We start from the raw sequence: 144,179 nt of genomic DNA, 5'->3' as shown, positions 1-144,179 counted from the left end.
TTTTTTTCGAAATCTTATAACTGAAATGCATGTTACCTACAATTCATTAAAGGTTATTGTCTGCTAGTACAACTTGTTTTTCCCCCAACCTCCAAACTCAGTGAAACATAGGTCTTTTTCAACCGAACCAAAATAATTTTTACACTTTCGACTATGCCCTACAACTTTTCTATTGAAACATTTTGCGTGACACCTACCGGGGAAAAAATAAATTTTCCAAAACGGCACAAAATCGTTCAATTTTTCAGAAATTTAGTAACCAAAGCCTTCCATACCTAACAAATAAACCCTGAAAATTTCAGAACCCTAGCATAAATACATTTTGAGAAAAATGGCCTGATCGAGCAAATTGAGACACCCTTTATAATGTCCAAAGAGATAGTTAATAAACAGGAAACCGATTTTGTTCAAAGTTGGGGGATTGTTAGACCTAGATGTAACATGAAACCCGTTTAAGGGAAAAGTTACGCTGGGCTTCCGTTTTGCCATGGCAACCCAAAATGTTTTTGACAACATAAAATGAGAAAAAGTCTATGTAAAATAACATGCGAAAATTACAAATTCTAAGGGTCCCCCCTGTGCAAAACTCCAATAATTCAAAAAAAATTATTTTTAAAAAATTGTAAATTTTACATTTTTGAATTATTTTGGACAAATAGGGGGGAATTAAAACCATTTTGGGGGAACTCGAGCTAATTTTAATAAAAAGGTCGAAATTTTAGGTATAATACCAAATATTTGTAAAACTTATGCCGTGATAACTGCCATATATTTTTGCCGATAAATCTTAAAATTTCTACATTACATTATCTGAACGATGTTAACAGATTTTTAGATTTCGATAGAAAAACGACGCCATTTTATAAAATGGCGGATACAAATATAAATCATGGTGCAATAAGTTAGGTAATTTGTATCCGATTAACCGGAGATTTTCTACGTTAAATTATCTGCCGAATGAATTCGTACTATAGATTTTTTATAGAAATCCGACACCATTTTGGAAAATGGCGGATATCAATAATACTGATCGTGCGATAAGTTCCGTAAATATTCGTCGATTAATCAGAAATTTTCTACATAACATTATCTGACCGAATAAATAAGCCCCTTTACACTGTGATAGAAATCTGGCGCCATTTTACAAAATGGCAGATATCATAATGCGATAACTGCCGAAATTATTTACAATGTAAAATTTACAATTTTTTAAAAATAATTGTTTTTTGAATTATTGGAGTTTTGCACAGGGGGACCCTTAGAATTTGTAATTTTCGCATGTTATTTTACTTTTTCTCATTTTATGTTGTCAAAAACATTTTTGGTTGCCATGGCAAAACGGAAGCCCAGCGTAACTTTTCCCTTTAACGGGTTTCATGTTACATCTAGGTCTAACAATCCCCCAACTTTGAACAAAATCGGTGAGAACCACCTCGGGTCGTCTCCTCGTGAGACTTGGGGTACATAACAATAATTTTGGACTTTACGAGACGTATTCCATGAATAACAATGCGCTAATTACGACTAGTAGAGTTTTTATCAAACATTTCAAATTTAAAAGTTTAAAAAATCTTTTCAAGTTAAATGCCGGAAATATATTTATTTTATTTGAAATATGATCCACTTAATACTTACGCTATATAAAAAATGAAAGCGTTCAAACATTTTTCACGCGTGTTAAATCTCAAAATAGAAGATATGCTAAGTCTGTAAATGCTTTGGTACAACTGTTATATATTTATAATTTTACTTAATTATAGAAACAACTTTGTGACTTCTATGCTTGATGCCAGTTTTGACAATGAAAATGTGAATTTACAAAAAAATCCCGAATTGTTTTACGTAACTATGTGCTTAAGCTCTTCTTAAGAATCTTATATTTCATGTTTTTAAATCAAATTTTTAAGGATATACATTTTTTCTTGACGCCAATTAAATTATCCTCATTTCCTTTGATTCCATCGTTTGCACCTACATCGGTTTTCAATATGGCGGGCATTTTATTGGTTTCATCACCGCCAAAAAGAAACTCGATGCATTCATTCTCTTTTTTAGATATTGACAACCAGGTAAACACTTTGAATTTTTGTCAATTCAATAACCACTCTTTAATCAACGTCAAAATTTAATATTTTTCTCGACCAAAAGTAAGTTCTGCTATGTTTTATTGAGGGCTCGGCGATCGGAAAACGGTTATCCACTCCATTGTGGAGTTATTAATTATTTAATTACACATTTTAGTTTAGATATATTTACCAATTTTATCCATGAAGGTTTAATCAGTTAAGAAAATTTCCTTTTTTATTTTCCACTATCTTTCTGTTGGAATTAAACAAATTGGAGAACTATTATTGTTTAATTATTCGGGAAAACAAACCTCCTTCCTGACAAACTATAGTCAAATAATTCGATTGTCTTTAGTCTTATTTTTTTCGACTTGGACGACCACCGCCATCAAACTCTAGACCAAGGCCTGTTAAGATTATGTTCACGACGATTGCGTATAAATAGGCTTTTCTAGCCACTATCAAAGCAAAACGTCGGGTACTTAATTTTCTGCTCTCTGCGGGAATTGACCAAACACCTAGACAACTTGATGACTACCGTAGGGCGGTGTGATGAAGTCACACGTCGTTTGCATGATGGAGTAAGTGACCTTACTATTCGACAAAATAAAGTGGTCCGTGTCCTTGACTCTAATGGTGATTATTCTGGTGCATATGCTACCTTGGCGGATTCTACCAAGCCCAAACGTTTAAATGATGTGTCATCGTATCGATATTTAGTTCCAGCGCAGGAAACCCGATTCATTATGAACTTAAATGGTCCCCATGGAATCCCTTCTCTAACTGGTAATTTTTACCAACCACGTCAACTTTCCCCAAAAAACCTTCTAGGCGCCGCGCTTTGGCCCCACTTCGCTGGTGCGCGGAAATTACCTGTAACTTCAATTTCAAACCCGTTGCTTACCTCAACCTCACCGCCAACTTTAAACTCAACGCCAACTTTAACTTCGCCGCCAATTTCAACCCCGCCGCCAACTTAAACTTCACTGCCAACTTAAACTTATCCGTCACCTCCAATCACCCGTTCTCATTTAATTTCTCAGTCTACATTAAAAGCTACAATATCAATGTCTTCTTTATCCTCCGCGTCAAGCACTACCTCTACGACAATTTTTTAAGTATCTTGTGTTCTAACAGATTCTCTTCGCTCCTCGTCTGGGTTCTCTACCGTTCTCCTAGTTTCTCAAGTCACGAAGAAGTTAAGCAAATTTTAAAAACTGCTTATGACTATTGTACGCTTCATCAATATGGAATATTAATTTTTGGGGACTTTAACTATTCCAAACCGGACTGGATCGCGTTTGAAGCTGCTCCTAATGCTATTAAGGGAGCAAAAACTTTCCTTGAGGCTGTCTCTAATGCAGGTCTCCCGGCTCGTGCCGGTTCAGCTCACGAACGTGCGAATGTTCTAGATCTGGTTATTACTTCGGACCTGAACCGGGTTTTTGCTGTCCGAACTGTGCCATTGGTTCTAGTGACGATGATGTCGTTGAATTCCTTATTGATTTCTCGCCTACGCCCCAAGAAAATTGGACCAGAAGCTCTCGTTATTACTTTAAAGGGGATTCTGACAACTTCATAGCTTATTTAAATAATATTGACTGGGAGGCTTGGCTTTCTCCTGTACAGGATGAAAAATTGGTAAATAAGTAGATAAGTCCATAATGAAAAGGGATAATAAAGCTAAACCCTAAACAAATTTGAAGAAATTAAAAAACTTACTAATAGCTCGTACCATTGACTCTAATTGGAAGAGTTTCTGCGACGTAATTCTTGATGGCACTTCACGATACGTACCGTTTAACTACAGCCTCATCAGCGTACGCCTTCCTTTGTGCGCTCTGATAGGTTTAAGAAAATGAAGGATTCTACTTGGAAGCGGTATGTTCGGCTTCAACGTCGGAAAGCGTCTCATAATTTACTTCAGCAAGCTTACGATAACTAAAAAAGGCTCGGAATGCCGCTCGGAAGTGCAAACGCAAACATGTAAATGAGCTGGCCAACTTGATTTCAACAAATAATAATAATAATAATAATAATAATAATACGCTAGGCTAATACCGAAGGCACCACAATAGGCCTAAGTCATCGAGTGACTTTTAAAGCCATTAATTCAGGTGGCGGGTTACAATGCGTAGGAGGGTGGTGGCAAGCCCTACAAGCCAGGCGAGCCAACAGCTCCCTACACTAACTATGACCGTTAACCGAAAGCTTTTGCGCATATCAATAGCAAAATAATAAGTCGTTTCAAAGTCTCCCATCTTGAAGATGTCTCAATGACCATTTTACGAGGGTTGCGTCTAATGTTCCATCCTCTGCCCGAGGAGTTTCCCCTGCTGTGGATTTTGGGAGCTCTCGTCTGTCCACTTTTGCTTCCACGCCTGATGATGTTTTTAAGCAGCTAATCAATTGGGATTGTTCCAAGTCTGCGGGTCCCGATGACATTCACCCGTATCTCTTCTGGCGTTGTACCTCAGTCTTGGAAAATGTTACTCCAATTTATACGATAATTTTCAGGCTTTTCGCTTTTGCTTTTTGGACGCGCTTTTATTTAAAAAGAAGCCTATATCCAATCCATTTAGATATCTGCTTCTCGTGACAAAAAAGCCGATAGCGAAGCTTCTCGCGGTTCGTTTTGACGCGATAGCGTAATTTTTTTAAGAAAAATTCGTGATTGAAAACGGGGCTTAACTAGCCAAGTCTGCAAAGTTTATGAGCGCATAGTAAAGTCATTATTGGAACGATTTGTGAATGAAGTGGAGTTCATTCACCCGTCCCAACATGGGTTTCTGCACGGAAGGTCTTGGAGCTCTAATCTTCTTCACGCGACCTCAGATTGGACTAACTGGTTGGACTCTGGTTTGTCTGTTGATGTTTTATACCTCGACCGTTATGGTAAATATTGGGTTAACGATTATTTTTTTCAATAACATTTTTATGAAATTATTAATTCAAACAATTATGTTTTCCCTAAACGAATTTAAGATAAGAAAGCGCACAGTATCTTTAGCAATTTTTGTTACAAATAAAATTGAAATGATATTTTAAAAAAACTTAACCATTCCATAAAAAGAACGGTGAAAATTAGGTTAAAACTAAGATATTTTTCGGTTAGCCACAAATAGCCGCGTATATAACGGATAATAGTCTTAGTCGATAGCTACGCCGCCAAATTTTCGTTTTGAAAACGAAAACATTTGAGATAGTTGGCCGTTTTCGGTCTATCGAAATCTGCCTTCCAGCATGGACAAACTAATACGGGACTTGAAACTGTAGAATATGCCCTTTGAAAATTCTTTATCTCTACATGGCACTGTCGAATTTGCCGTCGCGCTACCTAGTGGCATCAAATTGAGTTGAAACCGAGGGGGCATAATGGGTCTCGTAGGAACTTAGGAAGTGGCGGGAGAAGGCTTAGCGTTTTAAAATGTAAAAGAAAGTCATAACCGTCTCTAATACAGCCGACTATGCAAAAGTAAAGCATTTTAATTTTAATTGAATTTAAAGTATTGATGAATTTAATTTAATATATAAAAATGGTACAAAAGAAACGATGTTTCTACGGCGAATGTAAGAGCGATAGCAGATATTCAACTCGCGAATCTATGAAAGGTGTTACTTTTTATCGGTTCCCAAACCCCCCTAAACAACCCATTAAATGGCAACAATGGATATTGGCTTGTGGACTAAATCCTGATGAAAATTTAAGATCGAAATTTAATTATTCAAAAACTGCGAAATTTATTTGTTCAAATCATTTTGTTGAGGGAAAACCAACAATTAGAAACCCAAATCCAATAAAATTAGAAGGAAAAGTAAGTAATGTCACGAAAGGTGAAAATCCTTTACGCTCTATGGTTGTTTTCTATTTCTAATTCAAATTACATGAAGAAACCAATTTGAGAGAAAATCACTATAAGAAAGAATATTAAAAATTTTATTATATTATATTTCAATTTACAGTACTCATTTTATTCCAGCTCATATTCTACAATAAAAGGCGCAAAGTGTTACCTAATGAACCCCAAGTTTCATATCAAAATAGTATAGAGGAATCCAACGCTGCAGGAAATGTACTCAGTCGACCTTCTGAAACTTTGAAGCATGCATAACCTTTGCAAGATTTAGAGAACACATCAAAAAGAACAAAAATTTCCATTGAAAATGGCTGTGAGAAAAATGTTATTGAAATAGCAAATGTAACTGAACAAAGCAATGAGGTAAATATTAAGTTTTTTTTATACTCAGTGTCGGCTTTTGTACTTAGGAAGTCTAAGCAACTGCCTAAGGCCTCTCGCTTTAAAAAAGATATAGGAGCATCGCAAGGCCTACAAGCTTTGCAAGGGCCCTATATTCTTCTTCATTTAACAGGGCCTCACAAAATCAATCTTGCCTAGTGTCTTGCAAACCCTAAAGCCGCAACTGTTTGTATTCTTTTAAATGATATTGAAATTGGCTTTTATTCTAATATCTAGTATTTCTGCCTTATTGCAGCTCGTATTTTGCAATCACAGACTCCGAGTGTTACCTAGTGAAGCTGAAGTTGCTAATCAATGTAGTATAGAGGAAATAACAGAATCCAACGATACAAGGAATGTACCCTGTCAAGGTTTAGGAATTACATCAAACAGAATACGAATCTCCTATGAAAATGGCTGTGTGAAAAACTGTTCTATATCATCCAAAGTAAATGATAGAAACAATGAGGTAATTATTTAGTAGAGTTTTTGTTTAATTTTAAATGTATTATTTATAAATAATTTTCTTTTCAGCTAAAAAAAAGTAACGAGGCCTCTTTGAAATTTGAGTATTTGTTGGAATGTATTGGTTGCCCAAAAAACTGGACTACAGTTTACCGAGATAACTTTGTGAAATATTCCATTGAAGAAAATGAATATTCAGTTATCTCCTACATTATCTACAAAGACTTGACAGTTAAATTGAAAGTTCTGGGAAAAGATATAGAGCAACATGCAGTTCTAACCCTTATTAGGCTAGCAATTCGTACTAAAGAAGACATTTTAACATCTTTAAAAGTTTTAGGAAATTATAAAGTTTGTGCTGGATATAAATTGAACCAATTTCAAGGTGAAAAAACTGGAATAGGTGTATATTATAACTCAACCGAATCTTACCATTCACATAAGTGTCAATTGCTCTTGGAAAAAGATGGTCGAGTTCAATGCTGTAAAAGTTGCCAAATTTATCATGCCACCATGAGAAATAACGCTTATAAAATAAAGAAACGAAATAGTAAGAAAAGAAGGTTAAATCGTCTTTCTCAGAAAGACCTTATTACAAGATTTAAGAATGGGCGACAGAGAGAGAAATATTTTTGCAAACAAGCTAAACTTCTGAGAAAAAAATGCCAGGACCTCATACACCAAGGCCATAAAGTCTCTAAAAAAGACAGTGAATATCTAAGAATGGTTCTAGAAACCAACATTGACTCAGAAACTGATTTCGTGCATCTGTTTTTGCAACAGCAACTTAAAGCTTTAAACATCCGAAACAAAAAATCAATGAGATGGCATCCAGATGTAATCAAATGGTGCTTACTAGTCCATAGCAAGTCGCCCAGTGCATACGAATTAATGAGAAGGACAAATGTCATAAATTTACCTAGTCAAAAAACTCTCTATAACTATGCTCTGCCGCTGAATGCTAAACCAGGTTTTAATAAAGAAAGCTTTGAGCTACTTAAAGAACAAATGGCAGAATTAAAAGTGTCTGATAATGAGCACACAAAATATGTCTCACTCCTAATTGATGAGATAAAGGTAAAACAAGACTTGTTCTATAAAAGAACAACGGGCGATTTAGTAGGCTTTTCAGACTTGGGGAACCCTATTAACAATCTTAAGAGACTTGAAAAGGAATCAAACCCTATAAAGAAGAATAAAGTAGAACTTGCTTCATCAATTCTTCAAATAATGATCAAAGGAATAACCTCCAAATTGAAATTTTCCTTGGCCTACTTCCCCTGTAGCAATTTGAAAGCTGAGGATCTACAATATCTTATCTTGGAAGCAATTGAAAGGCTTGAGGGAATGGATTGCAGGGTGCTTGCGGTGATTGGTGATGGAGCGAGTACGAACCGCTATTTCTTCAAGTCAAATTTCATTCAAGAACAAGCAGATTCGATCTCTTATTATAGTTTTAATCCATTTTCTAGAGAGGTTGCTGACCGACCTCTTTATTTTATTTTTGATCCTCCACACCTTCTAAAAACATTTCGAAATGCTGTTGAAAGTAGTTCCATTGATAGCAAGACCCGAATATTGCGGAAGAACAACAAACACATACTTTGGGCCCATCCAAAAACATTATATGATAATGATTGTAAACGTATTCCTAGGAAATATCCGAAGTTAAAGTTTAGACACATCAAACTAGATAGCTATGGAAAAATGAGAGTAAAATTAGCAGCTCAAGTAGTTTCCGCCACTGTGGCTGCCGGAATGGAACAGGAAATAGGGGAAGAGGCGAGTGAAACTGTAAAAGCATTCAAATTAGTGAACAAATTCTTTGATACAGTGAATGTTTCAAACTTTGAACATGCATTTCACCATCGGAATCCAGATATGAAACCATTTCAGTCCCAGAATGATGAACGCCTTAAAGTAATAACTACGTGCAGACAGTAGCAACACTAAGGGTAGGCTGAGGTAAACTATAGGTTATAGCCTACCTGTGATTTTGACAGGGGCAACATATTTATGAAATTAAGGGCGTTGCATTCTTTCTGGTAAACCAAAATTGATCCTAAGAATTACCAATTTAATGAACTCTATCCATTTTATGGTAAAGCTTTAACTAACATAAATTTTTTTGATGGCACTTATAGTAGTTTTTAAAATTTAATTTAGTGTTTTAAAACTTTTTGGTTGAAACTAAATTTCATAGTTTTCCAAAACAAAAGAGACATAGGGAACAGTGCCATAGTGAGGATTTTGGTATTTTACTAAAAATATTTTAAAAAGTTTTATGACCATAAATGGGGCACAAATTTCTTAGCCTACCTGTGGAAAAAGCTTAGCATTGCTACTGTGTACAGATAATTATTTTAATGTAAAACTGAAAGAAACAGGCTCTAATGGTTTTTAATTTTCTTTAGTGGTTGGAAACTGATTTTGTGAACTACTTTGAAGAATGGGAGAAAGAAGTATTGTCACTACCTGGAAAGCTTTCTGTTAAGATGAGAAAAATGATGTTAATTCCTAGTGAAACATCTGAAGGACTTAAGATTTCTGGTACTATTATTGCACACCTTTAGTTTTGTTTCAATTTAGATTTAACAAACCTATTTTAAACAGCCTTGTCAATAGTGGCTATAGTCAGATTTCTGTTGTCCCATGGAGCTAAATATATTTTGACAAGAAAATTAAATCAAGACGCCCTGGAGCAAGAATTTGGAAAACACAGAAGTCTTTGTGGATCGAACACAAACCCAACAGTGGCTCAATATGGACAAAGTGTAGCAAAACTTCGATTATTGAAAGGAATTGTCCCAGAAACATTAAGAGGAAATACTACTATTGAACATAAATAATTTTTAATAAAAATGTTGTAAAATAATAACTTAGATAAAAATATTACGATATCACAAATGTTTCTTATTGGTATTATTCGGCCCTAATACAGTTCGTAACTTTGCTTGAGCAAATATAGACTTATCATTTTGTCGTTGAAATGTTTCTGTTAGATAATTGGTAAATGCTTTACCATGAGTATTAAAATATGTTTGTGTGATAATTTTAAAACATTTTTCTTGGCATTCTAATGGCAAATTTTCTGAAATTAAGTTCCAATAGTTCATTATAACCGTGTTATTACGAAGTTCTTCTTCCGCATCTTTCTTACGGTTTGTATTTTCAACAGCTGCTGAATCGTAGTATTTTTGGGCTATTTGAGCTATTTCATAAAAAAAGCGAAAGGTTTCTTCATTCAAGTACTTTAAAGCACCACGGTCTATTGCTTTTGTCCATTGCGCATACTTAGCTAACGCATTTTTATCACCACCCTGCTTCATGAGTTTCAATATAAATTCATCCCTTATCAGTGGTGCAATTTTCATTTTCTTCAGTATTTTTTGTAGCTTGTTAACAATGAATCCTCCCACATGGTGGACACCTTCAGTTGATAGATTTTCTTTTTCTCTTCCATTGCACACTGTAGTGTTATTCATATATGCACTCTTCTTTTTCTCAGCCTCCACGTGAAAATGTACAACACCAAGAAAACGTCTAAGTAGTGCCGCAGCGCAAAATCTGCAGGCCCAATCTTCTTTGAGATTCAAATTTGGAACCTATAATATAATTTTTACAATTATTTTAAAATTAACAATACCAGAAATATATAATACATCTCTTGGCTCATACTCAATAGCATTTACTACCCTACTAACTTAAAATGTTTTCGACAACTCAAAACCCAAAAAAACAAAACATTCAAATCATAAGAAAAAAAATTGCTAAATCAAATTTGCTGGGTATATTTATGTGTATTGGGCAAATACAACAAAATTACATCTATTATTTACGATTTAATTACAATGAGAACCCATCCATGGTGCTGCTGACTATTCTTATCTACAGTGCCACAAATGGACTAAAACTAAATCATGCCCTACAACAGTTTTGTTCCCATTTAATCAGCATCAAGTATGTTTTTTCAGCTTTGACCTTCGAAGATATAAATTTCATTTTTGAGACATAGATTGGTACTTCTATTCATAGAGATATATTATATATACATGTGCAAATACATATTTAACTTGGAATATTTACTTTAAATTTAATACAAATTTCATAAACAATAAACTGAAAGGCTCTATGTAATTCCTGACTTTGAAAAATTTTTCCAAGTTTGGAACTAAAAGTGTTAGTTTCCATAATTTCACTGCTAATGTTAAGAAAGGTTCCCTTTACATTAGAGAAGTCCTCAGTTGTTCCTCTACTAATTACGCAATTTATCACATCTAGAAGTTCAATTTCCATAGGAGAATCTTTAGTGTTATTTAGTTTTTCAAGAGCTTCTTTGCACAGTAATGTAAATTTATTTGATATGAGATCTGAAAAACAACATGTAGGGTGGGATGATATAACTTCGAACACTTTTTACAAATCGTTTAATAACATAAATGATTTTTAATGAAAAGAAAAAATTCAAGGGTGCATATTAAGAACGTTCCTTAAACACATTCTCCCTCGATTTTAGATTTCTAACGTAATTAAATTTTAACTAATTCAATTTCCCCAAAAACAGTACTGAAGGCTAACTCCGAACACCTACTTTCCAACTCTGAATACCAGAGAAATTACCCATTTTATAGGTAAGAAAGGTTTATGAAATTCTCTATTTTCTATTAGCTTATGAACTTACTGTATCCGTGTATATACAGGATGTAAATTAAGAACCGAATTCGTGATCAAGAGTTTTTTCAGGTACGATGTCTTTAACATTCGCGAAACCTTATTTATTGGGCCACAAATCATTGGCGCAAATCAAAATTAAAACTTTTTAAAATGAATAAGTTGGGGGTAATTTTTTCAAAGTTGTACCATTTTTGGATCGTTTTCTAAAACTTTATGAAATATTTTTTATGACATTCCACAGTGCCTAAGCTTGAAAACGAAGTATTCCTTGTCCATTCTGATTAAACCAATTTCAAGATATGAATTTTTAAACAAAAAGTATTCAGAGTTACACCTGTTTAGAGTTATCCACTCTGACTATATTTTTTTTTAAACTTGACTTTTCCTGTATTATTATTATTATTTTACCTTTTAATATATCTTGATCAAAAACTTTAATCACTTCGTGTGCATTTCTATTTGGCCTTTGAAAAGATGATGAAGATTTGGTTGTAGCTGAAATTTGGGAATTAGCAATGAGAGGTTGTTGGGTTGCATCTCTTGAAATGAGCTGCGTTGTAATTGCATTTTGTTGACTTGAAATTGCGAATGAGTCAGTAATGCCTTATTGTTGAGGTGTACTAGATGAAGGAGCAACAGAAAAAAGTTGATTTGAGCTTGATAGAGGACTGTTTACAATAAACTGGGAAGGCCTAGTTGTTGTATTATCGGAATTGTTATTATTTATTGCATAGCCTGAGGTACTTTGAACCTTCTCTGTCTTTTCAGACCTCAGTTTGACAATTATAGGCTATAGAAAGGAAAATAATTCAGTTAAAAAGTTAATTGCCTAATTGTCAGTAATCAAAAGATGAAAGTATATTTACCATGTTTAATACGTCAAAAACTAAATAGGAAAAGTTTAAGGATTTTATTGTATTATAATTTCTTTATTTAAATAAGATAGTTGGGCCTTGGAGTTCCCATCCAACTCAACGCGATAAAAAGTTTGCCCCCTCGATTTCAACTTCTTTTACCGACACCAGATGGCAACGGTAAAAAATCGGCATCGCCCATGTAGCGTAAGAAATATTTAGCCCATTTCAAGTCCCGTATTAGTTTGTCCATGCTTCCAGCCTGTATCTCCATACCGAAAATGGCCGAGGATTAAGCCGCCAAAAATATTTGACTAAACTGATCGGCGGCAGAGTTTTTGACCGTTATTTTGAATTATCGGCTAAGACTATGGTTGGATAATGCCGAGCCCTAGGTTTATTATACATAGTGAAAATTGTTTTGAAGATTTATGAAGTGAAGCAAAAAAATAAATTTTAGGAAAAAAATATAACAACACTCTTGTTTTCAATTAGAAACGTTTTGAAATATTTATTTTGCTGGAACCTAATTAGAAATTGTAATAAGACTCATTGCAATGTTTTTCGATATAAATGTTCGAGGGTTTACTTTATTAAAATATCATAAAAACAGCTTAACCACTTAATTCATTAAATGGTATAATCCCATTCGATCGAAATCCCATTCGACCGAATTCAATATGTTTCCGAAATATAGCCCAAAAGGCGTATTCGGTTCATTAGGATCTTTTGTTTTGTTTTTTATTTCTGCCCCGAGATATAGCAGGGTACGCAAAAACGTTATACCTAAACAAAATTGCTACAGGTGTATTAACGGTAATGTTAGGTTAGGTTTGGTTAGGTTAGTCTCTCACTTCCCTAGGGTGGCGCGCTTTTATAAATATATTTATGTTTTGAACTTTTTATTTATATCAAGAATACAATAATTCGAACAATTTGATGTACTATAAAAAATGATATAAACGTGCAAAATTGGGCTGTAAACCGCACAATTGGGGTATTTTCGATCGATTGGGACTCAATGTTAAATCGTTTTCGAACGAATGGGATTTCGGTCGAATGGGACCAAAGCCATAAAATCATTGGTCGATTTTATGCGAACATACAAGTTTGTGTAAATTAAAGCTCTTGCCTGTATTTAAAATCTAATTCAATAACTATAGCTTTTAAAACCGAAAAATCAAATTAAATAAGTGTTTTATATGATAGGTTATGGCTGCTTTTGCTATATCTATCAACATTATTGCAATCATTCTTACTTCGGGTTTTGTTTTATTAAAACCAAAGAGGAAAAAGCGAGTCACAGCTTCCGATATATTGCAACAACACTTGATTAGCATTTGGGATATGACATCATTGTTCTGTTTCGAACGTAAGTCACATTATTAGAAATGTCAAGGTGATTAATTAAATTCATTTAAGTTAACTCAACGGTATCTTTTCGCACAATAAATAAAAGTTGTAAGGGGCTTTCATTTCAGCATTTCCCGTGATACAACGCCTGCTCTCGATCAGAATTGCCTCCGGAATGTGGTTTCTAGCTGTCACGTACATCTTGTGTGTTCTGAGTTGTTTCCTCAAAACTGAGTTCTCTTTGGTGAAATATGAATATGTCGACACTCTTGAAGATCTTATATCTAGAGGCATTCAACCTCTCATGTTAAAAGACAACTTAGCTCATACATGCTTAAAGGAAATGGTAATTTGCGTTCATCGCAATATTTAATTATTTATTTGGCAATAAAAACCATTTAAGTTGACAATAGATTTAAAAGAATTTATTTTTATAGCTTTAAAAATTAAAATATGTTTTTTAGATCAAAGTACTTATTTGAGTTTAATCGATAATTTACCTTCAATAAAATTATATTGAGCAGATGGAATACAATTTGCTTTTTTGTATTTTATTCTTCTAATATGTATGCCAACCCTAAAATAAATATGGCTTAAAAAAATTATGTAACTTTAATAGCATTAAGTGTTTTATTTTCTTGACACTATATTCAAGCTTTCTTGGCCAAATAAAACTAATATTAAAAGTGGCCATGTTAATATAATAGGAACTTAGATGGTCACAAAAAATTAGAACGTGTTATGGAATATGATTTAATATAATAAAATAAATATCGTGTTGAAATTAAAAATGAATTAAATTGGTTTTCCTAGGGTTGGAGAACCGCTCGTTGGTTGGAATCCATGGGCGAAGACAGTTTCATATCTTTCATTGGGTTCAGCTCAATAGATGACTACGTAGATATTTTTGAGGGTCGAAAGTCGTTGATTGAAAACACGTTGTTTATAGAATGGATGTTGGGAGACGCTATTTCCAAGCAGCGGAAATCAAATATTGAGAATACAATTGGTGAAATTTATTTTTCTCACCACCCTATCAAAACTGAATACCTCGTGTTTCCAATGAATAAGACCTTCTCCAAAAGCAATCCTTTTGCAAAGGAATTTTTTGCTCTTGCGTAAGTAGAATGAAATTATTCCCTCAATCTTTTACTTCTGAAAATCATTTATTGCAATACGAAAACCGACGATTAAATTTTCGGCCCTGACAGTGTAGTTTTTAAGCCGAGTAAAATAGAAGGTTCATAAACTAAGATAACTAACTGACGGTTTTTTAGTTAAGTTTATTAAAATCTTTGCCCGTTTACTATCAATTTATTATTTTTTAATTTCACATTTGATCAAAAAGTTTCAAAAGGCCTCAAACACGATAGAATTTGCTGCTAATGAATGTGATTAATAAAGATTTAGTAATGTCTCTTCTATTGAAAAATGAACAACCTTCGTTTGAGCGAAAATTTCAAATTAAAGTTGTATCATTTGATTTCCGAAAGTTTTAAAACATTATATTTTAGACCTACGTTTTGTTGGAAATAAGTTCCGATTTTTAGACTGTAACTTTAGAACATGGGAAGATATAAAGTTTCGTACATCAGCTGATATTTAGTTCACTCAAAAAACTTATAAGGTTAAACATCGTTATAGGATTAAAAATTACATTATGCTAGAAATTTTTGAAATACAGTCAAATAAAAGTAATTTCCTCTTATTTCATTTCAATTCAATTTGACCCTAGCTGTGGAATTCCAATATAAAATTAGATTCCAATTCAACAGAGAAAGAAAAATTAAAGAAATATTATTAATATTTCAATGATTTAGTAAGTTAGCCGTTAAAATATAATACCTTAAAAACATAATTTTTCCGGAAAGCGTGCGGAACCTCTGAGCACTCATTTACGAATTAACATTTCATTTTCTACCTTAATATTACGAAAATATATTCTAAAAGGCTCAAAACTCTTCAAACATTTAAATTAAATGACATACATAATGTGTATATAGAACTAGTTATATTAAATAACTTAGACTTAAATATTAACGAAAATTGTTCAATATGGCGACAAAAGCACAATGGCAGAATAGTTTCTGATTTCATTTAGTTTATAAAAGTTTCAATTAAATTTTTTTATGTTCATAAATAATTAAAATACGTATTCGGTGCTTAGCTAACTTGTTATATAAATTTGTAATATTTGTTGAACATCTCCTCCGCTATGGGATCTGTTTCTATAAAAAAAAACAGGTTGAATGAAATCTAGCTAAACATCAATGAATCTAGAAATCGCTTTATTTGTGTTATTTAAGCTACTATAAGCTCGAAATAAGCTGGCTCAAAATAAAGAATTGAACTAAAGCTAATTTTATTTATAATAACATTATCTTTATCGGGGCTTACAAAGTGGGAGCATAACGATCCTAATTTAAATTTAAAACCAATTCGCCAGAGTTAAAAGAAAATAACGAATGTCGATATGTAAATTATATTGCCATTTAATCTGCTGAGATGGAACTTGGATTTACTGTTGGGGCAGCTGGCTCATGGACTATTAGGGGAATATGAAATAATTTTTTTTTTATTTCCGAAGGAAAGCAGGTCGGGATTTTTGTAATATAAAGGGTGTATCATAAATTGGGGTAGTAACGGAGCTCTACTGGTAATTGTGAACATTTGGGTTCGAATAAGTTCTGTGACATATTTTCTAACGTCTGCCTTTTCGAAGTAACGAAACAACTTATTATTTCAACGTTATCCAAAAACTTTGGCAATGAAGACGTTACATTCACAGCAATCATTACGCGGGTATAGATTTATATTTTAGTGAAAAAATTAACATGCCTCCTTTTGAAATTGAAATTTATAAAATCGTGATCACCCTTTTTGGTAACCATGACAGCAAGAGTGTTCTTTTTATTAGGTTAAATAAGGACGAATGGCTTTGGTTCTCAGCTAATGAATACAAGGATATTTTGCTAGATTTAAGGCTATTGCGAAGGGAATTGCGAATCTTCTTCATGTCAGTACTGCAATTTTTTTCCAAATAGGCACCACCTATACTGGGTTAAGATTGAAAATTTAGAAAAACAAAACAATGCTAAATTGTTATATAAAAATTACTTGTTTTATGAAACTTATACCTTTTGCATTAATTGATACTTTATTTGTAAACCAAATCTATATCCCATGATTATCACACAAATTCATAAATCTTGAGCGACAGAATAGATTCCCACCCAAAACTAATAACAATGTTTTTTGAGAAATAGTTGTTGATTTTATATGAAGACGAATTTTTGCTAAAATTGTTCCTTTTATAAAAAAATAAAAAAACAGTTGATAAATTTTGATAACAATATTGAAAATTATATTAATGTAATCAAAGACTACACCAACTTTTTTTAAAGGATTTTCATACTGCCCATTTTGTTTTATGAAACGTAGTTGTTTTACAGTTTGGTATTTCAATGACTATGCTGTAATAAATTGATCTTCAGCTACTGTTATAAGGCCAATCTTGTTAAGCTTATAATTATTGAATGCCACTATTAACATAAATCAGCAGTTTAGACCATAAACGTCCAGAAAAAAGAAGCATATCACAATTTTCCCCATTATGATTTTGAGTGTGTTAGTAAATATAAATACAATATCATAACTCAAAATGCCTTAAAATATTTACCTATAAAATATATCTTAAATGAATTATAGTTGGTTATTTTTAGAGATCAACTGAAAAAACTTCTTTTTAATTTTTCGTTTCAAAAAGGGAAATTTGTATTTGCTCAAACGATAAAAAACCAAAATTTTTTCATAATAATAATTTAAGCAACATATATCGCTTATCTAAATCTTAGCTCGATTGAACCAAACATTTATTGTTTTTTTAAAATTGGCGTTTTTTTTTAAAATGTCAAAAGTGCAAATCAATTTTTAAATCACATTTATTGTTCATAATAAAATTTAAACCTATTATGGCTTGATCATGATTGGACCAACATTTGAATTTAAACTATTTTGATAGTGCTATCAAAAGTGCTGTTTCTTAGCGAGCATATCTATCAACAAATTTAAACATCCCGGAAACAGCGTATTTTTTAATGCCAGCATAAATGTAAAGAAAAAACCTTTTTGTTTTCTATTAAAATAAGAATTTTGTAAGGAATTATTCTAGGGCCTACTAAGTTCGTACAATAAATTGGATTTCTAGAAAATAATAAAGCTATTTTTCATTATAGAACACATCTGTTTCTAGAGCACCAACCATTTCATTACCTGAACAATGAGTTTCGCTATGGCTTAGATTACGTTACTTGGCAAAAACCTACAGACATCTTAAAAAACTTGACTCTCTCTGACCTGTTGACTCCATTTCAATTATACGCAATGAGCTTGACCTTCGCAATCTCAGTTTTTTTGCAGAGGTAAATATCAACTTTTTCAATTAAAACAAAATTAACTATTGTTTGTCTCGGACGATCCGCATATATGAACCCGCTTAGAACAATATTCATTAAATCCAATGTAACCAATTGATAAGGAAGTACTTGTCATCTAATTTATAAATATTTTAAGACTAATGTTGAAAACAAACTGGCCCTTTTAATCCCACAAACTCGGGCGTAGTCCTTGAAAAACAAATTTCAGATAATGCTTTTATTTAAGAGCTCAGGTCGGTATTTGAGGAATGTTTTAAATGTGGCAACTTCCTAAAAACGCTCCTCGCATTAAACTTAATAGTATAATTAATGTTGTGAAAATATATAGATAAAAGATTATTTTCGAGTAGACTCGGCTTAAAATATAGAGGTCGTGTCTTTCTTATATATGAAATTTTGTGCAAACATTTATATACACACTTTTAAATCGTTTTGAAAAATATTAAAAAATTCGTTATTAAATAACAGAAATGAACAAGAGAACGACAACATACTTGCTAAAAAAGGACTAATTCATTCTTTTGATGCTCAGTTTTGATTTTTATTTATAGGCAGCTATTTTTTCTAAAGCTAATTTGCGATTGGCCAGAAATAAGTGTTATTTATAAAGGATAAAACCAAACTTCCGGTTTTACCTCTGCGATGGGACTAGTCCCTAGGAGGGGTATTACAATCACCGTGTATGTCCGTCTCTCTGCCTGTCCGTGGGTCTAGGCTGCTACTGGTTATTGACGGACCAAGTGCTAAAGGTTACGGTAAATGTTGATGGTATACGTCTTATGGTCATTTTGCGAGAGTATCGAGCGGGATTCGAACCCGAACCCTCATGCATGGCAGGTGAGCGTTCTACCACAGAACCACCGTTAAATGTCACTCTTCTCTGAAATTAGAGACTCAGCTTAAGCGGAAGAGTATATTAATAAAGTCTTACATTTTTAGATAAAAAGTAAATAATGATAGACAAAAAACTATGTAGACCACCCAGGGGTTCTTATCTCTACCGACCGCGCTAAAACAAGAGTTTACCTTTATAATTTTATAAGTGTAAAGGGTCCTTTATGAAAACAGTTTCAAGTTGTATAGTGTATACATCGCGCTCCTACGCCTTTTCGTTTTGATTACCTTACTCGTAATTTATTTTACGTGTTTTCTTATCGGCTTTAAATGTGTGATACATTTTGATTAATGTGGTTACGTTGGTTTTATTTATTTTGAGATACGCGCTGTTAATTAGCCTTAAGGGTTATTAGCCAGTGGTAGGTGGATTCACAAGCTCATTATTGTAATATTTTCGAATTGTATCAACGTTGCAGCAAAATGGTGTGTCCAGACTCCACTGGAAAATATGGTCTAAAATTTTCCGAGTGTTCGTTTTTTCTGGTTTGCAGTCCATACAGCTATAGTTAGTCTTGGCTCTGGGAGGCAAGAGAACAGCTGAATGGCATCCTCATTCATCATTCCAACGAGACATCGGCAAAAGAAAGGGACTAATCAATGTCTACCTTCTGCATCATGAGATGTGTAAGCTAGATGCCAACTTAAAGCGTGGTACAAAAAAGCGTCGAGTTAGAATCAGGTGGAATGCTGTGGATCCTTTCCTGAATTTACGGTCTTGCGAACATGTCTAACGGGTTACATCGCTTGGTCACCGTAGCATTATTCAAAGGGTTAATTTTTTCCAACCGGTGAAAACCACCTATCGTTGTGACAGGATTACCGAACATTAAAAAATCGTTAACAAAATATTTATTTTTGTTTTAAAAGTCAATTTAGTCGTATTTAGTTGATTTGCAAGGAAAGTTTTTCTGTATGAATTAACCATGATTTCCTTTTGATTTTAGGTATTGTTTTCATCATGCGTGCATTTCAAAAATGAATATAAAGTATCACTGGCTCAGAAGTTTATGGATAAACTTTAAGGATGAAAAAGCCATCTCGAATGGAACTTGCGAATATCCGTCTTTCAAAAATATTAAAACCCATTTGCAAAAATTATAAAATAAACAATTTTGTAGTATTTGTATGCAAAATAGTAAATCATTTTGGTGTATTAATGTACAATTTTGATGACACTAATAGCATAAAATTTATTTTTTTAAATTAAATTTTATATCATGATAGCAGTTTATCTAAATGCTTTCTTTTTGCAAGACCAAAGTCTCTAAGCACTTACAGATTATTTTTAGGCGATGTTGTTCTAGGGTATGATATTAACGGAATTCGATAACGCTTTTAATGCTATTGTCTGTACAAAACTAGCACATTGCTTAGTAAAAAAAATATAATTGTTCTTGTACATTGATTTGAGTGAAATAATTATAAAGTCTAAAAATTATATTTATTTGAAGAATGTAGCGTTTTGAAAATTAATTGAAGTTTGTAGTTTTCTCTAGTCAAAAAGTCTTAAAACATTTTTAAATTCGGCCCAATTTATCTTGAAATATCGTTAATTTTACTGTACTAAATAGTTAATGTAATGTTTTAAATTTTAACTAACCCTGTTAGTAGGTCCAATTATAGTCCTTTTTGTTTATCTTTGCTGACTGTTTTTTTAATAGTTAGGTCAGTTTTTAAGTAATGTTTAACAAAATTCTTATAGTTATATTAATAATGTTTATATTTAATTGTTAAGTATTGCAATTCAGCCATGTATTCTTGCAAAAGAGAGTTGCACGTGATTTAATTAAATTTCCACATTGATGTTTGTATAACAGCCACGTCTTAATTATTTATACCAGTAGAAACTAATGCGTTTTGGGGTACTGTAGTCTTTGAAGGGTGCATCGAAATAAAATAGATGTAGTAGACATAAGAGGAAAGTAAAAATGGTCATCCCACAGAACCAGAATGCAAAAATTTGCATTTCGGAATGCAGAGATATTGATTTTTGCTCGCCTCAGAATTCAAATGGTTTTGATCGAACATTTATTTTAAAGTCTGTGGAGGTATTTGGGATTAAATCTTATTTCTTTGGCTATATTGAAAACCAAGAATCTGACAATAAGCAGACATTGTTTTCGTGATTTATCGACAATATTATCCGTCTCCAGGGAGGTTCTGACTATACATAGCGAACGTTGTGTAGTAAAAAAAAATTGTAAATTTTAATTTTATTTTCTCTTTGCAAAACCCATAAAAACAATGCTTTTGTAACAAATGATAATAATAAAAATGTTTCATATTAGAGATTTCTGTATACCAAAAATATTTTCTTAGATGGTCCTAATCTCTATGTTTTTAAGAACATCACAGCGCACAATCTCTCTTATCGACGCCCAATGTAACATCACTAAGCTCTCACCCCAGACTAAAATAAGACTACTCTGCTAAAGAAACATCGTTAATAATTCATTTCACTCTTGTGTACATTCACTTAATAAGGGCCCCGTGCAGAAACGTTTTATTATATATCGTAACGTTACGATAACAAATCAAAATCGTCCGTAAGTACAACATCGTCTTTACTGCATTTGTTTAGACCGCTTTTCTCCAGGTGGAACTGAACCAAGAAGATCGAGGCGTAGCCAGGTTTCTCTGGGTGAAGAATCGACGACTCGATCCAAGCACTAAGAATCGCTAGAGTCCTGTTTCGTATCATTGTAAGTCCCTCCTTTTCTCACGCGATCGGTCATCAAATGCAAAAATTCAAGGATGAATATCCGAAGGTTCACGATTTGCTGTCAAACTCCTTATACGTCAACGACGTGCTTGGTGGAGCTAAAGATGAACAAGAAGCTCTGGACATCGCCATTGAAGCCAAAAACGCCTTGGAGAAAGCCGGATTTCCTCTACGGAAATTTCAATCGAACTCTGAATGGCTCACAAGACAGTTATGCGGCTCACTCGACACCAACGAAATTCTGAAAAGCCTAAAACACGAAGATGTTTCCTTGAAAGTCCTAAGTCTAGCATGGTAGCCAAGCCATGACGTATTTCGTTTCGATATCTAAGCCCATCTAGAGTTTCTATGTCAACGAAAGGACACGAAAATATTTATCTTACAGGCATCATCACGAGTCTTCGATCCGATTGGGTTCCTGATTCCATTCACAATTCGAAACAAAACCCTTTTTCAAGAAATGTTTTTCAACGTACCAAGCATTGGGAAGACAGTATACCCGATGACCTGAAAATCCGTTGGGAAGCCTGGTGTTTGGAGCTTCCACGATTATCAGAACTCAAGATTCCCAGGGCCTATGGGATAAATGAAACAATTTACAGTTTAACTGGTGTCTCGAGTATAGCACCATTGAAGAAATAAACCATTCCTCGGCTCGAACTCATGGGAGCTATCGTTGGACCCAAGCTGATATATAACTACAGTCGAGAAGTACTTCGAAGCTGAAAAACCATCGTTGTATTTCGGGACTGATTCCACTATCGATTTTATCCTGGATCAAAGGCGTCACCATTTATAAGCAATAGAACAAGTCAAATTCAAGAAGCAAACGATCCTAAGCTGTGGATTTATGTACCGGGAAAAATTAAACCAGCTTATCTGTTAACTCGAGGAGTAACAGTCGGCGACTTAATTGAAAGTCAACTTTGGTGGAATGAACAACCTTTCCTTATGAAAACCGAAAATTCAAAATCACTGATTGAAATATAAAAGTCTTTAACACAACAGTTCAAGACTTTTCTCCGTTACTCAATATTTCAAATTACAGTAAATATACAAGTCCTATTCGAATCGTCGCATGAATATTCAGAAGTTTCGAGAATTTCAAAAACCCAAGACGACGAACTATTGGTCCATTAACTTCCGAAGAGCTGTACTTAAAGAAAAATACTGATTAAAAACGACACAAGGCGAACCTTTCCCGAAATAAGTATCTTCTCTCACTACGAAAACGACGCTTCCGAATGAATCTCGAACTTTCAAGACGAAGACGGAATCCTGAGACTTGGAGGACGGCTACAGTTTGCCGAGTTGCCTTTCGACGAAAGAGATCCAACAATCCTTCCAACTGTGCCCGCTTTCACTCACCATGCCATCATGAAAGAGCACCAAAGGGTCATGCATATGATAGTTTCCGCAACAATGGCCAGTCTTCGTAAACGATTCTGGGTTCCGAGAGCTAGAGAGTCCGTCAAGAAGCTGATATCCTGCTGCTAGGTCTACAAGAAAGATCACGCCAAATCTATCAAGACGGAAACTGCGCCGTTACCACCAGAACGAATCAATGCTGGCGTACCATTAGAAAGTACTGGAGTGGACTTCGCTGGTCCTGTCATGTTGAAAACATTTGACGTAGCAAAAAAGTCCTACGTTCAAACCAAAGGGTATTTTGCACTTTTTTCCTGTACAATAACGAGAGCTATGCATTGGTGTCAAATCTAAGTATGGAAAACTTCTGAATGGAACTGAGATGATTTATAGCTTGTTGAGGAGTCTGTTTCCTATTCCTTTCGGACAACGCCAAAACCTTTAAGAAATGGAAGTTCATAGTCGATCGAGCTCCATGGTGGGGTGGCATGTGGGAGGGAATTGTGAGAAACATGAAAAACGGTTTAAAAAAGGTTCTAGGTCGATCATTACTGTCCTACGATGAATGGAAACCGTAGTTGCCGAAGTTGAAACGGTAATCGATTCCCCGTCCTATAACATATGATTCACGCCATCACACTTTCTAATCAGCAAGAGACGGAACACTCTCCCACTCCGAAGGTTTGAAATGCAGGACCATCACTCTATTCGAGAAACCCTGACCAAAAGATGGAAGTATCGTCAAACCTTGGTGAACCGTTTATGGATCAGAAGGCGAGACGAGTATCTCCTTGAATTATGTACAGTTCAGAAAAAAACTAGATGTAACGAAAATCAGCTACAGCTTCAAATCAGCGACGTTGTAATCCTAAAGGAAGACAGACTACCACGACATCTTTGGAAGCTGGCCCGAATCTCTGAGCTTCAACAGGGACGTGGTGGAATAGTCAGATCTTGAGATCACCGATAAAAACATCAATTGTTTCAGGCTATTCACATTTAATCATTTTTTTAAATCAAAATTTATCTCCTGGAATTTGTTGAACAGCTGTGTAAATACGACCACCTTGAACGCTTAAGAAGAACGAAATGAACGACGACGAGCGGCCCTAAGTGCCATTTTGCACATTGTGTAAAGCGTTACTGAGACGCGATGAATAACGTGTCTATCTGTGGCGCGTTAACTCTAATATTGCTTTTATATGGATCTGCAGCAATTGGACAGCACTGTCGCTACACTGTCGTTGGAAATCATGTATTAGATTGCTCTTCTATTCCGAGTCTGCAGGAACTTTCGGAACAGCTGGAATATATATTGACGAAGCATTTGTCGCCCAATCTCACGAATTTATTTTTAAGCGATTTGGGAGAAATGCCCTGCATGCCGTCACCTGATATTTTCCATAACGTTCAAATAAAAGTAAGTTGACCGATTTATATTTAAACCAATGATGCCCTGATTGAACGCTTCTTTATTTAAAAATTTATAACTTATGAGGATAATTAATTTTGTAAGATAATTACGTTTTAAGAATTTAGTTTTTCGTTTTGTTTAAATATATATTCGAATACATAATTATTTTATTTCCTTTTCAATAAATTTTTAAAAATATATTTTGGTATTTATTTTTGTTTAGCTTCATTTAATTCCTTTTTTAAAACAGCGTTTCTATATTAGTAATTTTACGCTGAAGTCCTGGTACTGCCCTGAATACCAAGGTGAACGGACAGCATTCCAAGGACTGCAAGAATTCGGCTTCAGGCGAATGAAAGGGATGGAGAAATGGAACTGGGAAGATGTGGACGTGTACACGGGGCATCAGGTGGAATCGCTTTACGTGGGCCCAAGCCAATGGGCAGTCCTTTTACCCTCGACCATTCAAAGCTTTTACGGAGACCACGTAGCAAGAATCGCTATACGTGGTATAGAAAAGCTGGAACTCGAGGATTCTTCGTTGCACTGTCCACAGTGTGATTTCCTTCACATAATGGATACTAATATCACGAATTTTAGAAAGGAAGTATTCGGGTCCGGGCTCAGTCAACTGAATTCCCTTTATTTTTTGTAAGTACAATCCCAAGTAATTTATTACTAAGTAGGATTCTCCCTGCCTTGATATTTCCACATAGCATATTTCCCGATAAAATATTGAAAGTAATAGTCAATTTGCAATCCGCAGGTGAAATTCTGTTTTACCTTTTTAGTATTAATTGTTCAATTTAAATTCGTACATTCCCAAAATAAATGATGTTGTTAAAAGTTATAACGTATTTAAAATCGACTTTGAACAAGGGAACTTGAGATCAAAAATTGAACAAGGAAATGGCAAGTCAGAGCTGAAACATAAAGGTTTTTTTTAATTATACTTAAGCTTTATTGCTTTAATATTTTTATTTAACAATTACTCATCTTGGGCTTTGAAAAGTGCATTTATCACTTTGTTTATTTAGGGGAAATAAGACTGAGAATCTTCCCAAAGATATCCTACAAAACATCGTGCTCAAAGGTGGTAATTCTTCCAGCATTGTTTTGGGTCTGGAGCTGCATTTCGTGAAGGCATCCTTGAAGGATATAATCCAACCACTAAAGAAATCATATAAAGACATCCACATTCAGTTGTTAAGTGAGTATACCACGGCTTAGGAAAATCGACGACATTTGAACAAGGACGGTATTGTAGGGCTAAAGCAAAAAATAACCAAACAAATTTAATCAAAAGAAAACCAATTCTTGAAAAGTATATTTCTAAGTGAAGCTTACAATAGAGCAATAAAAACCATAAATATAGAAGTGTAATTATTAATACTATCATTATTAACTTTCTCTGCCCAACTGTACAATCGGAAACCGCAGTATGTATAACTTTGAAGAAAAGCCAGATGCCCAATAATCCAAATCGAAATAATATTAAATAAATTTGACAGAGAAGTGTGTATCATGAATAACAACATTGAACATTTAAAAATTGAAAACCATGTGCTATCCTGGTATATTTCTCTTAAAGAAAATATTTTTTATTCAACACACAAATTTGTCTTTACAAATTGTATATATCAGGGTAGTCGAAATAAATACTTTTAATTATTTCCAATTATTACAAAATAACGAACACCCGAATACACATTATGGTACAAAAAACAGAACTTTTCCAAAGAAGAACCCGACGGAAAAGTGTCCAGAACTGAGGCGGCGTTCCCACGTTGGATAGCGACTGCTATGCGTATAATGCGTTGAATGAGAAACGCGACCGAGCGTTTTTCACCCGTCAAATGACGGATGTTCCAACCGATGGCATGAACTAAACCGAGACCCTTCTTGCCAAATGAACCCCGGGTTTCGACTGCAACAGCGTAAAAAGTAAATCGGTTCAGCCTGGGAAGCGGCCCAGAGAGGGGCTGACGAGGAAGATTCCAAATACGAAGGCCCGAGAGGGTCCGTAGAGGTAAAATCCCACACGAGTGATTTACCACCGTCCCAATTCACCAGAGACATACCATCAGGACGTTTGCCGTCGTCCCTGGACAGACCTGGGGTTCCAACACGGAAGGTAAAACAGCGGAAACTAGAGCACGCTTTAGAATGTCATTAACGGCTCCGTATCGAGACAAACGACCGGCGCTACGTTTACAACTTAAGCCATGCGTACCCAAAGAATCCACCATAGAGCCACATTTACAGGTGTGAGGGGCACATATTTTAGCACCCAAGCGCAATCCGACAGCTATCCTAAAGGAGTCGTCAAAGGCCGGTTTTTGTAGTCGGGGGGGGGGGCGGGTAGAGAGACGTTGTTCCCCGATTTTGACGTCATACGTGGGCGATAAACGGGAGTCCCGGTTTTTTTCCGACGCTTGAAATTCGCAGCTCGCATCCTGAGATTGCTCGGACTTGTTTTTGAAGTTGAACAACATTTAACTTTTCTTCTACTTCCATCAATAGTAAGTACATCTGGCCTTTTATTTATATTTTTGGCTATTTTTTTTACGGTTTATAGTATAGTATATTGTAAAATAATTAATGTTTAGAAATGTTTTATTGCTTCTCTTAAGCCTTTACCCGGCATGAAAATGTTTATATCAGCTCAGCTGTTACCGAATAGTGTTGATTTATTTGCAACGTTAATTAATATATTTCTTTTATTTCATTTCATTTAATATTTGTATTTCTTTTAGGGTTTCTGTGATATAACTACAACATGCCTTGAATGTGTTTGGGTGTAAAAATTGTGTTGGGAAAACCCAAAATAAAGTCATATTACTGTTTTCCCATGGATAAAAATTTAAAATCTCTTTGGCTTACAAGTTCCTAGTATCACGGAAACCAAAAATGTTACGTATGAAGTTCCTAGTATCACGGAAACCAAAAATGTTACGTATGAAGTTCCTATTATCACGGAAACCAAAAATGTTACGTATGAAGTTCCTAGAATCACGTAAACCAATAATGTTACGTATGAAGTTCCTAGTATCACGGAAACCAAAAATGTTACGTATGAAGTTCCTAGTATCACGGAAACCAAGAATGTTACGTATGAAGTTCCTAGTATCACGGAAACCAACAATGTTACGTATGAAGTTCCTAGTATCACGGAGACCAACAATGTTACGTATGAAGTTCCTAGTATCACGGAAACCAACAATGTTACGTATGAAGTTCCTAGTATCACGGAAACCAACAATGTTACGTATGAAGTTCCTAGTATCACGGAAACCAACAATGTTACGTATGAAGTTCCTAGTATCACGGAAACCAACAATGTTACGTATGAAGTTCCTAGTATCACGGAAACCAACAATGTTACGTATGAAGTTCCTAGTATCACGGAAACCAACAATGTTACGTATGAAGTTCCTAGTATCACGGAAACCAACCATGTTACGTATGAAGTTCCTAGTATCACGGAAACCAACAATGTTACGTATGAAGTTCCTAGTATCACGGGGACCAACAATGTTACGTATGAAGTTCCTAGTATCACGGAAACCCCAAATGTTACGTATGAAGTTCCTAGTATCACGGAAACCAACAATGTTACGTATGAAGTTCCTAGTATCACGGAAACCAACAATGTTACGTATGAAGTTCCTAGTATCACGGAAACCAACAATGTTACGTATGAAGTTCCTAGTATCACGGAAACCAACAATGTTACGTATGAAATTCCTAGTATCACGGAAATCAACAATGTTACGTATGAAGTTCCTAGTATCACGGAAACCAACAATGTTACGTATGAAGTTTCTAGTATCACGGAAATCAACAATGTTACGTATGAAGTTCCTAGTATCACGGAAACCAACAATGTTACGTATGAAGTTTCTAGTATCACGGAAACCAACAATGTTACGTATGAAGTTCCTAGTATCACGGAAACCAACAATGTTACGTATGAAGTTCCTAGTATCACGGAAACCAACAATGTTACGTATGAAGTTCCTAGTATCACGGAAACCAACAATGTTACGTATGAAGTTCCTAGTATCACGGAAACCAACAATGTTACGTATGAAGTTCCTAGTATCACGGAAACCAAAAATGTTACGTATGAAGTTCCTAGTATCACGGAAACCAACAATGTTACGTATGAAGTACTAGTATCACGGAAACCAAAGATTTTACGTATGAAGTTCCTAGTATCACGGAAACCAAAAATGTTACGTATGAAGTTCCTAGTATCACGGAAACCAAAAATGTTACGTATGAAGTTCCTAGTATCACGGAAACCAATAATGTTACGTATGAAGTTCCTAGTATCACGGAAACCAAAAATGTTACGTATGAAGTTCCTAGTATCACGGAAACCAAAAATGTTACGTATGAAGTTCCTAGTATCACGTAAACCAACAATGTAACGTATGAAGTTCCTAGTATCACGGAAACCAACAATGTTACGTATGAAGTTCCTAGTATCACGGAAACCAAAAATTTTACGTATGAAGTTCCTAGTATCACGGAAACCAAAAATGTTACGTATGAAGTTCCTAGTATCACGGAAACCAACAATGTTAAGAGAAAGTCACCAGAATTTCTAATCACCAGATTCTCCCGTTCACGGGTTGCTTTCCCCCAACCCCCATTCACTGGATACTTTATCTCTCGTTCACCAGCTCCTTTCCCTCATTGCTTTCACCCCTTCTAATCACCAGTTGCTTTCCCCCATCCCCATTCTCCAGAATTAGTTTTCCTCGTGCAGATATCTGGAGATTAGATTTTTACCCGTTTGCTTATCGCTTCCGACCCCATTTAATTTCTAGGATATAAGCAATAATAACAAGTTATTTTCAATTTAATTAATTTTTTATTTTATTTTAGAACTTTGTTTACATGTTAGTAGGTACTATCAGATATTCCATTAGATGGTTATCTTGTGCATTACACAATGAAAACAAATTAAAGTAGCTAAGTTTACAGGTTAATTGATTATCTACGAGTAAATTAGTAAAATCTTGTAGTACTTCCGAGGGTGATTTAAAACAGCCAAAATAAGATTTTACTTGATGGTACGAATTAAATTGATCTGGGTACAAAAATAAACCCTCGAAAGGTTTTCCATATAATAATTCGTGAATTTTTTTAAGGTTTTTAACAATAGCTAAGTACATGCATTCGATAACATTTTTATGTTCGTTTAAAAGATTTATTTGAAACCGAATAAAATCAATTTTTTTTTGGAACTCACCGATTTCGCGAGCTCCCAGATCCAGAACATGACCGTAGGCAGAGTTCAATTTGATGTTGTTGCTCGTGGCGACGACGGATACGTTGTTGTCGTGATAGTCGATGATGTTGTGGGTTAGAGACGATGCTCCGGTTTGCGTAGCGGCGAAAAGCTCTCCCCAAAGAGAGAGTAGATTGGTGAAAGCTTCGGAGGTCAGGAACAGAATATTTTCGTTCGATTTTTTGAAGAAGAGAACTTGTAATTTTGATCCGTCGAAACCAAAAGAAATGTAGACTGATCCTCCTAACGTGATTTTTATGTTGATACGTCTTTCTTGGGCCCTGCGTTTGGATACGGTATGCGTCTCGGCTATAGAAAATGAAAATGTTAAGCCTTTGTCTATTGAAATAGTAATAGTATTAATAAAATAATGCTTACCAATAGATCGTTTTTCCATGTTTACGGTAGATGACGAGAGCAAAGCCGATGCACTTCTTTTCAGTTCAGCGTCTCAGAGAGAAATGACGCATGGGAGATTAATCAGTTCCTATCTTGTTGAGATTAATTCATCACGTGATCTAAACTTCAAATAACCCTCAAATTCTATCGGCTGTCTCTCTGAGATAACAGTTCTAGACACTCGAAATTAAACCGTCCCGTGCTCGAAACTGCCTCTAATTATTCCCATTGACGTCACATATTAATCCACTTGGAAGAAAAAAACCCATTGTAGTTTCCTCTCGAGAGCTTGTGATGCAATCATATCCTAGAAAACAATACAATTAATAGAAATTAACATAAAATTAGTATACTTTTAATACCATTTTGTGAACTACAGTGAAAAAAGTTACAATTTTACGGTAGAAACGTTTTCAAAATACCACAAAATGAACTCAAATAAGAAAATTGTAATTAAAATAATCACTACGGCTATAATTTTAGAAGGTTGTTTCAGGACGGTGATTATAGCAGATGTTTGTACTTCAGTGTCCATATCGGAAATGAAGTTAAATGGAATATTTTGCGTAAATAAGTATAAATTTTAGCATAACCCTAATATATTCTCGAGAACTGAACAAGTTCTTTGGGAATAAGAGATAAGCTTACTATCTTCCCCTAGGCCCTATATAAGGGGGGTGCCTGAACCGGGGGAACGTCACTCTATTGTTGTTCTTTGTGCGTCTAGTACCAGGATTTTTGAAGCGCGCTCTCTCTCTCTCTACGTAAGTTTATTTTGATTTTTTATCGTAATTTTTTGAATAAGGTTTAAGTAAATTGGCATTAAAATGAAAGGTGTACAATACCCAGAAATTAATTTAGTTGATACCCCGGAAATGATTATAATCGACTCCCCTGAATTGATTGATATAACTGATAACGAGCTCCCGGAAGTACCCATAGTAACTTTACCCGATTCTCCAGAAATGGAAATAATAGATTTAACTGATACCCAAGACCCTACCCTTTCCTTAACTACAGTAACTGATTCGCAATTGGAACGTTTAAAAGAAATGACAATGGTACGAGATTATCTTAGAGAATATCAACTAACTCATCAAATCTGTTCGCCCCCTATCGTTAATTTACCTTCACCCCTTTTAAGACCTAGTTCTATTCCACCTGACGAAGTACGTTTTTCGCCCTCGTATACACCTATGGATGCTCCCTCACCCTTTCTAGAATCAGATGACACATGCCACTCTTTATCTTTGGAAGATAATTTTATCATGTCGTCCCTCAGTACGGACAGCATTCAGCGCTTAGCTGAGAACGTACAAGTTGCCCGACGGGACGCTGAGGAACTTGCAGCCGCAGCCGCAAGGGCCGCTGAAATGTTCGAGGAAGCTAAAGCGTTGTTAGCTGCTCGTACGGCTAGTAGTAGTAGTAGTAGGCCACCTCATAATATTTCCTCTCAGCGTAATAATGACCCTATAGCGGTCGCAGGCCCCTCACGAGCTCCGCAGTATTCACCTCCATCGTCTCAGACTGCTGAGAAAAACGCGAACCCCGAGAACGCAAATTTGGCTGCCCCCACTTCGTCTCCTCCTCCTCAAGTTGGAGGTGGGCTGGTTGACGTTCCAATAACGCCTCCGTCCTTTCCTAATTTACCAGGTTCTGTTAAAATATTGAATAATAATATCCAAAATTTCCCAAATTTTGGACTAATGGGACGGACTTTAAATGTCCGGTTAGAAAATAATATAGAAAATGGTATTTATATATTGATGGAAACCCTATTGGAGGACTGTTTGCCTTCAGATATGGTTTCGGTTTCATTCGTGAACGTCCCTAACCCCGGTTTTCAAATTAACGTCAGTTTCCGGCGTCGGGACCAATTAGACTTGCAATGGTTGATGACGTATATCGATGAAAAAAGCTATAGATCCGAGAACGATGGTAGTTTTTTTGAAGGAATAGTTACGGTTACGTTTAATCGAGTCAGATTACCGCAAGGAGGAACTAGACCAGTTGGGTTAGGGATTTCCCTTGAAAAAGAGTTTTCTTTTTATAAACATTGCACCATAACGATAAATAACCAGGATAAAATTTGTTTAGCACGCGCTCTTGTAGTAGCCATAGCTCATAGAGAATACATGGATAATAAAAATGATGGAGAACTTAAAAGAAAATTTACTACTATAAGACAGTGTAGAGGAAAAAATATTGAAACGCTATTACAGACCCGCGAAGCTAGGACCCTTTTGGCATATTCTGCATTAACAGACGAAGAATGCGCTGGTCCGGACGCTTTAAATCTTGCCCGAATACAGTATTATCGTTTTTCGATTACGCGATCCCGTACCCTTAGTTATTTTCGGCGACGTCGAAGAAGAGAGGGAACTAGAAGGACCTCTCTCTAAATATTGACACACATTTCAACGTAATTACTAACCCCAAACCCCTTTTCGCGTTTAATTACTTTTGCGAAAAATGTTTAGTAGGTTTTAATCATCTCGCTGACCATAAATGCCTTCTTTTCTGTCACGCTTGTTGTAGAAAACAAGATTGCAGGAAGGACGTAGATAAAATAACTTGCCAAACATGTTTAAGAGTTTTCCCTAATCAAAATTGTTACGATTACCATTTATCAGGACCCGAGCCCTTATGTAATAAAATTTACGTTTGTAATCTTTGCGGAAAATTTATCAGTATGTTTAAGCGTAAGGCAGTACACGTTTGCGGAGAGACCTATTGTCTTTCGTGTAGTGAGTTTAACCCCGCAGGTCATCTATGTTACATGCAACCTTTAAAGACCGACCGTAAAGATTCTGCCGATAAAACTACTCGTTCTCGAATAAATAGCAATAATAAACGGGTCCACGACTCCGACAATGAACAATCACCACCAACTAAGAGAAGTACTCCAAAAACGGAAGTCTTTGTTTTTTATGACTTGGAATGTAAACAAACAAATCGTACTGACGCCAATGCTTTGATTCACGAACCAATTTTATGCGTCTCGCAAAAAGCGTGTAAATTCTGTTTCGAAGAAAAAGATAGTCAGTACGCATGCGCTAAATGCGGTAGTGGTCCTCGGGAGAAAATATTTCTCTCAAAAGACCCCGTCGGCGACTTTCTAGAGTATCTTCGTACGCTTAACAGAGTGGTTGATAAGATAATATGTATTGCCCATAACGCTAAAGGTTACGACGCGCAATTTATAGTACGTAAAATGATCGATTTAAAGTGGACCCCTAAAGTCTTGACAGACGGGACCAAATTCATGAATGTACAGTATAAAAAATTAAAATTCTTAGATTCCTTAAATTTTATGCCCTTTGCCCTTTCTCAATTCGTTTCCACATTTGGTTTAGATAATAATTTAAATAAGGGACATTTCCCGCATTTACTGTTTAATACCGTAGACCATGAATTTGATCCAGCCCGTTCGAACGAAACCAATTACGTACTACATAATGACATGCCTCCGATGGACGCGTACGACCCTAATCGTTTAAGCGGTAAGGCCTACGATGAATTTATCCAGTGGTATAACGATTCCCGGTCCGAAGCTTGCGGAAATTCGGACCCCAACTTTAATTATTTTGATTATAAAAGAGATTTAATCCGGTACTGTCGCCAGGACGTAAACATTCTTTTGCAAGGCTGTTTATCATATCGTTCTATTTTCATGGATAAATTCGAAATAGACCCGTTCTTAACTGCGATAACGATTGCGGGAGTATGCAGTTTTATCTTTAGGAAACACTTTTTACAGTCTGATACGATTGGTGTAGTGCCCCCTTTCGGCTATCGTATGAACTGCAACCAGAGTTTTGTAGCGATCGAATGGCTTAAATGGATGTCTCACTTACGAGGGAAGGAAATTCAGTCTGCTTTTAATGGATTTGAACCTAGAATTCTTAACATTAACGTGGACGGACTTCTCGATAACGAAGTGTTTCAATATCACGGATGTTATTTTCACGGGTGTAAAAAGTGTTTTCCTATCAATAGAAACTTAGCGTTATACGGCGACCACACTCAGACCCATAATTCACGATACGCGTCAACCATTGCTACCACTATCCGCTTGAAACAATTGGGATACACGGTCCATGAAAAATGGGGATGTACCTTCAAAGCTGAGAGGAGTACTAACCCCGCCATCAACGCATATCTTTCTACCGAAAATTTAAAATTAAAAATTAAAGAGCCAATCCGCCCCCGCGAAGCCTTTTTCGGAGGACGTACGTCAGCCTTGAAATTACATCACAAGTGTAAAGAGGGGGAGGAAATTAAATACATTGATATTTGTTCACTCTATCCGTGGTGTAACAAGTATTGCAAGTTACCCGTGGGACACCCTAAAATACATGTAAAAGCTCCTTTCCCTGACATTTCTACCGTAAACGGATTAATAAAAGCCACAATGTTACCGCCTCAAGCTCTCTACCATCCCGTTTTACCCCAAAGAATAGGATCGAAACTAGTGTTTGCCAACTGCCAAAAATGTAGTGAGTCTCGAAACCAGCAGGATTGTCCCCACGAAGACTCAGAGCGACAAATAACTGGTACTTGGGTTGCAGACGAGGTACAGTTGGCAATCGAAATGGGTTACAAGGTTATTTCTATTCACGAAATTTGGGAATACGAGGTAGTAAAATACGACCCGATATCGAAAGAGGGCGGTCTTTTCTCCGAGTACGTCAACGCGTTTCTTAAACTCAAACAGGAATCCAGCGGCTTACCCGCGGGAATAGAGACCGATGAAGAGATTAAGAAATACGTTGACGAATATTACGAAAAGGAAGGAGTAAAACTTGATCCTACCAATATTAAAAAGAACCCTGGTCTTCGTACCATCGCGAAGCTTTGTCTTAACTCTTTTTGGGGTCGTTTTGGTTTAAACCCTCGCAAAGACCAATCGGCTATTATTAGCGATCCCAAAAAGTTTTTCGATTTATTCTTAGACCCAGACATAGAAGTTAAATCGGTTATTCCCTTAAGTCAAACGCATTGCGTGATCAAGTGGGCGTTTTTGAAAGATATTGATCTTGTTTACCCAAACACGAACGTAGTAATTGCAGCCTATACGACCGCAATGGCTAGGATCAAGTTATACTCTTATTTAAGGAGATTAGGCCAGCTTACGTATTATTATGATACGGACAGTTGCTTTTATCTAAAAGAACGTAATGGGATAGAGATTGAGACGGGCAACTATCTCGGAGACATGACCGATGAGTTGGCAAAGTACGGAAAAGGCTCGTACATCCAAGAATTGGCAACAGGTGGCGCAAAAAATTACGCCTTTAAAGTACTGAACCCTACTACCGGTAAAGTCTCCTACGAAATGAAAGTCAAAGGGTTCCGTATAAATCAAGGCATTAAAGATTTGGTTAATATGGACACGCTTAAAAGATTAATAGGTGTCGACAGAGAAACGAACGAGCCAGTAACCGTACCCCAGCCGAGGCAGATTTTGCGTCTACCCGATCATACGGTCGTTTCCGTCGACCGTACTAAAATCTATAGACCCGTCGTAGACAAGGTACGGTTACTGGACGACTTCACTACGGTACCCTACGGCTATAAAGCGAATCTAATTGCTCCTGAGGACGGGGACGTAGAGCCCTCCAATCGCTAATTCTCGTTTAAAATTAGTCTCACCACTCTAAAGTGAATATAGGTTTCAGTCTTACGACTCTAAAGTAAATATAGTCTTGCGACTCTAATGTGAATATCAAACCTATACGGGGGTAAGGGAGGCAATAGGTTATTCGATTATATTTTTCCTCCGCTGAAGAGTCCCATAAATTTAACCGAATTTTAATTTACATTTTCATTTGTACGCTAGTACTCGAAGGGAGATAACCATGCAATTTATTCATCCGTTTAATTGCGTAACGGCAGGCCCGAGTCAGAGTGGCAAAAGCTATTTAATTGAATCTATAATTAATCACGAAGAGGAAATGTTTGTTCCGGGTTTCAAAGAAATACATTGGTATTACGGAGAATGGCAAGCTCTATACGATAAAATGAAGCACAGGGTAGTTTTTAAAGAAGGATTGCCTGTTTTATCTGATTATGACGGAAAAGATCCTATATTATTAGTTATCGACGACCAGATGAGCGAGAGTAAAGGTCAAATTGGTGATTTATTCGTGAAAGGCACCCATCACCGTTCTCTAAGCGTTATTTTTATTACACAGAACTTATTCCATCAATCAAAAGATAGCAGATCCATTTCCCTGAATTCGCATTACATAATTTTATTGAAAAGCCCCCGAGACCGTCAGCAAGTGGCTTATCTCGCTAGACAAATGTTCCCTGATAAGTGGCGTTTTGTAGTTGACGCTTACGAAGACGCGACTTCGAGACCTCACGGTTACCTAGTATTCAATTTAACTCAAACTTGTCCCGAAGATCAAAGAGTCTTGACTAATATTTTACCGGGAGAAACGTGCTACGCTTATCTCCCTAAATAAATAAATAGAACTTACATTTCGTAACTTCAATCAGTTATGAATCATGTCTCGTAGAGTACGTATCGAGAGAGACGCTCTCCGATATCTCGGTCGTTGCAAACCCGTTCAAAGAAAAGCCATTTTAGCTAAAGCCGACAAATCCCTCATAGACACTATCAGTGAATGTATTCATAACACTTTAATTGGTAACGTAAAACTATCAAATACCCAAAAAACCAGGTTATCTCGTCATAAAAATACCCTTCGAAAACTAGCTAGTAAGCGGGTAGCTTGGAAAAGTAAAAAGAAATTGTTAGTTCAGTCTGGGGGCGGATTTTTCTCGTTTCTTCTACCCGTCGTTTCAACCCTTATTGGTTCTATATTCGGTAGTAAACAATGAAACACGCCAGAAAAATGATTCTCGTCCCTAGCGGCGTTTTAAAGCCAGACCCGTTCCCGCACCCCCTCGCTCTGACAGTCTCTGAATTAGACGTTAAGATGGACCAAATATTAAATATGAAAGATTTAGACGACGCCTCGAAATGGATTTTATACGAACAAGCTTTAATGAGACACGGAAATCTACGTAAGCAAGCCTCGGCTCCTAAAGAAATCGAAATTGCCCCCGCATTCGACTCGCTAAGTAGGGACTGGATAGACGATTTGCCTTTGATATATTACCAAAAAGCGCAAAGCATGGTGGATCAGTTGGAAACTGTACCCGAAAGAATACGGTGGGATGAAAACGGGGAGCTCGTAATAAACGGTCGACCTATTAAAGGTTCCAATATTAGCGAAATTACCAAAGCGTATTTAAATCCTAAAACCCACCCAAAACCTATCGGATATTTCGCGTTTATTTCCAATTTAACCCAATTTAACTCTTCACTGGCGATCCAAGGCTTTCCCTCCCCGCTAGCTCCGAGAACCCGACAACGACGTTCTCCCGTTAAGCGCGAGTATCCGGTTCCTCAAAGTGGGCGTGCGCGCAGGACAGATAAGCCCCGCCCCACTCGTAGCCTTGACCGAGATCACTCCACGTCTGACTCTTCTCTTCACTCTTATAAACAAACAAGGAGTCGCGCGCAAAAGTCTAAAGTATGGGCGAAGCTATTTTAGAAAAAATATATTTTAACCCGAAGCATCCGGCTTCTTTCGGAGGCGCTGAAAGGTTATTCCAGTCCGTAAAGTCTCACGGCTTAAGTAGGGAAACTGTAGAAAAATGGTTAAGAGGAATCGACGCTTTTACGATGCATAGGCCGAAATATAAAAAGTTTCAACGAAATAAAATAGTAATTAGTAATATAAGGGAACAATACCAGGCTGATATTAACGATATGCGCTCGTTAGAGGCAGATAATGACGGATACAAATACATTTTAACAATTATAGACTGTTTTAGTAGAAAAGCGTGGGGGTTACCTCTTAAAATTAATCGGGGAAAGAGGTTTTGAAAAATATAAAAATTGTTTTTAAAGACGGAATTCCAGATAAATTTCAATCGGACAAGGGCACGGAATTTAGGAATAAAGAAGTACAAGGATATTTCAAAAAGAATAAAGTTAAATTTTTTAGTACCGAAAATGACGAAATAAAAGCCTCTATCGTAGAAAGGTTTAATAGAACGTTAAAAACAAAAATGTATAGATATTTTACCCATCACTCCACAAATAGATATTTGGAAGTCTTACAGGACTTGGTCGAAGCGTACAATTCCTCTTATCATAGCTCAATTAAAAAGGCCCCTAATGACGTTTCGGAAAATAACGTATTACGTGTGTACAATAATATCTACTCTAAATATTATGCCGAGAAACTGAAAATGAAACCGCAATTCCAAGTAGGGGATTTGGTTAGAATAAATACAACTAAAATGATATTTCAAAAGGGTTTCGAAGCTAATTATACCGAAGAAATATTTAAAGTCGTAGCTATAGTTAAAAGACATCCCCCCGTTTATAAAATAAAAGACTTAGCAGAAACCGATATAAAAGGAACGTTCTATTTTCAAGAGCTTCAAAAGGTCAGTGCGCCTCGTTCGTTCAAGTTAAACAAGATTTTACGTCAGAGAACTAAAAACGGAGTAAAACAATTGTACGTTAGTTGGCTAGGATATCCTCCATCGTTTAATAGTTGGGTTAATCAAGATGACGTCTGGGATTTACATAACTCTTCCTAGTAATACTAGAGATAAGAATAAGAATAATTCAGAAAATACTCTAGCCTCGTATTCTACAACGTTGGCCAAACCCATTAGTTTACGCGGAGATTGGGAAATTGCTCTGGTAGAAATTATTTATCCTTTATCTTTTTATAACGTAAGCGAGCCAATGGGATGTGGAATAGAAATTAAGGAATTACTATCGAAACCTCCAGCCCACATAGTAGATTACAAATATACCTACGACTTCCGCGAGATACCTCAGGGCTACTACAAAAATCCTCATGAACTTTTGGCCGTACTTAATGAAAGTATTAAAAGTTTGAACCTTGATTTAAAGGAAAGCGCTAATTCAGAGTTCGATAATGATTCATTAGGAAAATTTGAATATAGTTTAGAAAGTGGACACGTACAATACACTTCCTATAGTAAACATTATTATCAACTCGAGTTAACGCCAAAGTTGAGGAAAATTTTAGGATTTAGAGATAATGTTACTGATATTTCACCTAAGGTAGCATTCAGATCAGATTCCCCTATGCAATTAAACTTATTCATCCCCGATCTTATGTTCGTGTATTCCGATTTGGTAGGAAATGAAATGGTTGGGGATACATTAGCCCCCCTTTTGCGAACAATTGTTGTAGACCAAAACGCCCCCAATGGATCAACCGTTTCAAAAACTTTCGATTCTCTGCATTACCTTAAACTGAGTAGAAATTATTTTGACTGTATCGACATTAATATAAGAACTAGTTTAGGTGAATTCGTGCCATTTCAGTTTGGTTCAGTCACGTGTAAAGTACATTTACGACGAGCTCAGTAAAAAAAATGGCTTATCAGTACGTCGATAGAAATTGTCCCTACATGCAATATTATTTAAATCAGGCGGGGGGCGGAGTAGATTTACCTTATTTCTCTGGGTTTGCGGGACAAAAAGGACACGGAATTGGTAGCTTTTTTTCTGGGCTAGCTAGGTTTGTATTCCCATTCCTAAAACAGTCTGCCAAATACGAGGGAAAAAGGGCCCTTTCTACAGGAAAGAAAGTACTCGGAGACGTCTTGCAAGGTCAGGACTTAAAAACGTCAGCCAATAAACGAATGACAGAAACTGTGGACGAAATGGCAGCGCAAGAAGGTTCGGGTCGTCGCAAGAGAAGAAAAACTACTAAGAAAGCATTGAAGAAGAAGAAAAAGAGTTCAGTTAAACGCCGCAAGTTCACGCGTACGGTTCGCGATATTTTTGCTCTCTAAAAATGGAGGTACTTAAAAGCGAATTAAATATTTTCAACGAACTACCAACTCAACTCAGCGTTGAAAAGGGTCAAACGGTATGGTGTAAGCCAATTTCATCTATCGACAGCAGTTCTATCATCGAATTCGTGGTACCGGGTACGGGAGACTCTTACACAGATTTGGCAATGACAATGATATATTGTAAAGTAAAAATCGTCAAAACCAACGGTGACAACTTGGATGCCGGGTCTAACGTTTCGCTCGTGAACAATTCTCTGCATTCGCTATTCAAACAATGCGAAGTGAAACTCAATGATACGACGGTTTCACCATCGGCCTCAAATTACCCCTATAGGGCCTATATCGAAACCTTGCTCAACTTTGGGTACGATGCAAAAAACACTCACCTTGCGACATCTGGATGGTACGATGACACGGCTGGAAGTATGGATCTGATAACAAACGCCGGATTCATAAAACGTCAGGTTCTAGCTGCTGAATCAAAAGAAATTGAACTTTACGGGAACATTTTTTGTGACATTTTTAATTTCAACAAATATTTAATTAATGGCGTACAACTTAAGGTTTCACTCACTAGAAATAGCGATAATTTTACCCTTTTTAGCGACACTGTCGACGCGTATAAAGTCGAATTTATAGACGCTGCTCTAATTGTACGTAAAGTTAAAATTATGCCTAAAATTTTATTAGCCCATCAGCAAGGATTATTACGTAGCAATGCCAAATATCCCTTTACTCGTACTGAAATTAAAGTTAAAACATTAGCTAGTTCTATTCAGAACGATAGTTTTGACAATATATTCTTAGGTCCGATGCCCAACAGAGTCATTATTGGTTTAGCCACCAACAAAGCGTATAAGGGCTCCGTTAAGTCTAATCCTTATAATTTTGAAAATTTCGACCTAAATTATCTGGCTCTATACGTTGATAACGAACAAATCCGTTCGAAAGCGTTGACCCCTAATTTTAATAGTAAACAATTTACGCTAGCCTATCATTCGCTATTCTCGGGATCTGGGATACTCTACCAAGACGAGGGAAATCACATCGCGTTGGCTCACTTTAATCTAGGCTTTGCCCTATATGCTTTTGATTTAACCCCGACAATTCGGCCAGTGACGTCACGTTTTGGAACCCCGTAAAGAGAGGGCAACTACGTTTAGATTTAGGATTTGGTACCCCTTTAAAAGATTCTACGGTCGTTATCGTGTACGCTGAATTTCAATCTTGTTTACAGATAGATAAAAATAGGAACATTATTCGAGACTATTAAAATGACTACGACAAACGTGGACTTATCTCAGGCACTGTATAAAACACCGAACTTTTTAGGCGTTTTTTCTTCAGATAATTTAAAACCCATGGTGAAATATCCGCAATCGCTTATCATTAATTTTGATAAAAGGGGAGAAACAGGTTCTCATTGGATTTGCGTCTACGTCGATGGCCGAAAACGGGGATTCTATTTTGATTCAATGGGGCTTCCCCCATTTTTACCCACAATCAGAAAATATTTAAATTCAATGTGTAAGACGTGGACATTTAGCAAAAGACGATTGCAAGGACTAACTAGTAACGTTTGCGGCGAATATTGCGTAATGTATATTTTGCATAGAACTAAAGGACAGAGTACAAAAACGTACTACCAAAAGTTTTCCAAAAATTGGGAAAAAAACGACAGCAAGATATTTTTATCTTTCGCAAATCATGCTAGAAAAATCATCACATCGAATTTAGCGAATCCATTAGCTAGAGAGAGAGGTATGGTGACTGACTGGAAAAAATCCGGTTCCAGAGGATAAAACAATATATTCCCACGCTATCTGGTATCTTTTAGAGATATGACCCGACCTCTCTCGAAAACATGCGCGCGCTTCTATGAGCGCCAAACCATTTACTTTCGAATAAAATAAACCATCCAAAAACAAAAAAATTAAAATAGAATCAGAAAGTATTGGTAAACTAGTTAGGACAACGTGGGTGGTTTACGCAATCTAGCATGAAAACAAAACAAAACATTGGTAGAAATATATTATTGCATTATTCCTGTACGTTCTATTTAAAGTACTTTCTAAAAGTCATTGAAATCTGTTACCGTCTTGAACCATTGAAATATGTTTTCTACCCGTCATTAACAAAATATCTTTAGTACACGCAAAATAAGATTGGTGAAAAAAACATTGCCTTAGATAATTTAACAGGGATTTAGTTAGCTTTGGGTCTTGTAATGATAAAAAAGATTGAAATTTGACTCTGCCATTTTATTTAATAATATAAACTCATGTACGCGAAAAAAACAATTGTAAACAGTTTTTCCTATGTAACTTTTTTCACTCTTAATAAATACTTTAAAAACGTAACAAAAAAAGACTCTTTATTGAAAATCGCTTACCCTTTTTTTCCAGAATTTCGTAAAGTCAACCAGTCCGATGCAAGAACGTACTACAATGCGGACTCTTATCTGTAAATTTGTTAGACTTTGCACGAACCTAAACCATCTTCTCGTGACGTACGCTAAGAGGAAGATGGTGGAAATTCCCGGTCTCACGAAATTAATTATCTACGAACACTATTTAACCAATGGAAAAATTTACCGACTTTACCCACTTATTTACACACTGAATAGATTCCACACTCAATCACTAACTTAGATTTCATCACGGAAAAGAAGGAGATAGGATATAGGGGCTAGGAATTGGTGGGGATGGAAAATGGTATAAAAAGGGAGTAAATCAATTAGAACAAATTATTCCAACCTTTTTCTTTGCTTGGAGCAAAACTAAATCGAAATCAAAAATGAGGTAAATATTATTTTAAGATTTAAATAACTTTTAGAACAAAAATTTTAGATTTTAATTTTCTTCATGTAGAATTGAAGAAATTAAGGGGATAGTAATTCAAAGTGCGAGCGATGAATCTATTAAATTTGAGATTAGAATAAGGTAATAAATTAAATTTCACGAATTATTTATACTGTACTAAAGTTAAAATTTTATGTATTGTTCTGTTAGCCATGAGGTTGGAGAGCCCAGGATGCTTCTTCAGGTCTGGGAACATCAATTATATTGGGACGATGAGGGCGATATACATTCCAGTAGGATACTACTCATCGTCCCATTTATTTTATAATAAAAAAATTAACATTTATCACGATTCTTTTATTTTCCTATCCAACAATAATCATTTCAGTATATATCAAACATTACAATAACAAGGATTATATGCAATTGCAATTGCAATTGCTAAAATAGTGTATTCTACCGAGTTAATAGTCTCTAAGATTTCCTCCTGTGGGTTCCCCGAAACAGGATTAATTTTTATCAAAGTTGTATCAGAAGTAAATTAGTGCGAAGTAAGCGCAATGTATTTTCAGCTATTCTAATTTGCCTAATTTAACACGTGACGAATTTTTTATCGCTAACCGATGAGCAGTAACCTCTATTTTTGGTTACATTTTACAATCTCCCGTGACGTCAATTGGTTTCAGCCAATGAGAAATCAGGATTTACTTGAAGTTTCGAGTGTTATTTGATCTCTAGATATACGACTCAACGTTCTTTTAGTTCCTGGACCTCATCGAGAAGAGACACGTAGATTTTCGCGCTCCGTTCCCCGCATTCTCGACTCTATTTACAGGCAAAGGCTTCAGGATTTCCGTAAAAGTAAGTGACTTTATTATTTTACTGTAGAGGGAAATTAGGCCTTGTTTAAATTGAAGTAAATAGACTTAGATTCTAGTCAAATAGTCATAGAGTCTAACCAAAATAAATAGAAAAACATTTATTGAAATTTAGGCTTAACCAATTAGGCTTAAGAATGTTGACAATAGCTTATAGAAACTATCAGTTTACAGTATGGACATCGAAGCGTATCGACTTGAAACTTTTCGTCACTGGAGAAATCCGCACGTTACTAAGGAACAACTAGCGAAGGCTGGATTCTACTATATTCAGCGGGCGATGAAGTACGATGTTACAAGTGCCACGGCGTATTAGAAGGATGGGAATCAGGAGACGTACCAGAATGGGAACATGCTAGATTCTTTCCACACTGTCCGTCGAGGGATAATTCACCATCGGAAAAAAAGTACCTTTCGCAAGAATGGGAGATCCCGGCACCACCAAGGGCAGCGGCACTGGAGGATGACGATTTCATATCTATTCCGGTCAGACGTGGTGAGGTAGAACTTTTAATAAAATTATTTATACAAACCGCACTTGCAGAAGGTAGTTCGTTTCAGCCCATTAAATGAAATTGTACATATTCCTTACGAAGATCGAGTTAATTTTTTTTATATTGATAAAATGCGATTTAAACGCGTTATTTATATTGTCGGTCTAATATTAGAACCTGTTTTACGCAATCATGTAATTAAAAGTAAAATAAAATTGGAAATGTATATTTCTTGTTTTTATTGCCTAGAGATTAGAAATTAAGGGGTTCAGAAGTGATAAGCAAACGGGTAAAAATCTAATCTCCAGATATCTGCACGAGGAAAACTAGTTCTGGAGAATGGGGATGGGGGAAAGCAACTGGTGATTAGAAGGGGTGAAAGCAATGGGGGAAAGGAGCTGGTGAACGAGAGATAAAGTATCCAGTGAATGGGGGTTGGGGGAAAGCAACCCGTGAACGGGAGAATCTGGTGATTAAAAATTCTGGTGATTAAAGGAGGAAAGGCGCGGGTGAACGGCGGGAGGAACGGGAGAGGCGCGGGTGAACGGCGTGAGCCAAGCTACAGCTTTGTGTCCTTCCGGTGATTGAGAATGAAATTCTCAATCACCGGCGGGCCACCCCTTTCTCTATGTTACGTATGAAGTTCCTAGTATCACGGAAACCAACAATGTTACGTATGAAGTTCCTAGTATCACGGAAACCAAAAATGTTACGTATGAAGTTCCTAGTATCACGGAAACCAACAATGTTACGTTTGAAGTTCCTAGGATCACGGAAACCAAAAATGTTACGTATGAAGTTCCTAGTATCACGGAAACCAACAATGTTACGTATGAAGTTCCTAGTATCACGGAAACCAACAATGTTACGTATGAAGTTCCTAGTATCACGGAAACCAAAAATGTTACGTATGAAGTTCCTAGTATCAAGGAAACCAAAAATGTTACGTATGAAGTTCCTAGTATCACGGAAACCAAAAATGTTACGTATGAAGTTCCAAGTATCACGGAAACCAAAAATGTTACGTATGAAGTTCCTAGTATCACGGAAACCAAAAATTTTACGTATGAAGTTCCTAGTATCACGGAAACCAACAATGTTACGTATGAAGTTCCTAGTATCACGGAAACCAAAAATGTTACGTATGAAGTTCCTAGTATCACGGAAACCAAAAATGTTACGTATGAAGTTCCTAATATCACGGAAACCAACAATGTTACGTATGAAGTTCCTAGTATCACGGAAACCAAAAATGTTACGTATGAAGTTCCTAGTATCACGGAAACCACCAATGTTACATATGAAGTTCCTAGTATCACGGAAACCAAAAATGTAACGTATGAAGTTCCTAGTATCACGGAAACCAACAATGTTACGTATGAAGTTATTAGTATCACGGAAACCAAAAATGTTACGTATGAAGTTCCTAGTATCACGTAAACCAAAAATGTTACGTATGAAGTTCCTAGTATCACGGAAACCAACAATGTTACGTTTGAAGTTCCTAGGATCACGCAAACCAAAAATGTTACGTATGAAGTTCCTAGTATCACGGAAACCAAAAATGTTACGTATGAAGTTCCTAGTATCACGGAAACCAACAATGTTACGTATGAAGTTCCTAGTATCACGGAAACCAACAATGTTACGTATGAAGTTCCTAGTATCACGGAAACCAACAATGTTACGTATGAAGTTCCTAGTATCACGGAAACCAACAATGTTACGTATGAAGTTCCTAGTATCACGGAAACCAAAAATGTTACGTATGAAGTTCCTAGTATCACGGAAACCAAAAATGTTACGTATGAAGTTCCTAGTATCACGGAAACCAAAAATGTTACGTATGAAGTTCCTAGTATCACGGAAACCAAAAATGTTACGTATGAAGTTCCTAGTATCACGGAAACCAAAAATGTTACGTATGAAGTTCCTAGTATCACGGAAACCAAAAATGTTACGTATGAAGTTCCTAGTATCACGGAAACCAAAAATGTTACGTATGAAGTTCCTAGTATCACGGAAACCAAAAATGTTACGTATGAAGTTCCTAGTATCACGGAAATCAAAAATGTTACGTATGAAGTTCCTAGTATCACGGAAACCAAAAATGTTACGTATGAAGTTCCTAGTATCACGGAAACCAAAAATGTTACGTATGAAGTTCCTAGTATCACGGAAACCAACAATGTTACGTATGAAGTTCCTAGTATCGCGGAAACCAACAATGCTACGTATGAAGTTCCTAGTATCACGGAAACCAAAAATGTTACGTATGAAGTTCCTACTATCACGGAAACCAACAATGTTACGTATGAAGTTCCTAGTATCACGGAAACCAAAAATGTTACGTATGAAGTTCCTAGTATCACGGAATCCAACAATGTTACGTATGAAGTTCCTAGTATCACGGAAACATGCATATTTATTTTTCACTCAACCTTATGAATTCAACGGGATATGGAGATAGTGAAAGATGAAAAAAAAAAGAATGTTTTTACAAAAGCATCTCTGGAAAAACAAAGTTCTGATGCGCTGCAAAAAGTATGAAAACCATTACAGTAACGTAAGAAAACTACTAAACAAGTTCAAAAACAAAATTTTAATGACTGCTGCTATCTTTCGAAAGAATCTCTAGTTCCCAATTAATAAAAGATGTGAAACGACTTGGCCTAGGAAAAACAAAATATGAGAAGCTGTATTACGTTTTACACAAATGAAGCATCTTATGGGGAAAAAGGTTTACTGGAATAATGAAGATTTTGCCAATGCTTTCAATGTGCGTTACCCTAGTGAAAGGGTGGAAATATACATGAGAAAAATGTACCTCAAAGTCAAGTATTAATAAAAATGACTGATATTTCAATCGAATGTTCTCAACTTTATTACATGTATTTTTAATTAAGAACTGTAATTGTGTAAATGATTGTAATTGGAAATTAGTACATTTTTAATCCTATAGGAAATGTTTTGTTAAGTCATTTTACCATCTTCTTTGATTGAAACGTACGCTTAAATGACGTCACTATCTCTCTCTCTGAGCCGTTTCGGAAAATCTCCAAAACGCGTATATTGAATGCGCCCCCCTTGGGCCCCAGGGTAGGCCCAAAAGTACAGACGCGTCGCACAAATAACCACCGGTAGCCGCATCGCACAAATAACTGAATCAGACACGGCACACGATAATTTTATACCGGTGGAACAATTAATTGAAACTGAAACAATGCCGTCTAACCGAAAACTGCAGAAGGCCGACACTTACACCAAATAAAAGATGGAGAAAAACTACAACCGAATAAACCTAACGTAAAAATTAACAGAACGAAAAACTTACCTAAAACGACCAAAAATAACGCGAGTTACACGTGACGTGGGACAACAGCGTAGCATGCTGCCTGAGACTAGTTTTAGGCTATATAAACTTCCTGAACATATGATATTCAATAATTGATTGTTATTGGTGAGGGATATATATTAGTATATCGAGTGTACATGGTTAAATCGTAAAGGTGTTTATTATATTTATTTCTATGATTTTGATACACATTAAACAACCATTTCATTTCATTATTTTTATTAATATTATCCTTGTTATAATTATTATATTTTAATAAAAAATTATATAATTTAAAAGTTATTAAATCATAAATTAGTATTCAAGTATTGAATTCAAAAGATGCATTTCATTAAAAAAGTATTTTAATATCGATATAAGTATATCGTAATTACAATACTATAATATTTTAATTTCATTTATTTTGTGCATTTTTCTAATTTAACAAGTATGAAAAATATGGATAAAGAAATAAGAAATTGAGAGGATATAATTCCGTTACTTCATGTAAAATATTTTAAAACTTAAATAATTTACAGACTTAAGTGTTCTCTAATGGTTTATGGTATTTTCCCGATAATAAAGCGAAATTTGTAGTTACCAGCATCATTGCTGAGGGCTCAAGAAATAAGTTTCTTCTGCAATTCCAAGGCCGACATTGCTTTAACATATTTCAAGGACGTGGAAAATTCTTAATTTTCAATCTTCTCATGGTTGAGAATTTGGGAACGAATTGATTTAAGATAAATCAAACCTTTAAAGTTCGCGTCATTACAGTATGGCGTCGCGAGATACCACAATTTTTTAATTTGGGAACTGACGAGTCAAAGGTGAAACTTTTAAAATCGCTCGGTTTCAAAGAATGGCAATTTATGAGTGGTGGCACCATGGTTTTCCCTTTTAACATGATAACCAAATACGTTCAATGATGTTTGTCTGTGCTATATTTTTAACTTTGCAATTGCAGAGATGAAAACGAAAGCCTAACACAGAATCTTTCTGTACTTTGGTCCAGATAGTCTATATAGTCGTGTTCTCTGATCGTATCAAAAATGAAACTTGTAAATCAAAGCTCAACCGCAAAAAAACAAAATTTCTTTAATTAAAACTTTGTTCAAAACTAATAATCATTGAGTATCGTTATTCTATATCTGCCTATTAATGGCGCCGGCACTATACCTATTGGACGGTAAGGGTTTTAGAAATTAAAGGGAGCTTCACCACCCTCATACGAAAAATGACTTCGTCAAATGTGTCAGGAGCGTTGTACGTCGTTAGTTGAATTTGGCCAAAGGTGTTGTCTTGATTTGTATTATTAATAAATATGTATTATTTTTAGCTAAGCCGACTAGAACTAATAGTATTCTTAAAAGAACCCTTACCTGATTCTACGGCCAAAGAATACTGCCCTCCTAAGTCTTCGTTTTTATCCTCTCCTAGTACCTAGTATACAAATTTATTGCTTACACATTGTAATTATCGTTGCAGAAAATAGCCAGCTTTCCAAATGCGACCGTTGTTTCAGTTGGCTTTTGGACTCCGGAATGGGCGTGACCGAAGTTGCCTGTAACGACGGCAAAGGGAAGGAAATGAAACTCTCAATCTTCTTGAAAACAGTGAAAACTAACAATGATTAATTAATATCGTATCATTGGTACCAATTAAAAAATTACAGTATCTAATGAATATTCTATAAAGTATATCTTCACCTTCATCAAAACTTAAATGTTCAACTTTATACCACTAAACGCGCAAAACAATTACCGTTAAAACGCCCATGGAACTAAACAACAATTGATGGAAAGTCCAATAATCACTAACTGCACGATTATATTATGTTGAAAAGAATATGAAACAACGCTCTTAGTTGATTTTATTCAATGTCTTTACGCTTGCCCAACTTGTTGAAATGATGCCCTGGAATAGTTCAGCCAATGCCTGAGAATGAGTTCATAAACTCTTTAGTGGGAGAGAAAACGGATCCACAGCTGAAGCTGGGAGGCAACATTCCAACAAGATGGCCAAGGTTATTTATAAAAAGAACTATTATTATACAACACCTTATGATAGAAAACGGCGGGAATAGACAAAAATTTTCTATGCTGCGTTAAAATATAGGTAGATAAGTGCTTTTGGGTACTAGCCTAGCTGATTATTATTATGAAGTTTTTTTATTAGAGAGCAATTTAGTTTCTATTTCTTAAAACTAACCGTTGCCTCACTCTGTATTAGAATTTAAATTCCGAAAACCAATAATTAGCTCTTTAATGACATTTCGAGTTTATCTTATTTTGTAAGGTGCCATTTTACATTTTCGTTTAAAATTTAAACGATTCCTCTTTAACTGGAATTATCGATGGTATTGTAGACGTGCTAGAAGCGAATTTATTATAAGTTTTCATCCTTCTTATCCATTAGAAAATTATTTTGATTTCGTTCCCCGGGCAAGAAATATTGAATAGGGATTTGGACGCTACGAGATGGACGGTTTCCCGCCAAAATTGGGCTACTTTGGTGAAAAAGCGTTGAGCTATATACGACGATGAAAATTGTATGGTTCGTTATACGCTATTCTGCGCGACGATAAATATTCTTACGGCGATAAGTTCCTTCCACAGAGATATCGAATCGCTCTCTGTAGCCTCTCAATTTGGTAGGGCAAAATTCCACTTTCGTTTTGCGTTGCAAATCGGGTTAATATTTAATTATAGTACAATTCGATAAGCCTTTCGAGTTTTTCAATCGCGTACTATATAAAACGCTTTTGGCGATAATTTAAATATATTTCCAATGTTTGGGCGATAATTGAAGAAATTTTCGAACGCACCTTTTAATTTGTTCACTTAAGAATGTAAATACGGGGTTTTAATATGCCAATATATAAATTTAAAATTTACGCCAAAATAAATGTGAGTTACGGCCGACTCTGGCTAAGTGCTACCACACTATATTGTATTGAGCAATCAAAGTTGCCCGTACTTATTAACTATAATGTAATTTAATTTTTGTGGCCCAGCAACGCTGAGTTACTTACATGTACGTTATTCAGAACGCTAACCATCACCACATAGTTTCATTACGGAATAGTTTTCTTGCTGGTTTGTGAATATTCGAAAGTAATAAATAAGGGTGACTTATCGAAGCCGTGTATGGCCAGAAGTAATAAATAAGTGTGGCTCGTACTTATCGAAACCGTGTATGGCCAGAAGAAGAAATTATGTGTGACACTTTCTTATCGAAGCCGTGTATGACCGGAAGTAAAACATGTTTTATTCAAGTTATACATTTATTGTAATGGGTTCTAAAATAAACAATTTAAACACCCAAGATGCGAAGAAGCTATAAATTATACTAAGCAAAAAGTTTCAAATTAAATAACTTACCTAAAATTAAATATTAAAAACAATTAGGCAATAGCATACAAGTCATTTTTACAATATCGATTATTGCGATTGCTTCTACTGAATTTGTTTTTCCGAATCGTAACGGGCATGCAGTATTTAAATATATTCGTAATAACACATCTACGAGTTATAGAAATTGAAATTAAGGCTGACGGTAAATTTAATTTTCCTTGTTTAAGTACAGCAGTTGTATTTTCTGTATGTTTATTCATCTTTAATATGACCTACATTGAATTCAAAGGTTGAAATAAAGAACCGTGTAACGCGATGATAAGAAGAAATGGGCCGATAGAAATGGGCCGATAGAAATGGGCCGATAGAAATGGGCCGATAGAAATGGGCCGATAGAAATGGGCCGATAGAAATGGGCCGATAGAAATGGGCCGATAGAAATGGGCCGATAGAAATGGGCCGATAGAAATGGGCCGATAGAAATGGGCCGATAGAAATGGGCCGATAGAAATGGGCCGATAGAAATGGGCCGATAGAAATGGGCCGATAGAAATGGGCCGATAGAAATGGGCCGATAGAAATGGGCCGATAGAAATGGGCCGATAGAAATGGGCCGATAGAAATGGGCCGATAGAAATGGGCCGATAGAAATGGGCCGATAGAAATGGGCCGATAGAAATGGGCCGATAGAAATGGGCCGATAGAAATGGGCCGATAGAAATGGGCCGATAGAAATGGGCCGATAGAAATGGGCCGATAGAAATGGGCCGATAGAAATGGGCCGATAGAAATGGGCCGATAGAAATGGGCCGATAGAAATGGGCCGATAGAAATGGGCCGATAGAAATGGGCCGATAGAAATGGGCCGATAGAAATGGGCCGATAGAAATGGGCCGATAGAAATGGGCCGATAGAAATGGGCCGATAGAAATGGGTCGATAGAAATGGGCCGATAGAAATGGGCCGATAGAAATGGGCCGATAGGGATGGGCCGATAGGGATGGGCCGATAGGGATGGGGGGGTCCTTACCCATATTTTCTCTCTTCGCTCCATACCTATAACCAAAATTTATAGGTCCTCAATTTGTCCCCCCAATACACCAGCGGCTCGCGGGGTGTGTCAATCATCGCGGCGGAATACTTTTGAAATAAAGAGACCGGGGACTAGCTGACGGTAGTTATTTCTCATACCCATAATGTTTTCCTGAAAAACTTTTTTAATCCTCCTTTTATCATAAGCCTAAAATTAGTATGATAGTAAAGAGACGGTATATAAAATCAAATACTATTTATTGGAATAAATGTTCTTTTAAATACGTTGAATTGGCGTTTACAAGAGCAAAGACATTTAAAACTTGAAATTTAGAATATAGATTTTTTTCGTTTAACATAACTTTAAAATATTCTATGATCCGGAACGCTGTTACGTAGTTGGTGACGTAAGCGGTGATTTCGTCAAATCGTTGAAGCTCTTGTCCTTCATGTCCTGAATCGCCAAACAAAGTATAATAAACTTTCCGATAGCAATTTAGAATGGATTCTGCCATCGTCGTGAATATATCGACGCTTTCATTCAATAATTCCAGATGGTTGTTGATATAATACATAAGACGGGCAAGCTCTCCAGTCTCTTCGGCGGTTAGATTTAAATATTCGTGGCTTTTATTAGGACGCGTGATGATGAGAGTAAGCTCTTTTTGCGGCGATACTTTAGCATCAGCGGTGGTCGAAAGTGTTAAACCTTTTTCGCCGGTCCAGATATTTGTTTATGTAATACATGAGCCGTGCCAGCTCACTGGTCTCTTCGACGGTTAGGTTTAAATAGTCATCTTTGTTTTGCCGCGTTACGATAAAAGTTAATTCTTTAAGGGAGGATAGTTTAACATCAGTCGTGTTTGAGAGTGTAAGACTTTTGCCGGCGGCTGTCTCTGTGAAATCGAATAAATCCACCCAATTACGGCTAAGTTCTTGCCACGTAGATACGTCGATGGGGAAAATTGAAAAATTATACGTATTACTGAAAGCTAATTCGACTGAGAAATCCGATTTCAGGCTAAAGGTTAGAAACGTTTCTTGAGCTAATTGATATCTTTGGTTAATTTTCTTAAGCGCTGTTTTAGACCATTTATTGGAGGTTGTAGAATCTAGAAGAGAAATAAACTCTTATAGAAAATTGCCCGATCGACGAGATATGAGAATAATACGGACGTACCCATTTCGGAATTATATCTCCTAGACATCTGAGGAAGCGGCTAGCGCGGGTCGAAAGCTGAAAGACGAATGATAAAACAACTGTGAGGGGGATCCGCTTATATTGGCCAAAGTGACGTCACCGAGGGTATGACGTAATATTGTGGGGTTCAATACTTATATTATATTGTCTAAACCAGAATGTTACGTATTCCAGAATGGTTAATTAAGTTATACCCGATATAATAAGTACGACGATATTTGGGTTATTACGTATAAGACGGGCGAACGCTGACGACTACTGACTGCGCGCGATGTGGACCCCTTCCAGGTGGGTGTCACGATAGCCTCGGTGTAAGAACCGTTCAATATCAATCCAAATATTTATTTCGTTTTAACAATACAGGATCGAGTACTTTTCCTACATTATAAATAATCCGTTGAAAATGCGCCTTGTTTATAATATCATAATTTCTTCGATCTTCTGTCTGTATGTATAACGTGACGTCGATTGTATCAAAGCGTATTTTTTTCGATTTCTGAAAGGACATGTTTTACGAATAATTCCATGAGATCGTCAAGCGTGCTTCTTTTAACTTTAAATGTTAACGTTTCATTGGTATATTTTTCGTTGGGTGGTATATCTCTATTGGCTTGATCCACTCCGCCGCGACAATACAGCTTACAAGAGCGGCGATGTTTCTGTTTAGAGTCCATGATACCAAATGATAATAAAAAGGGTAGGCGCTTCTTATATAAAGAAAATAACACGTGATTTAAATGAAAAAAAAAATTATTTATGGAGGATAAAATATTCAAGGGTGGCGGATTTAAAATGGAAAACACAATTGAATGTTGATGGCGTCGTCGTGTTGGTAGACCCAATCGGAGAACAGTAGGCCCCTCTCGAAAGCGCAAGGCTTAATTCCTCTATGGTTGTAGAGACATTTTACGGAAGGTGTTTTATCAATGTTAATGGCCTTGGGGCAGGCGAAGTCGTCCAAATCGTAGACGATGCAGTCCAGGAAATCTGCCAAGTATTGGCGTTTCACATCACCTTTCGTGAAGATTCGAGTGGCTTTAGCCGTAGCTGGTATTAAGCAGGAAGGTAGTTTTCGATAGGCGGTGTATCCAGTTGTCCAGTCGAGACCGTGCTGGTTACGTACGACCCAGTCGTTTTGTCGTTTAGTGTGGAACGGTAAATGGTCCTTGAGATACGGGGGTTCGAAAGTCCAAGCTAGACAGGCGGGTGTTTTACCGGCGGTGATTATAGCCAACTCCTTTATGACAATGTCGGGACCTTCTCCGGTATCCCGAAGTTTATTTTTACCGATTAAATAGTCGAACTCAACGATGACCGATGTTTTATTCAGAGCGAGAAAGTTGAGGTCTTGTAAGAGCGCCTCCATGGTGAGATACGGCTACCAGATTTCAGAGCGCCGACCTTTTTATACCTTCGAATCTCTTTTTAATGATGACGTCATTGATCTCGTGACGTTTGGTAAAACCCTTAAAGAAGCTACCGGTACTTCTCTTTTTCGTGCGATGTTTTATGTAGCTAACGCAATATTCTCCGCAAACGCCGCTAGTTAACGACTGCAAACGCCTCCTATTGTGACCTCTCTTAGTAGAATTATTTTTTATGAATGTCTTTATAGAGGGTAGTAAAGGGCCCAAAGCTAAAGAGTCAAAATAAAAGCAGTGACACCTGGCGTCGAAATAAATCGCTACCCAATGACTGCCTTGCTGGTCGTGACTGTCTAAATTCGAAATCAGCGAAGCGGGATAGTTATCTATTCTTGGAGGTAGTAAATCGGAGGGAAAGACCCCGAGAAAAATTTTGGTACGAGCCATTACGCTCGATATGTCTCCGCCTTTCATGGAGAATCGACAATTACGTTACGGGCTTTATCAATTCTAAATGAACTCTGAAATTCCATATAAACGAGACAACTTAACGCGTGGGGCACTGATTTAGCGAACCCTAACTCGAGCCTCAATTGTCCCTGTCTTGTCGGGTTGAAGTGGAATACTGAACTGGCGCTTAAGTCTTGGGACAGGTCGAATACGTATAAACATAATCCATGAGGATACTCGGCTAACGAAATCTGATTGCCTTGATCTTTATAATGCAAGCCACTTCCGGTGAATAAAGTGTGATAAGCTTCGACGTAGAGATTAGAGTCGTAATTCGGTCGCAAGGGTTTAGAATCGACACCCTCGGAATCCGAATAAAGAGCTAAACTATTCACGTCAAAATGCTTGAAACAAAATGGCGTTTTGGCTAGATTACCGTTGTAGGCGTCGTGATCGAGTAAACCCACAATAACGCGATTGGGCATTGTCCCCAAATGTAAATTATTTATAGTGGTGCTTAACACGCTCGAGTTTATAGTGAATATTTTCGTTTCAAAAGTTGAACTAAAGAGTGTCCGACTACGACTTCCTCGACTATATCCGTGTACACGAATATTTGCGATGGCACGTTATAATCTACGCGAGCCGGTCTCGAGCTTTTACCAATGATTTTCTCGTTAGGTCCATAGCCCAGAATATTACTCAAACCTTCACTCATGGTTAATATCATTTCTTTGCGGCTATTTTCGGCGACGGCAACGTGTCCGCTTAAGCTGTCGTGAACGAAACAAGCTTCCGCCACTTTACACAACGCATTTTCGTGTATTACTTTAATTAAATGATCAATAGATTGATAATGTCCGGCGGGTACTTCTTTCACGCGGGCTACCTGTCTTCCTTCAGCGCCAAAATCGTGTTCCGCCGCGTCTTCAACGTGACACTCTAAATAATTGTCGTTCTCGAGTACGTTGTAAAAAGCGGACGGATATATAATCGAAACGAGTCCAATTTCGTATTCGGTTTCCATTTGAATGGGTTGCGGTAAATGCGTCACAAAGGACGCTAATGTATTATTGGGGAACGTATCCAAGCTGCTGTTAGACGGTAACGTTAGGTAAAATTGAGACGACATCTTTCTCGGGCACCCACGAATCGAATGAGCTGGGGTAGCCACGCCACGAAACTAGACATTTAGTTTTTCCGCGCGACTTGCGTTTCTTCAAAACTTGATCCATTTGCAATATCTCGGGTTTGTCGACGCGTTGCAACTCGGAATAGTAAAACTGACCAATAACAGGCTCGTCAGATAAATCCACGAGTTTGAATAATAAGGGTTTCTTGGTCCCCTTGAAGACGACCTTGAAAATCTCGGTACTCCAGTTGACATCGTATCCTTTAGCGAAAGCCTCCGCGGGCTTACATAATCGTTTACGTCAATTCGACATTTCGTAGTTTTCGTCGATTTCTTTTCACGTTTGTAAATGTTCTTATAAACTTGAAGTACGTTGCGGTCATTGACGTCGACGGGCGCCATCTTTATGCTACTGTGTTTGGAATGATTGTAGGCGTGGACGAAATTAGCCAACTCTTCTAGGTATCGATAACGCGCGTAAACCATTTCCACATTCGACCCTTGGGCGTTTTGTTGTACCTCTCGACCAGGGCTGCTTTGACATCCTCGTTCTCTGACGTGAAATATTTGACGCCCAGCCCCCGTAGTTATGTCTTCACTGGAAGGTTCAAAAATTCCGGGCCTTTGTCGAATTGGACCCTGATAGGTAGGCCCTCTTGGAAAATAATATTTAAGGCTCGAACGACTTCCACCCCGGTTTTCCGTTTCAGGGGTACGGCGAACCCGACTCTCGAAAAAGCGTCGATTCCCGTTAAAATGAACGTATATTGATCGTTATATTGCGCCAACGATCTCATATCGCATAAGTCTAATTGGTACAAGTCGTAACGGTTGTGTACGTACACACGGCGTCTCTTGAATTTTCTGATGACAGGTTTGTGAAGAGTAAAAGCGTCGTGACCTTGCAAGAACGTTTCCACTTCTTCGAGAGACACGCCTCGCTCTTTAACGGCTTCGTACAATTTCGTAGCGCCGCCGAAAGAAGCTGGATGTTTGCTGTTGAAATATATTTTGGATAAGAGTCGTTCAGTTTTCTTTAATAAGCCTCCCATTTCGTCTTGATAAACGAAGCCCTGTTGTTCTCTTTGCCATTTCTCAATCGTTTCCTCAGCGGCGTACCAATCTTTTTAACTTTTTTCTTTTTAGCGATTACCGATTCGGACCCTTTTGGCGCGACGATTCTTTGAAACCTTTCCCAGCCTACGGGTCGTTTACCGACGGGTTTCAACGTATGGTAAACTAAATCCACAATATCGGCGTTGGGTTTACGGACTCCGTCTTTTAAAACCTCAGCTTTTTCGTTCCACCGTACGCGTTCGGAATCCGAAGCCAACTGTTGAAATAGTTCTCTAGCCGGCCCTCTATATCCGGCGGGTAAAAGGTTTATCCACGATTCGTATTGCGCAACTTCCGGTGTCGTTTTCTTTACCAAACCTCGCTGACTTTTAAGTAGTTCTTCGTACAATTTCCATTTCGTGCGGTCATCGGTGCTATTATCTTTTAGTATATCTTCCTTTTGGGCGTCCATTTCCTTCCACGCATTGTCCGTTGGATTAATGATCGACGTGACGGCAGGTACTGTTGTTGTTGTTGAGGTTGCTGGTGTTGTAGTTGCTGTACTCACCGGTACTAGAACCATTTTCTTAGCGTAACGTAACATGTTAGCGACCCGTTAGCGCTCCCAGTATGGACGTAATGATGGGCACTAATATCGAGAAAAATCCGTCCCCTCTCTGATTTAAAAGAATTTGTTTCTTTCGTTTCCAAGTTAGTCTTAGAAGCGATTTTTCTCAGCGTATGTTTATGTTTTTTCAAAGCTAACTTTTGGTTTTTAGTAAGAGGAATATTACCTCGAAGCGTATTATGAACGCAGGCGGACAGAGCGTCTAATAAACCCTTATCGGCACCGCTTAAAAGAGCTCGACGATTACAGCCTTTCAATTTACCCAAAGCGACGAGCGCGGTTTTGTGCAACCTGACGACCTGGGACATCTTAGAGTGAATGACGTAAGGCTGGTGGTTGAGGGTTGGTATTATTTTGGAACGTAGACTATAAGCTGTTGATCGGGAAAAACGACCGATCTTACACGGTATTCGTCGGGGCAGTCTTTTTGTAAATTCAATACGACGTGAGAGTTCGGTAACTTGGTGGCGTCACTTACGCTCTCGATGAGAAATTTTGGATTTTCGGGCATAATCTGTCTAGCCAAATAATGTATTTGCGCTTTATCACGAACATTTTTAAATAATATTAAGTAATGGCAGTTCAGCGAAATGTCCCGGGAATCTTTATTTTGATGGAAAATGTTCTGCGTAAAGTATAGGACAGATAAATTCCTATAATGCGAGTCGCGGGTGAATAACTGGCCTATCTCTCCCTTGGATGTTCCCTGCAAATCGTCGAGTACGATAAGCGTCTTTTTCGAGCCGTCAAACGTACTAATATCGGGAAGTCCTTCGCGAAAAATAACGACATCTTTTAATTTATCGTAATTCGGTTGGTACTCGCTATAGTGCCAATAAACCTCTTCGATACTGGGTTGGAACATTTCGTCTTTGTTTAATCAATTGCTCGGCGAAATACGTTTTCCCGCTCTGACTCGGCCCGCACAACATCATGTTGCAGCTATGATAAAATGGAATCATGTCTGCCGCCTCGTGTCTAAGACTATAATGACATTAGTATAAATAATAACGAAGTTTTAATGCTTTATTTTTGTTTGTTTTTTTATTTTTATAATCAACAAGAATATATACATGTATAAAAAGACTCGCGCACGGGTCGCGTCGCGTTCACAGTCGCGGGGAGGGCGGTCGCGTCGCGGGGGTGGGGGAGTGAGGCGCGTCGCGGGGGAGCCCCAACTGCGCGTGCGGTGTGTCCCCCCTACGACCTAGAAGTACGATTTTCGGTAGAAAGTAGTTTTTAACCGTACGGAACGGTTTCGTAATTGGGTAATACTCGGACTTTATCGACGAGTACTCTATACGTTTTAAACAAATCTACGCTGACTAACGTATGATCGGCCAGTCGTCGAATTTGTCGAGGCAGATCGACTTTAAAAGGCTCAACGGGTTTATCTAAACCCACTCCTAACATGGCTTTTAAACTGTCGCCGTTTATGATATTCTGGTTAGTACAATTTATCCTGAAACCTTTACATTTCGTGACGGCGAATCGTTTGCCGATGGCGGGTGACTCAACCCAATAGCTATAATTTTTTGGGCCCGCCGACACAAATTCTGAAATGTAGCTGCCCGGACCGTACGAGGGGGTCAAATCGCAGGTCATGTCGCCCAACAAGGGACCCGTCTTAATAAGGGGTTCGCCCGTAGGGCTGTAATACAAAAGAGAGTCAGTATCGTGGTATAAATTTAAATTGCCGACTTGTTCCAAGTACTCCAGTAAAACCAATCGAGCTTGGGCAGTTGTGTACGCGGCGATGACGGTGTTTGTATGCTTTAGAGGTACTTCGGCTTCTTTGCAAGGAATCCATTTCACTAGGAGAGCCTCCAATATTTCGCCATTAGTGATATCGCCGATAGGAGACATAACGTCACTCGTCGCATCGGCTCTTCCGCCACTTTGGTCGCCGATATTAAGTATATATTCATCCGCGAATTTGGCTGAATCTCTCTCAATATCCTCCTCCATCGTTTCCGAGGCTTCCTGAGATTCGAAGTACATTTGGGATGCTAAATAGTCCTCCAAAACATCTGCAATATAAATATTACTTATTTTTGATTTTTTTTAAAAGCCACCTCAAAAGGGGGGCACAAGTTTTGGTGTTTTTTTTTTTAAAAATAGACTTACCATTTTCTCATTTGATGAAATCAAGTACGGGGGCATCATACTGAGACGATGACATTTCTTCTAGCATTCGTTCCGAGGCGTTAATTTCTGCTGCTCTGTTTTCGCAACGACTTCCGTAAACGACGGAAAAGCGGGCCGGTATGTTGTTCCAGAGAAGTTGAAGTTCAGCGATCGTATTATATAACTCGGGGGCTAACGGAACTTTACTCAAACAGGATAATATATCTATAAAACTCTCAATTAAATTTAACTTCAAGTGTTTAAATATATCGGGCAAAGTCGTTAAGGAAATCGAAGGGTTTACATTCAAAAACACGCATAGCGAAAAGTAAAATCCTAGAAGTGGTTTTAAGCACCAAGGCCTTATTGCAGCCAATTCTACAAGACTAAATATTAAAGATTCGGAATCCATGATTATAGATGAGGCGATTTCGAATATTATCAAAGATCTGATTTCTCTAGCAAAATGCACCCCATATTTATAGGTTGCTATTAAGACCGCCCGATGATTGACCATTGTCCTCCTTTTTATATTGTTTTCTATAGCCTGTTTCACATTTTATATCTTTTCTGTCAATCAGGATTAACCTCTACAGATTTTGTATCAAGTAATAACCTTAAATGTACTGTTCATCCTAATAGTTCCGCTTAAGTCTAATGTGTGTTATTCAAATATTTTATTATTTAACGGTATATACTAAGTAATAAGTAATTAATCCATAAAATGTTTTTTTTTCTTAACTTTTATTACATTTTTTTATGTACAAAGAACGGGCACGATGTAAGCAAAGCGAACTTGAAATTATTAAAACGACAACTATTACGGTGTAGCCGTAATAAATTATATAAGATCTCGTAGGCTTACTAGTGCTTGGCGAAATAAACGCTGACTAATCCCGAATAAACGCCGTTTAATTCAACCATCAGCTCGTCTTCATAAACCCTGACTAATTCAACCATCAGCTCGTCAAAAACCCTGACTAATTCAAACATCAACTCGTCAAAAACCCTTTCGAACGGTCATCTGCGCGCGCAGACTTTGATTTGTAACATACTGTACATTAATACTAGTAACCCTAAAATGTTGGTTGGTAAACCTATATATATTTGTAGCTCTTTTCGTGATCTACGCAATTGTTTGGTTTATTATTTAATTCCGTTAGATATTTCATTTAGCTATTTTTAGTAAGCTTATATTCGAATTTGCTTTTCTCGCACTCGAACGGTCTTTCTCGAGAAAGAAAACACCTCATATTGTTCCAATCTAGCCGCTTCTTGGTCAATCGTGGGAAGAACCCGATAGTGGAAATAAACAGCGTCCTCTCGTTATTTTTTGAAAGGCTTATTTATCCTATTGTCGTAATTCAAAATCCCCTCCGCTCGAAGCACTTTAACGAAGTTTTTCAAAGTTTCGGTACACAGGTGGGCTGTTTGTGGTCAGGGGGGAGGGGGATCAATGAGCCTATAAATAGATGTTACGTTAAGAACGACATCACAAACAATCATGGGCCCTGACAGTCAAACCACTCCAGAACTACACCGTTATTGTAGCAGCAACATCTTCCCTTCCCGACGTCTGCAATGGACCCCTTCCCCGATCTGCCGGCCATCATCGGCGGGCCATACGCCGTACCCAGTAGTGGTTGATTTGACCGAGGACTCGCTAAACCCGCTGGACCCCTCAATGTAAGTACTATTTCTTTATATCTTTTATGTATTTACTTTATAGTGTAAAAATAATTTGGTTCGTGTGTAATAATGTATATTTAATATATATATATATATATATAGACGTAACATCTAGTCCGGCGATGTATGGCAGGATGGGCAGGGTTGGCCCGAGTGGAGTCCATCAACCACTACAGCGACCACCGCTACCGGCGCCCCCGGCAGTGATCCGCCAACCGCCACCAGGATTTGGGGCTGGTCCCCAGCTACCCACCGGTGCCGAGGAGTGTATCCGGTAAGATTCCTCATTCAGTCATTCTTTTTTTAAACCAACGTTATTAACTTTATGTTGATGTTTATAGGATCCTTGCAGGCCTTCAAAGGCTTGTTCAGGACCTGGATAACATCGCCCGGAGGGTTTTTGCGGACCAGCCCGAGGTCCTGGCGACCCTCTTGCATGGGAACATGGCCCTGTTGCGTGACCTTTACACGGTCGTCGTTGGTACCACCGGACCCCCATAAGTCCCATAACCACCACCCCCCTTGTAAAAATAAAGTTTTTTCGCATAACCGTGACTTTTTTTCTTCTAGAATAAGCTTATTATTTCGACTTTAGCCGCGGCCATGGACAGTCCGGCTTCAACAGCTCTTAACCGTATAATAGTTAATAATCCTAAGAATATAGTACTTATTCTCACCATTCTCGCGCTACTTGCGGTTCTCGAATACGTCACGTTCTGGTTGGGTAATTATAATATAAAATTAGCTATCGAACCCCTTAATATTACGCACCGGTGACGTCATTCGCAAATCTCTATTTAACCGGCTACCCAGCGCCATTGTTTCGTCAGTCGTATTTCAGCTTTCGTGGCGCACACATCTCTACCTCCGATGTCCAAAAGAAATAGTTCCGAAATGGGTACGTACATTCGCTATCTCCGAAGATTCGTTTTCATTACAACTAATAAATGGACTCCAACGCTTAAGAAAATTAATCAACGGTTTCCGTTATCTAAACAAACTTTTCTAACGTTCAGTTTAAAAAAATGATTTCTCCGTCGAATTCGCTTTTTGTAATGAAAATAACGATTTTTCCCGTCGACGTATCTGCCTGGAAAGAACTTAGCCAGAATTGGGTCGATTTATTCGGCTTCGCCCAGTCAACCGGCGAAAAAGGTTTAACACTTTCGACCACCGCTGATGCTAAAGTATCGCCGCAAAAAGAGCTTACTCTCATCATCACGCGTCCTAATAAAAGCCACGAATATTTAAATCTAACCGCCGAAGAGACTGGAGAGCTTGCCCGTCTTATGTATTATATCAACAACCATCTGGAATTATTGAATGAAAGCGTCGATATATTCGAGACGATGGCGGAATCCATTTTAAATTGTTATAGGAATGTATACGATATTTTGTTCGGCGATTCTGGACACGCCGGACGTTTCTTTCTCGTCGAGGAGCACCAGAGATTTGATGAAATCACCGCTTACGTCACCAACTACGTAACAGCGTTCCGGATCATAGAAGATTTTAAAGTTATGATAAACGAAAAAAATCTATATTCTAAATTTCAAGTTTTTAATGTCTTTGCTCTTGTAAACGCCAATTCAACGTATTTAAAAGAACATTTATTCCAATAAATAGTATTTGATTTTATATACCGTCTCTTTACTATCATACTAATTTTAGGCTTATGATAAAAGGAGCATTAAAAAAGTTTTTCAGGAAAACATTATGGGTATGAGAAATAACTACCGTCAGCTAGTCCCCGGTCTCTTTATTTCAAAAGTATCCCGCCGCGATGATTGACACACCCCGCGAGCCGCTGGTGTATTGGGGGGACAAATTGAGGACCTATAAATTTTGGTTATAGGTATGGAGCGAAGAGAGAAAATATGGGTAAGGACCCCCCCCCATACCCCTTGGCCCGTACCCCTCGGCCCGTACCTCTCGGCCCGTACCCCTTTTTCTTCTATTGGAAAACATTTATGTTTAACAAACAATTCCTATTTAAAATATTTATCACGTACTCTCATTCCGTATCTTTTAACTCTAAGATACCCAAATTTTCTTTAAATGTTGAATTTCTTACGACATTTCTAAGATAACGTGCATTTCACGAACTTGTATCCTAACCGAAGGTAGGACAATAGGCACCGTGTTGAAAATTTTGATAAACGTTTAGGATATAAATCACGATATCTTTAAATAATCATGTTATTAAAACCAAAATATTGGAAATTAAGAACCTTTTTTAAATTTGCTCGAAAACCTTTTTTGTTTAAGCGCCAACGATATGTCTACGTTTTCGATGACGCTCAGCATGTTTCTAATTGAAAATATTCATGTTACACCTAGCGGTGAAAAAATTTCAAAAATCGTGAACACGTTTTACGATTTCGATGACATCTCGCTTAGGAGTGTCCCACTATATTGATAACGTTTATTAAAATTTTCAACATTCTAGAGAACTAATGTTTTGAAAACAATCACATTTCCGAGCTAAGAAGAAAAATGGTAATACATAGGATCATTTTTCTAAATTCGTCTTGTACACTGTTAAATTTATTATTTTCTTTTCCAAAATGAAAAGATTTAGGTCAATGGAATAAAATACATTCTAATAAACATAGTTTTTGAACCAAATCATTTTTCCGAGCAAAAAAAAACCCTGTATATAGCAGCCTTTAAAAGTATGTGGTGGTGAATCAATCATTTACTATTAATTTAAATAATAACCAGATTATTGGTTACTAAAAAATTCAGTATATTGTTATTTAACTTTAAATTTCTAATGAGATGTACAATAATTAAAGTTTAATATAGTCCTTTTTTGAGTATCTGTAATTAATAATCGATTTTTAAACTTTTTACCACACATCGTTATCGATTAATTTTTTTTAATTTTAATTAATTTATTGTGCAAAAAAATGTGCAATGCAATTAGAGGGCTAAGTCAACTGGCGACTTGTAAGCCCTCTATAAAAAACAATTTCCATTAGGTTATTACAAATATAAAATAGTGTACAGCAGAATACAATTAAAAAAAGTAAACACAAATGAGTTATTAAGTAAAAAGTTAGAGTTCATCGTTAATTATTTTTTGTTTTATAATTTTTTTAAATCTACAGTTTGTAGTTATCTTTTGAATTTCTTGGCTCAGAGAATTAAATAATTTAGCTCCGTTATAAAAGATAAATGTTAATTTTTTCGAGGTTCTACTTCTCGGAATATTTAATAGATTTAATGACCGGGTATTTACAGTCTGATAATTTTTTTCCGTTAATTTAAAACCGGCTTTTATGTCGTTATATAAACAATTGAGGCTAGAAAATTTTATCAATTGTTTAACATTTAAAATATTGCTTATTTTAAGGAGAATTTGAGTGTGTGTCCGATAGGGAACGTTATATATTGATCGGATTATTCTCTTTTGTAATTTTTGAATTTAATCAATGTTTGTATTAGAGGTATTTCCCCAAATACATATCCAATATGATAGTATTGAATGAAATAATGAATGGTATACTTCTAATAGTGATTTTCGTGGTATCATAGTTTTGCATGAGTGTATAAGGCCACATATTATCGAAAGTTTTTTCCTAGTAAGGTTACATGATAGTTCGAGGAGAGGTTACAGTCAAACCAGAGGCCAAGATATTTATATTTTTCGACTCTGATTACGGGGTGGTTGTTAATATTAACTGAATTACTTGGGAGCTTTATATTTTTACCTTGATTATTGAAGATAATATACTGGGATTTCTCTAAATTTAATTTCAGGCCATTGTGAGCTAACCAGTTATGGATTTTTAACAAATAAGTATTTCCTATGTTAATTATTTTATCAATACATTTTCCCCCGACAAGTAATAGTGTGTCGTCCGCATAAAGGTATAGTAATCCTCTTTGTACTAGGTCAGTTATATCATTAATATACATATTAAACAGGATAGGTGAGATAATTGATCCTTGCGGTACGCCCGCCTTTGGGCAAACTGGACTGGACAATTCGGAGTTATTACGTGTGTAACATTGTCAGTTGGAAAGGTAACTTTTTATCCACTGTCCCGCTTTTCCTCTAACTCCTAATTTGTAGAGCTTATTTAGTAATCTTTCATGGGGGACGCTATCGAAGGCCTTCCTTAAGTCAAGAAAGACCCCTAGGCAATATTCCCCCAAATCTAAACTGTCAATAATTTTTTATACGTTTCAGCTATTGCATTTAAAGTGCCCCTCTCAGACCGGAAACCAAATTGGTAATCAGAAATTAAATTAAATTTTTAAGTAAATGAGTCAAGACGGATATAAAAGGCTTTGTCGAATATTTTTGTGATAAATGATAGCAAAGAAATCGGCCGGTAGTTAGAAGGATATAATTGTTTTTTTTTCAGTTTTTCAGGGTACTGACCAAGAGTAAATGAAAGATTGATTAGGAAAACCAGGGGTAGTAAAATATAGTTAATTGCGTGTTTCATTGGGCGAGGGTGGAATTCGTCGAGACACGGAGCTGAACCTGAACTGAACCTGAGCTCAGGCTATTGACTATATTTTTAATTTCAACTGTAGTAACCAGAAATAAAGCCATTGTTTCAGGGATTGAGGCTGGGTAGTCAAGTCCAGAGTCCGAGGAAACGGGCGTACCAACGGAGGTAAAATGTTTATTGAGAGTAGTAGCCTTTATAGGAATATTTTTAGATTCAGAGGCTCTTCCAAAAAGATTATTTAGAGTTTTCCATTTTTGCTTTGGAGAGTTAGCTTTACTAATTTTTGCATAAAAAAACGAGTTACGCGTATTTCTGATTTTGTTATTACTAAAGTTACGATACGTTATGTATGTTTCCTTATTTTCGGCCGAGGGATGGCGTTGAAGTTTTTTTTTGGAGTTTATTTTTAGTTTTGATAATAAGTTTTAAATCCGATGTTAACCACGATTCAGTTTTGGTTGTGATATTTTTAAGTGAAAAGGCCTTTTTATATTCATAAGTAATTAACGATTCGAATTTCTCGTAAGCTAGGTCAATGTCGTATAAGGGAGCCCAGTCAATTTTTGAAAGATTTAGCGCAAAATTATTCATAGTGAGAGCGCATGGTTACAAAATATACCCGAATTGTTCGAAATTGGTATACAGCTCTGAAAATTAATATACACGTGCCTTGAGCTATACTTTCGACTACCTAAATTTTATTTTTCAAATAAACCAACTGTAAAAACTTTTATAAACAAAAAACGCCCTTGTTGTCGAGAGCGCGTGCATCTGAGGTTAAATGTGTTTTTAAAATGATTGTTCTACGTTGCACCGCATCTACGCAACTTTAGGAATAAAAAATGGTAAATCACGTGTAGCTCGCGTGGTAAACGTGGTAAAGTTATGAATTTTTTTATGGTGATACGTGTCACAGTACTACGTAAAACCTGATATGGAACCACATCGAGGTATTTTTTTTACTTGACGTTTTTAACGATTTGTCGTTTTTCTCCATAGGGAAAAATGGTATATCGAGTGTAGCTCGGGTGGTAAAGGTGGTAATGTTATGAAATTTTTTATGGTGATACATGTCACAGTACTACTTAAAACCTGATATGGAACCACGTCGAGATATTATTTCACTAACGTTTATTTTAAATTTTCCGTTTTTTCCTACCTAATAAATAAGAAAAACTTCAAATACAACTGAAATGATCTACGTTTATTACATACTTTATGTATAATAAAAATGTCTAAAAATGTGAAAAGTTATTTGTTTTTAAATACAAAATTACAATTATTATAAATATAGAATTATAATACATAAATATGGAAATATTGAAATTATTGCATTAAGCTGGGAAATTGAAAAAAAAAAGTCTCGATGTAGTTCCATATCAGCTTTTAAGAAGCACTGTAACACGTATTACCATAAAAAATTTATAACTTTACCTTCTTTACCACGCGAGCTACACGCGATTTACCATTTTTCCTTATGGAGAAAAATGAAAAATGGTTAAAAATGTCAAGTAAAAAAAATACCTCGATATGGTTCCATATTAGGTTTAAAGAAGCACTGTGACACGTATTACCATAAAAAAATTCATAACTTTACCACCTTTACCACGTGAGCTACACGCGATTTACAATTTTTTATTCTTAAAGATACGGAGATGCGGTGCCACTTAGAACAAATATTTTAAACGCACAGCACAATTAAACTAAGATGCCCTCGTCCTCGGCAACAAGGGCGTTTTTTGCTTATAAACGTTTTTCAAGTCGGTTTTTTTTAAACATAAAGTATAGGTAGTCGAGAGTATAGTTCAAGGCACGTGTATATTAATTTTCAGAGCTGTATACCAATTTCGAACAATTTATCACCATGCGCTCTCACTATCATGTTTTTTTGCTGATATCCCGAATAATAAATTGGTTTGCTTTTTTAATTTCCGTGGTCTGTTTGATAAGAATGGGATAGTGGTCTGTGATGTCTAATTCAGAGAGAACCGAGATACCGACAGAAGTATTATAATATACGTTGTCCAAACAAGTATTAGAGAGAATTCTGGTAATTTCCTTGACACCCATTTTTAAATCATAGCTATAAAAAAGATCTAATAGTGACCCTGTGCCAGGCACATCTTTTAGAAAATTAATATTAAAATCTCCCATAATATTTCTTTTTGGAATTCGGCGGTAATTTTTGACGAGTCTCTTCGCAGAACGAGATAAAAGAGTTCATATTGGTTTTGTGAGGGCGATAGATTATGACTAAATATTGATCACTAGGAATCATTTTCATAACATAGCTTTCGATATGACAATTAAACAAACAAGAGTTCTTTGACTGGAGCAATATCAAGAGAATTATGGCAATAAAAACCCACGCCGCCACCCCTTCGGTCACCAATTCCATAATACGTAAAATTAGGCAGAAATAGATATACATCGTTAGGAAACCATGTTTCGGTTAGGGCAATGATCTTAAAGGATATTACAAGATTTTCAAGATAAGCGAGGAGTTTAGGTAGATTACAATGTGCACTTTTGATGTTAGCATATATAATTTCCATTATAAAATATAGAAGGATTTCTGTACAAGAGTTCAAAATTTAATTATTTTATTCTTTATTATTAACCGATTTCGTGGTTTCATTATAGTAATATTTTTTACCTTCAAATTGAACAACAAAATTTGATATGAACTTTGCTTTGTCATTTCCGTGAGTTCTTATGAATTGTCTAAGAAAATATCGGGCGGTTTCTTAACGAGGGGTGAAATCTTGGGAAATGTACACGTTACATCCTTTAAGCTTATAGGCGTTTTTAAGTATTTCATTTTTACTTGTAACGTCAGGTAATTTTAGTACAATTTTCCTTGGTGTTTTGGAATCGGCTATTATATTACCACGTCTATAAACTTGGAAGGGGTGAATAGAACCAATCCAACCCATGATTTCACCGAGAAACTCTTCTAGTGTCTTAGCTAAACTATTTCGATCTTCTCCATTATTTTCGGGTATACCCGCAACAACTAAATTATTTCGTCGGGTCTCGGTGGCCAGTTGATTGATTTCCAATTGCAGGGAGCCTATAATTTTATCTTTTTCGGCCATTTGTTCAGAGACGTTTTCAGAAAGCTTATCCCAATTAAATGTGGTAGTTTCAGATTCTAACGCCTGCTCTTCTAATGGTCATCGACCTTAGACATTAATTGATCATGCTTGGCTTTAGTTTTGTTAATTGCTTTAGATACGGACGATATATCATTTTTAAGTTCGTTCAGTGCGTCCAATAGGCTTACTTTATCAGCCATTTAAAACACGATAATTAAAAAAGACCGGTATATATAGGCGGGAAACGAAAACAGTAATACAATGAAAGTTCCTTGCCAAGAAATTTCCATACCAAGAAGGTTCCTTACAAAGAAAATCCTTACCAAGAAAGTACCTTAGAAAATTCTTTACAAAGAAAGTTCCTTCCCAAGAAAGTTCACAATTTTCATGTAACACCTAGCGGTAAAAAATTAAATTTTCAAAAGACGTGAAAACGTTTTACTATTTCCATGAAATTTCGCTAACGAGTGTCCTCTGAAAAACAAAAAAATCACTTTTCCGAGCAAAAAAAACATATAGGCCAAAAAGAAAACGGTAATACATAGTTTAGTTTTTCTACATTCAATTTGGTCTTGTACACTCTGTAAAAATATTTAAATATTTTCCAAAATGGAAAGAAGTCGATCAATGAAACCAATTACATTGTATGTTTTAAAAAGCTGTCTATTATGTGCCAAAGTCTGTACTCGGGGAAAAGTGCCTCCTTTGTTGGAAACCTTAAATGTCAATTTTCACCACGGTTGAAAAATGGTGTCGATTCATATTGAGAAAGTGTAATTTTTAGCTCTCTACAATCTAGAGTTGATGAGATATAGCCTTGAGAAAATTTTGGTTCATTTCAGAAAGTTATAATTTTCAGAACTAAGCATAATTTTTAATAAAGCAAAACTTCCTTAGAGTTTAAAGATAATCAATATTTAATTTAAAAAATCGCCGCCACGTTGCGACTTCCAATGATAGAAAAGGAGCACCAATATTAAGTAGAAAAGATAACATATAAGTCAGATTTATAGCCCGGTGATCCTTTGATCAAGCCCTTATCACTGGAAGTAATCATCAATTTGCCCTATGCCACCGTTCCCAGCCCAGACAGCTGACAAAACAGCCAGAGATAAACCCTGCTCCTGACAGTCGCTCCTTTATTAATAATAAAAGGTTTCTTCAGCTGTTGGTTTTTACATACTATCCCGGTTGGCCAAGTCGGAATGTCAACTTTTATCTGTAAAATGTATAATGTTCTAATGTTGTGACAAGGAACTTCCAAAATATATATACTCCGCGTTAAATAAATTATTGTAGATATACGAGATAAAGCACCACTATATTAATATAAAACACTGAAATGCGTTGTATGTTGCCTAGAAATTTTACAATTTTTGAGACTATCGCTTGGATCGATTAATTTAAAAGACCCTGTCGACACCTCGATCCATAGCAGATTTTAGTTTTTATAAGCAAAAGAGTGACCACTTTCTACACTAAGGCGAGGACAAGAAACAGATGCCAGATTTTCAACTCCTGAAACAACACTATACGTCTGCAGAGCTAAGACCCGCCCTACAAGAAGGATAGATGTTCGAGATTCCAGATTTCTTTTGCAGTCTTATTGACTTGCCTAGCACCAAGTTTTCGCAAATGATGTCTCGTAGTAAAATTGAACTTCTTAAGGTATTATTTCGTTATTTTGTTAATTTACATTTTCAACGTACCAACGTACCAATTTTCTCGATTCTTGATATGGAAATACATCACCCCTCCTACTTAAGCTCACTCTTAATCGTCTTCCAATCGATTTGGTTGAATTGCGCTAGGCTTCGGTCGTCACAAGGTTGAAGGCGACGATGGTCGTTTTTCTTAAATCTTCGGCGTGTAGCAGAATCCTTTTCCCCCTACCAGAATCAAACAGAGCCCAGAAGTTATTAATCAGATTCAGGTCTGATAAATATTTTTGAAAAAAATCATCGTTCTTCTTGTATCGGTGTTTATTAAAAAAAACTTACTAGGCTTACAAAATAATGCTCAGGATGGAGGAATTTGCCAATAGCTGCACTCTAGAAATTCTAAAAACTTGTTCCCGAAATTGATTTCTGTGCTTTTCTTTATTCTGCCTTAAAGATATGTATTTATTCTAGAAAGTCTTTCCTGGAAATGATTTTCTAGAATAAATACATATCTTTAAGGCAGAATTAAGAAAAGCATAGAAATCAATTTTGGGAACAAGTTTTTAGAATGTCTATAGAGTGCAGCTATTGGCCAATTCCTCCATCCTGCGCATTATTTTGAAGGCCTAGTAAACACCGATACAAGATATCTATTAATCACGATTTAAAAATGAATGTGCTAACATTGAACATTGTAATTTGTTACTTCAATAAAGTTGTATTATTAATCGCCATGTGTTTTCCATTCTTTTAATACTGTTTTATTATTACAAATTTCCATAGCAACTAAGTGTTTAAAAATAAATATATAATCCTCTCAAATACCGGTCCCTACTTGGCCGTGGAAAATTGACACAGGGATACCCAAATGTACTGTTTTCCTATCTATCTAATATTAAAAATATATTTAATGTTTAAAATACTTATATTATGTCAAAAATTGGAATAAATCCTTCGGATTAATTTAGTAGACAAGCAACACTTCTCATATTTGAGTAGAAACATACTGGGGTGTATTAGTATCCTATAAGCATTTAAAAGACTAGACATTTTCAAACGTAGCTCAGACCAAACGGCTATTTATTCGTGACCTATATTTTAATTATTTCAGGCTATTAACATTTAATCATATTTTCGCTAGAATTTGTTGAACAGCTGTGAAAAAATGACACCTCTAAAACGCTTAAGAGGTAGGAAAGGAACGAGGACGAGTTGCTCTTAGTCTAAGTTAAAACATTGTGATTGACGTTACTAAGACGCGATGGATTACGCGAAAATCGTTGGCGCGTTAACTCTAATAATGCTTTTATATGGATCTGCAGCAATTGGACAGCACTGTCGCTACACTGTCGTTGGAAATCATGTATTAGATTGCTCTTCTATTCCGAGTCTGAAGGCACTTTCGAAACAGCTAAAAAATATATTGACGAAGCATTTGTCGCCCAATCTCAGGGAAATAAATTTTAGTGATTTGGGAGAAATGCCCTGCATGCCGTCACCTGATATTTTCCATAACGTCCAAATAAAAGTAAGTTTACTCATTTATATTTAAACCAATGATATCCTGATCGAACGCTTCTTTATCTAAAAATTAATTATTTATTAGCAGTATTAATTTTGTTAGACGATTACGTTTTAAGAATTTTTTTAATTTTTATTCGAAGACATAAACTTGTTTATATCCTTTTCAATAAATATTGGAAAATATAAGTTGGTATTTATTTTTGTTAAGCTTCATTTAATTCCTTTTTTAAAACAGCGTTTCTATATTAGTAATTTTACGCTAAAGTCCTGGTACTGCCCTGAATACGAAGGTGAACGGACGGCATTCCAAGGACTGCAAAATTTCGGCTTCACGCGAATGAAGGGGATGAATAAATGGAACTGGGAAGATGTGGACGAGTACACGGGGTATCAGGTGGAATCGCTTTACGTGGGCCGAAGCCAAGGGACAGTCCGTTTACCCTCGACAATTCAAAGATTTTACGGTGACCACGTAACAACTATCGCTATACGTGGTATCGAAAAGCTAGAACTCGAGGATTCGTCGTTGCACTGTCCACAGTGTGATTTCCTTCACATAATGGATACTAATATCACGAATTTTAGAAAGGAAGCATTTGGATCAGGGCTCAGTCATCTGAATTCCCTTTATTTTTTGTAAGTACAATCCCAAGTATATAATTTATTTATAAGTAGGATTCTCCCGGAGTCCCTGCCTTGATATTTCAACTTAGTATATTTCCCGATAAAATATTGAAATATTACTCAATTTGCAATCTGAAAGTGAATTTTTTTAAAGTTTCTAGTATTTATTGTTAAATTAAAATTCGTACGTTTCCAAAGTAAATGATGTTTATAAAATTTCCAAATTCCTTAAAATTGACTTTGAACTTGAGATCAGACATTGAACAGGGGAATGTCAAGTCTGACATTGTAGAATATTAGAGCTGAATCAAGAAGGGGTTTTTTATTAAATTAAAATTAAGATTTATTGTTTCAATAATAGGTTTAACGAATTTACACTATCAATTTGAGCTTTGAAAAGGGCATTTATCACTTTGTTTATTTAGGGGAAATAAGACTGAGAATCTGCCCAAAGATATCCTACAAAACATCGTGCTCAAAGGTGGTAATTCTTCCAGCATTGTTTTGGGTCTGGAGCTGCATTTCGTGAAGGCATCTATAAAGGAAATAATCCAACCGTTGAAGAAATCATATAAAGAGATCAACATTCATTTATCTAGTGAGTATATTAGGACTAAAGAAATTCGACAGGAACAACGACGGTATTCAAGGTCTAAGACAAATATAATATACTTCAATAATTTCATAGTTTTAAATTATAAAATAATATTATAAACAGCACCGTAACCAGGTTTTGATTTCAGGGTGGGCACGCAATGGAAACAAATAAAAAAAAAATAAAAAATTGTACATACAACCATACGGTCCATGGTGGGCACGGCCCGACCGCCCTCCCCCCCCTGGTTACGGTCCTGCCTTTAAAGATGCACCATTGTTGCGGGCTCAAGAAATATGTACTTACTGCAATTCTAAGGCGTAACTTATTTTAATAATTTATTCAGCATTTAATAATTGCTGACGGGATAATTTCGCTCTGTTGAAAGTGAAGAACTTCTGAGAGCAGCGAATAAAAAGGGGATCCGGGAGTAAACGGATAATTAACGGTTTTAAGCTTGCTTAAAAACTATAATGGCACCATAATGTCACCGTATGAAGTCGATACGAGAGCAGTCTAGATAATTTGATAATTAGCTCTGTGACCCTGCGATATACGAGATCGAAGCTGACCATTTGAAGTCAATGGCTTTATACATTACTGTTGATTAATCGATACATGGCGAATCTTTAACCTATTTCAAGAACGTGGAAAATCCCTTCATAAGAATGAAGTAGGAAAGAATTGATATAAAACCTTTAAAGTTCGCGCCGTTAAAGTATGGCGTCGCGAGAGACCACCATTTTTTGGAAGGGTGAAACTTTTAAAATCGCTCGGTTTCAAAGAACGACAATTTATGAGTGGCGGCACCATGGTTTTCCCTTTTAACAAGATAACCAAATACGTTCAATGATGTTTATGCTATAGTTTTATCTTGGCAATTTCAGAGACGGAAACGAAAGCCTAACACAGTCTTCCTGTACTTTTGTCCAGATAGTCCATTGAGTCTTGTACTCTGATCTTATAAAAAAAGAAACTTGTTAATCCAAGCTTTTCCAAGAAAAAATTCAAAAATTATGTTTCTTTAACTATATTAATTTTTCAAAAACCAATAATATTTGCGTTTCGTTTTCCTACCCCTGCCAAACGCAGGGATAAATCTTGAGTTTTTTTACTCTCAAATAATAACTTCTAATGGAGTAGGGTGACCTATTTGAGGGTAAGATTAATAGAAGTTATAGGACACTGCTAGTATGAAGGACTATCCACTAATCTCATACGCAAAATTACCCGACCAAACGTTTTTGGAGTGTTAATCGTCATTAGCCTATCTGATTTGTATTTTTTTTATAAAACAAATAGAGCTTATCGTATTCTTAAGAAAACCCTTAACTGATTGTCTGATATTATTGACAAAGACTATATTCCCTCCTAAGTCTTCGATTTTATCCTCTCATAGTATCTAGTATATAAATTAATTGTTTTAACACGGTAATTATCGTTGCAGAAAATAACCAGCTTGTCAAATGCGAGTGTAGTTTCAGTTGGCTTTTGGACCCCAGAATGGGCGTGACCGAAGTTGCCTGTAACGACGGCAAAGGGAAGGAAATGAAACTATCAATTTTCTTGAAACAGACTGACTGCAAGAAACCATGAGAACTAAAAAGATGATTAATTAAAATCGTATCATTTATACTCATATGAAAAATAACAGTATCATACATAAGCAATGTATAATGAATATTCTATAAATAAAAATTTCATTTTCAAATAACGGACGAATTAAAGCTTCACTTTCATCAAAACTTAAATGGTCAACTTCAAACCACAAAACGCACAAAACAATTACCGTTAAAACGTTATCAAACTAAACAACAATTGATGAAAAGTCCAATAATCACACCCTACATGAGGATATAATGTTTAGAGGAATATCAAACGGCGGTTATTATTAAAGATCACATTCTTATGATATTGAGGGAAAAGGTCAAAATTGCAATGATGTTTTATTTAAGATCATTAATTATTTTTATTTGAATTGTTATTAAAGTTCCGAAAATCAATTATTTATTTAAAGCAGAAAATTTCAAATCGGATATTAAATAACTTAACTTTAATTTAATATTAAAAAATTAGGTAATGACAAACAGGGCATTTTTACCAAATAATTAACTGGGATTGCTTCTTCTGAGTATTAATTTCCGAAAGGTCATGGGCATGAATTATATAACATATATCCGCATTTACAAACCTGCGAGTTCTAGAAATTTAAATAAGGTCATACGGTTAATGAAATGATATTTTTAGATTAAGTAAAGATGTTGTACTTTTCTGTATGTTTATTCATCTTTTATATGACCCAAAAAGTATTCGAAAATGAAAAAAATAATTGGGTCACGTGATGATTAGAAGAAGGTTTAATAAATGAGGACTCACCTGGCTAGTTTCCGAGCTATAATATGGAATTATAAATAGTAAATGGATTTGTTTACAATTACTTTTCTCTGCTTTGCCCCGAATTTTCTTTAACAATTAAATTTTTAATTTTTTTTGGCAATTCAAGTTGGCGCGAGTCTACTCAATTTTGTTTAAGTTTAAAAAAATATGTTTCAAGATCAACCTTTGCGTTATCTAAATTTCCGTTGTGTCTAGCATTTCTCTAGATAAAGCCTTCAATCAGAGCTCGAGCAGCAATTTGCATTTAGGTTAAATTTTTTTTAAATATAATCATAATAATAACTGAGTCAAATAACTTGGGACTTAAAAAAATTATTTTACCTCAGAATTAATTCCTTGATTTTCATCCATTGGAATTGCAGGCCACAGAACCTTTTTTACCCGAGCAGAAAGTTCTTGGAAATGGTTTCGATATATTTGTTAAAAGTCAGATAATAACGCAGACATTCCTGGCCATTGAAGAGTATGACATCATTTATGCTACAAATATAATAAATTTAAAAATTTTGCAGCTTCATAAATTTTTTATTAAATCTTAATAAAATATGGGGTGGCAGAGTGCTTAGCACTTTCACCTCGCAGCAAGAGGAGCCGGGTTCGATCCCAGCTTGTGGCTCTGGGTGAAAACTCTGAACAACTCCTTCGGCGTTGAGTTTGCAAGTTCTCTCCCCACTGGTTTAAGGGGTTTTCCCTCGAGTTCTTCGGTTTCCCCTTCCATAAAAACTTATTGAGGTTAACGGTAATAGTTAGTGTAAAAAGCTGTTGGCTCGATAGCGAGGCATGCAGGGCTGCTTGCCACCACCCTCCTACGCATTGTAACCCGGACACCTGAATTAAAGGCTTCAAAAGTCGCTTGATGACTTAGGCCCAAGGTGGTGCCTTGGGCTTTAGCCTAGCTGATTATTATATCGATAAGTTAGATATAAATATTAATAACAATATTTGATTTAAATAAAATCAGTGATATTTGACATGTTTCGCTTTCGGAAACTATTATTTTCTACAAAGTAACAAGATTGTTCTGTTCAAACCAAACTAAAAAATCGCTAATTCCAACTTTAAAAAAATCACGAGTAATTTGAGATTTTAATCTTAAAACCATTATATTATTTTCAGGAGCACCGGAATTGTCGTTTTTATATCTGGTAAAAGTAGAGGTCGGCGTTTGGATAAAAATTAACCGTTTATTTGGACAATATCCATAAACAAAAATTATCCAACAAATAATCAGTTATTTTTGGTTTTTTCCCATATTAAATCGTTTCTATCCATGGATAATATCAATGGATAAACGGTTAACCACAATTTTAATGATTAATTGAAATTTTGCCAGTTAATTTATCTGTTACGCCGATCTCTAGGTAAAAGTTTACCGAATAGAATTCCGGTATTTTTAGGAAAATAATAATGATTTATTTACAATACATGTATACTTAAGCTTAACTTTCAAACAAATATAAATAGAGTTAAAACCAAATCAATTTAATATTATTATTTTCTTTATACAAAGCGGACTGTAACTATCATAATTAAAAAGGACATCCTCCAAAGAAATACCAATTGGAACTATTTACAACATTAATTGGATCCAATCAATAATATTAATGCATCAGATCATCAATACCAAATTGTGTCATTACAAATAACAATTAAGACTACCAAATATTACAATTATGACCACAAAAATAACTGATAAAACCCACTTAAAAGTCAAAGTGGGACCAATTGAGGAATCGAAGATTGCAATGAGAATTAGTTAAAAATCAAATAAATTCAATTTGAGTTGTTTCCAATTTTAAAAACAAAATTTTTTATAGTTGATTTCCTAAAGTTTGTTAATTTCAATCATGAACTCAAAGCTAGGTTGGTGCTTGGGAAACAATACCGGTTAGCGAAAAGATCGCTTAAATTGTAATTTCAAAAAACTACCCCTGTTCTATAGGTTACGGCTGTGATCAAAGTTTAATAATTGGTCACTTTTACTCATTCCATTCACGATTTAAAAATTTAATTCTGCTTCACTTATTCAATCAGTCATGATGGAATCAATTCAACCCGGCCCCCTGAATTTAAGGCTTCAAAAGTCGCTTGATGACTTAGGCCTAAGGTGGTGCCTTGGGTATTAGCCTAGCTGATTATTATTATTATTATAACGATGTAATCAACTCAATTACGATTTTACCAGCTCAATCGCGATTTAATAAACTCAATCGTGATTTCATCAACTCGGTCACGTTTTAATCAACTCAATCGCTATTTGATAAACTGAATCGCGGTTAAACAACTCAATAACGATTTAATCGACTCAATCGTGATTTTATTAACTCAATCACGGTTAAATCAACTCAATAACGGTTTCATCAACTCAAGCGCGATTGAAACAATTAATCACGGTCTTATTAACTTAATCAAGATTTAATCAACTCAATCGCGACGAAATAAACTTAATCAAGATTTAACTCTAGATTTAATCTATGTATTTAATATAGTTCAAAGGAAAAATCAACATTTAAATAAAAGTTAATGAGATTGTACAGCTATAAAACCGTTAAGGTAATTGAAACAAATAGTCCTCTAGCGAGGAGCCTGGGGGGAATGTTTTTAGTACCCATGCCGCGTTGCCTCTTTGGACGGCTATTGCAATGCGTAGGTGCTGTACGATTTAGATAACTAAATCACAATTTACTCAATTCAATTGATATTTAATCTACTCCATCGCGATTTAATAAACTTAATCGTGATTTTGACCACTTAATCACGATTTAATCAATTCAAGCGTGATTTTTGACCACTCAATCGCGAATTATTCAATTCAATCATGATTTTGACCACCTCAATCGACTTAATAAACTATATCACGATTTTTTCCAATAAATCATGATTAAATAAACTGAATCGCGATATCATAAACTCAAGCGCGATTTATTATACTCAAGAGCGATTGATTTAATTCAATCTCAAATTAAAAAACTGAATCAAAATTTAGTCAACTCAATCCCGGTTAAATCTACTCAATCGCGTCTTTTTCAAATCAATCGCAATTTAATCAACTCAATTGCGGTTTAATGAAATGAATCGCGATTTAATCATATAATTGCGATTTAATCAACTCAATCACGATTTATTCAACTTAATCGCTATTAAACCACCTCAATCGCTATTAAACCACCTCAATCGCGATGTAACTACCTCTATCGTAATGTATTGAAATCATTCACGATATAATCAACTCAATTACGATATGATCAACTGAATCGCGATATAAACCACCCAATCAAGAAAAAATCAACTCAATCACGATTTAATTAACTCTAAAACGTTAAAATCATTTTAGTCATAATAAAATCAATTTAATTATATTAAAACAAGAATTAATCTTATTTCATTTTTGTAGGGTGTCCTCATAATTATGTCCGCTTTGTTTAAAATTAAATTATGATATTATATTGATTGGATCCAATTAATGTTGATGAATAGTTCCAATTGGTATTTCTCTGGAGGGTGTCCTTATAATTATGATAGTTACAGTCCGCTTTGTATAAAAAAAAATACATTAATAAATCGATTTGGTTTTAAATCTATGTACCTTGCGAGTAGGTAGAAAATGTCACTTGAAAGCCAAATGTGGAGGCGGAGGCGCAAAGAAGGCGTAAAAGAGGCGTAGAGAGGCGCAGATGGTGGCGAGAGATCTAAACTAAAAAAAACAGTGGACAGAGAACTGAACTAAATATAAAGGAGTTGATCTTAATTTGAAAAATAATAGCTTAGGATTAAATAAGTTTTTTAATGAAATTTATTTATATATATTTACACAAAATAAGCATTTAGATAGTGGGTATTTATACTTGACATAATGATTTTGTTAACATTCTGTAAAATTGTTTGTTCGTCCTTTATATAGCGGGAAAACTCTGTGTCGGTTAGTTGAAGGGTGGTATATTCATCCCGCCTCTTTAGCATAAGAATAATTACATCATTCAGAATGGCAACCCCGTCAGCTATAGGAATTACATTAGGTCTATAAGAGAGAAAAATAAGTATAATACGCCAACTTTGATTTTACTTTCAATTCTTACTCGAAACCCATATGTTCGGAGACTATACGACAAAATGCGTCCAGTAGCGAATGAAATCGTGGCCACGGATCCAATAAAGCGCGTATTTTACGTGTTATGTACCTCCCGTCACAGTTCTTTGTACCCGTATGTTCAATTTCATTCACATCATCATCACTAACGAACAAAGTAAATTATATAAATAAAATAAAAATAAATAAATAAATAAATTACCTACATATTTCCCAAATCAGAGTTCGCAACCGTGCTTGCGTCGTCATCAACCTCGAAGTAGAGATCCGCACTCATATTGATGATGAAGATTTTGTTGCTTTCCCAGAGTGCACGCGGGGATATACATTGAAGCTCCCGGATATACCCAATTCCGGTAGCGCTAGCATGCTTGGTAGATAGTCGGAACTACCAATTTCCGGCCATACTGACCGGCAACCCGGTTAACCTAGAAATTGAGGGTTCCGATCGCTAGTTCGGTAGGACCGGAAATTGGTAGTTCCGCCGATCCACCAAGCACGCTAGCGCTACCGGATATTGAGGATCCGCCATTTCAGTATAAAAACGAGACGCTCAAAGCTAAGAGCACCTGCCTTCAAGGATCGAGCAGCAGAGAAAAAGTTCTTTCGTCTACATTGCTAAGAAATCCAGTGGGTTAAGAGTTTCCCGAGATTCATCAGTACGCTAAGGGTTTTCTGATTTGTATGTATATTTCAGAAATACTTCATCCTCGAATAATTCGTTGTTTTTTTAAAACAAAAATAATAAATTTTTACTACTCTTTAATTATCAGTGTCAAGATGAAATCAATCGTCATAGAATTGGAATATTTAGTTGGCCGCAACAACATCGATGGACCCACGAAAGTCGTCAAGGAGCTGGCTGGAGTGTCCGCAGAGGCGGTTCCGAAAGTGGGGATTTTCACCTTCGCTCCCCCGTACAACGCAGAAGTGTTGCCCGCCAAAGTACTACAACAAAATTCCTGGACTGTTCGGAATATCCATGGCATATCGTGGAACTCTGGATATACTCCATACGGGAAACTGGAACCGGTAGCCACTGCGCTAACTGAGGGTTACGACTTTGTTTTCTCAAAGGGAGGTGGAAAATGTCGTTTTCTGGAAAACATCATTAAGCGGGAGGTTTACGACCTCAATGACTTGGGTTGCCCGAAACCAACGGACATCGACGCTTCCCCATCATTAAAATGTGTAATTCCCCACGGTTCCGCGGGATATTGCGCTTTAGAGAAAGCTTTTGTGTTTTCTAACTGGATTTACAATAACATTGTTGAAATTGTTTCAAAATTATTTCCATAATTTTAATTTGCAATAAATTGTTTGATTATGAATTTATTTATATTTATATGTTAATATAAGCATTCTCACCTACAAATAAGTAGCTTTTTTTAAATTTATTATAAAACATATAGGCCAATATTTTTTATTAGCTTCAGTTTTAAATTAACCTAATACACGCTTGGTGAAGTGTGTGTACGCTCCCACCCAGCTATTCTGGGACGAAAGGAACCGCGACTACGCATTGGTAAAGCATTCCCTGTTTGCTGATGGGATCCACGAAAATATCGTATCTGTTATTCACACAGTTATTCGGAATAAATGTCATTTTTACTTTATTTATATTTATTTAAATTTATGCGCTTTATAATGTACTAATATCAGAAGTAAACAAATGTAAGTGGTAAAGTAATATTACACATACAGAAAATCTCACAAATAAACCTATAAATTGGTAAGATAAGTTTTATAATACGCCTATGTTAGAAGTAAATATGTGTGATTAAATAATATTATATATATAGAAAATAATTTGACAAGTTAGAAAGATAAGCTAACAACCGTTATATTCGTAAATACATTTACATAAAGTGGAAATTAATTTTAGAATATCCCTTAGTAAACCCACACCTGCTGCTAGAAATTATTTATTCGGCATATTTTAGCACTATCCTAATCAGTACCTAGCAGAAAAGAAGTAGCGGCAGCTTCTATTAAGAGGTTGACGCTCTGTAACTTTAGATGAGGTCGCCATTTTGATAGCTTATTACAAACACCGGTAAGTAGAAGGGAAGTAAGGTCGACACGCCGATCCCCGGGGGACGCGGTTAATTTGAATTTAAGAGTGTTTTGACGTCATGGAATATTCGTTGTTAAAATGACCTAGAATGGAAATATTTTTTACACTTAATTTTAATATCATTGTAGTATGCTTGAGTAGAAGGAAAGTGAGGGTGTGGCGTCAAACCCGGGATCGGGAACCGGGATTTAAGGGGTGAAATGGGGTAAAATCGTCGAAAAGTCAATGTATTTATGGTATTCCTCGCGACGATGTGTTTTCCCGTATATCAACATATTGTGTCCAGGCCAACTTGTTCGTATATCTCCGCTTATCTCGAAAGATACTTGAACTTATATCTTATCGCGTTTTATCGTACGGAATAAGTTGAAATGATGTAAAAAGTTATAACCTGAGTGGGAGATAGCGCGCGTGCGCGGATTTCCTGCGGCGCGGATTACCCGGGAGGCGCAGTTAATTTGATTTTAAGAGTGTTTTGACGTTGTGGAATATGGGACGCGGTTAACGTGCGCAGATTGGGGCGCGGTTAATTTGAATTTAAAACATGGATTTGAGTGTTTTGACGTCATGGAATATTCATTGTTAAAGTAGAATGGAAATATTTTTAAACTTCATTTTAATATAATTGTAGTACTTAAATATGCTTGACACTTGAACCTATCTCACGAGTATTTCAAACGAATATTTTAAGTATGAGAAACGTATCGTTCTCAAGTATTGTAATTGTACACGTGATTCCGTATGAGGACCGGGTAAATTCCTATATACGTAACGCGATACACTTCAAAATGCGTATACGTAGAATGGAATTAATTTTAAGCCCCATTTTAATAAATAAGATATCGAAGATAAATAATTTTAGAGTATAAAAAGGGAAAACCGTATAATAGTAAGACCATATTTAGAAAGTTCACCATCTGAATTGTATTGGAAGTGACTCCGAGGAACCTTAAAATGTAAGTAGGAATACTCAGTGATAATTCTTAACTTTGTCTTAATGTATTTATTTTAAAGGAATTGTTCATTTCCTGTGTCTGCCGACAAAGGGTTAATCGTTTATGCAGATGAAACCATCTACTGCGGTCTATTAGATTTAACAAAGGGTATCAAACTAACAGAAGCGGAACTGCAAGAGCTATGGACAAAGAAAGATGCCATTGAAGCTTATTTCAATAACGAAGCTGAAATTTCGTGGGTTTTCGCAGGTTCTGAAACCAAACGGTTTTCGGTTCATAGATTTGCCGAACAAAAGGTTTTAGATGTTAGACAAATGTACCATGGTTATGGGGTAAACTATGGAAAACTGTTACCGACTAAAGAGGGGGTAGCTTTCGCTCAATCTTCTTGGTTGAATTTCCTCGACCAGTACGAGTCTATTCAGAAGTGTTTGAAGAAAATCAAGGAAATAAAGGAGGCGATGACTAACGTTGTAATTAAACAATTACACGGAGCTCTTAAGAAAGCGTGCAATGGCTGTCAAATTGTACATCCATCTCAACTCCAGCATGATTGTATCTAAGCGTGTAGATTTGCATTTTTATGAAATAATTATGTCGGTAGATTGTGAAAATATTATTGAAATGTTTACTATTCGCTGTGAATTGTCGAAAGAAATTTTAAATAATATAATGTCACTAATAATATGCAATGCTAAAAACATGTTAAAAAACTATTAAAATTGATTGCACTAATGTTCCGATTCTCATTAACCATTATGGATTTAAGCTTACAACATCCAATGAATGTGCTTGTAGCCGGGTCCACCCAATGCGGAAAGTCATTCCTGGTGGGACGGTTGATTCAATATAAGAAGACCTGCATATCCCCTCCTCCGGAGAGGATAATATGGTGTTATACCGAGTATCAGCCGAAACTATTTCAATCAATATTAGAACACACACCTTCAGTCGATTTTCACGAAGGGTTACTCGATGTTAATAGTTTAAACCCGCAAATTAGGAATTTAGTTATTTTAGACGATTTATTATGCGAGATATCTAATAATAAAGATGTAACTAATTTATTTATTCGTGGATCTCATCACAGAAACACCTCCGTACTAATTTTAATGCAAAACCTTTATTACCCCGGAAAAGAAATAAGAACTTTAAATTTAAATGCTCATTATCTATTTATTTTTAAATCACCACGAGATAAATCAACAATTTATCATCTCGCGAGGCAGATATCTCCAACCAATAGCAAATACGTTATTGATGCGTTTCAACAAGCTACGTCACGGAAGTTTGGGTATTTATTAGTTGACTTGAAACCTAACACCCCAGATCAGTATTTACTACGAACAGGTTTAATACCGGGTGAAGAATCGGCTGTCTTTATTCCAAAATGAAGTGTATTATAGAAGGGAATTTTTTTAGGGTTAATCGAGAGTGGATTATTAAAGAATTAGCTTACGTAGTATTAGAAACTGAAGAATCGGAAGTGTTTACTTTCAAATCTCCATACCCTTTCAAAGAGCTTTCAAACGAAGATAAAAGAAGAGGCAGATGGATATCTCATAACATTTGTCATCTTCGATGGAATGACGGCGAACGTCCTTACAGAAGGAGACTTGACATTTGCAATCAGATAGCGGAAAAAGCGACTTCGTTTTTCACCAAAGGTTTAGAAAAAGTTGCAGTATTATCGACACTCCTCGGTGTTCCAGTAACTAACATCGAAGATACCGGTTGTCCTAAATTATCAGAACTAGAAGATGTTGAATTAGACTGTCCTTTTCATTCCGAAACTGTTCATTGCGCTTTAAGAAAGGCTAAGAAAATCTCTAAATGGATGTCTCAAAACGAGTTAAGAAAAACATAGACTTTCTACGTTTCCTAACATCCTGTAATCTAAATCAAAGAAAGACAGCTATTAAATACGCTAGCCAGGAGGCTATATTGGCTCTTGTTGAATGTTGTATAAATGTATTGCACGGAACAAATGAACTGTCAGAACGTCATCTTAAGCGGTTAAAGAAACATAGCGCGGTTATACGAAACGTGTCGAAGAAGAACCCTTTATCAAAACGACGAAAGATTCTGGTACAAAATGGTGGTTTTCTTCCATTTATATTAGCGCCATTGCTATCTATCGTTAGCTCAGTCGCCGGAAGTGCAATAAGCCGAGCTATAAACCGATGATGGCTCGAAAAATGCTTCTAGTACCTGAAGATGTAATGGAGATATTAAAAAACACGACACCTTCCGAAACAGTAGAAACACCTGAACCTCAAAAAGAGAAGACACTCGATGATGAAATGAAATCTATTCTAGATAATCCAGATTTAAACGAATCAGAGAAATTAGCATTATACAATCAAACTCTCCAACGACGGTTAACTTACGTACGTAAAGAGCAAATCTCTCCCGTTATTGAAAACTCTGAACGACCTAAAACTTGGTTCGCGCAAATATCTTATTCTCTACCTGCAACTTATGTTAGTGACGCAATTTCATTATACCGAGCGACTACGGAAGATCCGAGATATATTAGATGGACTAACTCAGGAGAGCTTTCTATTCGAGGACAAGTGATTGGAGGATCTAATATAATCGATCTTTTGTATGACGCTGTGAGAAAAACGCCTGGAACAGTGATTGATCCTATACGAGTTACTGAGTTTTACGAGGGCATTCATAAGTCAAATATTTCAAAACGTTTAATTAAAAATCCTAAAAGATTGACACCGTTAAAAACATTCGCTGTATTTCATACACCACCAAGTAGCTCAATGTTATCATCATCTTCACCTAGTCCTCTAAGACCTTGGATTCATACTAAATAAAATATATTAACCTGATAATGTTGTTCTCATTTCATAGTATCTGAGGAAAGTTAAAGTGATACCGGAACTATCGCTCGCTCAAGCCAAGGCGCTACAATATGGAACCGCTAAATATCCTGTAACTCGTTCGGAGTGCACCTCATTTTCTATACCCGCTGGTCTTATGGCTAGTGTGCAAGATCATTTATTTACCGGACAAGCACCCAAGAAAGTTAATATCGGGTTTGTGGAACAAAAAGCGTTTCTAGGAGATTTGAAAAAATCACCGTACAACATTTCGATTTATCAAGCATTGGATTGTACATTGACGGTAGCAGCGTCCCTCATTAGGCGTTATCCCTAAACTTTGAGGATAATCAATATCTTCAAGCGTATTGCAATCTTTTCATTCAAACTAATCAGTGGAACGTAGATGAAGGGAATCAGATAAGTCGGGATGATTACCCTAACGGAAATTGTTTATTCGCGTACAATTTAACCTCGGATCTTAATAACAACGCTAATCACTTGCATCTTGTAAAAAACAGTAACCTGAGATTAGAATTAAAATTTGCAAAACCGTTACCGGAGACGATTTCCATTCTAATTTACGCTGAGTTTCAAAATTTGATTGAAATTGATAAAAATCAAACCATGATTTTCGATTACAGTAATTAATGGATTCGCTACAGATAACTAAAATTCTTGAAAAAGATTTAAGTACTAAAAGTATATTTCAAGGCGTGTTAGCGGCTGACAAGCTACCTAAATATGTAAAAATATTCCCTTCTCTATTTATTGTAAATACCGATACGAGTGGTCGACTTGGAGAACACTGGGTTCTAATATATTTTTCTAAACATAAAAATAGTGAATTCATGGATTCCTTTGGAAACCCGCCAGATTATTTTAAATTTAATGACTTTATTGAACGAAACAGTAAAACTGTTACTTTTAATTCTAATCAATTACAGAGTAATTCTAGTAATACGTGTGTAGCATTCTGTATCTATTTTGCTATACACAGGTGTCAAGGAATTGAAATGTATAACATTGTGTCTAGGTTTAAGAAAGATAAAAATGTAAACGATAAAATGATTAAAGAGTTTATGTGCAAAATGTATTCAATAAAATATTTTTTACAATTTATAGCAATAGCAGTTTTTTATATATATATATATATAAATAAATACAAGCATTCATTATCAATTTTCAATATCTTTATGACCGTGCGCTAATGTACGAACCCCGCAGGGTAGAATATATCTCTTATCATCATTTGGTGATAAGCAAAGTTTTCTAGTATTTAAAGTAAATAGCTCATGCTTGAAACTAGCTATACGCATCATCTCGGCTGACATGGTTTCTTGATTAAAAAGACAACGTTCATAGTCTTCGTGGCGGATGACGTTTCTAATAACGTTCATGGCAACGCCCTTACAAACCTTTTTATGGTTTAAAATTGACTCTAAAGATTTCCCCAATCGCAACTACTTTTCTATCTCTTCAGCGGTCTTAGACTCCCCGTACAATTTAATAGAATAAAGCTTTGGACGAAGTCCTACAAAGCTTTGAATTAACTATGAATTTGGTCTCGTCTTTAAAATAGCCGAGAGCTTTTTTATTCTGATTAGAATGAAGGAAATGGAAGGTGGATAATCAGAGAAGTCAAAGCGGTTTTTATGAACTTCAAAGTCTTTATAAAAATCATCCGTCTTAATGTACGTTAAACTATCTGTAAATATTTTATATATTAGTACTATTTAAATAAAAAATTCATATTAAATTAAATTACCAGTGTCTGTAAATAATAGTGATGCTTTGTTCCCGTACGTATTTTTTATGAATCCGTAATGGAACCGATACATGAGCTCCTTGGATAAATCTAGAATGGTGAATCCGGTAAATATAGGCCGGTTAAAAGCAATTTTAGCTCTCTTCTTATGAGCGCCGGCTAACTCTTCATTAAAGATGGTAAAGTGTTCAAACTGCGGGGAACTTGTAACTTTTAACATTCTTTCTGGTTTATGAATCAACTTGAAATTTATATGCTTTCGTAGATTTTCCATTGTTTTTCTAAATAATTAAATGAAGTAAGGGAAAGAAAACAGCAATAAATTATTTAAATTGATTTACCCGAAAACAGAGTTAACCATAAGTTTCCAGAAATTCTTTTCAAATGAGCTCTTGGATAATTTCCTCTGTTCAGTGTTGAATCTAACATATTTTTCCAACCATTTTCCTTGAGTGAAGGTTAGAGCTCGATGAACCTTGGTTATTTTCAAACATAATATTTAATTTTCCTAAGAGATCTTTGGAGTATGGAGATAGCATATCATATGTAATATTTTTAGATTCCGCCGCTACTCGGAGATCGTTATGTAAGTCATGCAACTCTGGAGGATATTCAAGATCCACCTGCAAAGGAAACAATTCTTTAAAAATATAATTCAATAATTATAACACTTGTTATTTATCTCTAAAATGTATCCGTTTTCAACGTTATTGGGAATACTCAGAATATTTTCACAGAGTGTTTGCAAATCATCCTCCTGAACCCACTGGAAGTCACCTAGCGGTAGTGGTTCACACATAACAGCACCGTACAAATTATTCGCATCTTCAATTAAGTTAAATTAAGTTAATTAAAATAATTAAAATTAAAAAATATTACAATTTTTTTTAATGTAAATTACCTAAATAGCATATATAACTGCTCTCTTTAGACGAATCATATGTGTCGGGCATATATTTGTTATTCGCTTCAGAATAACGAGTTGAGATCATTGAAACACCGCCTCGAATACCTTAAAAATATAATGTAAATACAATAATATTTAAAATATCAAAAAGCGTTACCCTTTTCAATAAATAAGTGTTGATCTATATCAAGTATGAGATCGAGGCGAACATCGGTCATCTTCAAAGCTGCTTGCCAGGCTAAACCTGGTGCGATGTAAGCGTGAGCGGGATCTAATTTATAATGAGTTATAGATAATGTTCTAAAATTTTCAAAAACGTCGGCTAAGAGCAACGCATCGCTTTTCACATAGAGGTCGGTGTATTCCCCTACGAAAACCGAGGTTAAGATATTTGAAATATTTATACTATAGTAATTTTACCTAATGTTTGAATATTCAACGCTGTCCAAACATTTTGGGCGTGTAAATAATCAGATTCTAAAATATTTTGATTTTTCAATGAACTGAAAAACGCTTCTCTAGATGGCAGCATCGTCTCGTCAAATTTCTTTTCATGGTCCATATACTCGTACGGGTAGATCCCCTTCCGCAAAAGCAGTTGAACTTTATCACTTTCAAAATATTTCTTAACAATCTGAAACTTACTGGCTCCTTCCAAAACGAGATTAGATACTAGAGCATCGAGGCTATCACTTAGAAATCGATAAGAGTCTAAAAACCGAAATCTCCCTAAAAATAATAATAAAATTACTGTTAAGGTTAAATTCATAATTAAATATATTTTACCTAGTTTGAGTGAAATATAATTTTCGCTAGTGGAAGGAATACAGTCAAGTGTCTGTTCCTTAAAATGACCAATCTCCTGACATATAAGATGTAAATCGTATCTATGAAGATTTATTATTATTATTAGATTTATTTCCTGGTTAATTAACTTAATAAATTCACCTGCTAAGGTTATGAAGGAAAATAGGGATACATTCTGGAACTTTCTTTTGAAGATTACTGAGGTTATGCGCTGGCCCCCTATATTTACCGCTGAAATGACAATGATCTCATACAGCGGGCATATTTCCCTGATTTAGCTGCTTCTGACAAATGTAGCAATGTGTAGCAGCTTGAAACTGTTCCTCCTCCACCGGGGTAATAATCATTGGTACATTGGTCTCAATGAGTTCCATCAACTCCTTCTCTAATTCCAGAATAGACTCCAGAAATCTTCGAGTTGCATCTTGTCCTCGATAGCAAACGGTTCGAACAGGTACACCTATAAGTATTCTCTTATAATATATCTAAAAGGAAATTTTGCCAAATAACTTACCGTTAGGTCCAACAAGCACCCACGAATACGCGTAGCTGATATGCATGTTTACTTTGCTGGTATTTAAATCGGGATCTTGATCACATCCTTGAACTCTCTGTAGGATTGCTTCAAAATCGGCGTAAAATACATACTGCACCTAATAATTTCATTTCATTGAGTTAAATTAAATAATTTTTATTTTTACTTTTTCCGTCCACTCATATTTATCAAGGGGGAATATATCTCCCGAGAAGCCAAACACAGATATTGATAAATTATTCATTAATTCAAATTTTTTAAGTTCCGTAGCGTTTAATTTGAAAGGAAAAGATATATCACTGGTATCAAGTTCATTTTCATAAGGTGTATATTTGGAAACCCTGTTAGAGTGATGAAGCCAAGAAACTGGGTGAAGTTTAGCTAGAATTGACCAGAGAAAACATTTCTCATCATTTTCGTTTCTAATATTAAGAATCGCATTGAGAGAGTTTTTTAGGTAGTTCCATATACGATGACCCCCGTAGCGGCTGGTAAGATGCTACATTGAATTCTACATACAGAATACGATCAATTACCCAACCCGATCCTATTAAAAATATAATGTTTTAGTTCAAAATATAACTTATAAATTTTAGTACATACCTGTCGCTTCAAAGTTTTCCGCTGATGACTGTATTGTTTCAATGCAGTCATTCAGCTGGTTTTCAATGACGTCGAGCCTTAATGTTGTTTGCATAGTGCTCCGGAAATAGGGTCGTACTTCCGCTCTTTGTTCCGCACCTCCTAATGGTCTCATATAAACAGATCTTACGAGTAGGAACCATTTAATTCCACGTTTACTGGCGAGTCTTTCCATTAGAAATTTACTGAAAGCGGCTCGGTAACGTTCAATAAACATCCCCGCATCAATATCATAGTCTTCGGCATTATAACGAATAGATGCTAACGTATCATTCAAGGCCTGGACCATACTTGGAGATGCTGGTGGTGTTTCATCAAGTATTGGTGAGGCGGGAACAGGTGATGGTGTTAGGTTGTTGGGTAAAGCTGATGTAGATGGCTGTGTACGGGTAGATTCCAGTTGAATGTCTTGAAGCAAACTAGGTGATGGTGTACGGGAAGATGCTGGCGAACGTTGCATTGGTGATGGTGTGCGAGACAGGTCCATGGGTTCGGAAGGGCCGTGTGCGTTCAAGTCATGAGTTCGTTGATGGCTCTTAAAATGATCTAATCTAGCAACATTCTTACCACATACTTCACATATAAACTTATGTCTATCACCGTGAGTTCTCTAACATGCCGATTTAAATTTGATTTGATAGAAAATCTTTTCGCGCACGTAGGACATGTATACTGAGCTTAAGGCATATTAAATGTAGCTACCGCAGTTAACTGTGGAATGACCTCCCACAACGCTATACAACCCCTTTTATAGTATATTCAAGTATCATTTGATACCTAAGCTTCATAACCCTAACAGGGTTTCTAAATATACACCTTATGAAAATGAACTTGATACCAGTGATATATCTTTCCCTTTCAAATTAAACTCAACAGAGCTTAAAAAATTTGAATTAATGAATATCTGTGTTTGGCTACTCGGGAGATATATTTCCTCTTTACGTAAGCGCTAACAAGTGTGGTAAGGAAAGGGAGGTTGATTTGCTATACATCACCGATGAAACTAAAGATATTGACGATGGGAATAGACATTACTGTCTTATACGAGACCTAGGAAAACTGTTACAGCATCTAACAAAACACAGAAGTACAAGTTATTAGTGCAGGTAATTTAGTTTCCAATATATTAGTTTGCAATCTACTAATTATTTTCTGTATTAGAATGTGTCTTCACCGATTCAGTGGAAATAACGCGGAACAGCGACGGGAAGCGCATATCGTCCAAAAAACAGTTTTCCCTACCAAGAAGAAGACGATTTATTTTGATAAATATGAGTGGACGGAAAAAGGAAAAATAAAAATTATTTAATTTAACTCTTAATGAAAGGAAATTATTAGGTACAGTATGTATTTTACGCCGATTTTGAAGCAATCCTACCGAGAGTTCAAGGATGTGATCTAGATCCCGATACAAATACCAGCAAAGTAAACATGCATATCAGTTGTGCGTATTCTTGGGTACTTGTAGGACCTAACGGTAAGTTATTTTTCAAAATTTTGTTTAACAGATAAATTATAATAGGATACTAATAGGTGTACCTGTTCGAACTGATTGCTATCGAGGACAAGATGCAACTCGAAGATTTCTAGTGTCTATTTTGGAATTAGAAAAGGAGTTGATGGAACTCATTGAGACAAATGTACCACTGATTATTACCCCGGTGGAGGAGGAACAGTTTCAAGCTGCTACACATTGCTACATTTGTCAGAAGCAGCTTAACCAGGGAAATATGCCCGCGGTTCGCGATCATTGTCATTTCACTGGGAAATACAGGGGACCAGCGCATAACCTCTGTAATCTTCAAAAGAAAGTCCCAGAATTTATCCCTGTTTTCCTTCATAACTTTAGCAGGTAAATTTAGTAAAATAATTAACCAGGAATAATAATAATATCAATAATAAATCTGCATAGATACGATTTACATCTCATATGTCAGGAGATTGGTCATTTTAAGGAACAGACACTCGACTGTATTCCTTCCACTAGCGATAATTATATTTATCTGAAACTAGGTAAATATATTTTATTGTGAATTTAACCTTAACATTAATTTTATTGTTTTTAGGGAGATTTCGGTTTTTAGACTCTTATCGATTTCTAAGTGATAGCCTCGATGCTCTAGTATCTAATCTCGTTTTGGAAGGAGCCAGTAAATTCCAGATTGTTAATAAATATTTTGAAAGTGAGAAAGTTCAACTGCTTTTGCGGAAGGGGGTCTACCCGTACGAGTATAAAGACGATGAAAAGAAATTTGACGAGACGATGCTGCCACCTAGAGAAGCGTTTTTCAGTTCATTGAAAAATCAAAATATTTTAGAATCTGATTATTTACACGCCCAAAATGTTTGGTCAGCGTTTAATATTCAAACATTAGGTAAAATTACTGTAGTATAAATATTTCAAATCTCTAAAACTCGTTTTTCGTAGGAGAATACACCGACCTCTATGTGAAAAGCGATGCGTTGCTCTTAGCTGACGTTTTTGAAAATTTTAGAACATTATCTGTAACTCATTATAAATTAGACCCCGCTCACGCTTACACCGCACCAGGTTTAGCCTGGCAAGCAGCTTTGAAGATGACCGATGTTCGCCTCGATCTCATACTTGATATAGATCAACACTTTTTTATTGAAAAGGGTAACGCTTTTCGATATTATAAATATTATTGTATTTACATTGAATTTTTAGGTATTCGAGGCGGTGTTTCTATGATCTCAACTCGTTATTCTGAAGCGAATAACAAATATATTCCCGACACATATGATTCGTCTAAAGAGAGAAGTTATATATCCTATTTAGGTAATTTACATTTTTTTTTTAATTATTTTTTTTATTTTAATTATTTTAATTTAAATCATTTTAATTAACTTAATTTCACTTAATTGAAGATGCGAATAATTTGTACGGTGCTGTTATGTGTGAACCACTACCGCTAGGCGACTTCCAGTGGGTTCAGGAGGATGATTTGCAAACACTCTGTGAAAATATTCTGAGTATTCCCAATAACGTTGAAAACGGATACATTTTAGAGGTAAATAACAAGTGTTATAATTATTGAATTATATTTTTAAAGAATTGTTTCCTTTGCAGGTGGATCTTGAATATCCTCCAGAGTTGCATGACTTACATAACGATCTCCCAGTAGCGGCGGAATCTAAAAATATTACATATGATATGCTATCTCCATACTCCAAAGATCTCTTAGGAAAATTAAATATTAAGGAGAATCAAAGTCTACCAAAACTTCTTCCTCATTTAAATAATAAAGAGAAATACACAGTACATTACCGCAATTTAAATTATTTCGTAGAATTATGTTTGAAAATAACCAAGGTTCATCGAGCTCTAACCTTCACTCACGGAAAATGGTTGGAAAAATATGTTAGATTCAACACTGAACAGAGGAAACTATCCAAGAGCTCATTTGAAAAGAATTTCTGGAAACTTATGGTTAACTCTGTTTTCGGGTAAATCAATTTAAATAATTTATTGCTGTTTTCTTTCCCTTACTTCATTTAATTATTTAGAAAAACAATGGAAAATCTACGAAAGCATATAAATTTCAAGTTGATTCATAAACTAGAAAGAATGTTAAAAGTTACAAGTTCCCCGCAGTTTGAACACTTTACCATCTTTAATGAAGAGTTAGCCGGCGCTCATAAGAAGAGAGCTATAATTGCTCTTAACCGGCCTATATTTACCGGATTCACCATTCTAGATTTATCCAAGGAGCTCATGTATCGGTTCCATTACGGATTCATAAAAAATACGTACGGGAACAAAGCATCACTATTATTTACAGACACTGGTAATTTAATTTAATATGAATTTTTTATTTAAATAGTACAAATATATAAAATATTTACAGACAGTTTAACGTACAACATTAAGACGGATGATGTTTATAAAGACTTTGAAGTTCATAAAAACCGCTTTGACTTCTCTGATTATCCACCTTCGCATTTCCTTCATTCTAATCAGAATAAAAAAGCTCTCGGCAATTTTAAAGACGAGACAAATTCACAGTTAATTCAAAGCTTTGTAGGACTTCGTCCAAAGCTTTATTCTATTAAATTGTACGGGGAGTCTAAGACCGCTGAAGAGATAGAAAAGTAGTTGCGATTGGGGAAATCTTTAGAGTCAATTTTAAACCATAAAAAGGTTTGTAAGGGCGTTGCCATGAACGTTATTAGAAACGTCATCCGCCACGAAGACTATGAACGTTGTCTTTTTAATCAAGAAACCATGTCAGCCGAGATGATGCGTATAGCTAGTTGCAAGCATGAGCTATTTACTTTAAATACTAGAAAACTTTGCTTATCACCAAATGATGATAAGAGATATATTCTACCCTGCGGGGTTCGTACATTAGCGCACGGTCATAAAGATATTGAAAATTGATAATGAATGCTTGTATTTATTTATATATATATATATATAAAACTGCTATTGCTATAAATTGTAAAAATTATTTTATTGAATACATTTTGCACATAAACTCTTTAATCATTTTATCGTTTACATTTTTATCTTTCTTAAACCTAGACACAATGTTATACATTTCAATTCCTTGACACCTGTGTATAGCAAAATAGATACAGAATTAGAATGGAAATCGTCTCCGGTAACGGTTTTGCAAATTTTAATTCTAATCTCAGGTTACTGTTTTTTACAAGATGCTAGTGATTAGCGTTGTTATTACGATCCGAGGTTAAATTGTACGCGAATAAACAATTTCCGTTAGGGTAATCTTCCTGACTTATCTGATTCCCTTCATCTACGTTCCACTGATTAGTTTGAATGAAAAGATTGCAATACGCTTGAATATATTGATTTTCCTCAAAGTTTAGAGATAACGCCTTATGAGGGACGCTGCTACCGTCAATGTACAATCCAATGCTTGATAAATCGAAATGTTGAAAGTTGTACGGTGATTTTTTCAAATCTCCTAGAAACGCTTTTTGTTCCACAAACCCGATAACAACTTTCTTGGGTGCTTGTCCGGTAAATAAATGATCTTGCACACTAGCCATAAGACCAGCGGGTATAGAAAATGAGGTGCACTCCGAACGAGTTACAGGATATTTAGCGGTTCCATATTGTAGCGCCTTGGCTTGAGCGAGCGATAGTTCCGGTATCACTTTAACTTTCCTCAGATAAAGGGAAGCTGATAAAATCTCCACTTTACATTTTACGTCGGAGTGAACGCAAAAAGCTGCTCTATTTTTATCAAATTTAAATTTCAAATCAACCATATTTAATAAAAAGCGTGGTTGTTGACATAAATCGGTATGGACTACGCCTAACAAGTCAATCGCCCCTTTTTGCACTAAACTCGCTCGTTTAGAGAAACAATCGTTATCGAAAAATGAATCGAAATTTCCAGGCGTATCCCGATAGAAAAGTGAACTCGTTAAATAACTTTTTTTCGCAGAATCTCCGAACGTTAATAAAGTTTGTATCATACTTTTATAAGCGTAATTTGGACTAGAAGGTGTTACTGATCTTTCATTAAGAAATACGTGGACGTCGCTAAAAAGCGAATGAAGAAACAAATTCTCGGGGGCGATATTGTCGGCTGGAGTTCTGGTGGCCCCACCCGCAACACCTGGAACCGCGGGTTGCGGTAGTTGACCATTATCTTTAGTTACCTTAACTCGAACGTGCAACAAAGTTTGTGAAAGGTCTATATACGTTTCAGAGTTACCGTTGATAGAAAATGTAATTGATGCGTTATCAACTATATTTGATATTGGATTATACTCAACCCATTCTCCACCAATAATCGAAGATTGTGTCATAGGTACTTGAAACAAATCTAGCTCGGAATTTATACACTCAACTGAGTGCGGGTGTAAATGGGACATTATGAGAATATATCGGAACGTTTAGGGAACCGTCCTTTCGCTATCCTGCCTGCTGTTGAAATGGCGCTTTTCGACTGAGTTCGTTTCCTTTTATTTCCGGAACCCGTCATTCTTTTAATATGATCCATAGCTGAAGATGTTAGTCTCATGGCTTCATCAGCTACTGAAGCTTAAGTTTCCCTTCCAGCGTTAATAGAATGCGATTAAAGCGCTGTTTTAATTAGAACTCCGCTAACAACATCGGTCGCTACTTTCGCTCCGGTACTTAAAAGTTTTTTCCCAAGTAAGAAGCGGCTTTCTTCAGTAAAGGTACCGCGAATCTAAACGCTGAAGATAATATATTTCCTAGTCCATGTCCTCTTTGCACAACTAAACCTCTATATACAGGTATTCCACCGAAACCAACCTGGTTTAAATAGTAACTTTCATAGTCAGTTCTTGAAGGTGAATATTCAGACCACATGATGATGTTCGCTCTCTTAAGCTAGAATGAGGGTGTGTCCTGAATGATAAAAGGTTTATAGTGAAGTCCACATTTTACGGGGTTTAAAATGTAATACAACGTGTGCTTTTCCACTATGAAACTGTATAGGCTCACCTAAATCATCTGTTATATTAATCTCCATAGTTTTAATATTATTACACACGACTGGTAGGTAATGAGGTTGTGAAAATATTTTTGTAGTTGTTTTCCCATTAGACCCGGCTTTTTCTTCGACGCTTATGTTTCTTAATAGAGGTGCTAAACTATCCCCAACAACGCTATTTTCAACCAGATCAGAATAAACGAATAAGGAATGTAACCCAGCGTTCATATCAACTGGGTAGGGGGTTATCATTGAATTTAAAATGGTGAAATCATTATCTCTTCTATCCTTAAAACCTAGTAAAATCGATAGATCGGGGCCAATTACAGCTCTGATTTTCGGTTGCAATTTAACTTTAATTCGATTAGAATAATTTAAATAAGCGGATGTAACTTGTTCTTCTTGGTTGTGGACGTTCATAACATGTAATAGTTCTTCCGGAGTTTTATTAAAACCCGCGGGAACTTCAATTATTTTATCATATTCGAGAGGGTCTTTAACTAGAGGGTTATCAGTCATTTTCTCATATTCGAGAGGGTCTTTAATAACCAATAGATTAGGTTTTCGAACGTTATGCCATGTCCGAGGATAGCTTATTTCCGCTAACCCAACTTCGTACTGTTCCTCAAATCTTAACGGTTCAGCTAAATACGTTCGAAATTTACCAACGCTATTATCTTGGTAATATAATGACGAGGAATCTGAAGGTAGCGTTACGTAAAAACTCATTTTAAATCCACTTCTTGTATCCAAGAATTAAATGTAGGGTCGTAATCTTGCCACTTTACATACAGTTCTACGCGGCCGTCCGATTTTTTCCTCTTTTTTATTACTTTTTCGATTATGAAGTAACAGTCTTTTAAATCTCGACCAACAATCTGAACCTCTTCTCGATAGAATACTCCTAAAATGGGGTTAGAATTTAAATCCGTCAGCTTATATACAGGTGGGTCACGTGGTAGTCTCTCAGCTATTTTAAACAATTCTGTAGTAAAATTCGGGTTATATTTCTTATCGAAAATTGATAAATTTCTACTTATTCTACAAATATCTCCAATTTCAAACGCGTATGTTAACGGAGGAAAAATATTTACTGAACCATAAAGATTTTTCCATATTTTAGCAGAGTTATCTAGAGTAACTTCCGCGGGTTTACATTTAATTGATCTGTGATAACTATTGTTATAAGCGTTTATAATATCATCTAAAACGTCGATATATTTAAGGGTGTTATTCTGCGTGAAATAGCGATATAAACGAGATTTAAAACTTCTAATGAATCTTTCAATAATGGACGCTTTCATTTCTGTTCGAGTAGCGAAAAAGTTTATACCCCTTCGCTGTAATTCACTCTGCACTTCTTGACAGACAAATTCGTTTCCATGATCACTTTGAATTCTTTTCGGTTGACGACCTTTTTCAAAAACGTTACGTAACGCTTCTAAAATTGTTACACCTTTCTTATTTTGAACCGCTACAGCCATAGCGTATTTGCTAAATATGTCAATAATACATAATACGTAGCGAGATCCTGAATTATATTTAGACAGCTTCTGAAAATCTGCCAAGTCCGCTTGCCACTGTTCGTCAATTCCATAAACAATAGTTCGATTTCGTTTGAATCGTCTTCTAGCAGGTTTATGCAGCGTATATGTATCCTGCTTTATTAGAAATTGATTTACTTTTTCCAATGAAACCTTTAAACCTTTATGTCGAGCTGAATTATAGAGCGTTCGAACTCCAGCGAATGACCCTGGGTCTGCGGGATTAGTATAGATTTTCTCAACTTCTTTCTCCATATCGGGTAATATTTTGATGTAATGGCATGTAACGCCAAAAAAGGAAATTAAATAATTCTAATATTATAATAACTATGATAATTAATACAGCTGTGATAATTTTCGGAGATTTTGAAAATGATTGTGATAAATAGGCTAAAAGTCCTAAAGAGACCGTTTATGTACAACCTTCCATTGTAGGCTTATACTATGAAATGAGAACAACATTATCAGGTTAATATATTTTATTTAGTATGAATCCAAGGTCTTAGAGGACTAGGTGAAGATGATGATAACATTGAGCTACTTGGTGGTGTATGAAATACAGCGAATGTTGTTAACGGTGTCAATCTTTTAGGATTTTTAATTAAACGTTTTGAAATATTTGACTTATGAATGCCCTCAAAAAACTCAGTAACTCCTATAGGATCAATCACTGTTCCAGGCGTTTTTCTCACAGCGTCATACAAAAGATCGATTATATTAGATCCTCCAATCACTTGTCCTCGAATAGAAAGCTCTCCTGAGTTAGTCCATCTAATATATCTCGGATCTTCCGTAGTCGCTCGGTATAATGAAATTGCATCACTAACATAAGTTGCAGGTAGAGAATAAGATATTTGCGCGAACCAAGTTTTAGGTCGTTCAGAGTTTTCAATAACGGGAGAGATTTGCTCTTTACGTACGTAAGTTAACCGTCGTTGGAGAGTTTGATTGTATAATGCTAATTTCTCTGATTCGTTTAAATCTGGATTATCTAGAATAGATTTCATTTCATCATCGAGTGTCTTCTCTTTTTGAGGTTCAGGTGTTTCTACTGTTTCGGAAGGTGTCGTGTTTTTTAATATCTCCATTACATCTTCAGGTACTAGAAGCATTTTTCGAGCCATCATCGGTTTATAGCTCGGCTTATTGCACTTCCGGCGACTGAGCTAACGATAGATAGCAGTGGCGCTAATAAAAATGAAAGTAAACACTTCCGATTCTTCAGTTTCTAATACTACGTAAGCTAATTCTTTAATAATCCACTCTCGATTAACCCTAAAAAATTCCCTTCAATAATACACTTCATTTTGGAATAAAGACAGCCGATTCTTCACCCGGTATTAAACCTGTTCGTAGTAAATACTGATCTGGGGTGTGAGGTTTCAAGTCAACTAATAAATACCCAAACTTCCGTGACGTAGCTTGTTGAAACGCATCAATAACGTATTTGCTATTGGTTGGAGATATCTGCCTCGCGAGATGATAAATTGTTGATTTATCTCGTGGTGATTTAAAAATAAATAGATAATGAGCATTTAAATTTAAAGTTCTTATTTCTTTTCCGGGGTAATAAAGATTTTGCATTAAAATTAGTACGGAGGTGTTTCTGTGATGAGATCCACGAATAAATAAATTAGTTACATCTTTATTATTAGATATCTCGCAAAATAAATCGTCTAAAATAACTAAATTCCTAATTTGCGGGTTTAATATATTAACATCGAGTAACCCTTCGTGAAACTCGACTGAAGGTGTGTGTTCTAATATTGATTGAAATAGTTTCGGCTGATACTCGGTATAACACCATATTATCCTCTCCGGAGGAGGGGATATGCAGGTCTTCTTATATTGAATCAACCGTCCCACCAGGAATGACTTTCCGCATTGGGTGGACCCGGCTACAAGCCCATTCATTGGATGTTGTAAGCTTAAATCCATAATGGTTAATGAGATTCGGAACATTAGTGCAATCAATTTTAATAGTTTTTTAACATGTTTTTAGCATTGCATATTATTAGTGACATTATATTATTTAAAATTTCTTTCGACAATTCACAGCGAATAGTAAACATTTCAATAATATTTTCACAATCTACCGACATAATTATTTCATAAAAATGCAAATCTACACGCTTAGATACAATCATGCTGGAGTTGAGATGGATGTACAATTTGACAGCCATTGCACGCTTTCTTAAGAGCTCCGTGTAATTGTTTAATTACAACGTTAGTCATCGCCTCCTTTATTTCCTTGATTTTCTTCAAACACTTCTGAATAGACTCGTACTGGTCGAGGAAATTCAACCAAGAAGATTGAGCGAAAGCTACCCCCTCTTTAGTCGGTAACAGTTTTCCATAGTTTACCCCATAACCATGGTACATTTGTCTAACATCTAAAACCTTTTGTTCGGCAAATCTATGAACCGAAAACCGTTTGGTTTCAGAACCTGCGAAAACCCACGAAATTTCAGCTTCGTTATTGAAATAAGCTTCAATGGCATCTTTCTTTGTCCATAGCTCTTGCAGTTCCGCTTCTGTTAGTTTGATACCCTTTGTTAAATCTAATAGACCGCAGTAGATGGTTTCATCTGCATAAACGATTAACCCTTTGTCGGCAGACACAGGAAATGAACAATTCCTTTAAAATAAATACATTAAGACAAAGTTAAGAATTATCACTGAGTATTCCTACTTACATTTTAAGGTTCCTCGGAGTCACTTCCAATACAATTCAGATGGTGAACTTTCTAAATATGGTCTTACTATTATACGGTTTTCCCTTTTTATACTCTAAAATTATTTATCTTCGATATCTTATTTATTAAAATGGGGCTTAAAATTAATTCCATTCTACGTATACGCATTTTGAAGTGTATCGCGTTACGTATATAGGAATTTACCCGGTCCTCATACGGAATCACGTGTACAATTACAATACTTGAGAACGATACGTTTCTCATACTTAAAATATTCGTTTGAAATACTCGTGAGATAGGTTCAAGTGTCAAGCATATTTAAGTACTACAATTATATTAAAATGAAGTTTAAAAATATTTCCATTCTACTTTAACAATGAATATTCCATGACGTCAAAACACTCAAATCCATGTTTTAAATTAAAATTAACCGCGCCCAAATCCGCGCACGTTAACCGCGTCCCATATTCCATGACGTCAAATCACTCTTAAATTCAAATTAACCGCGTCCCCCGGGGAATCTGCGCACGCGCCGCCTAGGTTATCACTTTTTACATCATTTCAACTTATTCCGTACGATAAAACGCGATTGAGATATACGTTCAAGTGTCACTCGCGATAAGCAGATAAAAATGAACAAGTTGGCCTGAACATAGTATGTTGATATACGAAAAAACAAATCGTCGCGAGAAATATCATAAATACATTGACTTTTCGACGATTTTACCCCCATTTCACCCCTTAAATCCCGGATCCCGACGATCCCGAACCCGGGATCGGCGTGTCGACCTTACTTTCCTTCTACTCCGGTAGCAGTAGGAAATACAATATCGCGCCGGATACAATCGGAAACGAGTCCTGGCTATATCACTCCACATACAATCGGAAACGAGCTCCTGTTATATCCGAGTGCCCTATCTATATAAACTTGAGGCGAAGGTCAGCTGAGGGTATTCAGTCTCCGTGTCTTCTCCGTGACCATGTTCGCCTGAAACGTTTGTAATGCTTCTTTCACCAATCAATGGGGTCTCAGCCGCCATTTCCAGTCCAAGCACGGTAATGATTCTTTTAAATGCCCAGTATATGTGACAAGTCATTTACGCGTAAGGATAATTTAACTCGTCATAGTCGGACACATGTCCCTGCTTTACCTCGTACTGCTACGCCTGTTTTATCCCAAAGTCGGTCTGCAGTTGCTGGACCATCGGGTTTCGCGCCGAGATCCGAGGTTAGCGATCCATCAGGTTTCGCGCCCGCGGCGGTTCCCGGGCCATTGGGGTTCGCGCCCGTCGCGGTTGTCGGTCCATCACGAATTTTACCTAGGATAACTACTTTGGGTCAAGACGAACCTCTAGACCTTACTGTACACCGCAAAAGATCTGCGTCCTCGATTCCTAATGAACTGAAAAAATTACGTACGGAAAATGGTAAGATTTTAATTTAACATGTATTTAAAATAGTTTCTAGAAAATCAAAATATTAAAATTGTTTATTTCTAGACCTCAATCAACGTAGCGACGAAGTCCCCGAACTTCTTAGCGAAGATGACGAAGGAATTGGCAACTATATAGATTCCCTAAAAGACACCAAACTTCATCCACCGGAAACAGACGATGCTACACGTAGCGGTGAAGTCCCTCATCTTCTTAGCGAAGATGACGAAGGACTAGCCGACTATATGGATAACCTAATAGACACCAATCCTCAACAACTTGATCCAGACCAGCCACAACCAGCCGCCCAACCCATCGAAGAAGACAATCCAGGGGTACTACCCGAACCTGTAGTGCAGTTGGAAGAAATACAGGCTCTAGGAGACGCTATCTCAGCTGTCAGAATTACAGCGCCTGATGGTGTTACAGATCCCACGTTATTCATTAACCAGCACCGTGCTGCCATAGAAAACTACCTGCACGATAAAATTACACAGAAAGCCGGAATAAAATGTTATTTGACCATTCGAGCGCGATACACCCGACAACTCGCTAACTCTAACACCGAAGCCGAATCTACCCCGTATTTTTTCAAGATTGTCCATTGCTCGTGCAGTTCATTTTCCGTTCGTGATACCAGTACAAGAAATCAAAGAGTTCAAAAACAATAATGATAAATAAAAGTAAAAATGCTGTAATGACTTTCGGGGATTTAAAGTACGACACGGATAACGATGCTAAGATACCAGTGGGAGGAGATTCAACGCAACCTTCCATGGTGACTTGTATTTCGTATGTGAAAGAAAAAGAAACGAAATATTGTTTCTATTTATTTCAACGATATCCAATTAGGTAATCCATCACCATCCATAGATTGAGGGCTATAAAGTCAAAAGGGGATTCATCTGTGGATTCGTTTAATATGTCGGTAAGATAATCAGTTTCGGTATCAAAAGGAAATTTATTTTTTACAAGTGTCTTGGGAACATTTTCTTTAGTAAGTAATTCGTAAAAGTGCTCAATGCCAACAGTATCGTGTTTCGGTTTGAATCTATATCCTTTAACAGTCTCGTGTAAGATGTCCATGATATTGGATCCGACGATTGGGCGTCCTCTATACAAAAGTTCGCCGCTGGAAGACCATTCAATTTTAGTGTTATTTTCAATCCACTTATACAAAGCAATGGCCGGTTTGAGGTGCGAATCTGGAATCGTTAGTGCTATTTCCGAATACCAATCTTTCTTCTTCTTTGGTTGTTCGACCGATTTTTTCTTGGTTCTTTTGTTAATATTCCGTTGTAATATAAGGTTATACATTTCTACTTTCTGTGACTGATTTAGTTTATGATTATTCAAAACGGTCTTTGTATCCTGATTACCGTTAAGTTCCATTTTTGGATGAGAGTTCAAACGCTTGTAAACTTCTTCTGGGACTAATATCATTTTCCTAGCCATTCTTGATTGCGCGACTTATTGCCGCGCCGGCTGCGCTACTCACGATAGAAAGAGGTGGTGCTAACAGTAGAGGTAGAAATCCACCTTTTTGTACCACAATCTTCCTTCGTTTCGCTGTGGTATTGGCTCGTGATAGCTTCCGTAAATTGCTACAATGCTTCTTCAACCGCTTCTTCTGTTCATCTGTCAGTTTCACGTTCCCATGTAACACATTTATACAGCATTCCGCAATCGCCTTGATCGCGTCATTATTAGCGTATTTGATAGAAGCGTTCCTTTGACAAGAATTACACGTGGTAAGGAATTTCAAAAAGTCCCGATGATCATGTATTCTCTTAGACATGATTTATTTTGGAATAAAAATGGCAGCCTCTTCTCCGGGTAGTAGTCCGGTTCGTAGTCTATGCTGATCTGATGTGGTTGGCTTTAAATCAATCCATAAATATCCGAAATTTCTGACCGTCGCTTGATGAAACGCGTCGATGACGTATTTACTGTTAGTAGGTGAAATCTGACGCGCCAAATGGAAAATCGCTGACTTATCTCGTGGAGACTTAAATATTATCAAATAGTGTGAGTTCAAGTTTAAAGTCCTAATTTCCTTTCCAGGGTAATATAAATTTTGCATTAAAATGAAAACTGACGTATTCTTGTAATGGGACCCTCGGATGAATAAATTCGTAACTTCTTTGTTATTAGAAATTTCGCAAAGTAAATCATCGAGAATAACAAATTTTTTTACGTTAGGATCCAAAATGTTAACGTCAAGTATTCCCTCGTGAAATTCAACCGTGGGTGTATGGTCTAATACCGTGTTAAATAGTTTGGGTTGATATTCCGTATAACACCATATTATTCTCTCTGGTGGGGGTGAAATACAAATATTTTTATTTTTTATAAGGTTAGCTACGAAGAAAGATTTTCCGGACTGCGTCGCACCAACGATGAGCCCATTGAAAGGGTGCTGTAAGGTGAAATCCATTTTTAAGAACGACAAAATATTTACAAATCAAGTTCTATTTATTACATCAAATCTCTTTTAGCAGTACATCATTTAAAAATGTTTTGAATGAATATGTTTTACCGATCTCTTCGTAGTTTAATTTCTCGACTGCTAACAAATAGTTCGTTTCAACCCGCATCTCCCACTCGTTAAGACAATCGTGTTGTACCTGGGAAGGGTGGGCAATATCACAACCATAACAGTAACTAATTCCGGCACGCAGTTGTTCATGAATATTCTTCATTATAAGTTTCCGAACTCTGATTACTTCACCTCGTCGCTAACGTTGAAAAGAGTTTTACTTAGATGAAGTCCTACTGCAAAACCTCTCTTGCTGGGTAGAAGCTTTCCTAAGTGTACTCCAGTCCCGGGGTACATCTCTCGAATGTCCAAAAGCTCGACGCGTTTGGACTCTGATCCAGCGAAGAACCAAGAATAGGTTTGAGCAGAGTCATCATCCAAGAAAGATAAAATCTCATTCTTCTTGTTGCAAATTTGAGTGAATTCTAGCTCCGATAAGGTAATGCCCATAGCGCTGTCTCTCAGGCCAAGTCGTATCTCGCACAACGGCGTGACTTCAACGACCTTTTCCGATGATAAGGGGAAAACAACAACAGTATCCATTCTGTAAAAGATACTTTGTAATTATCTCGCGTATATGCGAACGTAAAAGGCACTAAATATTTTAGAGAATATACTTACATATTGGTTGGTTCTGGTGGCAGAGGTCTTGTAGTTCTGGTGGACTCGAATGATGTTTCGCTCTCGAGGTCCTAGCGTTTTATAGGGTACCTAATATCCGATTTTAACAAGCATCCAATAGAAATACTAGGATTCGTATGACGTTGTATACGGAAACAAGGGGTTCCGACAGAAACAGAGACTGAAATTAGGGTTTCCGATGGAATAATCAATATCTTAACTCCCAGCGTTGATCGGAACTCTCAATTTCCGGATATGTTTAACTAGTATTGCTGAAATTAAAGGTTCATATTTAAATTTTATTTGCATTCTTAAATCATAATTAATTCTATCCTCGTACGAAATAACGTAAACAATTGGATCGGTAAAACGTACTTGCTTCATTAAGCTATTTCAATTATCTCCCCTCTAATTAACCCTTCTCTATATTTAGTTCAGTTCTCTGTCCACTGTTATTCAGTTCAGATCTCTCGCCACCATCTGCGCCTCTCTACGCCTCCTTTACGACTCCTTTGCGCCTCCTTTGCGCCTCCGCCTCCTCATTTGGCTTTCAAGTGACATTTTCTACCTACTCTTGCGGACTTTGAATAAAACTTTATTCAGCTTATCTATAAATATTAAAAGATTTTATCATTTCCATGGAAATTGTTTAACTAAAATTTTTTTATTAACAGAGAGACACGCATATAAAAGGAAAGACTTTTTGGGCGAGAATTTGCGAAAGTAGCAGCCAATGGAACGTATTTTTCTGTAATTATTGTAAAATCTGTTTTCGAACCTTGTAAACGCAGGTGTGTAGATTCAGCGTCAATTGTTCAATTTCCGTATTTATGTTACGAAATTCGTAGTATTTTAGAAACCAGTTTCACGAATTAACCGATTGCTTTAGTCATTACTAATAGTGTAGAAATTGATTTTAGAAAGCATTCATTTATTTCATTTTTATTGTAACTTTAAAGTCTGATAAGTGAAAAATATTCCTGTTAAAGAAAAAATATGTTCCTATCCCTTTAAAGCCCCCAATTTTATGTTTTTTTTTCGCTCGGACTACTCCCAGCTCGGGTCCACAGTTCAGAATATCGGGGTGTTAAAATCGTTAGCGTTGTGAAAGGCAGGAAGCCCCGATCTACTGGCTCTGAGAGGTTTCTTTTTGTTAGAGAGATCGGAAACGGCTTTACGCAGTAGAAGTTGTAGAACGAGAGAAGCAAGCGAGAGTGTAACGTTCAAAATATTTGAATCGTCATTTTCCTTAAAATAAAGTGCTATGTTTATGTGTTTTAACTAATATCGACTAACTCACTTTAGTCTATAAGCCCAGAGAAAACAGCGCTAAGAACAAAAGTTCGAAGAGAAAATAACAGAGTCAATTAATGTTCAAAACATTAAAAATAGATAAGCGATCCGAGCTACTGGGGCTACTGTGATGTTGAAATTTATTTGTTTGAAAGTTAACCTTAAGTATATATGTATTGTAATTATTTTCCTAAAAATACCGGAATGGTATTAAGGTAAACTTTTATAATTAAAACGACGATTTTTGTGCCGTTAAAAATAAAACAGTGCACTGTTTTATTTTATTTTGATCTTAAAACCATGGCGAAATTGCTTGTGAATTTTGAAAGCAAAGAACAGGGATGTTTCAGTTTTATAACAAAAAAACAGCTTGTTACTTTGTAGAAAAACATAGTTCGATATCTAAATTCTCTTTACAAGTCCCATATTTTATTTAGATCTAATAAACATTATCTATTCTAAAAAATTGAAAATTATCCCATTTGTAACATATATTATGTTAAATTCCGCAAAGGCCTAGTACGTTCTCGTTTTTTTTCTCTGACTTTCAACAAATTTATTGTGAAAACTTGGAACTACTCCTTCTGCGTTGAGTTTGCAAGTTCTCTCCCCACTGGTTCAAAGGGTTTTCCCTGAGTTCTACGGTTTCCCCTTCTTTAAATCCCTTGTCGAGGTTAACGGTAATAGTAAGTGTAGGGAGCTGTTGGCCCGCGCTGCAAAAAGGGCTTGTCACCACCCTCCTACGCGTTGCAACCCGGCCACCAGGAATAATGGCGTTAAAAAGTCGCTTGATGACTGAGGCCTAAGGTGTTGCCTTGGGTATCAGCCTAGATGATTATTATTATAATAATTAAAAATTTGCCACATGCGTCATCAGTTATCAAACCTTCTTATCATCGCGTTACACGGTTCATTATTCCTACCTTCGAATTCTTTGTAGGTGAATAAACATACAGAAAAGTACAACTGTTTTATTAAAACCAGGAAAATCAGGTCATTTACCGTCAGACTTTATTTCAATTTCTATAACTTCCAGGTGTGTAAATACGAAAGTATTTTAAATAATGAAAGCCCGTTAACATTTGGAAAAACAAATTCAGTAGAGCAATCCGAATAATCGATTTGGTAAAAATGACTTGTATATTTTTTAAATATTTAATTTAAGGTAAGTTACTTAATTTGAAATTTTTTGCTAAGTATAATTTCTAGCCTTTTCGCATCTGGGGTGTTAAAATTGTTTATTTTTAGAACCCATTACCGTAAATATATTACTTGAAAAAAACAAGTTTTACTCCTTTCCATACACGGCTTCGATAAGTCACACTTATTTATTACTTTCGAATATTCACAAACCAGCAAGAAAACCTATTCTAAATTGTAACAAACGCTTCAAAAGTCAAACTATTCCGTGGTGAAACTATTTGTTGACGATGAGCGTGCGGAATGACGTAAGTAATCAGCATTGTCAGGCCACAAAAATGAAATTATATTATAGTACATAAATACGGGCAACTTCGATTACTCTTTAGAGTGTGGTATCAATTGGTCATAGTTCACCGTTACTCACATTAGTTTGGAGTAAATTTTAAATTTATATATTGGCATATTATAACCCCCTATTTACATTCTTAAGTGACACTACTTTGCATTTTATTTTATAAATTATATAGTACAAAAATAATAATAACAAAAAAAAACACACCCACACATACTTAGGGCAGGGAGTACAAACAATCACCGAGGGAGGCGCCCGAAGGGAAAGTGTTTGGTACTGAGGCCGCATTGCCTCTCTGCACCGCAAAAGGAAAGTCACCGAGCGATGCTCGCCTGTGACCTCCTTGATCCGACGGCCTATCGAATGGAACAAGGCCAGACCATCCCGCCCGAAGGAGCCCAGGGTTTCAACCGCGACAGCAGTGAGGATGAACAGATTTTCCAAGCCCGCGTATTTGGAGTTCTTCCGTAATTCGGCCTGGGTTGCCGCCCAGAGGGGGGCTGAAGAGGAAGACGCCAAGTAGGACGGGGCTAGAGGCAAAAAGGTACGTTCTAAAACTTATTTTTATTTACCAAATATCGGAAATATATTTAAATTATCGCCAAAAGCGTACTTTGTTGTACGCAATTGAAATTAAAGTTTGGAGAAAATCGAAAGGCTTATCAAACTGTACTATAATAATAACCCGTTTGGCAACGCTAAACCAAATTGGATGTTCACCCCAGCGCCGGCCCTAGCCCTTGGTCAGGGTAGAGCGAGATTGTGCAAATTAATTTTCTCCGCGGCGGCTCCGCCGTCTGCCACGCCTCCCCGCGCCTCTCAAAAGGAATTTTGGCGCGCCTTTCCACCTGGCGCCTAGAGCGACCGCTCCGCTTGCTCTACCCTAGGGCCGGCGCTGTTAAATTCACCCCGCCAAAAAGAGAGGCTACAGAGAGCGATGCGATATCTCTTTGCAGATCATTGTCTTTTATAGCGAGAAGCTGTCTCCATGATCCAGTAGGCGGTCCGACAAAGCAAGGTCATCAGCACTTGCTTTTAGCACATGTTTACCTGCACATTTATTTATTACCCGCAGTCATACACGGCTTGTGCAGTCGACATTTTAATACTTCGTCACTCTTTTTTAGAATAGTTTGGATTATAGGTAATAAAAATCGAAAAATAATCCCCACTTCCTCCTAAACACTTATTTATTACTTATAACACTTAGTTATTACTTCTGGTCACACACACTTCGATTACGCGTCAACCGAACTACAAGTTGCGTGACGATGTTTTATCTCTCAAACACCTGAAATATACAACCTAACTACACGAGTCACATTACGAGTTACGTTATGTGTTTTTAGTTTTCAATCCCGTGAACGGCACGCGGATTCACGAATTCCAGCGGGGGGCGGGGGCGGAACGGAGTTGCGAGATTAATTTTGAGGACACACTCAAAAATACTCTAAATTGGGAAACTAGCCCAAAGACTCGCTCAATCAAAATTGTTCTTTCTTCGATACAGCCCAATTCCAGTCCAAGGAAATCACTGTTACCTGATGATTAAAGCAATGAACTAAGAAGGCATCTTAGGCTTCGGTATTGGTATCAGGGCTGGTACGATTGATAATTCAAATAAAATGAAGAAACTTATAGCAGTTATAATATTTATCGTCGCGCATAATAGCGTATAACGAACCATACATTTTTCATCGTCGTACATAGCCGAACGCTTTTTTTTCCCGCAATAGCGTTCCCAAAGTAGCCCAATTTTCGCGGAAAACCGCTGATTTGGTAGCGTCTTCAATATTTCTTGCCCGGGGAACGAAATAAAAATAAGTTTCTAATGGATAAGAAGGATGAAAACTTTTTATAAATTCGCTTCTAGCACGTCCACAATATCATCGATTATTAAATTTTAAACGAAAATGAAAAATGGCACCTTACAAAGAAATAAACACGAAATGGCATTAAAGAGCTTTAAAAAATGTAGAGTGAGGCAACGGTTCGTTTAATAAAAATACTTTATAATAATAATAATAATAATCAGCTAGGCTAGTACCCAAAGCACTTAACTACCTATATTTTAACTCAGCATAGAATTTGTTTGTCTATTCTCGTGGTTTTCTATCATAAGAATGTATTGTTTCATATTCTTTTCAACATTAATTCCTCTTGCAGTTAGTGATTATTGGACTTTCCATCAATTGTTGTTTAGTTTCATGGGCGTCTTAACGGTTATTGTTTTGCGCGATTTGTGGTGTAAAGTTGAACATTTAAGTGACGATGAAGGTGAAGATATACTTCATATAATATTTATTAGATACTGTTATTGGTACCAATGAGACAATATTAATTAATCACTGTTAGTTTTCACTGTTTTCAAGAAGATTGAGAGTTTCATTTCCTTCCCTTTACCGTCGTTACAGGCAACTTCGGTCACGCCCATTCCGGAGTCCAAAAGCCAACTGAAACAACGGTCGCATTTGGAAAGCTGGTTATTTTCTGCAACGATAATTACAATGTGTAAGCAATAAATTTGTATACTAGGTACTAGGAGAGGTTAAAAACGAAGACTTAGGAGGGAAGTATTTTTGACCGTAGAATCAGGTAAGGTTATTTTAAGAATACTATTAGTTCTAGTCGGCTTAGCTAAAAAATAATAGAAATCAGATAGGCTGTAGCCAAGACAACACCTTAGGCCCAATTCAACTAACGACGTATAACGCTCCTGACACATTTGACGGGGTCATTTTGCGTATGAGGGTGGTGAAGCTCCCTTTAATTTATATTACCCTTACCGTCCAATAGGTATAGTGCCGGCGCCATTAGGCAGAGATAGTAAAACGATACTCAATCCCAGGTAGCAAAATCTCGTTGATAAACCGTTTGTGAATCGTTGAAACTATGTGGAGAGATAAACGTTATGAAATGGTTGACGATGTCACCAAAATATACGGTTTATAAAACGGTTGATATTAAGTCTTTTAATACTAACAGAAACCCAAGTATAAACGTTATTTGATTAACGTCTTTTAAACGTCAATATGAAATGTTATTAAAACTATTAAACGATCCATAATGAACCTAATATAAACGTTATAGGACTAAAGTCGATTAAACGTCGGTTTTGAACATTTTGTAAATTACTTAACTAGAAAGGGTACCCGATATTTCCCGGGAATATACAGCACAACAGTACATAAGATTTTCCTTTAAGTATATACCTTTCACCATACAGTGCGGAAATTACCTAATAAATTGCGGCAAACAAGGTCACAGTCGATATTGAAGTACAACGGTGGCCTAACTCTCTCCACGCATGGCACCGTACCCCATATAACCAACTGATTTATTCAAATTTAAACAATTATACGTTGATAACACAATAATTTTCCTTTTATCACAAGGCCTAGTGTCTATAGAAGAAGGCTTTTAAAAAACATTACTATACTTTAATCGTTTTCCGTGTGTAGGGCCAAAGAATGAAGACACTCGGTCTTTTGGCTAAGACCAAAGTGTAGTATCTTGTGTATAGCGGATATACCTCATTTTTAAATTAATCCAATTAATTAAAGATGTTTTGAAAACCACAGTCAGGGTACCATGAGATAGTATACCAAATTTGGTCGACCTAAGTTGAAAACTGTAGATTCCTATAGCGGACAAACAGACATATAAATACAGTTTATATTTAGTTAAATATTAACCACTTCTATAACATGTTTTAATTAGGATATTTTTATTAAAACAAGTTGTTAATATTTAACTAAATATAAACTTTTATTATTAGTTAGATTAAAAAATTAGTTGATAGCAAAAAACATAACAACGTCTCATGTTTGTCAAAAGATATATCCTTAAAAAGTTCAATAATATAACGTTATTTTAACCTTAATAACCACATTAAAAGTGACGTTTTTGAATGTGATAAATATAATGTAAATAACGTGGTTTTTTCAACCTAACTATTTTGATGAAAACATGAGTTCTAAAAGAGGTCAATATTTTACTAAATATAAACGTTTATAATTAGTGGGATAGTAACCATTAAACGTTATTTTGATCAAAAACCAAATATTGACCATTTTACAAACGTTATTTTGCTACCTGGGATGTTTATTAGTTTTGAACAATAGTTTTAATTAAAGAAATTTTGAGTTTTTCGGAAGAGCTTTGATTAACAAGTTTCATTTTTGATACGATCAGAGAACACGACTATATAGACTTTCTGGACAAAAGTACAGAATGATTCGGTGTTAGGCTTTCGTCTCTGAAATTGCAAATATAAAAATATAGCACAGACAAACATCAATGAACAAATTTTGTTATCTTGTAATAAGGGAAAACGACGTTTTCTCCTTCATCGAAAAACCTGGTGCCACCTCCCATAAATTGCCGTTCGTTTAAACCATTTAACCTTCGACTCATCAGTTCCCAAATTTTAAAAAATGTGATCTCTCGCGACGCCATACTTTAACGACGCGAACTTTAATGGTTTTATATATCTTATAAATATATTCTTCTAATTTAAATTATATATCTTAAACCAATTCGTTTCCACATTCTCAACCATGAGAAGATTGAAGATGAAGAATTTTCCACGTCCTTGAAATATGTTTAAGATTCCATTCAAATCGATCAATCGACCGAAAGTAATTGACATCAAATGGTGAGCTTTGATGTAGAATATCTAAGGCCTTACAGCTAATTTACAAATTATCTAGACATTTCTTGTGCCGGCATAGATTTTAAGCAAGCTTAATTTGGATTATTGGGCATATGGGTTTTCTTCAAAGTTATACATACTAATGTTTCTGATTTTACAGTTTGGCACACAAAGCTAATAATGATAGTATTTAAAATTACACTTCTATGTTTATAGTTTTTATAGTTATATTGTTATAAGCTCCACTTAGAAATATACTTTTCAAGAACTGGTTTTCTTTTGATTAATTTTTTTTGTTATTGATTGCTTTAGCCCTACAATACCGTCCTTGTTCAAATGCAATCGATTTTCCTAAGCCCTAGTTTACTCACTTAATAACTGAATGCGGATTTCTTTATATGATTTCTTTAACGGTTGGATTATTTCCTTTAAAGATGCCTTCACGAAATGCAGCTCCAGACCCAAATCAATGCTGGAAGAATTACCACCTTTCAGCACGATGTTTTGTAGGATATCTTTGGGCAGATTCTCAGTCTTATTTCCCCTAAATAAACAAAATGGTAAATGTATTTTTCAAAGCCCAAGTTGAGTAAGTGAACACAGGCGAAGAGTATACCGTTTGTTAAAATTGTTATAAAAACCAAAAAGCTGAAGTATAATATTTAATAAAAAACCCTTCATGTTTCAGCTCTAATATTCTACAATGTCTGACTTGCCATTCCCTTGTTCAAGTTTTGATCTCAAGTTCTCTTGTTCGATGTCTGATCTCCAGTACCCTTGTTTAATATCTGATCCATGAACCCTTGTTCAATGTCTGATCTCAAGTTCCCTTGTTCAATGTCTGATCCCAAGTTTCCTTGTTCAATGTCTGATCTCAAGTTTCCTTGTTCAATGTCTGATCTCAAGTTCCCTTGTTCAAAGTCTGATCTCAAGTTTCCTTGTTCAATGTCTGATCTCAAGTTCCCTTGTTCAATGTCTGATCTCAAGTTCCCTTGTTCAAAGTCTGATCTCAAGTTTCCTTGTTCAATGTCTGATCTCAAGTTTCCTTGTTCAATGTCTGATCTCAAGTTCTCTTGTTCAATGTCGGAGCTCAAGTTGCCTTGTTCAAAGTCGATTTTAAATACGTTAGAACTTATAACAACATCATTTATTTCAGGAATGTACGAATTTAAATTAAACAATAAATACTAATTTGACTATTACTTTCAATATTTTATCGGGAAATATCCTTAGTGGAAATATCAAAGTAGGGAGAATCTTACTTATCAAAAAATTACTTGGGATTGTACTTACAAAAAATAAAGGGAATTCAGATGACTGAGCCCTGATCCGAATACTTCCTTTCTAAAATTCGTGATATTAGTATCCATTATGTATAGGAAATCACACTGTGAACAGTGCAACGAAGAATCCTCGAGTTCTAGCTTTTCGATACCACGTATATTGATGCTCGTAACGTGGTCTCCGTAAAAGCTTTGAATTGTCGAGGGTAAACGGACTGTCCCTTGGCTTCGGCCCACGTAAAGCGATTCCACCTGATACCCCGTGTACTCGTCCACATCGTCCCAGTTCCATTTCTCCATCCCCTTCATTCGCGTGAAGCCGAACTTTTGCAGTCCTTGGAATGCCGTCCGTTCACCTTCGTATTCAGGGCAGTACCAGGACTTTAGCGTAAAATTACTAATATAGAAACGCTGTTTTAAAAAAGGAATTAAATGAAGCTTAACAAAAATAAATACCAAAATTTATTTTTCAATATTTATTGAAAAGGATGTGAACAAGTTTATGTATTCGAATAAAAATGAAATAATTCTTAAAACGTAATCGTCTAACAAAATTAATAATGCTAATTAAATAAATGATTAATTTTTAGATAAAGAAGCGTTCGATCAGGGCATCATTGGTTTAAATATAAATGAGTAAACTTACTTTTATTTGGACGTTATGGAAAATATCAGGTGACGGCATGCAGGGCATTTCTCCCAAGTCACTTAAAAATAAATTCGTGAGATTGGGCGACAAATCCTTCGTTAGTATATATTCCAGCTGTTCCGAAAGTTCCTTCAGACTTGGAATAGAAGAGCAACCTATTGTATAATGGCCAACTGCATTGTACCTACAGTGCTGTCCATTTGCTAGAGATCCACATAAAAGCAATATTAGAGTTAACGAGCCAAAGATAGACACGTTATTCATCACGTCTCAGTAACGCTTAACACAATGTGCAAAACAGCACTTCGAGTCGCTCGACCTCGTTCGTTTCGTTCTTCTTAAGCGTTGAAGTTGGTCGTATTTACACAGTTGTTCAACAAATTCTAGGAGAAAAAATTTTATATTTAAAAATGATTTATTGTAAAAAGCCTGAACCAATTGAGGTTTTTTTCGGTGAACTCAAGATCACCATTAAAATTGTATAATTAAAATTTTTGTTGTAAGTAGTCATAATCACAATTTCACAAATGTTTTAGTTCTTTTTGGTTTGTTTATTTAGATCTGATTTGATTTTTTTCTCTTTTGTAATGTTATTTTGAATAAAAAATGAAAATAACTGGCCCTTACCACCAGGGCCTAAAATTCATCCTAGACTTGGTTCTTTATAACAATTGCAAGACCTGAATTAGATAACCGAAATAAAATATTAATACTAATAAAATAATTGACGTATACTACTCTAAAATTCTTAATTCGAATATGAATAAAATAGCTTTCAATGAACTTCAGGCATGCATACACATTCAATTTTGAATGATCTATATTCATTCTTATTCGCTAACCTTGAAACGTTTTTCAAACGAACAGATATCCATTTAGCTTTACAAAGTTATTCGTTCAAATGGCGTGATGTTCCTTTTGACACAATAGTTTTCAATGTAGCTCACTCTTGTTTTTTTACTTTCCGGACAATCACTTACTGATTCCCGCTATAGCGGTCGAATTAACTTGTTTTTCCAATCAAAGTTACGGTCTTTAGCATTAAAATTTCCGCACTTTAGCGATCAAAGTTACGGTCTTTAGTATTAAAATTACCGCACTTTAGCGATCAAATAAATGAGATTCTCCGATCAAAGTTACGTTCTTTATTACGTTAAAATTTACAAACTTAACCGATCAAAGCAAGGGTCTTTAGCACTCAAATTTCTGCATTTTAGCCATCAAATTTACGTGGTTCTCTGAAAAAATTTAAATTCCTTAGCATTGAAATTCCCAAGCTTTTTAATTTAAATTTATATGCTATTTTGATCAAAGTAACAGTCTTAAATATTCAAATTAAGCTATCAAATTAACCCGTATTTTCAATTGAAAATACAGTCTTAAGCATTCAAATACCCTCACTTCAGTGGTCAAATAAATGCGTTTCTTCGATTAAAAACAAAGTCTTCAGCTTTCAAATACCCGCGCTTATGCGATCAAATAAACGCGTTTCTCCCATCAAAGTTACGGTCTCTAACATTTTAGTTCCTGCTCATTTGCGTTCGAATTTACGAGCTTTACCAACCTAAGTAAGGGTTTTTAGCACTAAAATTTCCACGCTTTAACGTTTAAATTTACGCGCTTATTTAAAAAGAGTTAAAGTCTTAAGTATTCAAATTCTCGCTCTTAAGCGATCAAATTGAAGCGTTTCTTCAATTAAAACTTGATAGCTTCCAAAATGCATTGAATTGACCTCCGACAAATAATTCCGCCCACTGCCGTTAGTTTTCGATGATAAAATACGCGAAAAAGTATATTAGTCTAAAAATAAAAGGGATAATATTGTTTACGGTATTCGTGTTAGTACCAATTTGCGATCGCATCGGGCGGGATTCGAACCCGAGCTCTTCCGCATGACAGGCGAGTTTTCTACCACAGAACCAGCGATACATGTTACGGTTCAAAGAAAATTATAAGCTTAGCTTAAGCGGAAGAGTATATTAATAGTTTTGAAGTCTAAATTTGTTTACGTATGAAAATTTAAAGGTCAAATCTTGTTTAAGCGCAGTCAGCAGAGATAAGATGGTTAAAGGGTAGAACCCGCGGGTGGTCCACCTAGTTAAATTTTTGTAATTTATTTAGTTTTTAAGTCGTATATTTTTATCTATTGTGTGTTAGCGTATTTAGTTTTCAAGCGTAATAGTTCATTTATGAATAAAATTTGGAGTTGTTTACATCGTGCTCTTACGCTTATGTTGGTCTGGTTTTGAACTGGGTCGTCATTACTTCGTAATTTATTTTAAACGTTTTCTCGACGGATTAAGATGTTTTATGCAGTTCATAAATTGGGTTCGTTTTTTTATTTATAAAGAGCCCTAACTATTCCGTCTACGGTCATTTATTGATATACGAGCTGTCGTTTAGTCAAGTGGCTTTCTGTGCTTTGTGAATGGTAAGTTTTTCGCTTCTTGTTAATATATTTTTATTGGTGTGGAAATTTGGACATCTACGATTCCTAATGCAGTCATTGATTTCCTGGGTGTGCGAGATATTGGAAGTTGGACGGTATTGGTCTTTTTCATGTCACAACGTCAACAGGAAGTGTACGAATCGTCCACTACCAGAAGTCGAATATAGCTATTCTACGGTATCTTCATCAAGAGCAAAAACACGAGAACCACTAATGGTCTAGAGAGTGAGAAGTAAAAACGCGAACAAGTAAAGAGACCAAGAAGTGGGGGATAAAACTAAGCTTTATTGGGGGAAATATACGGTACTTCGGCCGATAGGCCTTCAAGGCGAAAAACTTAATTAAGTATGATCAACACATTGTGAAGAAAGCCCGACAGTTAGTCAGTTTTAACAAAGTATGTATTTCTATTTTCTATATTTAAAACAAACCTAACCAAATTATTTTCGTTAAGGTTCCTATTATGAAGCCAAAATTAGCTACGAACAAGAAGACTTTACTGCCAAAAGGAAACTGCACTAAACAGTTAAATGTGATACCTAATAATTTCAAAGAAAGTGCAATAACGAAACATCATCTGAACTTTGGTGCTAAAAAACATTTCACTTTGGGATACCGCATGTTTAAGGCATCGAAGGTGTCTGAGGTTTTATTAAGTAGTGGATCAAATCAAGTTGTTTATATCAAATGCAAAGTAGAAGGATCGTTTACTCTTCATAGTAAATACAATGTGGCAATCAAACTAAATAATTCAACGGGATTCGTCGAGAATGCCTGGTGTGGTTGCAAAGCAAATAGTAGAAATGCTTCCCTGAAGCAACAAAAACAACGGAATTACAACTCTTTAGACGAATATGGAACCCCAAACGATTAAAAACACCGTTGAAATATTGAAAGCTGGTAAACGGAGGTTGATGCTTTGTGAAATACAAGAAGAAAATAACTATGCCCCATCATTTAAAAACTTATCTAGTCAAGAGAAGGAAATTTCAACTACAACTGTTGGTCTAAATACACCCGTTACAAATTTAGTCTTTCAGATTCCTTTACCTATTGGATTGCTAGATTTGGATGAAAATCTAATTCGACTTTTAACGAGGGTTTTGTCGAAGATGCCGGACAATATTAAACTTTGTTTAGAAGCAGCCATTAACCTCGAAGAGGCAACGAGACAACAATCAAATTGTTCATTGTGGAATACAGAAAGTAATGCATCACACTTTGGCAAAATATGTAAAAGGCGTAAAGACGTTAATGAGACTTTTGTAAACTCCATTTTTAAAGGTCCAGATCTATCAAAAAATTAATATGTCGCCGAAGGTTTAAGAAATGAGAGTCTCGCAACCTCTAAGTACAAAGTTATCCGTCGAAATGTAACTACGTTTTCAGTTGGACTATTCATTAATCCGTCTCTTCCAATGTTGGGTGCCTCTCCGGATCGATTGGTATTTGAAGAGAACGTTGGTTTCGGCCTATTGAAAATTGAAACATTAGCCAAATGTAAAGAAAAGGGGGTCAATATCGAGGAAGCTTTTCGGACGAAAGAACCAACCAGCAAATTCCTTAAAAAGATGAGAATGGAGAAATACATTTGGATCGGAAGCACTATTTCTTCTACCAAACCCAAGGCCAGCTTGGGGTAACTGGCATTACATGGTGTGATCTTTTGGTTGATTGCGGGGACCCTAATCCATTCTGTGATAGGATAAACTTTGATAATGGTATTTTTCTATGGAAATGGTTCCTAAACTATTGTCTTTCTATGATGGCCATGGTCGGCCTTATTTACTTAAAGATAGTGAGATTTAAATTTTTTAAAACAAAAGTCAGTACAAAAATGTATCAACATGATCTCATTTACTCTCGTTTTTAATAAAAAATATTTAAGTTATAATTTTCAGTTTTTTAGTAAAGGTTCGTTACAAAAGTTAACTTAGTAGGCACATATTTTCCATACTTTATTTAACTGAGTGTGCATCGAGTTTGGAAATATGTTACTCAATAGATGGTAAGTTTTAAGAGATCTAATTACTCTTTCAACATGTATACGAACATTAGCTATTTCTCGAGTCTTCCTTTCGTCTTCATATGACAGCTGAGCTTTATTTCCTAAAAATGGTGGAATGTTGAGAGTAAGGCCTCTTTCTTTTATTAACTCTTCAATTAGGAAACCACGGTCTGCTAAAATCCCATCAGATGGTTCTAACAAGTCCAATATACCACAGTTCTCCATAAGTTCCCTCTCTGAAATTCTTCCCGGAACTAGGTCTGAAACAAAACTAATCAACCCATTTGGCGTTATGCGAATTAGCCCTTTTGCCGTATTGTGTGTCTTATAAGATGACCACGTGTCACTTTGTGTTTTAAAATCATTTGGCTTTTGAATAAATAATTTTGTCGATCACAATCCTAGTATTTGGAAATTTGGTTCGGAACTTCTCCGGCATGTATTTGTCAACAATAGCACGAGAGGGCCATATTGTAAGACATGCCAATCGTTTCTCTAACAAATCGAACCACGTGAAACATAAATTGCAAATACTTTGTGTAGAATATTTCCCCGCAAAAGTAAAATAATCATGGTCTTGGACCAACTTGTTTGTAAAAATTTTGTTTAAAAATTTAGTGTATAATAATTGTCTTTATAATCTTTAGTTTAATAATTTCTAATTTGTAATATGTAATTTCTAATAATTTTGCTTGTGTGTTGATTTATTTTTGAATTTGGAAATGCTTATAACTGTAACGAATTGGGATTTTCCTCGACCCTACCAAAAATGTAGGTGGGTCAGTATTTGATTGTCAGGCGAGGTACGGTAGCGACTTGCTGCCGACCTACGTCATGGAAAAAACCCCAAGAAGGGAGTCCCGGCCAATATCCGGGCAAATTTGTTGGGAAAATCCCAAAAGGGGTTCTCATGGAAAAAAAATTGTATTGTATTGCAGTAGTTGGAAAAATAGACTCTGATGAAGAAGTTAGGTTGGTCTCCAAATGTGCCAAAATGAGATAAAAATAAAAGTTTTGATTTAAAATAAATCAGTTTGTTATAATTATTTAAGCAATTTAGAATTAAAAATAAGTCAGTCGTTAAAATAAAAGATAAATTCGGAGCGGTTTTTCAGTCGGCTACTTCGGATTTAAAAAGAACAAAAAATTAAAATAGCCCTCCCACAAGCTTTGGGGAAGTTGAAATAAACTTAATTTCAGCGTCCCCACATTTTGGTGCCGAAACCCGGGTATCACAGGAGCGTCTTTAGATTAGGAGTCATCGAAATCGTCGAAAGAAAGAAGCGGGATCATCAAGAGGATCGCCGGATGACGGGAAGAAATTCCGCCCAAAAGGCAAGAAGAAATTTTTGAAAAGAAATAAAAGTGGTAAACGTGAAACGCGAAAGTTGGGTAAAATTAGTTGGTGAAGTGAAATTAATTAAAAATTAAAAATGGCAACCGCGAGAGATTTAAGTAAATTAAAATCAGTCCGAAAAATCACGCGTTCAAATGTTACGAAGTTGGTGAAGGAAATAAACGCGCTCGTTACTGACGAAGATGCGGATATCGGTGATATAGAAGATAAGTTAGGTCTATTGTTAATAAAAGAGAAAAATCTCGTGGAGTTAAATGATAAAGTGATGGATTCGTTCGTGAGTGCATCCGATGAAGATCATGTAATCGAAGCGGATATAATTTACATTCAACAATACGAAGAAGACATTCAATTAGCGACAAGCAAGGCACGAAGAAGATTTAAAAGGAACGGATTATCGGAAGAAGTTGACAGATCATCGACAAGCAGTGCCGGCGGAAGAGAGGAATCACGACTTCCATCGCTGGTCCTTCAAAAATTCTCCGGGGACCCAACGAAATTTCCAGGGTTTTGGGGACAATTTCAAGCAACAATAGTAAATCGAGTAGGATTGTCAAAGGTAGAAAAATATTATTATCTGCTGTCTAACTTAGAGGGGGATGCAAAAACCGCCTTAGAAGGCCTAGACGTATCTGAAGAAAATTATGAAATTGCTATAAAATTGTTAAAAGAAAGATATTGGGATAAAATTATTGTTATCCAAACCATTATGAAGAGGTTAAATAAGTTACAACCGTTAGAAAGTTCTAGAGATATATCGGCCCTTAGAAAATTTTACGATACTTGCGAAACTAATGTGAGGAGTATTAGAGCGTTAGGGGTAAATACCGCCATGAGTGGCGTCACATTATGTCCAGTTTTAGTAGGTTGTTTACCCGATGATATCAGGTTAAAATACACGATGGAAAGAAAGGTTTTTGAAGAGTTTAATGTGGACGTTCTGTTAAAATTTGTAAAGAAAGAAGTAGAAGGCAGGGAAGCCTGTCAGTTGATTAAAACGGGGGGCCGACAACTTCTCGAACCGAAAAACAAAATTATCAGCCAAGTTATCAGTCAGACAGACATCGAAACGAATCCGTTGTAGGGTACCCTTTTCGAGCGCCGCAGCGCTGACTACAGGCGTAAGAGGGTGCGCAATATTTTTTGCATATTTGGTAAATCCTTGAACCACACTTCCAACGGGTGCTTAAATTATGCATAGGAAGAAAAAACGAGAAGTTAGAAATTCGGGAAGATGCTTTGTACGCGCCCAGGTCACGACGGTAGAAATTGTACTAGTCAGTTTAAAAGTGTGAAATTTGTCACGGTTGGCACAATGCAGCGCTATGCCCGCAAAAATACGGCGGCAACCGCTAAGAGGGAGCCCCATATCGGAAACAACAGCCAACCCCAAACGAAGAAACAGGGGTAAAACAGGTTACAACGGGAGTAATAGAATGTATGAAGACGGTACTGTTAGGCACGGCTAAAGCTTTAGTGAAGGGTCCAAATGACCACGGAAGAGGAGAGGTCGTACGGTGTCTATTAAACAATGGAAGTCAGGCATCATTTATAAAAACGGAAATTGCGAGAAGATTAAGATTGCCGGTGATAGGAAAACAAGACGAAACTATAGCAAATTTTGGAAACGAAGACCCAAAGACGGTCCGAAGAAACATAGTTGAGCTGACAGTAGAAAATGTAAAGGTCCCAGGTGAAAGAATTAAAATAACGGCGATTGAAGTGCCATATTTATGCCAGGCCGTCACTCTAGTAAATTGTCAAGAAGTAGAGGGGTTTGCGATAGCGAGAGGGTTGCAATTGGCGTATAAACCGGACGAAACCACTGCATCAAATTGTGAAATGGGTATGTCAAAGAAGTGTTGTTGAAAATTAAAAGTGGTTTTCAAAATCCTTAGAATTTTGATTATTCGATTCTCACATAAAAAATATCAATTTCGCGGGAATTTTAAATCCCCCCCCCCCCCCACTTAAACCGGATAGGGAAATGGGTATGAATTCATGGATTCCTTTGGAAACCCATCAGATTATTTTAAATTTACTGACTTTAGTGAACGAAAGAGTAAAACTATTACTTTTAATTCTAATCAATTACAGAGTAATTCTAGTAATACATGTGGGGCGTTCTGTATCTATTTTGCTATAAATAGGTGTAAAGGAATAGAAATGTATAACATTGTGTCTAGGTTTAAGAAAGATAAAAATGTAAACGATAAAATGATTAAAGAGTTTATGTATAAAAAGTATTCAATAAAATAATTTCTTTTAAGCGCAGGGTTATTATTCATTAAAACAAAAACAATACCAAAACCTTATTTTATTTTGTATATACAAATATACTGCCGTAAAACGCAATCATTTATTTATTAATACAAATATCTGAAGATCCGAAGCCTCTCGTACCTCTTTCGGTTTCTTCTTCTTCTATTTGCTAATCCAATCCAAAACAGAGAAATTGTAATTATAGGATTATGTATATCTTGATTAAACTCACCGCGCATTCCATTGGGGTAGGCATCAAAATGCGCTCACATATAAGTTGGGCTATTCTATCACCTCTAAAGACTCTATAAACGCTTTTTCCGTGATTAATTAAGACTACCCCTACTGAACCCGTGTAATCTTTATCAATCACACCGGCCAAAACGTCAACACCATGATTTACGGAAAGCCCCGAACGAGGTGCTAAAGGGATAAATATATAGTTTAATTTAAAAAAAATCAATTGCAACACCGTAATCATACCTATTCGTCCGTAGCAGAAATCCGGTATAACTACGCTGAAATCGGTATTTATTAGCTCTCTTTCTCCAGGGGCTAGCTCATAGTTATACGCACTACGTAAATCAAGCCCCGCGGAGCCGGCTGTTTCACGAATAGGAGGGTATGCGTATTTCGATAATCTCACGAATTTGAGAATTTGTTGCGGAATTTCCATAACGAACAAATATTAAAAATGAAATATCGTGGAAAGAAGATTAAATCGCAAATGAATAGAAAGAAATTAGTTTGGCACCAAAATCCTTTTACAAACACCAATCGCGCCCCCTCCTCTTTAAACGCGTATCTTATCATTCAAAAACTCTGGAACTATCCGATTTTAAGTACTTTTAAACGATAAAACTTAACTTTGTTATCTTATTTATAAAAATGGGGTTTAAAATTAATTCCATTCTACAGATTCGCATTTTGAAATGCATCATATTACGTATATGGAATTTCACCCTGTCCTCATACGGTATCACGTGTACAACTACATTACTCGAGAAAGATACGTTTTTCATACTAAACCTACCATCATATACTCGTAAATGAATAGAAAGAAATTAGTTTGGCACCAAAATCCTTTTACAAACACCAATCGCGCCCCCTTCTCTTTAAACGCGTATCTTATCTTTCAAAAACTCTGGAACTATCCGATTTTAAATATTTTAAACGCTAAAACTTAACTTTGTTATCTTATTTATTAAAATGGGTTTTAAAATTAATTCCATTCAACAGACTCGCATCAATAAAATAATTTCTTTTAAAGCAAATGGTTACTATTCTTGAAAAACAAAAACCATACCAAAACCTTATTTTTATTTTGTATATACAAATATACCACCATAAAACACAATCATTTATTTATTTATTAATGCAAATATCTGAAGTCGCTCTTAATGTATGTTTAAAACAATAACAATGGATTTTATAGGAAAAATTAATTTTATTCACATATTTTCAAGCAATTAACCAGATTTTTCTAAATTTTCTGAATCTTCGGTCGGAGATCCCATACCGTTATTGCGAATGATTTGATTATTCTTACAATATTCTTGATAATATACCAGAGCTTCCAGCTGTTCATCATTCGGCATTTTGAAATCGGGTGGAAAAACAACGTTAGATGTCAATAGCGAATCAAGAGTTTTTTAACCGCTGTTAGCTCGGACGCTGTTTCCATATTTTCAATTTTATCACGTTTGGATGGCTTTTGACATCTGACAATAAACTCGTTAAGATAATCGATAATTTGATCATCTATATCTTCATCTTCAGCTATATAATGCAAATGTTCGCTTGCCGAACAATCGCACACTTCATCATCCGATGATTCATTTATTTTATTACTTAGTAGATGAACTTTAAGTCCTCTCGCGGTTAGGTATATTTTCTCACATATCCAGCATTTAACCCTAAACGGGTACCGTCCACAGATATCATTAAAATAGTGATTGCGGCACGATGGATCAAAATAACATGATTTAGTGATGAGCGAATCACACTTCATCTCCGGTTTCCCCATGAAGAGTTTCATTTTTTTGCCTAAATCTTTCTCTAAAATTTTATTTTTTAAAGAGCCTGTATGCGGAGACGTGTTGCGTTTACCCATCGCGTTCAGCTTATGAATATAAGACATTCCCCACTTTTTTATCGACGCCTTATTAAGTGGTAAACAACGCGGGGGAAACGCGCCCCTTTGCCGAAAATCGTGTTTTACCCATGATTGTATAATTAAAATAAATTAACATTACCGAAATTGCATTCATGCGGTATCGTATTTACGAATACCACAGGCATATATACCATTCACTTTCAAATATATATTCCCATACCAATCAAAAATACCATCATACCGCGCCGAAAATCGTGTTTTACCCATGATTGTATAATTAAAATAATTTAAGTAACGTTACCGAAATTGCATTCATGTGGTATCGTATTAGAAATCGTATTTACGAATACCACAGGCTTATATTCCATCCACTTTCATATATATTTCCATACCATCAAAAATACCATCATACCATCGAAAATCCCATCATACAATCAAAAAATACCATCAGACATACATCACTCTCATTCTTCCCCTACTGGAAACAAAATTGGGAAAATGGAAATAAAATTTGATACATGGAAACGAAATTGAGAAATGCGAATAAGATTCGGTAAATGCCGAATAAAATTGGGAATTGCGAATAAAGTTTGGCGCATGGCAACAAAATTGGGTAAATGCAAATAAATTTGGGAAATGTGAATTACATATTTTAAATGTAAAAATAATTCGATGAATGGAAAAAAATTGATAAATGCGAATGAGTTTTGGTAAATGCGAAACAGTTTCGGTATATTCCAAAAAAATTGGGTAAATTAGAATTAAATTGTGTAACTGCGAATACATTTATGTGAATACGAATGAGTTTAGGTGAACACGAACAAAATTGGAAAATGCGAATAAATTTGGTTAAATGGAAATAAAATTGCGTAAAGGCGAATAAAATTGTGTAAATGCCTATTGTAGGCAATTTTTATACTTTTCATGTTTCTATCACGATTATCACATGCATTTCTAGAACTTCTTTTTGTTGCTGTATATAATCTCATTTTCGTATTAACCAATATTTTTTCGATATATCCACATTTGAACACATTCACTCGAATTTATTCGCATTTCTCAATTTTATTCGTATTTCCCCAATTTATTTGTATTTACCTAAATTATTCATATTTACCAATTTAATTCCCATTTACCAAAAGTCATTTTCATTTGTTCCTTTTTGTCATTTATCCAATTTTGTATACAGTTACCCAATTTGATTGTATTTAAACTTTTAAACATGATTTTTTTTCAAGGAAGATTTTACATAGTCTTAAAAGTGTTTTGAATTAATGAGTTAATTAGATAATTTTTTCGATTGATGTGTTGCTATTTCGACCAAAAAGATAAAGGACTTGATTAAAATGAATTTGTTTCAAAGGTCTGCTATGATATTGGCTGTCGTTTAAAGCCTACATATATTGTTTTATTGAACTCCAGAGATTCTTGTTTTTGTAAGAATAAAATTCATAAAATCTTTCGTAACGTTGTGAAGTATTAAAGTTTTCTATACGCCACATACTGGAGCATTTCGATAGTTACATTGTGTGGGGTGGCGGAGTGTTTAGCACTTTCTTCTCGCAGCAAGAGGAGCCGGGTTCAACCCAAACTTGTGACACTGGGTGAAAACTCGGAACAACTCCTTCTGCGTTGAGTTTGCAAGTTTTCTCCCTACTGGTTTAAGGGGTTTTCCCCCGAGTTCTTCGGTTTCCCCTTCCATAAAAACATGTGGAGGTTAACGGTAATAGTAAGTGTAGGGAGCTGTTGGCTCGCGTGGCATGAAGGGCTTGCCACCACTCTCCTACGCATTGTAACCCGGCCACCTAAACTAATGGCTTTAAAAGTCGCTCGATGACTTAGGCCTAAGGTGGTGCCTTGGGTATTAGCCTAGCTGATTATTATTATTATTATTATTATTATTATTATTATTATTATTAAAATATTCATGAGACCAAAAAATTTAAATATTAAAGACAATTGCAGAAGCTTATAGTTTAAGCATTTTGGGTGGTTGGGAGTATCTTATTTAACTATTCGTTTTTCATTTAACATCATTTTGAAGAGTTGTTACTGGCGGTCGTCCAAGTTTGAATAGACCAAATAAAATAAGTCCAAAATAATAATTATAATAAAACCAACTTTTTCCAGTGCATTAACGTGGTATTTAATTAAAAACGGAGAGTTATATGAAAATGTTCTGATTCTGATTAAACGTCAGACAAGCAAACAGCAGTTGAAAAAAAAACCAATAAAACTTCCATTTTAAAATGTCAGGTTATGATTCAAATGATATAATTAAGCACTATTCTATGCATTGTTTTTCCTGACATCTATCATTATACTTATGTAACGTAGCTGACAGCTATGACGACGTAGGGGCTTATTAATCTAATATAAAAAAATAATAATATAAATTTATTAGATCCAAGTAACAATACAGATTTTAGGAGAGGCCAAGTCGAAAAGCGACTCTTAGGCTTTCAAAGCTATATAAACAGTGTATTTAAACTAGAGCCAAATTTTTAAGTTAAGGGCAGAACAAATGTTCAGAACCTCGAAATTAAGTCTCAAATACTCAAACTATTTCAATTATTATAGCACCATATACCTTCAAATTATGGAAATTCTTTCAAAATTCAGTCTGTTTTTGTATTTTATAAATAAGAAAGCGTCTCTCGTGGCGAGCTCGCGCGTAACTTGGTTAAAAGTGTTTCTCCACCCCATGGAAATTAATTTAAAGTTGGTGATAATTAAACGTTAATTAACCTACCAATAATATAAGAAATATTCCACTGTCAATTTTTCCCGTTTATATGAATATACGCTTGATTCAAAACATGTTTCATCGTGCCCAAATATGTATCGCGGCAAACGGAGGTTCAATAAAATATTCAAATAAATCTTTCAGACATTTTCTTTCATTTACGTACAAAATGCGAAGAATATTTTTACAAAAATGCGAAATTATTTCTGATTTTCCGAAATTTAGGATTTAAAGCGAGCCCACACCAAAAATAATACCCTGAAAATTTCGCAACTCTATCTCCTGCAGTTTCTGAACAAAATGTCCAGTCAGAGCAATTAAAACACCCTGTATATTATTTATTATCTAAAATATCCCTTGCATAATAAATATTATTTTCAGTGAACTCGCACGAAGAAATTTTGAAAATCACGGCAACTCAACTTCGTCTATATTTATCGAATGAAAGGAGTGAATATATAAGAAAGACCATAAGTGTATATGTATATAGGCTAGGCTAATACCCAATGCACCACCTTGGGTCCAAGTCATCTAGCGAGTTTTATTAATATCTATCGCATATCTCAATTTCTGTTACTTAATGTGATTAAAATGAAATTGTACATTTTAAAGCACATTCAGATCGACGCGATGAAAGGTTCTGTAGTAGCACTCTTAGTACAAAAGTATCCTATAAGGTCAGAAATGTCGGAAAACGTGAAACTTTAATAAGTATTTATAAATGACCTACAATAGTATATTTATTATAAGGATTCTTAATTTTTATTTCTAACCAACAAATAGCTGAACTGTGCTGTTTATGTTGACTGTTCCTAATGCAAAATTGGACAAGGCATGAAATTTAGAAACTCTTAAAACTGATTGCCAAGATCGGTATATTTCCACAAGCTGGGTCTCTAATTTAACTGGATTCAAGTTAAAATAAAATCTGCGTGTAAGAAGCTTAGGCTCCAAGATTCTATAATTGGTAAGTTATTTTAAAAAAGTACTATTTTAAAAATTCGGTGCTAGGGGACTGTTCACAAATTACGTAAAATACAGTAAGGGGAAGGGGGTTTGTTCTAGCATAAGTTTATATAACAGGTAGGTAACGTCACATATTATAAATAATTTTTTATTCTCATTTATATTATTTATAATATGTGACGTTACCTCCCTGTTATATAAACTTATGCTAGAACAAACCCCCTTCCCCTTACTGTATTTTACGTAATTTGTGAACAGTCCCCTAGCACCGAATTTTTAAAATAGTACTTTTTTAAAATAACTTACCAATTATAGAATCTTGGAGCCTAAGCTTCTTACACGCAGATTTTATTTTAACTTGAATCCAGTTAAATTAGAGACCCAGCTTGTGGAAATATACCGATCTTGGCAATCAGTTTTAAGAATTTCTAAATTTCATGCCTTGTCCAATTTTGCATTAGGAACAGTCAACATAAACAGCACAGTTCAGCTATTTGTTGGTTAGAAATAAAAATTAAGAATCCTTATAATAAATATACTATTGTAGGTCATTTATAAATACTTATTAAAGTTTCACGTTTTCCGACATTTCTGACCTTATAGGATACTTTTGTACTAAGAGTGCTACTACAGAACCTTTCATCGCGTCGATCTGAATGTGCTTTAAAATGTACAATTTCATTTTAATCACATTAAGTAACAGAAATTGAGATATGCGATAGATATTAATAAAACTCGCTAGATGACTTGGACCCAAGGTGGTGCATTGGGTATTAGCCTAGCCTATATACATATACACTTATGGTATTTCTTATATATTCACTCCTTTCATTCGATAAATATAGACGAAGTTGAGTTGCCGTGATTTTCAAAATTTCTTCGTGCGAGTTCACTGAAAATAAAATTTATTATGCAAGGGATATTTTAGATAATAAATAATATACAGGGTGTTTTAATTGCTCTGACTGGACATTTTGTTCAGAAACTGCAGGAGATAGAGTTGCGAAATTTTCAGGGTATTATTTTTGGTGTGGGCTCGCTTTAAATCCTAAATTTCGGAAAATCAGAAATAATTTCGCATTTTTGTAAAAATATTCTTCGCATTTTGTACGTAAATGAAAGAAAATGTCTGAAAGATTTATTTGAATATTTTATTGAACCTCCGTTTGCCGCGATACATATTTGGGCACGATGAAACATGTTTTGAATCAAGCGTATATTCATATAAACGGGAAAAATTGACAGTGGAATATTTCTTATATTATTGGTAGGTTAATTAACGTTTAATTATCACCAACTTTAAATTAATTTCCATGGGGTGGAGAAAAACTTTTAACCAAGTTACGCGCGAGCTCGCCACGAGAGACGCTGCGTGTCATTTTCATTTGAAACCGACAAAGAGTTTTCTTAAAGATTATTTTTAGCCATATAAGTGGTACACGGCAGTGATTCGCTACCACCGTACCTTGGTGACCGGTTTCAATGTGTGGTGGCTAGCTCTTCATGCTACGCGAGTCAACAACTCCCTTCATTAACTATTACCGTTAACCTTAACCAGTATCTATAAGAATTATTTTTCTAGCTCAGGGATATTTATAATAGAATAAATGATTTTAACAACGCTTATTCGGCGCTAGCGTATTAAACCAGACGGTGGAAAATCAGTCCGAAGTGTTTCATTCTTAACCGTCTGATTCGAGAATATCATTTATCAACCCAAAAACCATTCGGTTAAAAATGGCAAGGTCCTTTAAACAAAAACGTCACGTCCTATATTACTCTAGACCATAAAAGTCGTGAAATCAAATAACGGGCAAGATCTATAATTATATTCCCATTAACGTCATAAACTGGACTTATTTGTCGACAAGTTATGTGCTCTGAAGTAATATGCTAGACCTTGCGCGTCCTAAGTGTTTTACTGAGTTAAAATCATTTGTACAACCATAAAACATTTCAAAGAGAATGGCTAATATTAGAATCGTATTGTATCAAATTATTGTTTAGATCGAAATATATTATCTACTAGGTTTAAATTTACTCTTTTACCTTAAAAGCATAATTACATAAAGCAGACAAGTTGTTGAATGCAGTAATTACGTCACTGCAGTCAACAACTTGTCTGCTTTAAGTAATTTGCCAGTTTCAATAGTCGCACCGCCACATAAAGATGATGTACAGAAATGTTCAAGTACCACTAGTACGGACAGTTTCAGTAACTTTATCGAGTGTTTTTATTTTGTCTCGGTTGGCCAAGGTGGTATTTTGAGCGAGACAAGAATTAAACTCGTGCCAACGTTTTATTCACTGCCAAGTTATGTTGACTGATTATTGAAACTCGACTACTATGCTTTTAAGGTAAAAGAGTAAATTTAAACAAAGTATATAATATATTTCGATCTAAACAATATATACACCTATAAATAAAATAAAAAAGTCGGGCCACGTTTTGCGAGAACAAAAGAAAACATAAAAGTCGGGAGGTTGAAATGGTCCCGTGATTAGATCATGCTGCCACCTACATCGTTTTTAGGAACTTATTCTTGATATTCATGTTTGCCTTTCATCCGCTACGTTGTAAATTTTATGATTTGTCCACTCGCCGGGAGTAGTGGCGTACTCCTGTAATCCCTGTCGTCTGGGAGGCAGAGTTTGTGGATGGCCGTGTGAGGACGACCCCCAATCCCCCAACGGGTGGGCGGAATACTTCCGCCACGGGTGTCCCCACCCCTGTTCCCACGTACCCCCTCGTTGGCGTGGCCGTTACACATCTCTCGCCCTGATTAATCAGGTGGACGAGCGGACTGAATTTGTCCCACACGTTACTATCACGAATAAATAAAAAAATTGTTCACTCTTCATACATTCTTAAGAAAACGTTTTATCTTATATTGACCTTTTTCTTTAATTAACCTGGTAAATTATTTAACTTATTTTGTATCATTAGAGTCGTTACAGCTAAGCTAAGAAAACTTGTCTCGGCCATCGAGCGACAGATAGCATTTTCAGCCAATAGTTTGTTTCTTTCCTTCCCAGAATGCTTTGCGAACATCCCAAGAACCGTTGAAAATTTTCAAACCAATTTTTTTAACGGTGTATTTGATACAATGCGATTCTAATATTAGCCATTCTCTTTGAAATGTTTTATGGGTGTACAAAGGATTTTAACTCAGTAAAACACTAAAGCCCCATTTTCATGCTCGCTGGTACCGGGTAAAAATCGACAAAATCCGCTTCCGCTACACACTTTTTCACTTTCCGCGTCGATCTGTTTCAAACAGATATTTAAACTTTATTTTCACGCTTGCGAGTGGCGGATGCGAATTTTGACGATTTTTATCCGCTACCAGCGAGCATGAAAATGGGCCTTTAGGACACGCAATTTCTTGTCGACAAATAAGTCCAGTTTATGACGTTTATGGGAATATAATTACAGATCTTGCCCGTTATTTGATTTCACGACTTTTATGGCCTAGAGCAATTTAAGACGTGACGTTTCTGTTTAAAGGACCTTGCCATTTTTAACCGAATGGATTTTGGGTGGATTTTACGCCTTTTTGTTTATAACAATAGAAGTGAAGCACACTGCCCACCCTGACACTGGCGAGACACTTCGAACTCACTGCACCTGTTTCACTTAGAAAGAACCTATTAAACAGTAGCATTTGAATGTGTAATCTATTTCCCTAGTATCGGACATTTTGACCTTGACCGCCCTATGGCGGACAACCCCCACCCTGACACTCGCAAGACTATTGATTTTGAACTCAGCGCCCCTTTTTACCTACAATCCACCTATAAATATGTTGCATACTTAGTTTCCAAGTATATCCGTCATAGCGGGCATTTTAACCTTTAACGCCCTCTGGCAGCTAACTGTCCAATCTGCGACTTGCAAGACTATTTTTTCACCTAGAATCAACCCTCAAACCTTTTGCATTAATTTTTTAAATCGCTGGCTGCTCCGATTTAGTACTTCTTATGTGTTTATTACCGACTCGCTGAACTGTACGTTTGTCGCCGTAGCTCAAGAACTATACTAGATAGAAACTTCTCCTTTGGAAGGGCATAATGAGAGCTTAATTGGAAACTGTATACCAAATTGCATGTAAATCAGTACAGTAGTTTTTTCTGTAGAGCGATCTGCGAGGAGAAGATGGAAGAAGAAGAAAAATTAAGCCTAACTTTGCCCCATTACTACGAAACGTCGCGTCCACCCTCTTCGATGGAATTCGTATATGGTTGTCGCGTGCCTGTAACCTTTCAAACGATACATCACTTGTTTTGATACGACCTATAGCTTGTGAGATACGAGGGGGTAAAATCGGTTTCATTCTGACTCGAGATAATATAGGAAGTGCTCGGGTAGGTGCTCTATACCCGGACCTTGCAAAAGGTTTTTTTGTGGAAAAGAAAAACCAAAACACTCGAAAGAAAACCCCTTTAACCAGTGAAGAGATAACTTTAAAGTCAATGCAGAAGGAGTTTGTTAAATAATGCGAATTTTGTTGTACTTCGCTACTACGTAGAATGCATATATTTCCTCGTGCAAAACCACCTGCATCACCAATATGACACGGCATCATATGGATTAATAATAGAAGGATTAATATTGTTAGGATTAATATTGTTAGGATAAACAATATAAGGATTAATAATAGAAGGATTAATATTGTTAGGATAAACAATATAAGGATTAATAATAGAAGGATTAATATTGTTAGGATAAACAATATAAGGATTAATAATAGAAGGATTAATATTTTATTGTAAGGATAAACAATATAAGGATTAATAATAGAAGGATTAATATTTTATTGTAAGGATAAACAATATAAGGATTAATAATAGAATGATTAATATTGTTAAGATAAACAATATAAGGATTAATAATAGAAGGATTAATATTTTATTGTAAAGATAAACAATATAAGGATTAATAATAGAAGGATTAATATTTTAATGTAAGGATTAATAATATAAGGATTAACAATATAAGGATTAATAATACAAGGTTTAATAATATAAGGATTAATAATATTCTGGACTAATAATATTCTGGACTAATAATATAAGGATTAATAATATAAGGATTAAGAATATAAGGATTAAAAATATAAGGATTAAAAATATAATGATTAATAATATAAGGATTAATAATTTAAGATTTAATAATATGACGATAAATAATATAATGAATATTAATTTAATGATTAATAATATTCTGGACTAATAATATAAGGATTAATAATACAAGGATTAAGAATATAAGGATTAATAATTTAAGAATTAATAATATGACGATAAACAATATAATGAACATTAATTTAAGAATTAATAATATGACGATAAACAATATAATGAACATTAATTTAATGAATAATATTATAACGATTAATAGTATAAATATAATATAAGGTTTTATTATATTACATCATTTTAATACAATATAGAATTTTAAAAAACAACGGTTTTTATTGTGCACAATATTAAAAATCAGTTTATTAAAAGACCGACTATAGTTTCGGCTTATTAAGGCCATCATCAGGGGAATATTGCAAACGATACAAGGGATGGAAAGACATTTTATACTGTTTATTCTTATTTTTGTTTTTTATATTTTACTTTTTATTTTTATTTACGATCCAAGAGTGAGCAATATCACTCGCTGGTCCACATCACGGTTTAAAGAACAATTTTTTGAAATAGCATGTTGGATTTTTAGAGACTCGCGTACATCAAGGTGTAAAGAATTTTTTTAACTAGTATATTTTATATCTTCAAAATTCATTTCATGGTTAATATTATTGGTCAAGTGTTCTAACAGAGGTCTTTTGATAAACTGATTTTTAATATTGTGCACAATAAAAACCGTTGTTTTTTAAAATTCCATATTATAATTTTTCATAATTATATTTATTTTTTTTTATTTTTCATCTAATATATAAAGATGAAAGTTTGTTTGTTTGTTTGTATATAGATATTTAAGTTTGTCCGCTATAGGAATTTACAGTTTTAAACTTAGGTCGACCACATTTGGTATACTATCTCACGGTACCCTGACTAGGGTTTTGACGGTTACGGTCGGCAAAACAGCTTTAATTAATTGAATTAATTTAATAATTAGGTATATCCACTTAATTTATACAAGATACTTCACTTTTTTAAAAGCTTCCTTCTATAGACACTAGGCCGTATAATTGGTTAATATAGTCATTTACCAGTTGGTTATATTGGATAGGTTGCCTTGCTTGGTGATAGCTATTGCAGTTTTTACCTCTCCAAGGGGAAAAAGTCCCCCAGGAGGGGTTGTATAATCACCGTGTCTGTCTGTCTGTCCTGCGAACGCGTTCACATTTTCCTTGCGTACGCAGTTTCTCAAATCACTGTGTTCGCAGTTGCTACGACTGTAGAATAGTTGGCAAAACCACCGTGCGACGGTAAGCGTTAACGGATTAATTTGCGGTTGGGTTTGGTTGGTGTTTTTTCGTCAACGATTGGATATTTCGTTATTGTAATGCTTATGTGTAGGGTGTGAATGTTGAGTTTCTGTTATGACGGTTGTGGGTGTTGAGTTTGTGTTAAAACGGCTGTGGGTGTTGAGTCTGTTGTGTTTGTGTTTGTTGCGTTTGACGGGCGTTTTCTCTTCAACTTCTTCTTATTGCTTTTTGGGACGGAGCGAGTGCTGAGTGTTATGGAACCTCTCAAGGTCCAATGGCAGGGTTTCCACCATTGGTACACGGTATTCGTCTTAGTATCAATTTGCGATTTATTGGCGCTGGCCGGGAATCGAACCCGTGTTGGCTGCGCGCAAGAGATTTACTCTAACCACTAAGCCACCGACGCTTAGTGGTAAGAGTTATAACTTTCGGTACTATAATTTATTCTACATCATTTTAAATATTATTAAATTATATTAATCTTATATTTAATAAAATATTTATAAATTATATTAATATTATATTTAATTAAATATATATAAATTATATTAATCTTTTATTTAATAAAATATTTATAAATTATATTAATCTTTTATTTAATAAAATATTTATAAATTATATTAATCTTTTATTTATAAATTATATTAATCTTATATTTATAAATTATATATAAATTTTATTAATCTTTTATTTAATAAAATATTTATAAATTGTATTAATCTTATATTTATAAATTATATTAATCTTATATTTATAAATTATATTAATCTTATATTTATAAATTATATTAATCTTATATTTATAAATTATATTAATCTTATATTTATAAATTATATTAATCTTATATTTATAAATTATATTAATCTTATATTTATAAATTATATTAATCTTATATTTATAAATTATATTAATCTTATATTTATAAATTATATTAATCTTATATTTATAATAAGTTTAAATTGAAGCTCGCGGGGTCAAGCGCCCGAACGTCTATCAAAGCGGTTCCAAGGGCAATCAAACCTCGCCGTAAGGCGGTTTACGTTACTAGGCTTTGCCCATCACTAACCTCGAATGATCTGAAATTGTGTCTTGAGACTGAAGCGGGCATAACCACTGTCCAATGCGTTCGCCTTAAGACCCGTTACCCAAGCTATTCCTCTTTCTACGTTTCCGCAGACGAGAATGATTTTCCTGTACTCATGGACGCCAAAACATGGCCCGTGGATTGCCTTTTAAACACCTTTATAGGAAAACTTTACCCTGAGAGAAAACACGAGACTGAGACCGTGGTTCGTAACACTTCTGAGCGGATCGAAGACCGCACATCAACTAGCTCGGCCGCAACCGCAGTTAAAACGTTACCATCTCCCAATTCCAACGATGACTCTAATGAACTCGTCCAATAGCAATAAACACTCGACTGAGATCTTCTACCAAAACGTCCGCGGCCTTCGGACCAAATCTGACGAATTTTATACTAACCTTTTATCCAACTCTTCCGGTATCATTTGTTTAACCGAAACTTGGCTCACTGCTAACCACTTTACCGTCGATTATTTCCCCAATACATATAACGTTTACCGCTCTGATCGTTGCCAATCTAGCATTGGCCTCGGCATGGACTTTGGTGGCGGTGTCCTGACGGCCGTTAATGATACTTACACTTCTCTTCGCCGCCCTGACCTAGAAATTATGGAAGAGAGTGTCTTTGTCCAGCTAAATGCAGGCAACTCCACCCTTATTATCGGCAATGTATACCTTACGCAAAAATTATCCCCTGACACCTTTGTAAATAGTGCAACTCTGCTCTCGGCTAAGTTAGCCAATCTCAATGACAATTTAATTCTACTTGGTGACTTCAATGTTCCGGGAGTGGACTGGTCGTCCAGCTCAGTCACCCATTGCAATCCGAACGTTCGGAAAAAAGCACAGGCGATCCTAGACCTCTGTGTGGTTTGTAATCTCACCCAAATTAACAAAACTCGAAACGCGAAAGGAAACATTCTTGACCTAATTCTAGTAAACAATGCTCAAGTTACGTATACCGATGCCGAATCTCCGTTGGTAACTATCGACCAGGCTCACCCACCGCTGATGGTAGGCTACCACGATGAACTTACCTCTCCTGCTACCCATAAAGAACCAGTTTTCAATTATAAACTAGGTGATTACTACAGCCTTTACACAGCAATTCAGTCTACTGATTGGTCGCCACTTTACAATTCGAAGGATGTCGATGAGTGCGTTGAAATCCTTACTCAGCGTGTCCAGAACGCAATGATCCAACACATACCAAAAACTACACCTATAAAGAGGCTCCAGTATCCTTACTGGTACTCACCTAAACTAGCGTTAGCACTAAGGCGGAAAAAATACTTTCACCGTAAGTTAAAACGGCACCCTAATGCCATCAATAAGCTAAACTACGATTCCCTACGCAGCGAAGTCAAACGGCTACTGGCGAGGGACAAGTCTGCTCACGCATCTGATACTTACCACAAATCTCTGAATAATCCGAAACACCTTTGGAACTTTGTTAACGAGCGTATTAAAAACAAATCTCCAGCATTATCTCTTCTTATCAACTCTACTATTACCTCTGAGCCAGAGGCCCTGGGTCAGGCCTTCTGTAACAATTTCAAAAACATAGCGACTGATGTTCTCACTGGCACCGACGCGTATACTTTGCCCTCGTCCCTGCCATTAGCTGACGTAATGTCTGTAATCAAAATCAAGGAAGCAGACATCTGTATAGCCATAAAAAAATTAAAGATCACAAATTCCACTGGCATTGATGCCATACCATCGTTTATTATTAAGGGCTGTGGTGACCTACTGGTACCCATCCTTAATCATCTACAACCTCTCGCTAACCACCGGAAAGTTTCCTTCACTTTGGAAAACGGTAGTCGTGTCCCCAATTTTCAAATCTGGATTTGCCGGGGACGTTACAAACTACCGGCCCATATCATTGCTCTGCTGTTTTGCCAAAATCTTCGACTCGGTGATGCACTCCATAATTTATGATTGGTTCAAGCCGTGCGTTTCCGAGTCACAGCATGGCTTCCTACGATCTCGATCGGTCGAAACTAATCACGTCGCGTTTCTAAACGATGTAATGCCGCAAGTATTAAGCCAGGGGCAAGTCGATGTTATCTCCCTCGACTTGTCTAAGGCATTTGACCGGGTCTCTCACCCTCTACTGCTACAGAAGCTACGCCTCTATGGCCTGCAGGGGTCGGCCTTGAATTGGGTCGGGGACTACCTCGAAGGGCGAAACAACGTGCTCAAATGCAACGGTCATGTGACGACTATATGGTACGCCACCACCTGTGGTGTCCCGCAAGGCAGTTCCCTAGGGCCGCTCCTATACAATATTTATGCAAACGACTTACCATCAGTAATTGAGAACTCCAACTTAAAACAATTCGCCGATGATAATAAAATTTATAAATCCATATGTAAACCAGAGGACTGCTTGGCCCTACACGCGGACCTACGGCGCTTATTGTCATGGTGTCAAAGAAACAACCTGCTGTTAAACGAAGGAAAGAGCCTCGCTATATCTTTTACGCGAAAAACAAACTCCATCATGTACAACTATGTAGTAAACGGTACCACTATCCCGAGGACTACCGTGCTAAAAGACCTAGGCATCCTACTTGACGATAAGCTACTGTTCAGGGAACAGGTCTCCTCTGTCGTTGGGCGCTGTCGGCGTACCTTGTATGGGATCCTTCGTCTCGCCAAGGTACTACGTTCCGTCCGCTGTTTTAAAATGCTTTATATTAGCCTAATTAGATCAAAGCTTACCTATGACATGCTGTCCTGGGGGGGTTGTGCAGACTACTTACTAGACAAAGTTGAAGGTGTACAAAGAAAATTTGTGGAGCTTGCTCATTCTTTTTTTTCTATTCAAAAAACCTTATGATTACCGATTCCTTTTAAATAACCTTAATATGGACACAATTCGTCTATTTAACAATAAGCGCGAGTTAATATTCCTCTGGAAAACTATTCGTATTTACAAAATACCAGAACTGACTATCTCTATTAATTTCCACGTTCCTGATCCGCGCACTCGTCAATATTTATAAATTATATTAATCTTATATTTATAAATTATATTAATCTTATATTTATAAATTATATTAATCTTATATTTATAAATTATATTAATCTTATATTTATAAATTATATTAATCTTATATTTAATTAAATATTTATCAATTATATTATTCTTTTATTTAATTAAATATTTATAAACTATATTAATCTTATATTTAATTAAATATTTATCTATTATATTAATCTTATATTTAATTAAATATTTATAAATTATATTAATCTTATATTTAATTAAATATTAATAAATTATATTAATCTTATATTTAATTAAATATTTATAAATTATATTAATCTTATATATAATTAAATATTTATAAACTATATTATTCTTATATTTAATTAAATATTTATAAACTATATTAATCTTCTATTTAATTAAATATTTATAAACTATATTAATCTTATATTTAATTAAATATTTATAAACTATATTAATCTTATATTTAATTAAATATTTTAGTATTTTATTTTATAATTTGATCGTGATCAGGAATTGAATTCGGGTCGCATTGTCACAATGCGGATAGTTCAGCGCCGATCCATTGACTTCCTTAGGGACAAAATTAAAGTAAAGGAACCATTATGACAAGGCGGTTTTTTTTACTAAACGGATGAATACAATATTTGTATATATTGTTTATTGAACTTTGTTTTTTAAGTTTTGTGAACTTGTTAAAGTCTAAATATTTTACGTATGAAAATGTAAAGGTTAAATCTTGTTTTAGCGCAGTCAGCAGATAAAATGGTTAAAGGGTAGAACCCGTTATTTTTTTGTAACTTATTTCGTGTTTTCAGTCTTTTATTATCTATTGTGTCGAAGCATATTAGTTGTCAAGGGTAATAGTTCATTCATGAAGAAAATATCGAGTTGTTTACATAGTGGTCTGGGTTTTTAACTGGGTCGTCATTACATCGTAATTTATTTTAAACGTTTTCTTGACTGATTAAAGGCCTTTTCACACGGGCCAACTTTTTGACTCAACTAGATGAGTCAATAAGTTGATCCCACTTGATCATCTTTTGGACTCAAAAGTTGAGTGAAAACCCTCCCTTTCACACTTTCCAACTTTTACCGCCAACTTTTTCTATCCATCTTTTTACGAGCCAATAAAGATACAGATGACGTAATGTTTCGATATTCGTTCCCGAAGCAAAACATAGCAGACGACTTATTTATATCTTCATTGTCTCCAAAATTTGTCACTTGTTATTTTAATTTTTATGCAAAGGAAGGATTTAATATTTGAATAATATTATTTAAACAGAATGGCATTAAAACGTAAGGCGGCTGGTGGTTTGATTTTAGCAGTTTTGCTAGGTGATGAAGATGATGAAGAAATTTATACCAAATCTAAAAGGCAGTTTTGGGTTAAGCTTTGGTTGGCTCGTAGGAAAAGCAAGGAGCGTCAGAAATTTAAATAAGAGAATTGAAATTAGAAGACATAAAAAGTTATAGGAGATATTTGAGAATGGACGAGGATTGTTTTGTTACTTTACTTGGTGAAGTTAATATCTATATTGACAAAAACGACACCATAATGAAAGAATCAATTAGTGCTGAAGAAAGACTGAATGTCACACTAAGGTTTTTGGCATCAGGTAGGTTATAACTAGAGTCATTAACATTTTCTTAACTTATGATTTGGTTTTTTAGGTGAGAGCTTCACATCTCTTCAGTTTAGTCTAGGTATTAGCACCATTCACGGTATTGTGTATGAAACATGCAAGGCTCTTTTTGAATCTTTACATAAAGAGTATGTTTTTAACAAAAGAAGTTCAAATTTAAGTGATTGATGTTTAGAAATTTCTCTTTAGTTATATGAAAACGCCTAAAAGTTCATCTGAATGGTTAAATGTTGCCAAAGGTTTTGAAGAACAGTGGCAACACCCACGTTGCATAGGAGCTCTAGATGGAAAACACGTGACAGTTTATCCTCCTCCAAATACAGGGTCTTTTTATTACAATTACAAGGGTGATTTCAGTTTGGTATTATTGGCTTTGGTTGACTCGGACCTTAAGGTATTTAAATCATGACAATTTTAATTAACCGTTACAATAAATAATGATATTATTAGGCTATTTTTCTTGATGTTGGAACAAATGGTAGAGCACATGACACAGCAGTGTTTTCAAAATCAACACGGGGTAAAATGCTAGAACGGAAAGAGATGAATCTCCCAAAACCCAATGCATTACCAGGTAGCTACAAGGTATTCAAATTAAGTAATTTTTTTATAATTTATCTTTGAACTAGGCCAAACGCAACCAACTAACTATGTAATCGTTGGTGATGAAGGTTTTCCTATGAAACCGTACCTCATTCGTCCATATTCGCTGAGAGAAATATCCTTAGAAAATTCAATCCACAACAAACGGTAGCTGTTAATTCATTTGTGGAAATAATTTACTTGATTTTAGGCAACAATATTAAATTTTAGACATTCTCGTGCAAGACGTGTATCAGAAAACTTTTTCGGAATCTTAAGCAACAGGTTTCGGATTTTCCTCAAATCAATCCAAGCTCTACCAGATAACGTAGTGACAATAGTTCTTGCAGCGTGTGTCTTGCATAACTTTCTAAGAGCCAATGTAGCTAACTACGCTTCTAGAAAAAACTACAACATGGTTTCGGACCAAAACCTCCAGCCATTTAACAAGTTTGGCGTTCACAGCACTCAAGAAGCTTGAGAAACCAGGGAAAACTTGAAAAAATATTTTCTAGGAGAAGGGGCTTTGGAAGGTCAAGAAAACTTTGCACAATTTTAAACTTTAACTTTATTAAAATAAGTTTGTTTTGTTAGTTGGTTTATAGTTTGTTAGTTTTGTTTGAATAAATATATATTTTATGGTTTTTGTTATAAATATGTTCATAGCATTTACATTGGAGCCATTTTTAAAACCCATTAATAAGAGAAACAATTTTTAATTCTTGAAGGGCTCCTTGTGCACAGTATTGAAAACTACTTCCATTACCTTTATTTTAACATAGTCCTTGCTTTTAGGTGAAAGGGGAGTAATCATGTGGGCTAAATGCAATCCAAACAATTCATCGGCACTTTGAACTTTGTCATTTGCAGAGACTGGAACCTCAAGCAAATTAATGCAGCTTTCAATAAGTTCATTCTTTTTGTCTGTTGCTGATGGTTCAGATTTTTTAGAACGATTGCATCCAATTTTCTTCATCTTCGGGAGTAGTAAATTGTCTGCGACCACAGATTCTTCTTCAGATTCTTCTACTACTTCTTGAAATAGGTCAATATTTGGCTCCTCATTTATGGTGTATATCTAAGTTAAGTTTTAATGGCTGTGGTTTAGTTTCATCTACGACGTAGTAGTAATTCTATTAAGAAATTTATTTACTTTTCCATCTAATTCGAAATCAAGATTTGAGGTGGAGGGTGCAGTCTCCAAACTCGAACTTAAAAACATCATGGATGTATAAAATTCCCACTTTGGAGTAAGAACTTGACCCGTTCCCATTCCACTAGATTTTGAAATAGCCTTCGAGTGCTCCTTGTTATAATAGGTTCGCCACTTCTGCATTTGTCCTTTGCATCATAAACCGGGAAAAATATATAAATTATTGCCAGGGGATTATAGAAAGCGTCTATGAAAATTAACAAAACACAATCCCTCGATAACATGTAAATAAACCTCTTATTACGTAACATTTAATGAACTGTAGCTGAACATCCAATGATTTCCGCAACCTCACGAAACTTAAGTTATCGTTTTTCTTTATCCTTGTATAATTCATCTTTGGTATTATACACAAAGGAATTATACTGAATATATTCAATCAAAATCCTAATTTTCCCAGGCGTCCAAGGAAATATGACCTGTTAATATTTTCCTATTATTAATATATTCCACTCCTTTAAAACAAATGGTATCGAAAATTCAGTTACCATTGTAGATTTCATTTTAAAAAGATTTAAAAGAGGGATTAAAGATTCGAAAGATTTAAGACTCCTCGGAAAACACGCGTTTAAAAGCAGACGTCTCAATCTTTGACCCGATGGCAATTTAAATACCTTAACATAACGAAATAAAAACGTAAACTGCATAGAGACGAAACAGCGCGCGGTAAATTTAAATTTAGGCTTAATGAAATAATGTGTTAAAACTCATGGTGGAAACTTAATTTTGATTGGCTAAATGGTTTAAAATCAAAATGCTGAGTCAGCAAAAATGGATCAATGATCCATTTTTTTCTCGGCCACTTTTTTCGTGGGTCAACTCATCACACGAACCAGCTAGTTGACTCAACTCGAGTTGACTCATCTAGTTGGGTCAAAAAGTTGGCCCATGTGAAAAGGCCTTAAGAGGTTTAATGCAGTTCATCAATTGGGTTCGTTTGTTTTATTTATAAAGAGCCCTTACTTTTCCGTCTACGGTCATTTATTGATCTACGAGCTGTCGCTTAGTCAAGGGGCTTTCTGTGCTTTGTGAATGGTAAG

General features: G+C 35.7%; 5 protein-coding genes and 1 long non-coding RNA gene across 6 annotated transcripts; 2 read left to right on the top strand and 4 right to left on the bottom strand.

The window, feature by feature from the left end:
- Window positions 1-6,192: 6,192 nt before the first annotated feature.
- Window positions 6,193-6,925, top strand: LOC149963167 (uncharacterized). The gene is made up of 3 exons (XR_016480190.1): window positions 6,193-6,286; window positions 6,561-6,773; window positions 6,839-6,925. It is a non-coding gene; the product is annotated as an uncharacterized LOC149963167 (long non-coding RNA).
- A 22,112-nt stretch (window positions 6,926-29,037) lies between these two features.
- Window positions 29,038-30,354, bottom strand: LOC149963166 (uncharacterized). The gene is made up of 3 exons (XM_090164847.1): window positions 30,168-30,354; window positions 29,566-30,098; window positions 29,038-29,052 (listed from the first exon to the last, which is right to left on the bottom strand). Exons 1-3 carry the CDS (start codon window positions 30,184-30,186, stop codon window positions 29,038-29,040), a joined length of 567 nt encoding a protein of 188 aa, XP_090020973.1. The 5' UTR covers window positions 30,187-30,354.
- Window positions 30,355-54,988: 24,634 nt separating this feature from the next.
- Window positions 54,989-55,453, bottom strand: LOC149963165 (uncharacterized protein F54H12.2-like). The gene has a single exon (XM_090164839.1). The coding sequence runs from the start codon at window positions 55,451-55,453 to the stop codon at window positions 54,989-54,991; it is 465 nt and encodes a 154-aa protein (XP_090020965.1).
- Window positions 55,454-81,544: 26,091 nt separating this feature from the next.
- On the bottom strand, window positions 81,545-102,319 carry LOC149963164 (uncharacterized). Its single transcript, XM_090164831.1, has 5 exons — window positions 102,208-102,319; window positions 88,758-88,967; window positions 88,595-88,705; window positions 88,461-88,518; window positions 81,545-81,626 (listed from the first exon to the last, which is right to left on the bottom strand). Exons 1-5 carry the CDS (start codon window positions 102,317-102,319, stop codon window positions 81,545-81,547), a joined length of 573 nt encoding a protein of 190 aa, XP_090020957.1.
- Window positions 102,320-123,419: 21,100 nt separating this feature from the next.
- LOC149963163 (deoxyuridine 5'-triphosphate nucleotidohydrolase-like) lies at window positions 123,420-124,920 on the bottom strand. Its single transcript, XM_090164824.1, has 3 exons — window positions 124,797-124,920; window positions 123,555-123,745; window positions 123,420-123,491 (listed from the first exon to the last, which is right to left on the bottom strand). Exons 1-3 carry the CDS (start codon window positions 124,918-124,920, stop codon window positions 123,420-123,422), a joined length of 387 nt encoding a protein of 128 aa, XP_090020950.1.
- A 12,050-nt stretch (window positions 124,921-136,970) lies between these two features.
- LOC149963162 (uncharacterized) lies at window positions 136,971-138,617 on the top strand. Its single transcript, XM_090164819.1, has one exon. It carries the CDS (start codon window positions 136,971-136,973, stop codon window positions 138,615-138,617), a length of 1,647 nt encoding a protein of 548 aa, XP_090020945.1.
- Window positions 138,618-144,179: the final 5,562 nt, after the last annotated feature.

This window comes from Leiobunum rupestre, chromosome 1 (genome assembly GCF_980474605.1).
Source record: "Leiobunum rupestre chromosome 1, qqLeiRupe1.1.hap1, whole genome shotgun sequence".
Classification (NCBI taxonomy): domain Eukaryota; kingdom Metazoa; phylum Arthropoda; class Arachnida; order Opiliones; family Sclerosomatidae; genus Leiobunum; species Leiobunum rupestre.
This window is presented reverse-complemented; position numbering and strand designations above follow the sequence as displayed.

Excerpts from the sequence above, each read along its gene's own strand:
- LOC149963165 (XM_090164839.1), bottom strand. The coding sequence starts at position 55,453 with ATGCCCAATCGCGTTATTGTGGGTTTACTCGATCACGACGCCTACAAC.
- LOC149963162 (XM_090164819.1), top strand. The coding sequence starts at position 136,971 with ATGACTCTAATGAACTCGTCCAATAGCAATAAACACTCGACTGAGATC.
- LOC149963163 (XM_090164824.1), bottom strand. The coding sequence starts at position 124,920 with ATGCCGAATGATGAACAGCTGGAAGCTCTGGTATATTATCAAGAATAT. Across the intron at positions 123,746-124,796 it reads AGAAAATTTAGAAAAATCTG|CACCTCGTTCGGGGCTTTCC; the intron begins GTTAATTGCTTG and ends TTATCCCTTTAG. Across the intron at positions 123,492-123,554 it reads CTACCCCAATGGAATGCGCG|CAAATAGAAGAAGAAGAAAC; the intron begins GTGAGTTTAATC and ends GGATTGGATTAG.
- LOC149963164 (XM_090164831.1), bottom strand. The coding sequence starts at position 102,319 with ATGGCGGCTGAGACCCCATTGATTGGTGAAAGAAGCATTACAAACGTT. Across the intron at positions 88,968-102,207 it reads TCAGCTGACCTTCGCCTCAA|GGGAATACACCGACCTCTAT; the intron begins GTTTATATAGAT and ends CGGTTTTCGTAG. Across the intron at positions 81,627-88,460 it reads CTACCGCTAGGTGACTTCCA|ATACGATATTTTCGTGGATC; the intron begins GTGGGTTCAGGA and ends TGTGAATAACAG.